At 45.2% G+C, this 114030-nt stretch overlaps 1 protein-coding gene across 1 annotated transcript; it reads right to left on the bottom strand.

Annotated features, from left to right (window-relative positions):
* Positions 1-4299: 4299 nt before the first annotated feature.
* Positions 4300-111415, bottom strand: APBB1IP (amyloid beta precursor protein binding family B member 1 interacting protein). Its single transcript, XM_054017026.1, has 14 exons — positions 111277-111415; positions 69248-69319; positions 66004-66091; positions 59897-60189; positions 56331-56408; positions 51496-51655; positions 47418-47539; positions 38741-38815; positions 35556-35699; positions 32464-32574; positions 22329-22427; positions 21742-21859; positions 9545-9636; positions 4300-5813 (listed from the first exon to the last, which is right to left on the bottom strand). The coding sequence occupies exons 2-14, from the start codon at positions 69317-69319 to the stop codon at positions 5274-5276; spliced, it is 1992 nt and encodes a 663-aa protein (XP_053873001.1). The 5' UTR covers positions 111277-111415; the 3' UTR covers positions 4300-5273.
* Positions 111416-114030: the final 2615 nt, after the last annotated feature.

The raw sequence follows: 114030 nt of genomic DNA, 5'->3' as shown, positions 1-114030 counted from the left end.
TGGAAGTCATTTTTAGGTGCGATTTGAATGACAGGAGATTGGTGGCGTTGCAAACTAGGATGGGAAGATCATTCCACTCAAAGGTTGATATGGAAAAAGGCAGAAAATGTTGGTTGGGGGAATAAAACTCACAGGCATCAAAGCTGACAAAAGTAGCACCCTGGAAGAATTGATGAGAATTTTGTTGGCATCTTTGACGGATGGAGTGCTGCTGCCATTTGCATTGTGGGTTTCCAACTGTAAGTCTTGTGCCAGCGTGCTGCTGGAGGTACAGAAATGGTTGCCTATAAGAGCCCTTTTTTCCATGTGTCTTGTAAGACTAATGTGTATGTTTTGGATACAAATCTTGCTACAATTATTCACGCATTCGTCACTACATTCTGTAATGTACTCTGCATGGTATGACACCTGAGCTCCATTCAGAAGCAGCGGGTAGCACAGAACCTGACAAACTGCTTACTAAGGGGAACTTCATTTCAAAGGAGTATAAAGTTGCTTAGATATATTTATAATTGCATTATTGCACTGTTGGGATTAGTAGAGGTGTTCAAGCTGGAGCTCCTTCAGTATAAATGGGAGGAGGCTACTGAGGGTGTTCTCTTTAAGGACCCTTTAGCAATGGGTCCTCAAAGAGAACCTTCTCTTGTTGAATCATCGACAAGGACATATGCTCCAAATAATTACAGCAACAAAAGTCATAGTGCAATGGAATTTGAAAAACCCAGTTCTGTCAGCCAAAGCAGAATGGTTAAGAATAAACTTTTTTGTGTCAAGGATAAATAGGACAACTATGTAACTTTGGGCCTTGCTCTTTGAATTAGTTGAAAGGGAAAATTCTGGTTTGGTTTGGGCCAAAAAAAATCTAATTACTATCTCTTATGTGTATGCCAGACAATGCTGTCCTCAAAACATCTCTACCACGTGGCATTATAGTAAAAATACAATGTACTGCTTTCATCTTCAAAGCACTGTAAAAACTTTAACTCTTGTTAGTAAGAGCAAAGATGAATTCTACATCGTACATGGTTTATGGTTAAAGGAAAACTTTCATGTAATACCTAAGGGATTGTCTCCCTATGGGCCTGATCCAAAACCCATTGATGTCAATGGGCTTTGGCTCAGACCCTATGCATAACTACACAGGAGTGATCACCAAACGTGATGTATGTCATAAATATATCTTTTGGTAATACTCATACATGGACTGTTTACCTTCACAATTTGATGGTGAAAGCAGGACCAAAAGAATCAGTTTTTCCATCACGATGATGGCCAGTTGCTCCAACATATCCTAACTTTTACTGATAAAACAATAGTTGATTCTGACAGAAGCCAAGCATCTATCCTAATACTTACTTTTAGTATCAGTTTTTGACGGTTAATCATGAGGTGCTACTGGCCCATCTTGCAGGGATGAACAGAACCCTCAAAGCTGGCTTCACTTCTTCTTCTTGGATCAATCCCAGAGGGTGTCATGGGCAGCTACGTCTCTTCCCTAGGAGTTCACTCATTGGTTCCAGCAGACCGAACTTTATCACCTCTCTCATTCCACATATACTCCAGACTGGCAATCTTAGCTACAACTCTGTGATCAATTTTGGCAAATGTTGACTTTTTAATGGCAACCACTTTACATTAGAGCACTCAGAGAGATCATGAGAAGCTATGAGTTGCAATGCCTTCCTTCTGTTGGGGATACTGCACTCTTTATCTCTCTTACCGAACACAGATACTGCTGTTTTCAAACTGTCCCAGTGTTTGAGGAAAAACTGGAATCTGCATGAAGTGTTCCTGGCTGAAGCTCAACCCTAGTAAGGCAGAAGTCATGCTGGTAGGAAGAGGAAGCATTTTGAGCATTGGCAAGAGTTACAACCTCATTCTATAATCAGACTATCTTCAGGCCCTGTTACTCTCATTGCTTCTTATGAATACCCACATAGCAGCTGTGGTCAAAAATACTTTTTTTTACCTAGTTATGACAAGATATGAGGCTGTCCTTGATGACTAGTACATTAATTTCTGGGTTATGTCTCTGCCACATGAGCTATATCTCTTGCATCACTGCAGTGTTCAAGTGCCTGAAAACCACATGGAAGCTGTAAGTGTCTTGACACTCCGCATCAGGCATGCTTTGTAGGTAAGGTGTACCAATGAGAGAGCATTACACAATACTCTACACCCTGATCTCCTTATCTAATTCCAGATGTTTCATTGCCATAAATTATTGCAGCTAAAGCACCAACATTGTGCCTGGTGCTGTACTCGTTAAAGCTCTTAGCTTGGTCCCGGCCTGTTATTTCAGACGTTCTCTCTGCCTCCAGTTTTCACCATCATAGATGTGATTTAAGGGTGAGTGGGGAGGTAGAAATACTGTGATTGATAGTCATCAGGGTGACAGGGAGGCACAAGTTGGGTGTTTTTAACGGGAGACCTTAAGGTGTGGAATTCTCCATTACCCCTTTCTGCTTCTAAGGCCCAATGGAAGATTGATTTTTCTAAGCAGGCTGTCTTCCAATGATGGAGTAGCAAAACAGCCCAGCAACGTTACTCTTGGAAGACAATGGCCAAGACCTGACACCATTTGAGTTGGTGGATTATAATGGGGAGGAATGTTAGTTTTCTTTTCAGATCAAAATATTGTGATCCTTAATAATGTTTCTGGCACCTAGATAAAATGGTGACAGGTGTATTAGAAATGCAGATTAGCTATATAAAGAAGAATTAGAAATTTTTAAAAAAATCTTTTAAAAATGTTTTCATTTAAAAAATTTTGATTTCTAATGTTTATTCTTGGAAGATCAGACGTTTTCGTTCTTACTTTACATCAAGGGTCGGCAACCTTTCAGAAGTGGTGTGCCGAGTCTTCATTTATTCACTCTAAGTTAAGGTTTCATGTGCTAGTAATACATTTTAACGTTTTTAGAAGGTCTTTCTATAAGTCTATAATATATAACTAAACTGTTGTATGTAAAGTAAATCAAGTTTTTTTAAATGTTTAAGAAGCTTCATTTAAAATTAAATTAAAATGCAGAGGCCCCCCCAGACCAGTGGCCAGGACCCAGGCAGTGTGAGTGCCACTAAAAGTCAGCTCGCGGGCCGCCTTTGGCACCCGTGCCATAGGTTGCCTACCCCTGCTTTACATCATCAATCTGGTACTTCATTAGGTACATCACTAAAACATCAACTCTGGCCATGAAATAGAGATTTTGAAACAGTTAAAAGTTCTTAAACTCAGTAAAGATATAAACATACCTGCATATAGTAAACAAATGGCTAAACACTCAAGGCATTATAACTAATCCCTGGAGTTTGCCTTTGTATTTTGAAGAAAGTTCACCTTTCACTTTTAGAACATCAGTTGTTGAATATTTGCAAGCACAATTACAAATGTAAAGTGTGTTGCATGTAAAAATTCCTTGTGCTATAATAGATTGAGCGAGGAGATGAGGAAATGGGGCAGTAGTCTGAGCACTGCTCTGAGAACAGTGGACACCAGAAAAGCTGTGTAATAGTCTGTCTTACTTCTTCATGTGTTCAGAGAAGCACCAACTTACTGTGAAATATTAACTACTTCAGTGATATTCTGTAGTATGCTTCATTTTGATAACAGTTGAATAGTTTTTAAAAGAATAAAGAACATTTGATATAAAAATCAGATCAGACAGGTGTGGTGTTTTTTGAGAGAGGTTTTTATGCCAAAGGAGTGCACACAGCTAATTCTCCATCCCTCCGTAATTACTCTCCATAAAATGACACTCTACTGTCAGGTACTTCAGAGGCAGACAGAGGCTGGGGAATCCCCCTTTAGAAGGTGTTTCTGCAGTAAAGTTAATACAGCAGGCTATCTTGCAGACTCCTTGTGGGATTGGTAGACTTCTTGGCCAACCACCTAAGCACAAAACCTGGAGAGCACTCCGTGTGATCGCAGCGAGTCTGGGACCATGAGGTGGAGGTAGCCAAATACCACTTTCTCTATGGGCAGGAGGTCAGTAGTTATATATTCATGTCATTGTAGCCCTCATTAATTCAGATCTTTGATGCACTGAACTCTTTCCTAGTGTAATTCCAGTTATTGATTCTATGGGCTCCAATTTGTTTTCCTGTTTTTCAAACACTGAAAATGCAAAAGCATATTAATTATAGAGTCTTACAAGATAAGCTTCAGAAGAGGGGGAAGAAGAAAACAGGAAGAGCTCATAAGATACCAAAGATGATGTCTTAAAATATTTTAAGTTGAATGAGATACCAGATGCTAGTGAAGATCCATGTTCATTAACTTTGACACTGTTTGTGCAGACATAAAATAGAAGAGATTTTTATTTGGGAACTAATAATGAATGCACCTTAAATGACCAAGAGAGAATTACGATGAAGCACAAATGAGAACACGTATAGGAGACAAATTCATATACAAGTACAAGATAACTTGAAAGTCTTTATGAGATGAATATTTTTAGATATAGTTTAAGACAAAAATTGTTAACCAACGGAAAAAAATGACATTTATCTTAAAAGGATTTAGTCTAAAATTAAACAGATAAATGAAGTTTATAGACAACCGCTGTGATTACTGAGCAAAGTAATTTTAGTTTTGTATGGGGACATTTGAATTTAAACCATTTCAGTAACTGTCAAAGTGGCAGATTGTTGATGGCAAGGCACAGGTGTGCAAGGGTTTGAATGAGGGGCTGCCAAAAGCCTTATCCACATTGCATCCTAGACAGAGCTGGTTGAAAATTTTTAATTAAAAAAAAACTTTTGTCCAAATTATAAAATTGAAAAATGTTTTTGACCAAACTGAAAACTTTAGGTGAAAAAAATTGTTGTTGAAATTTTCCATATTTTTGATTAAAACCCAGAAATTGAAAACAAAAAATGGTCAATATAGAAAAAATTTCCCTTGAAAAATAATTGGCCTTTTTCTACTAGCTCTAATCCCACCACAGAGGCTGTTCCTTCACTCACCAAGTGAAGGCACTAATCTAGGCTAGTACTGTTGCTACCAACCCTAGCCATCCATAGTAGAGTGAGGCACAGGGGTTTGGGCCCAACCTCTCACCTCAACTAGGGATGCTGTCTCAGTAAAGAGGAGTGCATACTACCCCATCTCAAGTTGTGGTAGAGCTATCCCCACCAGCATGCACTTCTCTGGACCTCCCAGGGGGAATTCTGGGTCAGGCAGAATTCCTCCAGGGACTCCTGTTCCAGCACAACCCTTCCAGGACACCCCCACAATGAGAGATGTGGTTTAAAGTCAGTCTGTCCCATAAACTTCAAGATGTGTTGCCCCTTTTCTTCTGTAGGGCTTTCATCAGATCAGACATGAGATCTGGCTGTCCACTTCCACCTCCAGATGGAGGCAGCCCCATTGACTTTGGCTCTTCTGTCCGTTCAGTGTTCACTTGCCTTTTTGGAGGAAGTGGCACAACTTTCTTTGTCGCAGGTAGTGGCTTATTGGAGACAGAGGCCTGAGGAGGTGGAGGTGGAGGGGGTGGTAGCAGGTCTTCACTGCTGCTGCTACAGGTGGGTGGCGGAGGGGGCACAAAATCTGGAGGATCTTCACAGAAGTCAGGTGGTGGTGGTGGCAAATCCTCTGCCATTTCAGGTGGCGGTGGTGGAAAAGTGACTGGATCTGATGTGAAAACTGCACTTCCGTGTTTGGGTTGGGCAGGTAGAAGAGGTGTAGAGCTCGCAGCTGAAGATCGCCTTTGAGGCGGTGGTGGCTTTATTGAGGCACGTTTATTCTGTAATGTCTGCGGCTGGCTGGTTGGCTGCACTGAACGGCAGCCAATGACATCATTTGGTTTCTTATCCTTTAATAAATAAAACAGAGTCGTGGTGATAGGTATTATAGTAAGAACATTTATGAACTAATGTTGCGAAGTGACATCATTTGAATTGGCATGGAAATGCACAAGCTGATTTCAGTATTTCTCACTGTCACAGAATTAACTCCTTGTTTCAACAGATCACAGAACTCAAATGATCTAACTAGGACTCCCCATCCTAGAAATCACAGTGGGTAGGTAGTGGCTGACCTTCAAATGAAGTCTTATACTATGGCCTCATGTGTGGGGTCCTCACTCTCCACTTTAATGCTTGTGCACAGATGTGCTTGGTACCTGAAGTGCATTATCTCCCTTCAGGTGCCAGTATTCCAGTGGAGATTGACAGAGGTCAGCAACAAGGATGATTTATTTCATAGTGAGCAGGAGGAGCCATGGGTGTGTAGTGCTGATAGGAGAAAAATGTGGCATGGAAACTGCAAAGTGGGTTGGTGTCCTTTGGGCCAAATGGTCAGCACAAAGGATATTTTGGTTTCCTTTCCCACAGCTGCCCATGAAGCTTTGAAAGCTGCATTCTCACTGCAAAATACCTGTTTAGACTATTAATATAGCCCCTTTGAGCACTGTCTAGCACAATGAATGGGGTTACAATGGCACAGTGGTTGCAGTTAGTAAAGCCTGTAAAGGAGCTTCCATGATGTTCCAACCAGCTGCCCTTCCCTGAAAATATAAGATTTTTTTTATATCAACAGTGTGTGTTTATCCCCAGAAGTTAAAATGAAGAACAAACTAAATTTACACAATGGAAACTTGACCCAGAAGTCATCTGTGGTTCAGCAAAGTTTTATATTTGTCTGCAGGCTGGGCTTTCCCATATAATATAACTTTCACTGTGCTACAGACGTTCTGTAATGCTAGAAGAAGCTTGCAATTCAATTCTCTGTGGCAGAAGGTCATTACTCTAAAAGAAAAGTCCAGCTGAAGTTTGAATGAAAATTAAGCACAAAGTCAATCCTACAAATTAATTAAATTAGTTGCATTAAAGCTCATGGCAGACTCATCCATTCAAATTTGCCATGATTTTATGGCCTAAAAAGCCAGTGTGGATTTTTTTTTGCTTTCTTCCTTTACATTCTATTTTATATTACCTTCTTGAGTCGTTGCTACTATATTTTTGGCTAATGTTAAAATAACGAGGAAGCTACATGTCACCAACGGATAGTGACATTTAGCCACGGCAACTCTCAACAGGTGGAGCATGGTACCCAGGGATGTATTGTAACTCTGAAATCATAATCCCTCTTGGAGTCCAGGGAGTACACCCCTTGGAATGCTGCGTTGTGCTGCCTTTGGTGTGGTTGGCCAGCTTTGCAAGAAGATGTGGAAGGGCTGTGGGGCAATATGTGCCCTTGGATGCACTCAGGGGTAGCACTCCATGGTCTATATGGGGTGCAAAAAGTGGAAGTCTAATTTTGTCCCTCCTGCATCAAAACTAAGGCTAGGGACAGTCTGCCCCTGTACATTCTTCTGCATTTGTGCCAGTAACATATACCTTTTCTCCACTTTCTCTCATAACAAAAGTGTGGCAAAAAACAACAACCCACAATCCATTAAGCTCTAGTCACACTCAGCCACAAATGTACCAGTCATGCAAGGGCTTTGATCACTCTTTTTTAAGGGAAAAAGGCAAAGCATACATCAGCCATGTTAAGAAAAATAAAATATAGGTTAGCAGTTCATTAGGGTTGTGTTTGCTTTGGCAGAATATTAGGTGAACTTTCATTCAAAATGTGATTGCTAGGTCACATGCTAAGGATCAGTAACCCCCCCCCGGGCAAAATCTGAACATACTCTCTCCATATTTTTAGGTGACAGCTGCTAGCTGTTAACATTTACAAGTGCCCTACCTAAGCAGAAAGTGCTTTTACATCTATTCTTGTAAATCTATGGAATCGTTTCCTAGGATGAACACACAAGCCCAGTACACTTTCCCAGTCCCAGCTGTACAGAGATGGTCAGCAGAAATAAACACAAATGAAATACATTAATTGGGAGAGAGATTGTAGTCAGCTTTTTGCTCTGTTGTAGAGCAATAGGCTACCATGGTGTGAAGTTCAAGACTTGAGTTTGGTTCTTTGGTCCAAGGCTGGTAGAAACTGTGAGCATAGCATGTTCAGCCCTTTTAGTAGGAGAGCCTAACAACCCCTGTGGTCAGTTAAAGAATGTTGTTTTTTTTTTAAATGGGGATAGTGATACTGACCTCCTTCATAAAGCACTTTGAGATCCAATGATTTAAAGTGCTGTCTAAGAGCTTAGTATTTGTAATGGCCTGTGTACCCCATCCTGGCTCTGAAAGAGTTAACTGAAACAGGAGAAGGAGTCAGCCATCCACCTCCCCAAATGGCAAAACCAACACACTACCCCTTAATGCTCTAGTGCTTTGAAGGGACAGAGTGGGTGAGGCGAAATTAGGGTTACCATACGTCCGGATTTCCCCAGACATGTCCGGCTTTTTGGTCCCCAAATCCCCGTCCGGGGGGAATTGCCAAAAAGCCGAACATATCCGGGGAAATAGGGAGGCTAGGCTCTCCGAATGTGTGTGTGTGGGTCGCCCGCTGTGACATCATCTCGGTGCGACACTCGGCTCCTGCCCAGGGCATGCTGGGGGCTGTAGTCCGGCCGGGCCTCACGCTCCAGGGAGAGCCGGGAGAGGGGAGTGGCCAAGAACTACAACTCCTAGCAGCCCCTGCGACGTGACCAACCTGCCCCGTGAGGCAGCAAGCCGTCGGGGAAGGGGGCGCGGGGTGTCTCTGGGCGCCGCTCGGCAGCCATCGCAGGGCTGGGGGCACCCCCGGGGGGGTTGTGGACGCCAGTGCGTTGCGGGGACCCGGCCCTGTCCGGATTTGCGTCCCCCTGGGGCTGGAGCTGCGGCCCCGGCCCCGGGCACCAGTCACGTAGGGTTACCATACGTCCGGTTTTTCCCGGACATGTCCGGCTTTTCGGCAATCAAACCCCCGTCCGGGGGGAATTGCCAAAAAGCCGAACATGTCCGGGAAAAATACCGGACAGGCACTTCCCCTCCCGCGGCTGCTCTGCTCCTCCCCTCTCAGACTTCGGCTCTGTTTAAGAGCCGAGCTGCCCGAGCCAGCGCTACCGGCTTCGGGCAGCCCCCGTGCCGCCGGCCGGGCACTTCCCTTCCCGGGCTCCAGCTGCTCTGCTCTGGCGGCGCAGGGTCTGGAGGCAAGGGGGCTGCCCGAAGCCGGTAGTGCTGGCTCGGGCAGCTTGGCTCTTAAACAGAGCCGAAGAGTCAGGGGAGGAGCAGAGCAGCTGGAGCCAGGGAGGGAAAGTGCCCGGCCGGGGGCGCAGGGTCCGGAGGCATAGGGGCTGCCCAAAGCCCGAGCGCTACCGGCTTCACGGGTTTGCCGGGCAGCCTCCAGACCCTGCGCCCCCGGCTGGGCGTTTCCCCTCCCGGGCTCCAGCTGTGCTAGGGAAGCGCCGGCCGGGGGCGCAGGGTCTGGAGGCTGCCCGGCAAACTGTGAAGCCGATAGCGCTTGGGCAGCCCTTTTCGCGTGGCTGGGAGGGAGTTAGGGCGGGGACTTTGGGGAATGGGCAGGGAATGGGCGGAGTTGGGGCGGGGCCGGGGTTGGGAAAGGGGCGGGGCCAGGGCCCCGTGGAGTGTCCTCTTTTTGTATTTTTTAAATATGGTAACCCTAGCAAAACTTAGCTGTAGTGCCCCAAGAGAAACCTCTGGTTTGTACCTTTGTCATCTCAGTGTGTTTCTGGGCCTCCAAGCTGGCAGGTGGTATGCTCTTGAGAATCTGTCCATTTGCTTGAACAGTACCTGTTATGTCTCAAAAAGAGGAAGGAGAACACAGGTATATTGAATGTGCAGAATTACCAGAACTCAAGCAATGAAAAATAAGAACTAAGAAATCTGTTCATTTTCCAACAGGGTACCAAAAGTAGAATTCTCAGACAGTAATTGAACTGTCATGGATTTTACTGCATCAAAAAGGACCATGCAGAGTTACAACATTGCCTTTTGCTTGTTTTCCACTTTTTTATTCAGTTCTGATTGACTTGCTATGAAAAACAAACAAGTGAAACCATAAAGTCAAATCAATGACCATACAAATTTTACCTTTAAGTTCAACTGGCAATCCTAAAGGAAACAGTATTGCAAAGATTATCAGAGTGGAATTATCAGTGTCTCAAAAGGTGATGGAGGCATGAGGGTCTCTGGATTTGACTGGTGGAAAGGGGGGGGATGGGGAGTTAGGATGGCATAGAACTAGGGAAGAAGTTGTGTCTTTGGGCTTCAGGTTAAGCCAGGGTGGCAAGTGGGTAGAGTTAAGGATGATATTTTCTGACCTTTCATTGGTTAAATTCTTAATTACAGTGTAACATTTTGCTAATGCTTTTAGTACTGTTTAGTCTGAGAATTTAACTGGACAACAATAAATTTTTTCCTGGATTTTTTTTAATGGAGTCTGCTTAAGTTTAGAGACAAAAGTATAATGATTCTATATGGATAAGGCTGTCAGATTTGAGGTCTTAGGATATTATGGATGGGGTCATCCCTTTTCATTAGTTGTCATTAGCTGTTAATTAATCACAGTTAATTAAAAAATGTAATCGCAATTAATTTTTTTAATTGCGATTGATTGCACTTATAACCATAGAATACCAATTGAAATTTATTAAATAGTTTTGGATGTTTTTCTACATTTTCAATATTGATTTCAATTACAACACAGAATACAAAGTGCATGGAATACAGTGTACAGTGCTCACTTTATATTATTACTTTTGATTACAAATATATGCACTGTAAAAATGATAAACAAAAATAGTATTTTTCAATTCACCTCATACAAGTACTGAAGTGCAATTCCTTTATTGTGAAAGTGTAACTTACAAATGCAGATTTTTTTTGGTTACATAATTGCACTCAAAAACAAAACTGTAAAACTTTAGTGCCTACAAGTCCACTCAGTCCTACTTCTTATTCTGCCAATTGCTAAGACAAACAAGTTTGTTTACATTGACGGGAGATACTGCTGCCTGCTTCTTATTTACAATGTCACCTGAAAGTGAGAACAGGCATTCGCATGGCATTTTTGTAGCCGGCGTTGCAAGGTATTTACATGCCAGATATGCTAAACATTCGTATGACCCTTCCATGCTGCGGTCACCATTCCAGAGGACATGCTTCCATGCTGATGATGCTTGTTAAAAAATTAATGCATTAATTAAATTTGTGACTGAACTCCCTTAGGGGAGAACTGTATGTCTCCTGCTCTGTTTTACCTGCATTCTGCCATATATTTCAAGTTCTAGCAGTCTCGGATGATGACCCAGCACATGTTCATTTTAAGAACACTTTCACAGCAGATTTGACAAAACGCAAAGAAGGTACCAATGTGAGATTTCTAAAAATAGCTACAGCACTTGACCCAAGGTTTAAGAATCTGAAGTGCCGTCCAAAATCTGAGAGGGACGAGGTGTGGAGAATGCTTTTAGAAAAGCAACACTTTGATGCGGAAACTACAGAATCCAAACCACCAAAAAAGAAAATCAACCTTCTGCTTGTGGCATCTGACTCAGGTGATGAAAATGAACATGTGTCAGTCCGCACTGCTTTGGATTGTTATCAAGCAGAACCCATCATCAGCATGGAAGCATGTCCTCTGGAATGGTCGTTGAAGCATGAAGGGACATATGAATCTTTAGAGCATCTGGCACGTAAATATCTTGCAACGCCAACTACAACAGTGCCATGCGAATGCCTGTTCTCATTTTCAGGTGACATTGTAAACAAGAAGCAGGCAGCATTATCTCCTGCAAATTGTAACCAACCTTGTTTGTCTGAGTGATTGGCTGACCAAGAAGTAGGGACTGAGTGGACTTCTAGGCTCTAAAGTTTTACATTGTTTCATTTTTGAATGCAGTTGTTTTTGTACATAATTCTACATTTGTAAGTTCAATTTTCATGATAAAGAAATTGCACTACAGTACTTATGAGGTGAATTGAAAAATACAATTTTGTTTTTTACAGTGCAAATATTTGTAATTAAAAATAAATCTAAAGTGAACACTGTAGACTTTGTATTCTGCGTTGTAATTGAAATTAATACATTTGAAAATGTAGTAAACATCCAAAAATATTTAAAATGGTATTTCTATTGTTGTTTAACACCGCGATTAATCACGCAATACATTTTTTTAATCGCTTGACAACCCTACTTTTCATTATTAACTTAGTTCACAGCTCTGAATCTTTGTATTTTCTCTAGCAGGGAGTTATGGGAGGCTTGTGAAACCGAATATGCTGCAGAGTAGTAGTAAATGCTTGCTAGCTGGTTAAACTAAAACCATGGAAGAGTTTTGCATGCTGTCAGTGTTGTGTAAGGGACTGTGTATAAATGTCAGTGTTGCCAAACCGAATGATGACAAAATAGAGCTTGTGGTTACTAGAAAACAAACTATATAGTCTAGTATGGATTAAACGAACTCTCCAGTTTAGTGTGGGGCCTTTGGAAACTGCAACATGTGAAAGAAGTAGACATACCTCCTTGATATCTGATGCATAAATTTCTGAACCTCAATAGATGGTCTAGTTTTCTTAGTGTAATTTACTATGCTGAAACCCAATGAAGATGGAAGAAAGGCCTTTCAGAGTTATAGCATCTTTATGGATTATATTTTCAGTTGAAGAAATAAGATATAATCTACAATTTCCATATCCTGTGGTTACATCGCAAGAAACGTCAGTCACTGCTATTGCATGGTTACAAAACAAAGTATGATAGCTTGAGTGTCACAGGTACTCCGATCCAAGGTGATAGTCCCTTCTGGCCTTAGAGTTTATCATGATCATCTAGTCTGATCTCCTGCATATTGCAGGCCACAAAACCTCAGCCACTCACTCCTGTAATAGACCCCTAACCTCTGGCTGAGTTACTGAAGTCCTCAAATCATGATTTAAAGTCTTCAAGTTACAGAGAATTCACCATTTACACTAATTTAAACCTGCAAGTGACCCATGCCCCACTCTGCAGAGGAAGGCAAAAAAATCCCGGGGTCTCTGTCAGTCTGACCTTAGGGGAAAATTCCTTCCCACCCCCAAATATGGGAATTAGTTAGACCCTGAGCATGGAGGCAATACCCACCAGCCAGACACCTGGGAAAGAATTCTCTGTAGTAACTCAGAGCCCTCCCCATCTAGTGTCCCATCTCCAGCAGTTGGAGATATTTGCTGCTAGCAGTCACACACTGGCTATTTGCCATTGTAGGCAATCTCATCATATTATCCCCTCCATAAATGTATCAAGCTTAGTCTTGAAGCCAGTTAGATTTTTTTTTTTACCCCTCACTGCTTCCCTTGGAAGGCTGTTCCAGAACTTCACTCCTCTGATGGTTAGAAACCTTTGTCTAATTTCAAGCCTAAACTTGTTGATAGCCAGTTTCTATCCACTCGATAGGTTTGGAAAAGAAATAGAATATGTTGCTGAGGCCACATTTACATTAAAATACTACAGCAGATTCTCTAACAATGTAAGGCACAGAAAACTGAATGGAAAATAAGGATGTGCTTCTCAGAGGTGCTCCCATTGAAGTTAAATGTAGTTGTGGATTTGCAGGCCCTAAAACTTCTAGAATGTCTACATGACTGTGGTTCTCAACCAGGGGTCCAGGGCCCCCTGGGGGGCCAAAAGCAGGTTTCAGGGGGTCTGCCAAGCAGGGCCAGTATTAGTCTAGCTGGGGCCCAGGGCAGAAGCCAAAGTCCTGCTATGCGGGGCTGAAGCCCAGGGCCTGAGCCCTGCTACCTGGGGCTGAAGCCGAAGCCTGAGCAGCTTAGCTTCACGGGGACCCCTGTGGTGTGGGGCCCCATGCAACTGCCCTGCTTGCTACCCTCTAACACCGGCCATGGCTTTTATATGTAGAAAAACAGTTGTGGCAAAGGTGGGCCGTGAACTTTTTATAGCATGTTGGTGGGGGGCCTCAGAAAGAAAAAGGTTGAGAACCCCTGCTCTATGATACTTATTTCTGCATCAGAAAGCACTGAACTGTGATTTCCTTCCTAACTGAAACCATGTAACTAGCTGGCCATAATTTATCTAACAGCCAATTTAAGACCTAGTCCACCAAAGCAGTTAAATGTGTGTCACTTTAGCCACAGGACTAGTCAGTGAGACTAATTGTGTTCAAGTGCTTCTTGGATCAGGGTTTTAATGAGTATTGAATATCCTGCAATACATGTCTGAGCACAGATGTTTTTAGTTCTGGCGTTTGCAAATAAATTTGCTGCACTTGTCCATTTAGCAAATAGGTGCTATGAATATGATGTGCAAAGTTCCAAGTATTAACAGTAAGTGACTTGATTAGAAGATTTACAGATCACACAACTTTAACAAACAGAGAAGCAAGACCAAACTCTGCTGTGCCATTGACTTCACTAAGCCTCCACATGATGCAAGTCAGAGTAGAACTTGGCCTATGGTATTTTTATGTATGCTTTTTATGTGCTTGTTATGTATTCATTGAAATAAATCTACTTAATTCCAAGTGCCATGCTGATTATGGTAGGGTTACCATATCTCATAAATAAAAAAAGAGGACCCTCCACGGGCCATGGCCCCGCCCATTTCCCCACCCCTAGCCCCGCCCCAACTCCGCCCCTTCCCCCACCCTAACTCCGCCCCCTCCTCCCTCCCACTCCCAGCCAGGGGGAAAGGGCTGCCCCAGTGCTACCAGCATCACGGTTTCCCGGGCAGCCCCCAGACCCTGCGCCCCCAGCCGGCGCTTCCCCAGCGCAGCTGGTGCCCGGGAGGGGAAGCACCCAGCCGGGGGCGCAGGGTCTGGAGGCTGCCCAGCAAACCGTGAAGCCGGTAGCGCTCGGGCTTTGGGCAGCCCCCTTGCCTCCGGACCCTGTGCCCCCAGCCGGGCACTTCCCCTCCAGGGCTCCGGCGGCTCTGCGTAACACTGTATAAGTTACTCTTATACACTGTATAAGTTACACAGAGCCGAAGAGGAGCAGAGCCTCCACAGCTGGAGGCTCTGCTCCTCTTAGGCTCTGTTTAAGAGCCGGACTGCCCCAGCGCTACCGGCTTTGGGCAGCCCCCGTGCCTCCAGACCCTGCGCCGCCGGAGCCCGGGAGGGGAAGAGCCCGGCTGGGGGCGCAGGGTCCGGAGGCAAGGGGGCTGCCCGAAGCCGGTAGCTCTCGGGCAGCCCAGTTCTTAAACAGAGCCTCCAGCGGCTGGGGCTCTGTGTAACTGACACTGTGTCAGTTACACAGAGCCCCTGCGGCTGGAGGCTTTTCTCCTCTTTGGCGCTGTGTAACTGACACTGGGTCAGTTACACAGAGCCCCAGGGGCTGGAGGCTTTTCTCCTCTTTGTCTCTGTGTAACTGACACTGGGTCAGTTACACAGAGCCCCCGGGTCTGGAGGCTCCAGCCGCCGCCGCTCTGTTTAAGAGCTGGGCTGCCCAAGCGCTACCGGCTTCGGGCAGCCCCGTGCCTCCGGACCCTGCGCCCCCAGCCGGGCACTTCCCCTCCCGGGAGCTGGCAGCGCAGGGTCTGTAGGCACGGGGCTGCCCGAAGCCGGTAGCGCTCGGGCAGCCCGGCTCTTAAATAGAGCCGCGGGGACTGGAGCCTCCAGCCGCCGGGGCTGTGTGTAACTGACACAGTGTCAGTTACACAGAGCCCCAGCCGCTGGAGGCTCTGTTTAAGAGCCCGGCTGCCTGAACGCTACCGGCTTCGGGCAGCCCCGTGCCTGGAGACCCTGCGCCGCCGGAGCCCGGGAGGGGAAGTGCCCGGCTGGGGGCGCAGGGTCTCCAGGCACCGGGCTGCCCGAAGCCGGTAGCGCTGGGGCAGCCCGGCTCTTAAACAGAGCCTCCAGCGGCTGGGGCTCTGTGTAACTGACACTGTGTCAGTTACACACAGCCCCGGCGGCTGGAGGCTCCAGTCCCCGCGGCTCTATTTAAGAGCCGGGCTGCCCGAGAGCTACCGGCTTCGGGCAGCCCCGTGCCTCCAGACCCTGCGCCCCCAGCCGGGCACTTCCCCTCCCGGGCTCCGGCGGCGCAGGGTCTCCAGGCACGGGGCTGCCCGAAGCCGGTAGCGTTCAGGCAGCCGGGCTCTTAAACAGAGCCGCCATTTTCCCGGACATGTTCTGCTTTTTGGCAATTCCCCCCGGACGGGGGTTTGACTGCCGAAAAGCCGGACATGTCCGGGAAAAAGAGGACGTATGGTAACCCTAGATTATGGGCACTATATTCAATATTGGTTAGAAATTCAACAAGGAACTTCCATAAGCTGATGCAATCAGTCATGTGGGCCACTAGGCACAAGTCAGTGGGTGCAAGCACTCTGCAGAGAGATTGGTGGACCAGCTGGGATCCATAATCCAGCTGCTTAGCCGGGGCCACATTTTTCCTACTTGGTGTGTGAAGTCTTTCTGTGAATGGCCCTGAAGAACAATTCACAAACAGTGGGAGCTTTTGGGTTAGTCTGGTCAAAAATGTTCTAATCTCCAGTCCTGCTGAACCTAGAAGGGGAAAGGGTGGATAGATGTGGGGCACTGTATCCTGGCCCTCTCCACACAGTGGACCTATCTGGCAAAATGATATAATCAGGAAGTCAGGGAATAGCTAAATGGAAACCTGCTGCCAATGCCTCCTGGCATTAATGGCTCTGTCTCTATTTTCCAAATGGCACAAGACTTGAGGGCACCATTTGGCACTTGATCCCCAACCCGCTATACACAAGGACAGCCACCCAAAGCATGCTCCGTTACATCAGTGAAAATCCAGAGTAATTCCATGCTGCCTTCACTCTCTAATTTTGTTTTATAGTCTTTCCAATGTTCAAACAAAATTATCAACAGTTTTTTAAATTGGCAAATTTTTGTCCAAAATAGAATACAAAATGTCCTGTATAGCAACAGGCCTCTTGCACAGTTACATTTAGGGAACAGCGGCAGCCTTGGTCTTTTGAACACCCTCATGTGCTGGCAAAATTATATACTGTGTTTTCAACCATCTGAAGATTAATGTAGCAAGACAGAGATGAAAACAACATATTGCATAAGATTACTTTGGCACAAAAGACCCTTAAAAAAAACCACAGACTCTACAGTTTGGGTGTTTACAGATACCACAAATGTTGGCCACAATGTTCCAATCACCATACATTGCTACAAATGAGATGTGAGAACAGGAAGCTCCACCTGCCATCTGAGCAATGCTTCAGCTGTTATTGAGGCTGATTAAACAAAACTCCCTCCCATGTTAGTGCAGGATTGTAGATTGCTCCTATTAATTCCAACCAATATTGTGAATGGCAATTTGAAAAAATACTCAGCCCCATTTTAGAATGTCAGCCAGCAGTGGCTCATTGTTAGACATTCCATATGATAAAAAGGAAGTGGGGGGGGGGGCGGCTAAATTCTGGCCACATCTAATTTGCTGTATTTTATGTTTGGCTAGCGTGATAGATGCTAGCAGAGTGTATGTATGGTCCCAATAACCTGCCTGCACTAGAATGCTAATAACCCTCAATAGATAAGTCTACAGTGATATCAGTTAATAAGATCTTTCAACAGGTACATAGCCATTTAATATGAGCCATTCTTTCAGATTAATAGGCAGTGGAAGTGTTGGCTTTTCCTGCTTCTATTCTATATTTGAACATGTTATCATATATGAAATTAATCTGTATCACCACTGTAGGTCATTTATATTTTGATTGCATTCCATTGTGTGTGTCTGTTTGTGTATATAATTTGCACACACACATCCATATAAATATAAAAAACCCCTCCCATTATTTAAAATCCCTGAGTACCCCCAGCTCCCACTGAAGTCATAATTTAAAATTATCAAAGCTTCTCCCCCTCACACATACCCAGGTTCCATGTATAGTCTAGAACCGTGGTTTTCAAACTTTATTTCTGGTGACCCAGTTGAAGAAAATTGTTGATGCCCATGACCCAGTGGAGCTGGGGATGAGTGGTTTGGGGTGTGGGAGGGGCTCAGGGCTGGGGCAGAGGGTTGGGGCACAGGGGTGAGGGCTGTGGGGTGGGGCCAGGAATGAGGGGTTCAGGGTGTGGGAGGGGGGTGCAGGCTCTGGAGTGGGGCTGGGGATGAGGAGTTTGGGGTACAGGAAGGGTTTAGGGCTGGGGCAGGGGGTTGGGTGCGGAAGGGGGTCAGGGCCCTGGACTGGGGGTGCAGGCTCAGGTGGGGCCAGGGATGAGGGGTTTGGGGTGCAGAAAGGGGCTCCAGGTTTGGGGGGGACTCAGGGCTGGGGATTGGGGCACGGGGTTGGGGCGTGGGCTTACCTTGGGCGGCTCCCAGTCAGTGGCGCAGTGGGGGTACTAAGGCAGGCTTCCTGCCTGCCCTGGCACCGCGAACAGTGCTGTGCCCCGGAAGTGGCCAGCAGCAGGTCTTGCTCCTAGGTGGAGGTGCGCAAGTGGTTCCGTGAGGCTCTTGCCTGCAGGCACCGACCCCCCTCCCCCCCGCTCCCATTGGCTGGTTCCTGGCCAATGGGAGTGCGGAGCCAGTGCTCAGGGTGGGGGCAGCACGTGGAGCCTTGTGGCCCCTCCGCCTAGGAGCCAGATCTGCTGCTGGTTGCTTCGGTGGCGCAGCACGGTGTCAGAACAGGTAAGAACTAGCGTGCCTTAGCCGGGCAGCATTGCTGATGGGACTTTTAACGGCCCAGGTGGTGGAGCTGACCAGAGCCACCGCGATCCTGTGCCTTACATTCCGCAACCCAGTACTTGCTTACAACCCGCAGTTTGAAAACCACTGCTCTAGAAGATGGCTATCCTGCTATGAGAGACACGCAGTGTTTTGTGTGATCACCTATTATGACCTATAGAATCATAAAATATCAGGGTTGGAAGGGACCACAGGAGGTCATCTAGTCCAACCCCCTGCTCAAAGCAGGACCAATCCCCAACTAAATCATCCCAGCCAGGGCTTTGTCAAGCCGGGCCTTAAAAACCTCCAAGGAAGGAGACTCCACCACCTCCCTAGGTAACGCATTCCAGTGCTTCACCACCTTCCTAATGAAATAGTGTTTCCTAATATCCAACCTGGACCTCCCCCACTGCAACTTGAGACCATTGCTCCTTGTTCTGTCATCTGCCACCACTGAGAACAGCCAAGCTCCATCCTCTTTGGAACCCCCCTTCAGGTAGTTGAAGGCTGCTATCAAATCCCCCCTCATTCTTCTCTTCTGGAGACTAAACAATCCCAGTTCCCTCAGCCTCTCCTCATAAGTCATGTGCTCCAGCCCCCTAATCATTTTTCTTCCCCTCCGCTGGACTCTTTCCAATTTTTCCACATCCTTCTTGTAATGTGGGGCCCAAAAATGGACACAGTATTCCAGATGAGGCCTCACCAATGTCGAATAAAGGGGAACGATCACATTCCTCGATCTGCTGGCAATGCCCCTACTTATACAGCCCAAAATGCCATTAGCCTTCTTGGCAACAAGAGCACACTGTTGACTCATATCCAGCTTCTCGTCCACTGTGACCCCTAGGTCCTTTTCTGCAGAACTGCTACCTAGCCATTCGGTCCCTAGTCTGTAGCAGTGCATGGGATTCTTCTGTCCTAAGTGCCTCATCAGGTTTTTTTTGGCCCAATCCTCTAATTTGTCTAGGTCCCTCTGTATCCGATCCCTACCCTCTAGTGTATCTACCACGCCTCCTAGTTTAGTGTCATCTGCAAACTTGCTGAGAGTGCAGTCCACACCATCCTCCAGATCATTAATAAAGATATTAAATAAAACCGGCCACAGGACCGACCCTTGGGGCACTCCGCTTGAAACCGGCTGCCAACTAGACACGGAGCCATTGATCACTACCCGTTGAGTCCGATGATCTAGCCAGCTTTCTATCCACCTTATAGTCCATTCATCCAGCCCATACTTCTTTAACTTGGCGGCAGGAATACTGTGGGAGACCGTATCAAAAGCTTTGCTAAAGTCAAGGAATAACACATCCACTGCTTTCCCCTCATCTACAGAGCCAGTTATCTCATCATAGAAGGCAATTAGGTTAGTCAGGCACGACTTCCTCTTGGTGAATCCATGCTGACTGTTCCTGATCACTTTCCTCTCCTCTAAGTGTTTCATAATTGATTCCTTGAGGACCTGCTCCATGATTCCTTGAGGACCTATGCCTGGATTCTTGTCAATGGTCAAAACCATAGAGGTGCATATGCTAAAGTAAGCCCTACTCCTGTTTTGGGATCTGCTAGCATGGATTCCTGCACTTGTGTGGAAACCCACTGAAGTCAGTCATTGTTCTGTTGCCTTCAATGTACTCCCCATCAGAACATCAAATCCGAGTCAACCCGCCACCCCTACACCAGCAGCTGTCCCGCATTTCTGAAATGGAGCAGCTGGCAGGGAGTGCCCCTTGACTTTGGAACTCAGGCCCTTCGCTGGTCCCCAGGAACCTTAACTTTTCCAGGCATGCTGCTCCCACCAAGCATTTGGGACGAGGGGAGGGAAGGCCTGGGGTAGGTATCTGGAGAATTCTGGAGTGGGATGATTTTATTTATTTATTTAGTGTTGTGATGGGGGAATGTGGAAAGTGACAATTTTGGTGGGCTGGGGACAATTTGTTCAATTTGATTTTAACTGGTTTTAAAAGCATTGTGTATCTTATTTATTTCAAAGGGGGCCCAGAACACTTTTCGTAACAACTAAAATATATTTCAAATGTGTGAAGTAAAAACAGTAGTGCAGGTTACTATTATTGTCATACCCTGTTATGCGTCTTCAGCAACCTTCCTCAGGCTGCGCCCCCCACCTTTGGGCTCACCTCTGTCAATGAGATCCCCAGGAGTCAGAGGTGTGACTTGTTCGGTTTTTTGCTTTGGTTTGGGTATTTTGGGGGAAATTAAAAGCACAAAGACGGGGGTGGGGAGTGGGAAGTCCACGAGGGAGAGTGGTTGGGTGCTGCCACTAAGGGGTGGCAGGTCCGTGTATGTGTGAGTTGCAGAGTGAGACACCCCCACACACACACACGCACACACACACCCTGCAGCAGTAGCACCTGGCCCATGGAGACAGCTAGCTCAATTCTCCCCACTTGAGGCATTGCGATCTGGCCCCTGGTACACAGGGCCCTGCCTCTTTGACAGCAGGGCAGCCAGGCCAAATCTGAGTTGCATTGTGACCTCGTCCTTGGTGCATGGGATCACAATGCCCAGCATGGGAAGCTGAGCCCAGCCAGCCCCCCAGGACAGGAGCTACTGCAACTGGAACAAATCCTGGCTTTCTTGCATTTTCTCTCCAAACTGCCCCCCCCACACACACTTTTAATGTCTTGTGACCCTTTGTACCCTTTCATGATCCCCTAAGCCCCCCACAATTTGGGAAACGCTGCTCTACAGTGATAAATGGGCAACAGAAAAGCAACAGATCTACTGTATGTAAAGTTAGAAATTACCTCTATGCTGTCCCCTTGTGACTGTGCTGTAGTGAAGATGAGTTTGCTAAAGACTCTGGGGCCTAGTGAAGGGGAACCCGTACATGGAAGCCACCAAAAAAGCATTCTATTAAATGTGCCAAGAATGCATAGAATATTAGGGTTGGAAGGGACCTCAGGAGGTCATCTAGTCCAATCCCCTGCTCAAAGCAGGACCAATTGCCAGAAAGATTTTTGCCCTAGATCCCTAAGTGGCCCCCTCGAGGATTGAACTCACAACCCTGGCTTTAGCAGGCCAATGCTCAAACCACTGAGCTATTCCTCCCCCCACGTTAACACTATTCTGCACTGGGTTACTTATGTTCAAAGATGTGAACTTATTTCCTGTAGCAGTATCCCATAGCTATGGGTTACAATTGTGAGCCAGAACATAAAGTCTTATTACTAAACTCATGGGACGGAAAATCCTCAGCATTCTTGCCTAAGGTTTAATCATGTCAAACAGTGTAGATACCTGTCAAGGATGATCCTGCGGTGACAGCTGGTTTCACAGTCGCCAGGTTTGCCCATCCAGAGGCCAAACTGGCCCTCTGTACTGCACGTTTGTAGTTATCATACAGTGTCTTGCCATACTGGGGAAATAAAGCGCACCTTTAATCCTGGAGCAGAGTCAACACAACTGTCTGCATGTCCAAACACATTTGCTGTGAGCTGCATTTTTTTGAACCCTTTCCCAAATTTTGTTAGAAAGCAGCTATTTCTACAAATACTGAGCCTGTATCTGTACTGGGACATGCCAGAGAGAATCCCTACACCTGTATAGAGTCGATTGATTTCAATGGGATTCTGCCCTAGGATCCACTCAATGCAAGTAAGTGCTTAAAATAATACTACAGCACTGTATGCTTCAAAGCACTTTGTAAAGGGGCAGAGGGGAAGCCTGGGGGATGTCTATTTGGTGTCATCCCACAGCAAGAAACAGTGGCAGATACCAAAGCTAGAATCAAGCCACTTATTGTACACTGACTGCATGCAGTGAGCCTCAATGACAGCCGGTTAGTTGAGGGAGTGGGAGGGGGAGAAAATTGTCTTCATTCTCACCTTGGCAATTCTGATTCCTGTTACCCACTGCTGTAGAGTCCACTGGTCATCACAGCATAAATACTTGATATATTGTGACTCCTTTTGAATCTGGGGATGCTGGAATGAATAATTCTTGCAGTTAGAAACCTACATATATCAGGCAAAATGTAAAAAAGTCAACGCCCATATGATGATTGCAATGGGAACACTGACTTTCTAGAGATGGTAACATGAAGATGACAATTATCAGTGTGTAAAAAATGAAATCACAAACTTCAGTACATAGGGATTAACATTTGTAGCATTTGCTTATAACAAATGTAACTGGTTGTAAGAGAGGTCTGCAATGTAAATACCGGAGTTTTAGAAAGCTAAAATGTGACCTACAGGTCAATAAAGTCTAGAAATGTCATGGTTCAGTGCCTAGCGTTCAATGTGTAAACAGAGGAAGTCTGTTGCAATCTGTAACACATCCAACATGAAAGTGCAATGTGATTATAATTTCTAAAGAGCATATTCAATTTGGATAAGCACACACCTTCAGCTGAAACTGATTTTTGTCTTTAGACTCATTGTCTTCCTGTGAGTCTTGTCTAGCGCTATTCCTCCAAGTTTTTGTTCTATGCCCCTTTATCCTTTGTACCTCTCACCAACACTGCTGCAAAATCCCATCCTATTGTAGCTGTAGGATTATACATAATGCAATACCACCAAAAGTAACCACTTTTTCCAGGGCACTTAAATCCTTTGATTTTTTTGAAGTAGTTCTGGAACCCTTACTGCTACTGCTCAACACTGACATATCTCTACAGTTCAGAGTCTGCTACAAATTTCAGTCAGATTGCTTCCCTGAAAATTGCACTTACTGATTTTAGATTTTGAAGGAACTAGCCTCCAATGCTACAGTACAGTAGGATGCAGGGCCAGCTCCAGGCACCAGCTTACCAAGCAGGTGCTTGGGGCGGCCACTTCGGAGAGGGGAAGCACATCCAGCTGTTCGGCGGCAAGTCAGCGGATGGTCCCTCGCTCCTGTTCGGAGCGAAGGACCTCCCGCTGAATTGCCACCGCAGATCGCAATCGCGGCTTTTTTTGTTTGTTTGTTTGTTTGTTTGGCAGCTTGGGGCGGCCAAAACCCTGGAGCTGGCCCTGGTAGGATGTAAACCTGGGCAGCTCTGAAACTCTAGGGCAGGAGATTTCTGCTACCATCTATTGGTGAACAAGGAGATGAGACAGGATGAGCAGACCTTATTTGCATGTTTGTTATCCGCCCTCCCAGTGTGAACTTTGGTTGTTTTGGTTAAAATTAATTAAAGTGCTGGATGTAGGGGGGAATTAAATGTCATCCTATTGTGTGACAAAAGGGCATAAAACTGTACTTAATATGCCCTGAGAGGAGTTGCCATAACCCAAACTATTGCACAGCTGGGCAGTACAGCTAGTTACATGGGGTTCCTACCTTGTGAGAAGTAAATCTCTTGTGGCCGGAACTGTGCTCAAGGGTCCTTTGTCACTGAGCCTCTTCCATAGTGCAATGATAGAACTGAGTTAACTCTGGTAAGGACCTAGGTCTGTCACCTACATAGCACCTCTAGAGCAGCACTCTCTATTGCTGGGTTCGGAGTCCGAGGACCTGCACCCTGATAAGATATGATGCAGAGGTAGTACTAAGGCAGTACTTCCTCCTTGGGGCCAGAGATGAGCCTGCCTGACTAACCACTGACCCAAAAAAACCCCAAACCCATGAGTGGGTGGGATACATGGGGTGCACCAATGAGAACGTGAGGTGTTAAAGGGACATATGTCCATTGGCTATTCACATCAGCAGGTGGGGAAACTGAGGCAAGGGATTACTGCCAAAGAGACTGTATGGGAGAGTTTTACCTACTACTCATATAAACATATGAATGACTTACAGTATGTTGTTGTGTTTCCCAAAATTAAGGCTGTATTCCTTTCCCCTAATAACGTTTTCTTTGTTTTATACACAAATTTGGTGCATGTCAGAGGGGAAGTATTGCCAGTTAAGGGTGCACAGAGGTTTCTGGGTAGGAGTTCAAGCTTGTGGTAGTATTGGTTAATTCTAGGAGGAACCCCTAGATATTTGAACCTGGCCATTTTTGCTGCTGACAACTGCTGACAGAAGGGTTACAAGGACACTATCACTGGCTTATTTCACTGCTTCTATCCAAGTGCACTGTTGGTTTTTTATCCTGGAAAACTCCAACTCAGAACATCCAAGGTCCAATTCAGTTTCCTGGTGTGAAGAACATCTCCAGACCAGAGCCCCTCTCATACAGGGGACTAGAATGGACATATGGCTAATTTCAACTCTTGATGCTCCTTTCACAAGATATCACGGAACTTTTGGTCTGACTTGTAATATTCTATTCAGTCCAGCAGATGGCATCAAATACTTTTCAATGGTTTTATAGCACTGGCGGATGATGATGCTACCAAATGGCCGGGCACACTGCACATACGCTGAGAGAGAGGGTCCTCTCTTCCCACCAGAATGAACAGCAGTTCGACGATCCTGTGAGTCTCCCTCAGTTTTTCAAATACCACATTTAATATCACTTAGAAGAACTTCCTGAAAGGAAATCTGTAATTAACCCAAATAACTTGGACAAACATTGGGAGAAGCTTGCTCACTGGAATCAACAACGCTGAAAAGGAAGTAGCATGACTGTGCCAGCTAAGCATTGCCGTAGTTTCGGGGTGATGAAGAGCCATACTGTTCAAGAGAACGGAGAGGGACTCAGCCTCAAGAATGCCTCACAGCATTACCCAGCACACACACCTCCAGGCTCAGTGCACACTTTGTTCGGGAAAGCTCACTGCAATGATCAGATGGCAAAGCAAAAACATCTTTCTTCTCTGAAGAGGTTTATTTCCCTTTTCCTTGGAAACATCCAGCAATCAAGTGAATTATAAAGGAAGACAATTCAAAAAGCAGCTCCTCAGATGCCATGGCTCCAGTGAAAAGTGGTAACATCCAAGCAAACTCCAAAGAAGCAGAAAGGGAGTTCAGACTTTATGTTAAAAGCCACAGAAACCCTATAGGGCCTGAAAAATAATCTATAACAGATTTTATTACATTTCAGTGCACTATATTTCTATAGCATAGATCTCACAGTGCTTAATAAAGGTGGGCAGGTAGTATTATCACCATTTTACAGATGGGGAAACTGAAGCACATATTGGCTAAGCGCCTGATTTTCAGAAGTGTTGAAATGCCACATGAAATCAGAAAGAGCTGCAGGTTCTCAGCCCCTCTGAAAATTAGGCCTTTGAGGGACTTGCCAAAGGTCACCCAGAAAACCAGTAAAAGGGTCAGGAATAGAACCCAGGCCCTCTCCACTCCAACCCTCTGGCTTCTTTCCAAGTGTCATGTAACACACTAAAAAGCAACAGAGGGTCCTGTGGCACCTTTGAGACTAACAGAAGAGACTTCTGTTAGTCTCAAAGGTGCCACAGGACCCTCTGTTGCTTTTTACAGATTCAGACTAACACGGCTACCCCTCTGATATGTAACACACTGTGTCCCTCCCAAGCATTATTTATATAGATAAAGAATAAGGAAACACTTGACTATAAAGACCTTATTTTTCAAGAAGCCAAACAAAACCAAAAACGTTGTGCACAGATGAATTTAAAGTATAAAGTAAACCTAAAGAAAACAAGATAGAACACACTGAAAGCCTACAGTGAAATAGGAGCTGAAAGATGCGGTTTCTGGGGGGGGGGGTGTGAAAGAGAGAGAGAGAGAGAAAGAAAAAATCTCTCAACAACACATTATCTTTCTTCACTTTCTTCCAACCATGAAAATGAAAAGTAAACGATAGATATTCAGGTATCTCATTGACTCCCTTGCCCAAAAATGTGTAAAGCTAGTTATTTACCTACAGCTTCTGGGAGGTGTTACTGTCTATGAAACGGAGCACTCATCCACAAACCGATGGCTTTGGAGTTAGCCACTTCTGGCATTTTTGGCCTATTGATTTTTGGGTACCTTCTTGTTTTTTAGGTGCCCATTTTGAGATCCCTTGAGGAGTGGTTTTCAGAAATGCTGAGCATCTACTACAATTGAAATCAATGGGAATAGTGGGTGCTCAACACTTTGGAAAATCAACCCCAAAGTATCAAGTTGGACACCCAGAAAACTGAGGTAAAAGTGTGGCTAATTGCTTCCAAATTCAGTTACATCCTGACTCCACATATTCCCTGCAACCAGAATGCCAACTTGGAGGCTTGCCTGATTTACCTAAAATGTGCAGAGAATCTGCTTATCTAAAACGACTGCATCGCCATAAGGTAATTCTGCTTCTGACCTACACTTCCCTAGTGACTGAAGCAATACTTTTGGTTTAACTATTTTTTTTTTAAATTGATAGTTACTGTTAACTAAAGAGAATACCTCTTCAAAGAAAAGAAAAAGCATTTATTATATCCCTTCCCTCACCCTGTCTCTATGTTGTGTAGGCACCAATCCTGCAAAAACTTACACACTTACTTAGACTGTGAGCTCTTCAGAGCAGGGCCCTGTTTCCCTACAATCTCTGAAACAGCTTATTAATAAATAAGCTATCTTTTTACATTTGCTTTCTTCAGGTTACTGGTGGAGGCCTGATTTTAATTTAAATACTCACCTGAAATGTTGATGCTAAAGGATTGAATTGTTTCACATGAAGAGGCAAAAATGCTCTCTTGTTCTGTATCCTTTTGGTTTCCTTTCTAGGACTCTCTCATATCATTTTATCTCTCAAATGCACTTACTTCTCACTTCTACATTTTTAAAGGGTGTCCTACAGAGTGTATATTTTATAGGCATCTGTGAGGGGATATGTTAGGTGTGGAAGAGGAGAGAACCAGCAGTGGACCAAACTATCTGCTGGAGTAACTCCATTATGGGGGGGGGGGAAAGCAACTTGAGCAGAGAATTTGGCTATAAAATTCTTGTGAACATTAGAGATCTGAGAGAGATGTGGCAGACTCCAGAGGATACCAAGAAAGCTACAATGGGCTACAAGGGAAAATGTACCCAGCTGCAGAAATGGAGTATGATGATGCCCTTGTCTCAGTTTATCCCCAGGAAACCATTTTGTTTCATCCTAGATTAATTCAGCATAATGCACCATTACCTTCAGATTACTCAAGCAAAACCAGCACCAATAAACCATAATTAAATTCACTCAGTCTCAGACACATCAGACTGACTAAACCAGTCAATTTGCATATAGATTACCTTGCTATTTGTCTGCTTTGAAGGATTTTTCATCATGGCATGAGATAACCGACTTCAGGACTGGTGAATACCCTCACACAGACACAAAATAAACACTATAATGTTCAAGATTTCTGTTAAATACAATGGAAAATTTCACCAAGGAGATGAACTGACCCTTCTTGCCAAGGTGAGTTCCTCTGGCTTTGGAACGGTTTCAGCTAGGGCTGTTGATTAATCACAGTTAACTCACACGATTAACTAAAAAAATTAATTGTGATTTAAAAAAGCAATCGCGATTAATCGCATTGTTAAACAATAGAATACCAATTGAAATTTATTATACATTTTGGATGTTTTTCTACATTTTCAAATATATTGATTTCTATTACAGCACAGAATACAAAGTGTACCGTGCTCACTTTATATTTTTTTATTACAAATATTTGCACTGTAAAAATGATAAACAAAAGAAATAGTATTTTTCAATTCATCTCATACAAGTACTGTAGTACAATCTCTTTATTGTGAAAATGTAACTTGCAAATGTAGGGTTTTTTTGTTACATAACTGCACTCAAAACAAAACAACGTACAACTTTAGAGCCTACAAGTCCACTCAGTGCTACTTCTTGTTCAGCTAATCGCTCAGACAACAAGTTTGTTTACATTTATGGAAGATACTGCTGCCTGCTTCTTATTTATGTCACCTGAAAGTGAGAACAGGTGTTAGCATGGCACTTTTGTAGCTGGCGTTGCAAGGTATTTACGTGCCAGATATGCAAACATTCATATGCCCCTTCATGCTTCTGCCACATTTCAGAGAACATGCTTTCATGCTGATAATGCTCATTAAAAAAATAATTCATTCATTAAATTTGTGACTGAACTTCTTGGGGGAGAATTGTGTGACTCCTGTTCTGTTTTATTCGCATTCTGCCATATATTTCATGTTATAGCAGTCTCAGATGATGACCCAGCACATGTTCATTTTAAGAACACTGTCACAGCAGATTTGACAAAACGCAAAGAAGGTACCAATGTATGATTTCTAAAAATAGCTACAGTACTTGACCCAAGGTTTAAGAATCTGAAGTGCCATCCAAAATTTGAAAGAGACGAGCCAGGTGTGGAGCATGCTTTCAGAAGTTTTAATAGAGCCACACTCGGATGCAGAAACTACAGAACTTGAACCACCAAAAAAGAAAATCAACCTTTTGCTAGTGGCATCTGACTCAGATGATGAAAATGAACACGCATTGGTCCAATTTACTTTGGATCGTTGAGCAGAACCCGTCATCCGCATGGACGCATGTCCTCTGGAATGGTGGTTGAAGTATGAAGGGACATATGAATCTTTAGCGCATCTGGCACATAAATATCTTGCTACGACGGTTACAACAGTGCCATGCGAATGCCTGTTCTCACTTGCAGGTGACATTGTAAACAAGAAGCGGGTAGCTTTATCTCCTGCAAATTATAACCAAACTTGTTTGTCTGAACGATTGGCTGAAATAGGACTGAGTGGACTTGTAGGCTCTGAAGTTTTACATTGTTTTGATTTGAATGCAGTTCTTTTTTTGTACATAATCCTACATTTGTAAGTTCAACTTTCATGATAAAGAGATTGTATTACAGTACTTGTAGGAGGTGAATTGAAAAATACTATTTGTTTTGGTTTTTACAGTGCAAATATTTGAAATCAAAAATAAATATAAAGTGAACACTGTACACTTTGTATTGTGTTCTAATTGAAATAATTATATTTGAAAATGTAGAAAACATCCAAAAATATTTAAATAATTGGTATTCTGTTATAGTTTAACAGGGTGATTAATCGTGATTAATTTTTTTCAAATCGCTTGACAGCCTTAGTTTCAACCTAACAGTACGAAATGAATGTTGATGATGATGTACATGCTGTTTCCAATGCAATCCCCAGATAATGTAATAGGAGAGCCATATTTCAGGGACAGCTGCTTTATATTTATATTGTATAGCTGCTATCCCACATAGTGCTGGATACTCTCGGCTTGTACACTCACTACAGATGTGAGAGGTAACTTCTTCCAGTGGTTGCTAAAAATGGACTTCCTGGAGAAGTCTGAGCAGGGATAGCTCAGTGGTTTGAGCATTGGCCTGCTAAACCCAGGGTTGTGAGTTCTATCCTTGAGGGGGCCAATTAGGGATCTGGGGCAAAATCAGTACTTGGTCCTGCTAGTGAAGGCAAGGGGCTGGACTCGATGACCTTTCAAGGTCCCTTCCAGTTCTAGGAGATAGGATATCTCTCCATTAATAAGAAGTTTTTGCTTCCCCTTTATTTCTGAGTAGCCAGAGCTGTCAACAAAAGCGGGTGATTTGGAAAGCTGTGTTCCTATGGGGTTTGTTCTTTCTGCCGTGCTCTGCATGGCAATAGGAGAAGTATCCTTGGGCTTGTCTTCACTACCTGCCCGGATAGGCGGGTAGAAATCAATCTCTCAGGGATCGATTTATCGCGTCTCGTCGGGACGCGATAATCGATCCCCGAATCGACGCACATACTCCACCAGCCCAGGTAGGAGTAAGCGCCGTCGACAGGGGAGCTGCGGTGGTCGATTTGCCGCTGTCCTCACAGCGGGGTAAGTCGGATCAGATACGTCGAATTCAGCTACGCTATTCCCGTAGCTGAATTTGCATATCTGAAATCAATTCCCCCCCCTTCCCGTAGTGTAGACGTAGCCCTTGTTTGAATACAGGTTTGTATGAAGTGTTTCTTTCCAGCTGGCTATGCATCCCTTTCCTCGTCTGTATTGGAGATCAGGAGAGCTTCCTTGGACCGTACCATTAGTGTCCTGTTATATGCATGGGCGGCCAGAGGCTGTTTTATTATTGTTAGATTGTTTGGAGAGGGACTGCTAACACCAGCACCCTGCCATTGATATAAAAAGAGAGCCAAGGATTAGAACTAAAATGTGCAATACCCCCATTTGACTCAAAAGGGAAAAGGTCTGATGTTAAGATAAAGGATGGTGCCCTTTAAATTTTGGCCTGTGTTAAGTAATGGTTAGTTCAGCAAGATGGAATTATCTGCATGCTTAGACGTCCAGCTCCTACAAGGGTTCGCTTCCTTCTGAGGTTTTATTTTTTAATAGGTTGTGTTATTTTTCTTATGTGTAACTTTTCCTTTAAGGAACGGAGGCCTGATGGGACTCCTGGTTCACACGTAAAAGGCCTGTTCCAGTGGTTAGTCTCATTTTATTGAGAGTTATGTCCTAGCATAGGCCAAGTGGGTAAGAGGAGAAAAATATCTTTCAAGCTTTATGGTTCCTCAAATGTCTGAGGATACATGCTGACTCTATCCATAAGCCTAGGCAGAGCCCTTTCCCTACCCTATCTTCCTAGGGTTCCAAAAGACATTAGTTCCAGTTTACGGCTCAGGAATTGATAGAGGCAGCTAAATGTGACTTCAGCTTTCCGGTAGATGCTGATTAGCCACCTGGGCTCCTTTCAGTTAGTCAAGCCCAGCTGGGCTTGTCGCTGTCTAATAGTAGTGGGCATTAGGAAGTAGCTATTTGTTCCATCACCTCAGACTCTTTCTGAATCCTCCTGACAGGAAACTTCTGAATAAGCTAAACAAAATGTTCTCTCTTTCACTAGAAGATACTGAGAAGTGCTCTTGAGAAACCTCTAAGATACTGGTCAACTAGCTTTTAGCTTCATTATCTCCTGAGGTATCTTGATGGTTCAAATGGAAAAAAAATAATCCCTGAAAGGAATAGCTTCCTCTATGCTCAGGGCTAAATCATGTTTAAGGCAGCACTGCAGTGACTGGAAAAAGTTGGGAAGCTGCGTTCACAATTCATCACAGTTCTATCAGAAAAGATTCTCCGAACATAAGAGGTTATAACTAAAAGGACACATCCTCCTTTGATAGAATTCCCACCTTCCCAGAAACACTTAGCAGTCCTACACACACACACACACACACACACACAGGAAGATGGTAAGAAACTCTGCTCCTTGCCTTAATCGTCTCTTGAGAGCCCTTCCATCCCTAAAGACACATGAGATCATAAAATAAAAAAGCAATATTTCTTTCAGGGTATACTTCATCATACTGATATTGCAGGGGAGAATCTCTGGAGTCAGGTACTAGTTCTGTTGCTTGGATCTAGTCATCTGGTAAGATGGCTCAATGATGTTTTGGGTTTATTTTGGGGTGGGGGGGAGGCAGGGCCGGCTCTAGGTTTTTTGCTGTCCCAAGCAAAAAAATTTTTGGCTGCCCCCCACCCCAGCCCTGGGCTTTCCCCCCCCCACCTGCACCCTCCTACCGCCCCAGCCCTGGGTCACTGGTAACTCGCTCCCAGGGTGGGTCATTCAGCAGGAATTTTGGATGTGCACAGAACACAGACAGGATTGGTTCCCACATGGTTACAGAACTGCAGTAAAGTGGAACAATTTTCAGCTTGTGTGACTGGAGGATATCTGGATGCATATTATAAGACTGCCCTACATAAATGAGGAAAAGTTGAGGTGCCTTTATTATTCTTTTGTTCCATTCTTTGTTTCTATGGAGAATGCACTATCACGGTCTTCCTTTTAAACAAATAAAACTAAAAAAGCAATGGCTGTTGAAAATAGCAATTCCAGTCCTAATAACCACTGGGAAGCATTTCTTGCTCAATTTATTCTACTTTTTCTACAGCAAGTTACAGTGGATCAGTATATTTGATTTGGGGGAAATGAAGTAACAGCTGCAACTACTCATGTGCTTAAAGTTAAGTAATTCCTAAAGGTACGTTGCTGAATAGGGCCAAAGTGACTAGCAGTTGAGGGTGTGCAGTAACGTTGCAGGAGGCACTCTGCACCTTACAGGATCAGCCCCTTACCATATCTGTATATGGCAGCAGTTAGAGCACACATTAGCATAAGAGACTTCTCTTGTACATACCTTTAAGACAAAGCAGTAATCCGTAGGTGCCTTGTATTTCAGTTTGTACTGAGTACCATAATAAATATTCAAATTCTCGAACTGTATGAAGCAAGCCAAATCCCGGGATGTCTAAAAAAATGGAAACCAAACATTCTGTTGTTACAGGGAATTAAGCTATGATGCCAGACACCTTTTTTCAAACCGCTTTGATGCGGAATCTTGTTTTAACTGTTGTGGATTTTATCAAAGCGGAGAGAATGACAAGGTTTTGAGTTGTTCTTAAACTGTAGTGACTGTTAAGACAAACAGAGAAAGGTCACCTTTAGAATCACAATGAAACATTTTACTACATTCCACATAAATCTGAGTTTTGCTGTTGTAATCCTTTGTTTTGTTTCCAAGTCAGTGAACTGTTATCCTTACTGAAGACAGTGGTGCCTAGTAGGAAAAAACTAATTGCTTAAAATAGATATAGGTCCTGCAATGATGCTCCTGCAGTTCTAGGGGGGAAATGGTGTTAGGGTCTAAATAGTTTTTATTCTAAGCAACTGCCTTTCCCTTGTGTAAATGTACACACATTGACTGTACATTCCGAGAGTAAATGAGCCACATTTCATCTGTTCCTCCTTCAAAATTGACTTAAAAAGACAATTACAGCCCCCCTCCCATCTCATCGCCACGCACTGGTATCTTTCTGTCTACCACCGTAGTTTACCTATTATTTGTTCATACTGTGTTGCTGTGGCAACAAGGTGTTTGTTGGCACACTTTGCTGTGTTAAAGATTTCTGGGTACAATGTATAACCTTCATACTCTTTATACATGTTAATGCAAAAACGGTTCTATCACCATATACTTCTGAATATGCCCATATACTTAGTAAATTTATGTACACTGGACACCTCAAAGAGCTTCTCTCCTTGGGGGTGGAGGTCATATTTTAGTGTCACATGCTTGCTTGTTTTTACACTCTCATTAAGATACTTCCTTGGGGTCATTTTATTCACACTGCCATTAAATGGCAGCTCCATCTAAATACCTGACAAGAGGGGACAGTAGTGTGAATTCTGCTCTCTGGAACGCATTGGTATTAATTGTAAGCATCTCCCTGTTCAGTACCCAACCTGAAGTTCCTACTGAAGTCTTTGTGAGTTTTGCCATTGACTGCAATGGGGCTAGAATTTCATACGGAGTGCATTCAAATCAGTGAAGCTTACGGGCAACCTCAACACCAAGCCTTCAATGGGAATGACAAAGGAGTTCTTGCTTTTCCTAGGAACCAATTCATGGTTGAGTCCAATCTGGATACAATTATTTAAAGGGAAAAAATCATCACAGATAAGTAGGGGAAGTAACAACTTATGTAGGAGATAAGTCATTTATTGCAAAGCCATAATGTTATTCCTATTGCATGACCAGACAAAACAAGACTTTAACTACATAATTTAATGAAAAAAGTTTAAACAAGTAACTTGTGTGTTTGGTGCTGCTAACTTCTTGGACTTACCATTAATGTCAGTTTGTGGGAAGGAGAATGATACTTAGGTGGACTAACGGTTTGAAGCAATGGCTGGTGTAGAAATAGTGACACGATTACAGTCAAGGACACTTTCTCAAAATTTTAGGGCCTGACTTGCACTCACAAAACAAGCATAGACCTAACTATTAGGGTATGCAAAATTAACTGCATGTTTGTTGGGCCTAGATATATTGTGAATGGTCAATATAAAGTGCTCATTTTATTTTTTTTAAACATAGCTCAAGGTATGTCAGATTTTATTTAGTTCCATTTTGCTACAAAGAGTTAGACCAATTTCATAGTCCACCATTCTTGGAATGAGAGTATTTCACTAATCTGCATTGTGATTGGAGAAAATCCTTCCAATCAGAGTTCTAGTCTGGTTAGTAAGAGTGCTGTATGGGTGGGAGATTCACTGAGGAGTGGAAAGCCCAGATGACCACTACCTTAGAAGTCAGACACAGCCATTCTATGAAGTGCAGTACAAGCAGGGCAGTCATCTAATTGATGCTTCATTTTGCCTGGACTTGCATCCTAGTCTGTTTCTGTACCTGGGTCACCTGAGTAGTGGCACTGCACCCCTCTGCCACCCACTGGCGGACTTGTCTCTTATTTTTTAAGTTGATCACTATTTCTTTCATTGTGATTTATTCAGGGAATGACAAAAAAAAATAAGTCCCATTGACTCGGTGTACATCATTAGCTCTGGGTATGGGGAGACTCAGTCACTGGCACAAGCATTTTCATCCAAAGCAAATCTGAAGCATTAAGATCCATAAGCGGCAGCACTTGTCAGAATATAAAACTGCCAACCGCTCCCAGTACCCAAAAGTCAGTATCAAGGATGTTACTCTAGAATTGAGCAGCAATGAGCCCCCTTCTGCAGTGCACTTCAGGCTCCTTTGCTTATCCACTGCGGGCTGGCAACTCAGACTCTTTCAATACCCGGTAATGGTAAATGTCACTGTATTAGATTCTGTGAACCTGAACGCCTCTGTCTCACCTCTTGTTCTACCTTAAAAAGCTGAAAAGGCACAACATATTCTCTAGGCAAAGATCACTTCAGGAAAAACGTCTGGCATATAATAGCACAAAGACTTTAGAGCACTTCCCTGCCAGAGCTGTTGGCATGGCAAGTTGGTTACACACAGAGACTATAAAAGCCGGACTAGAGCTTTCAACTGAGTCTTGTTATAAACAACGTCAGGTTTTCTGTACTTCCATTTTGCTATATAGAGTGAGACTGTTTGCAAACTTATTAAATTCCCTTCCACAAGGAACCAGATATGAAGTAAAGGCATTATTTGCAGCAAAGTGCCAGATGAAGGGCATTGGGGTTTCCCCCACCCCGTCGACTTCAATAGGGGCAAGATTTCACCCAATGTTTTTATCTAACTGCAGAAACAAAAATGGGGGGAACTGTACAGGATTTCTGTGACTACATTTTAATATTTGCACAAGTGTCGCAGTCAAAGGAAAAAATCTGTCTCAGATGCACCAGCCATTGCTCTCAAAATGTGACTTCAGGAGCTCTTCACTTTCACCTACATGAATTGCTTTACTGATAAAATGATTCCTTTGATTTCCTGACCTTGGTCTTTCCCTTGGGGACGTAATAAATTCCAGACGCTCGTAGAAGAAAATAGCGCCTCTTCCAGGACTTTTTTCCATCTTCCTTCAAATAAAGGGCCCCTTCAAGTTCTGGCACAATGATAGACGTCCCACAGAAGCTTTCCTGTGCAGCAAGAATTGGATTATACAAAATAAATGGATGTGAGCACCCATATTAATAAACAACAGCAAATTGTTCACTTAAAAACAGACATTTTCTGCAACAGTGAATGTATAAAGATGGGGAGCCCAGTTATGGAACAGAGAGTCAAACATGTAAATGTGAGTTTTCCATGTTAAAGTGTTCATGTGGGATTTGGGCCTTCTTTTTAGACACTTGCTCTGGGAAACGGTCCTCACAGCAGAGGGCCCATACACAGCTAGCTCATTCCCTTCTCTTAAGCCCCAGACTAAACATTTAAGAGTTAAGTAGTGGATTAGGCTCTACCATTTAGGTAGACTTCTACCATTAAGCTCTACCATTAGGCTTCTACCATTAGGCTCTTTGCACAGTAATGGACTTCTATTTCTGGCCACCCCTAGTCCTGGACCAGAAACAGATATTACTTAGTGAAGGATTTGCAATAACCTACTAAAGACTTTAACCAGAGAAAGCATTTTCTGCTGAGGAAGATAGAATAAAATGCTTGGCATCATTATTCTCACATGCTTGGGTTTTTGACTATTGCAACATCTCTAGGGTGTTTAGGGAAATGCTTAATACCCTAGAAACTGCTCCTAAAGGCACCAAGAACTTTAAAATAAAATCAAAGATGAGAGATTTCTATTAATACTTATTTTTAAGCACATACCAGCATTCACAAACCATGTGAACAAATACATGTTATTGTTGGCCATGAAAGAGCTCCTGTTATGAGGTGTAGAACACTCAGGGTAATCTCTAATGTCAACATACTTTATTTTCTCATTTAGAAGTTGCTATGGACAGCTCTCTGCTTGCTGATATTTGGTGGCGTTGTTATCATGCACTAATTCGAAAGCGGGAATCCCCAGGCATCTGAGTGCAGATTATCCTCTTCCTGTACTTGCATCAAAGCCAAAATGCTCACACAAAACAAAAGGTTTTTTTCATTCCCTTAGTTCTGTGATCATCGTTTGTTTGTTATAAGTCTAGATTTCTCTATCTCATCACAGTAGACTGGCATACTGAACTTTCAAGAAGAAGGGTCAGAAGATAAACAGGCTTAAACTGGAATCAAATCCAAAGGCTGCTTGTATAAGCTGGCTGCAGAGCTAACACTAGTAACTGTAGCAACCTGCATGGAACTTGGAAGGAGGAACTCACGTTGCAGAATGGAAGAGTTTGGAAGAGGAATCAGGAAGTTAGTCTGTATGCATGTGGCTTGAGTGCTTGCGGCAGCATCTCTGTGAATAGTTCTCTTTAAAAGAGACAGTTTAGTTTTACAAGCATGGAGTCCTTTCATGGTACAACCCAGCATGTAGTACATGAAACAAAAACTGGGGGGAGGAATTTACTTACTTTAACTGGAAAGAAAAGCAACTAATTATTTCATTATTATCATTATTGATCAGTCTTAATGATTTAAAAAATAATAAGCCAATCTGATTCTAGCCCAGGAGTGTTTTAGACTATTGGTAATGCTCTATTGGGGATCTTGCAAGCAAAGCATTTCTGCAACAATGTCAGAGCTAAGATGAACCATGATTGCAGGTGCCTCTTCAGAGGACTGTGAAAGTGCCATGCTCCTAATCTCCTGCTGTCCTTGTTCAGGCCCCAGTCCTGTAAACACTGAAGTAGGTGCTTCACTTAACTGAAATCAGTGGGACTATTCACTGTAGAAAAAAGCTAAGCACACGTTTAAATATTTGTAGGACTGGCACCTAACAGAAGAAAGGAATTATCTGCACTATGTTTTATAATAAAAATATAACACGAAGTAGAGTCTATGCCGGGGTGGCCAACCTGAGCCTGAGAAGGAGCCAGAATTTATCAATGTACATTGCCAAAGAGCCACAGTAATACATCAGCAGCCCCCCATCAGCTCCCCACTGCCACTGCTCCCCAGCACCTCCCACCCACCAGCAGCTCCACCAATCAGCGCCTCTCCCTCCCTCCCCGCACCTCCTGATCAGCTGTTTTGTGGCATGCAGGAGGCTCTGAGTGGGAGGGGTGGGAGGAGCGAGGGCATGGCAGGCTCAGGGGAGGGGGCAGGAAGGGGTGGTGTGGGGGCAGGGCCTGTGGCAGAGCCAGGAATTGAGCAGTGAGCATTCCCCCCCCCCGGCACATTAGAAAGTTGGCGCCTGTAGTCCCAGCCCCGGAGTTGGTGCCTCTGCAAGGAGCCGCATATTAATGTCTGAAGAGCCACATGTGGCTCCGGAGACACAAGTTGGCCATCCCTGGTCTATTAGGGTTACCATATCTAATAAATAAAAAAAGAGGACCCTCCACGGGCCCTGGCCCCGCCCATTTCCCCACCCCTAGCCCCGCCCCAACTCCGCCCCTTCCCCACCCTAACTCCGCCCCCTCCTCCTTCCCACTCCCAGCCACGGGGAAAGGGCTGCCCCAGCGCTACCGGCTTCAGGGTTTGCCGGGCAGCCCCCAGACCCTGCGCCCCCGGCTGGCGCTTCCCCAGCGCAGCTGGAGCCCGGGAGGGGAAGCCCCAAGCCAGGGGCGCAGGGTCTGGAGGCTGCCCGGCAAACCGTGAAGCCGGTAGCGCTCAGGCTTTGGGCAGCCCCTATGCCTCCGGACCCTGTGCCCCCAGCCGGGCACTTCCCTTCCCGGGCTCCGGCGGCGCAGGGTCTGGAGGCACGGGGGCTGCCCGAAGCCGGTAGCGCTCGGGCAGTCTGGCTCTTAAACAGAGCCAAAGAGTCGGGGAGGAGCAGAGCCGCCATTTTCCCGGACATGTTCGGCTTTTTGGCAATTCCCCCCAGACGGGGGTTTGACTGCCGAAAAGCTGGACATGTCCGGGAAAAAGAGGACGTATGGTAACCCTATGGTCTATGCTTTCAGTGGTGAGCTGCAGATGAAGTTGAATAGCTTTCTACACAGCCAAATACAAAGCTGATAATAACAAACACAGAACTTCCTGTTACACATTAGCAAACAAAGAACTAAGCACTGCTGCTAAGAGCAGATGTAGGCTGAGGCACTCTGCTGCATCAGCACTGGCATCGCTGGCTTACCTCCAGGAGAAACTCTTTGTTTTTCTCATTCATTTCCTTGCCTTCATTTTTTCCTTTGTTTGCCAGGTAGAAATTCTGATTAAAATACAAGAGGTTGATGTTGAACAGAAAAGACAAAGAATATAAATGACTAGATTACATCATTATTCAGCTGTTCTGTATTGTGCACTGAGCTAGATGGTATGAGAGGCAGGTATCCAAGTATTGCTCTTCAAATCTCATTACAGGAAACCTTCACTAAAGCTGCCTATTGGAGTTTATACGTCAGTTTCTCAATCTAAAATTCATTTTGCCCATATACATACACCCAGGGCCGGCTCCAGGCACCATCTTGGCAAGCAGGTGCTTGGGGCGGCCACTCCGGAGAGGGGCAGCAGGTCCAGCTATTCGGTGGCAATTCGGCGGACAGTCCCTCACTCCCACTTGGGAGCGAAGGACCATCCGTCGAATTGCCGCCACAGATCGCAATCGCGGCTTTTTTTTTTTTTTTGGCTGCTGGGGGTGGCCAACACCCTGGAGCCAGCCCTGCATACACCCCACCCCAACACCTTACTTCAAAAAAACGTGGTTCAATTCTTGATTTTGTTCGGCTGCTTTTCTGGGTCAGTGGGTTTGATTTTATTTTTTCAATTTGAACAACGTCCTAGATTCCTAGAGATGGGTGTTACAGAACATAATTGAGGATTATGCAGCAGATTAGTACATGATGAAGAAAAATGTAGTGCCAAGAACTGAATGCATAATTTTCTAGCAATCAATTTTTATGGTGTGCATTGCTTCAGAAATTGAGCTGTGCATGTGCCACAGTTCTTCATTATTTAATAACAAGTGTTTGGACACAGTAGATTTTACAGAGTTCCTTATTTCTGCATTTGTATGTTGCATTATTTCACCATGCAGGAAAGTATTTTTTGTCCAAGGAGTCATTTGAAGGCCAAGGGGTAATTTTGTATTCTTGTTGACAGACACGGCGTGTACACCACCACATCTAGTATCAAACTCATTGTTTGAGACTTGGGCCTAAACTTTGAAACAATGCCTCCAGCGCTGTGGGTGCAAGTATCCTCACCTGCAATTGCACCCATTCAGAAGCCTACCTGCACTTCCAGACAATGTCACTGTGCTGTCTGAAGGGGTACAGTTGCACCCACATTTAACTGTAGACTCAAAACTGTATCTGCAGTTGTGAAGGTCAGGATCATGCTCTGGTAAAAACCAAGGCCCAAATCTGTTGGCAGCTTCTAACCCTAAAGGCCTGCTGGCTTGGGACCAAAGTAGGAAAATAACTTGATGTTTGTAAATAGTCCGTTTGGCTTTGGTTGAATTATGAATCAGGTTAATTGTTTGCTTTATGGCCCCTATTCTGCAAACAAAACCTGTTTCATCCAGGAAGATTCTGCCACATTTTTTGAAAGCTGGCTACCTAAAATTACTCTCCTAAATCCAGCATAAAGAGTGTGATTTTTTTTCTCTTTTCTCTTCTCCCCTAAAACCCACCAGCAGTTCCCATTGACTTCAGTGAGACTTGTGTGTCCTCAAGAGTTCTGAAAGTCAGATGACATATTTACATGCAGATTTGTCCTAGAAATCAACAAAGGCCAAAATGTGTCATGGATCTGCAATGTCTTGTTTCTCTTTTGGTAACATTTCCCAGTTAAAGGAGGAACATGTTATGGTTATACCAGAAAATGTAACCGAACTCCACCTTCATGTGCAAGCAGCTAATTGGAGACTACTGCCACCAGGCAGCACAGAAAGCAATTGAAGAACCCATGTAACCCATGTAACCACATGACCATGTAACCACATCTTCCTCCTCAATCAGCGTTTTGCACAGCAGCTTTGTGGGAGAACAAGGCTTGTTCAAGACGGTTTATTTTTTCCGGGAGCCCCCTGGAGCAACACTTATTTTAAAAAAAGTGACCTTCAAATGCACAGTGTCAAACAGGCAAGCCTAAAAGCACCAACAGCCGCACTTCGCCCTACGCTCCTGCCATGGCCACAGCAACGATCAAACAATGAACATTCAAAACTGAGCTATTTTCTGCTAGAAACAAAATGGAACTCAGACTCAGGATTCCCAGAAGTAGGAAAGACTAGACTGGCTACTAGCTGCCTGAGCACATGGCTAATCTGTAGTTCATAGTCCAGGGCTAGATTAAGGTAAATACATGGGTCTAGGGCAGTGGTGGGTAACCTGCGGCCCGCAGGCTACATGCGGCCCATCAGGGTAATCCGTTGTCAGGCACCAGACAGTTTATTTACATTTGCATGGCCGCCACAGCTCCCAGTGGCTGTGGTTTGCTGTTCCAGGCCAATGGGAACTGCAGGAAGCAGCACAGGCCACAAGGACATGCTGGCTGCCGCTTCCTGGCCAGGAACAGCGAACTGCGGCCAGGAACAGTGAACCACAGCCACTGGGAGCTGCGGGCAGCCATGCAAATGTAAACAAACTGTCTGGTGGCCCACCAGTGGATTACCCTGATGAGCCGCGTGCAGCCTGTGGGCTGCAGGTTGCCAACCACTGGTCTAGGGCCACAGCTCCTGGAATCCAATGATTATATTGGCATCTCTGCTTTCATTTGGAAATAAATTATTTCTAGCCCTCTTGGTTGTAAAAAAAAGCCTTGAAAATGTGTCCTGAGCTTAGCTGGTGCAGTGATGCCTGCCTAAGTCTGCAGATAGCCTGAAACAACAGCTCTGATGAGGTGAAGTACCATGGTGCCATGCAATCATGGCTCTGCTGCATTGGTATTGGCAGGAGCCCCTGCACACAAATGGGGAAACTTTGAAAAGCATGCAGGGAATATAGCAGAACAAGTCCCATTACGACTTTGCTTGGCTGGGTGGGGTTCCCCTTCAGGTAGGATGGACTGTAGTCCACACAAAGTTAGATTGTTGGGTAAACTGAAGCTTCCTCCTTCTCTGGACCAACACAGAGCTGTAGGAGGACCCCACTAACCCAGGAAAAGGCTCTAGTGTGGGGGCCTTTGCCACTATCAGCTCAGTAGGGAAGGGGCCATAGGAAACCCTGATGTGTGGTTAGGGCCCTGGATTGTCACAACCTGGCCCTGATGTAGCTACCAATGCGCAGATTCGGAATGACTGCTGATGGCTTTAATGAGACCACAAAGGTCCTCTGACTATGCGTGATTTACATTAGAGCATCTGGCATTTATTTAGGAAAAACAGATCACCCTGTGCCTACAGTCAGTGGTAGAGAGAGAATTTCAGTAATGACAACCAGGTGGCATCACGAATAAGGCTGCTTTTTGTCAGTGCAGGAGTGTTTTGCCACCCAATCCTATGCTATACAGATGTATCATTTCATCTTTCCCTTGCCAACATGGATTTCATTAATTATGGTTCACCTCTTGTATGTCCCTTCTATTCCTGAAATCTGACAGTATCTGACCTTTATTATCCTTCAATGGATTAGGCCCAGGGGAGGAGACTGCATACTGCACTTGCTACATCTGTATCACTGTGTGGTCTACCATTGATCAGAATCCCATTCATCATGTGCTAAGGGACCACATGTGTCCACAAGAGGTCATTCCAAGTCCAATAGTCAAAGGTCATATTAAAAGACAAACTGTTTCCCTTCTGCAAAGACCCAGGGGAGAAGTGTTTCAGGGTTGGGAGAGTCAGGCCATTAATGTGAATGCTGCCTGGATTTGCTGGAGACCTCCCTCCATATACACACAAACCTCCCAAGCATGAATATTTCTCTTGTTTGCAAAGGAGGATATGTCTGTCTGTGGTAGGGAACTGAGACTCCTTAACAGATGGAGTGATTCTCTGGGAATACAACACAAGAACAACAACTTTGAAAGTAGTATTAAAAGCAAACGAATCATGTATTTGCACTTGCATTTGAATGGCTGCTTGTTTGTTTAAGGATCTTTGCTTCCGAAGAGGGAGATTATCAGATTCTTGGGCCTAACTTCCTGGGATGAATTCTCCGCTGTGCCCAGAGAGAGCTCAAGAACAGAGGCTGCTAGGGAGCCAAGTGGGGCTCCCTGATTCTGCTGTGCCTGGCTTTGGAGCTATCTAATGCTGTGGGGTGGGGGCATTAACATGTGCCACTAGTGTAACTTCCCTAAGGGACGTTGTGCCAGTGGAAAATGGGGTGTGTCCGGAGCTTCACTGTACCATGTCCCCTCCCTCTCTCCCCATGCTGGGCAGTGCAGTGACAGAGTTAGCAGAGATAGCGGTTACACTGGCTCCGCCTTCTTCATACCAGCGGAAACTCCTCCTACACACGAGGAATTCTCAAAGGGGTTCTCTGGCCAGCTTAGGTTCACCATGTGCTTTGTATTTATGGTCTTCGAAGTCACAGGAGCTGTGCAGAACATGCCGGTTTAGGGATATTATGTGTTCTCTGGCGGTGCTGGCGGTGGGGGGGGGTGGGGGGGGGGAGGAAGAGGAGGGAACTGCACTACCACCATTTTCTCTCTAGTGTATAAGCAGTATGAGCTTCAGCTACATAGAAGATGATGCTGAATAGCGTCATGCACACCAATAGTGCTATGGAAATAGACTGAACTTTGAATATGGTAGAAACAATATCCCTGGCTCTTGTGCTCTAATTCCCTGAAGTCTGCGTGCCAGGTTCTTGGTATTTGTAAATAGATTTTGTTACAAGCAATAATCTTTCTATAGGGCCTTTCATCCATTTTTCACCCACCACAGAAGCACAACTCCATCTAGAGTACAATGTGGCAGCTACTTGTCGATACAAAGCAACGAACAGGTTGCATGAATGTTTTTCCTGTTGTTATAATATATAAATTTTTGCTTAAACTATGTTAAAGAGTATTACAGTTGCAAAGTGAAGCTCTCAAAAGTCAGGAAATGTCACTGCTAAGGGTGCCTGAATGACTTTAGTTCAGGCCCCTTGTGCAGGGGAACAGTTATTGATTACAGTATATTTCCAGAGGATCCCTGCAGCCACCAGTGCACAGAATGGATGGGGTGCAGTAGCTCAATGAATGGATCTATACCTCATTAACTCCCCATCATCCAAACTGTCAACTGAATGAGGCAAGGATTCTCTGAATCACTGCGTGAGTTTCCTGCAAAATAAATATATAAATAAAATAAAATAGAAAATGGTCATAATTACAGACTGCATCATAATGCCTGTACATAAGGGGACAGAGTTACGGTATTCAGGTAACATTAACGTTGCCCCCCCCCAACTTTCAGATTCTGCTTTTTGAAGCCTTTGTGTTCATGTAATACAGTAGTTATTTTTGATATAACAGCCCAGTCCCCACCCTCCATCAAAGAAAGATAAAAGAAATCAATTCTGTCATATAGAATGCTGTATCCTGCACAAGATGCCCACTCAGTGAAGCAAGGCCACATCAGTCTATACATCACTGAACACAGGAGGGAATGAGGCAAAGTTCCAAAAGGTCTGTGCTCCCGGAAGTTCTTCTACACACACTGGCATATGAACTGACAAATTGCCCTCCACTCTCATAGCCATGCAAATGCATAGCCAAGATAGTGATGAGAAATCAGAAATTACCTATGTGCAGTGCCAACAGAAAGTTAAGCAATCTTTGTTGGCTTTAAAAAAATGCAAGGGAGAGCACAAGATAGCCTTTAAACCATTACAAAATCAACCAAATCTAAATGGATTTTCCCCAGTCCACAAAATGGTGTACAGCTAACGTAGGGATTAGTTCTATACCAAATGAGAAGTCTGTACCAAAATCAGAGACATTAGAGCTGTTAAAAAAAAAAGATTGTAACATTATTTTTAATATTAACAAAAGTGGCTTTTGTTTTTTGTCTTTGATAGCACAAAATCTTACTCACTTGAAAATGGCTGGTCTGTTTTGGTCAGACTTTCCAAAATGCAGGGCCAGACTAAGAGATGGCCAAAGTCCCTTTTAGAATGAGCTACTTATATAACATAAAGGCAAGTTAAACTATAGGCACAAAATGAATTAAAATAAATCTGTGTTCAGCATCTCCCTGCTACTGTATCTGGTCTGTATGTTCAAGTCATATTGACAGTATGCTAAAGCAATGATGCGCTGTAGTGCAGATGGTGTTTTTCATAATTCTATATCAGACTGTATCTGCACAGCCCTATCACTTCAAAGATCACGAACACGAATCTGGAGGAGCCGTCAGCAGCTAAAATCAAAGCTAAGTCGGGGCCAAGAAACTAATCTTCAAACTTGGCTTCCATCAAATTGTTTAATAAAGTTACTGCAGCCCATCTTCTATATTCTAGGATAGACTCTCCTCCACTTCTGTTAGCGAATGGAAGAACAGGTGGTAAGTGAGAAAGATTCATAAATATGAAATTCCTCTAAGAAAAAAGCAGCAATAGGGATGCAAGTGCCTAAAAATAGTATGTAAACGAAACAATTAAATTGTATAAAGTCTGTTCTTGTGTTATGATCCCAGGAAAATAAGCATTTGTTTGAGGGACACTGTCAATTTAAAAATCATGCTCCCGTCTAAAACATTCTTACCTGCTATTGGGACATATAACAACTAACAGCAGGTACCAGGCAAAAACACTTCTCTATTTTCTGTTTGCTTGTGCATTTGACTGCACTCAGTGTATAGTCAATTTCACTCGTTTGTGTGGGTCTTTCACATGGCAGCGGAGGAGAGAAAAACAAATTTAAAAAATAGGAATCAGATTGTAAAGCCACAGGCATTAGCAGAGGGACAGGTGTAGTACCTGCCTGAAACTATTAAACTTTAATGAACTAAATTTGAAGTTCAGTGTCCCTTAAGTGGACTTTCGCCTGCTACAGTCACACTACCTTCTCTGGACATAGATATTCATGCATGGAATTCTTCATGGTTATTAAGTTATATGGAATTCTTACACCACCTCTTAATTTTACTTTTAGTTTTAGCATCGCTGTTCGAGTTTAACCCCTAATATATCATCCCTTGGACAGAAACAGGAGTCCATACATCCAGGATACAGGCACCAACTCATAGGGCTCTCATAGGTATAGCTGTCTCCACTAGCTTATCAGTGGTAGTAGAACAGAAGTGTAGAGCACAGGGCCGGCTCCAGGCACCAGCTCAGCAAGTAGGTGCTTGGGGCGGCCAAGGGGAAGGGGTGGCACGTCAGGCTCTCCCGCAGCACTTTGGCGGCGGGTCCCCCGCTCAGAGGGAAGGACCTGCCGCCGAAGAAGAAAGCGGCACGGTGGAGCTATCGCCAAATTGCCACCGATCGCGATCGCGGCTTTTTTTTTTTTTTTCCGCCGCTTGGGGCGGCAAAAATCCAGGAGCGGTCCTGATAGAGCAACTACTATTTGAAGCCCATTGTGTAAATACTTTCAATTAGTTTTACAAAACCAAAAGGGAATGTGCACAATGTGATCCACAGGGCCTGATTCTTTCTCATTTACAGCAGTGCAAATCAGGAGATCAAAACAGGTAGAAGAAAAGAATCAAGACCAGAGACTGTTTCAAAACCAAGAGATTAACATTTGGGTTTGTGAGTTTAACATCAGCTGCCCTGGGGGAATGATCTAACCCAAATGTATGAAACAAAAGCATTTCCAGGAGGGTTTTTTTCCTCCCATATTACTGTCTTCCTCAGGTAATTATTATTCTCTAGGCTCTTTGAATTTTAGTGTCAATGCCAGCTAGCTTTTTTTTTTTTTTTTTTTTTTTTAAACACACTATTTCCCCCCAGAAGGTCAGCCTAGCATCATTGCAGCTGCATTACAGAGTGATTTCAGTCTTTCAGATGTTAAGGTCTTCTTCTTTGTGTGCATGCAACTCAATATGTGTTAATGTTCCAGCCTTTAGTCAAGGGCTTCTGACCTTCCATCTCAATAACTGAGTCACTGCTGCAGTTTCATGGAGCAGCCTCTTAATGTGATTTCCATTGCACAATAAATTATATCACAAATGGGTGAACGTGATGATGTGCACGTCCTCAGGAAAGAGTGGAGATCTGAAGATGAAAGCCCTATTTTGTAAGTGTTTTAAAAAGTATATTATAGAAACAAAGCTATGGATAAATGCTGGAAAGGACTTATATTGTATGACTCACTAACTTTTGTCAATGGCTGCTAGCATTAGCTGGATAGCATGTAGGTGGCAAAAGTGTAAGGGATAACATCCTTCCCCCCAAATATATAATAACCCAATTAATCTTTAGATGAAGGCATGTTTAATAGTTTAGAAGCATGTTTAATAAGTTATTGTAAGTGCTTACATAACCTGCATGTGAACTGTGTCATGTTCCTCTCTAGTGGCTATCACAGAGGATAACAGCCTACTACTAGTACCAGCTAATGGAGCTTCTCCTTTACCTCAAGTTGCAGAGGTCCATGCTGCAGTGCTGATGGTTTTGTGTTCAAACACTGTTTCTGATTTGCAATCATCTTTACATCTGAGCCCTGTGTTTACACAATAGCTTTCACCATTGCTCCCCCCAGTGGAGCTACATAAGTGGGGAACTGAAGGTCTCATTTTTAGCAGTGTAGACAAGGCCTATGAATATACTACAGAGGAAAAGCTCTCTCTTGTGTTTTTTTTCCTGGTTACTGAAACCACAGATTTATTTTTTCTCATTTAGAACTGGCAGAACTAAAGCCAATAAAACCTCTAGCAGGCATAGCGTAAACTAATCCATATAATTTTAAAGTATTTTGCCAATATCACATTACCTTACCTGGGGATTTTTGAACACAGCATATTTTTCATTTTTTTCCAAAAACAGAACCTTATTTTCACTGTCCCGGGTCCAGTCTGATAAGATTTCGATAACATTTTCATGGTCTTCAAAAAACCTTTCTACAGGGACAAGAAAGGTCAGTGTAAGATAAACACACACTCCAGAGGCAGCAGACAGAAAGTCCTGTCTCGGAATATAACCATTATCTGATGTTCCTTCAAAAAGTCAGAGCCCTGCAGTCCCTTCGAGTTCAGAGAAGGGAGCTGAGCCTCATGAAAATGGTGGGGAATGAAAGGGCAAGGCAACTCTGTAGTATGTAGCTGTGACATCCTATTGGTGCTAGCTCCATGTGTAGGATACAGCACATGTGTTAGGGGGCACGGCTAGCCAGGTGGGGGATGTAGTCAGTACAGCTGCTCTGTGTAGTGTGTTTTATAATGAAGCTAGCTGTGAAACTGAACATAGATTAATGGCTGCAGAGCCAGCATTAACTTGTCATGCCCTGCACAAGCCTTTTATCCTTGTTTCCAAAGCTCTGATTGCTGATGTTGTCTTTCTACATCTCTGAATGGACACTGCAAGGAGTGGTGCAAATGCTTTGCCACTGGAAGCGCACGGGCACCTTGTCCCTGAGCAGCTAAGTAAGGGTGCAGCACACCTCTGCAGGTTTCCCCAAGAGCACTCTTGCTCTACTTTCAACAGCCATTGGTGACCACACTCTTCAGACAACTTGGACTGCACTGATGTGGGAGGAGATGAGGAAGCACAGTCTGATGGCCTTTTCTAGTGTTTCATACCCTTCTGAGACTCCCTCAAATGGAAGGGTACTATATAGTCCATCAACACTCAGTTCTGACGATTTAACAACTGTGTGCTTTCAAATGTGACAGAGGCTCAGCTGGGGAGCCTGTCTCAATGTACTCAGCTGTTCCTCAGCAACACAAAGCTCTGTAATACTTTTAATAAAACCACTGATAATATTAACCGCTGTATAATTACAGGTAAGGAATAGAAGGGTAAATTGTGCCCTAAAAGCTATTAATGTAACTTGGAAATAACTTTCAAAACAGTGGCCCTAACAGTAATCCCAGCCACAATGGCAGTACAGAACAATACAGTTAACTCTAAACGCGGGTAAAAGTTCTTTATGTGGTTAAATTGCTCTGTTGCAAAATACAGCCCAATGTTGTACCACACTAAAGCCCCAGAAAACCTTCATGACATTTTTCAATATGTAATTTATCTGAAAGAATAGATATTTGATTTACATAACCACATAACGTGTATGATAAAAACATATGTACAGTACTCTACCAAAGATGTTCTGATACAGAAATAGCTTGGACTTTTTTCAGAATATCTACTCACTAATCTGAAACATTGGCTTCTTGGGCTTGCTACTCAAAGAAATATTAAAAATGGATATACTAGAACTCTCATGCAGGGAAATGACGTAGAAGAGTATAGTTTCTTTGTACAAATGTTAAGATTAGAGCTGGCCAAAACATGGGAATTCCAGTTCATGGGAAATTTCAGGGCAAAATAAAATAAATAATTTTTTTTTTAAATTTCCTATGAAACAGAAATCCTGAAAAAAAACTGCTTTGTTCCCTGAGAATCTGACAGCTGCTGAATGAAAATAGAAGTGTGAAAATTCCCAGAATGTCATTGTCACTCAGCAGCTGCCAGGTCTCCCAGGGCTGCCCCACCATGCAGACTGCTCTGGGTTGGGTACCCCCCAGCTTCCCAGACTCCCAGTCTTGTTGGGCTGGCATCCTGGGAAGCCAGCTGGGTCGGGAGTCTTGAGCCCTGGAGTCCCAGGGCAGGGATGCTCCAGAGCTGCAGACCGTGGGAACCTGTCCCCAGCCTATCTGTGGAGCTGTAAGCTGAGCCTCAGTTGGAGCCAGGGTTCATCCCAGGGCTGGCTTCTGGCTCCACGACAGGGATCCTAGCCTGGCACGGCAGGGCCACCCCAGAGCCATGGACCCTGGAAGACTGGGCTCGTTGGAAGCTGTGCAAGCTGGCAGGTTGTGGGAACCTGCCTGGTTCACTGAGAGTTTACCGAACTCAAGATGTTTCTGTGAAGCATTTTGGGTTCAATGAAGTGTCATTTTCTGATGGAAGTCTGTTGCAGTCCAGTAAGTCTGTTTAATAAGAATGTTAATGGTGCTATTATAATCCTGTGACCAAATGTACAAGGAGGAATAAACAGCAGACTGCATTTTAAAACATTTGAAGAGAATTAACGAAATCTTTCTGCCACAGTATTTTTCACACCAGCGGAAACAGAAGACCTCGTGACACATACTGCTCCACCCTACCCAAAATACCTTTCTACAAATGAATAAACTTTATATCCAGCTCATTTGGTCCAGAAGATAGGGCAGGGCAGTGAGATTCAGGAGACTTCAACACTATTCCTGCCTCTGCCACTAACCTGCTGTATGACCTTGGGCAAGTCATTTTCCCTGCCAGTTTCTGTCCTTCTACTTAGATTGTAAGATCTTAAGTGCCAAAAATGATGGGGCTCTAAATACAGCTGGAACTTCTGATTGCTACGATACAACAAATAATTTCTATTTCTTTAAAATGTCTGAACACCAACCCCAATTTCTTCCCCTGTGATTTCCCCTATATCCTCTGCCTCTGGCTGTAAGACAGGGGATTCAAAATGGCATTTCAGATCATATAAAACACACACAGGTAAATGCCATGGTCCAATGGTTACAGTGGTTCAGGAAAGAATTTGGCCCTATGCTATCCAGTGTTCAAGGATTTCTATCCAGGTTAGACCAGACCAGAGAGAGCAACTTCCCAAAGCAAGGAAACACACTAAAATTATTCAAAGTGATGTCTGTGCCATTTCTTGCACCATTTCCAGTCTCTCTTTAGTTCAGATAAGCAGGTACAGGAGATGGTGGCAATATTGCTTCATGTATCATCTTAATGGGGTAGAAAGAGTAGATAGGCAATTACTGTATCTGCCACTCCCACCAGTAGATGAATATCTCCATGTTCAGAGGCATCCAGACTCTTTTCTAACCATTCACCACATCTGATTTATATTGTAGAAGGATAATTATTCCTGGGACTTTTTGGTCATGAGCTTGATGTTACCTTTCTTAGCACGTTTTCAAATCTGCATTGGGATATTATGGCCAGGTGAGTTTATACATTTACCGTTCTAAGGGCCATTTTCAGTTTGCAATTTCTCCAGACCAGTGCCGCACAGGGAGAAGGTCATGGCAGTATTTCTTTCTTCATTAATATATTTTGAACATGGCCCAGAGACAGACATTTGTGATAGTCCAGAGGGAAAGAACCTTCCATCCCATTCAGGCCTCGAGGCCTCTTTGAAACCACATTGATCAAATTGTACCAAACAGCATGTGAATTCTTACCCAGCTGTCCCCTAGGGGCTCAGAAACCAGCCGTAGCAGGCATGTTACTCCTTGGGTCATGAGGCACCACCAGCTGAGTGGCAGCCCTACTGAAGAAGAGGAGCACTATAGCGTACATGACCTGTATGTAAAAAGCAGCCACAGGTGAAGCACACCAGAAATGACTGACATGCTGCTCAGAAATGTTTGCTTAATTACAGCACTAGTTGGCCCAAACAAGATCACTCTGGCCAATAGCACTCCACCACTGTACTCTCTCTTCTAAGACTTTAGCTGGGGTTTTTTGTATAATCATTCAACTGGTTCATTTTGTGTGTGGGTAAAATTTGAATAATGAAAACGGCCATTAACAGGGAGTCTCCATGGTCTGCTGCCCTGAGGGGTGGGAGATACATTCCCCCAGAGTGACAGAGGCTCAGTACATCACCACACCACAAAGTTCCACCTACAGGGTGGACTGGTACTTTCTGCATCACTTTGACAGCAGGCAGTGCTCACATCCCTACAATTCAGACAGACTGCTTCAACAGTGATGCCTCCAACACAGAAAGAGCCCATAAATGGATACTCAGGCAGGAAAAACTCAGAAGTATAGTCTCACTTTTAATAATTATCAGTACCGTAGAACAAACATATTATACGCTCAGAGAGCCTCTCTGCCCTATGAAACTTACCAATTTGTAGTTCTGGGTATATTTCATACAGACACCAATCCACATTGCAGTCACAGTGGGTCTTCTCAAAGAGGTTGTCTAAAACATCTCGTGCCACCTGTCGTTCATCCACCATCAGGGACTTACTACTGTTATCATTCATGTGCACCTTGACGACAAGCTGAGTACAGAGTCATATAGAGTCAGTTAATTTCAGCAGAGAATAAAAAGTTAGGCTGGTCAAGAATCTGCTAAAACAGATAAGAAAGATTAAGGCTGAAGGTTATTACTGATTCAAAGGCACCACGTACTACACTGAACTAGGAGAATAATATATCTTGGGAGCGTTTACATTCTGTTGGCGCCAAAGAAAAAGATCTGTTGTAAAAAAAGAAAAATTAAACTTTGTATTGGGTGTAATTCAAGGAAAGGTGAAATAGTTCACAGAGAGATCGCAGAATTTCAACTCTGCCTCTCTGAAGTCTAGTAGATGTACAATGAAGGAAAATGCTAGGCAGAGTAGCCAAGTACAAAGTGCTCTTAATGAAGGCTAGAAAGAAATGGTTACTTATGGAACTGTCATTCTTCAAGATACGATGAAGATATGTATTCCACTTGGGTGTGGATTTGCCTAGTAGTACCTATAGAGGAGCGGTGTTCATGCCGCATTGCCATAGTCCATTCCCTGGCTATGAAAGGTTGTACTGCCTCGACCCCCGTCAATTCCTTCGCACTAAACACACACAGAGGATGGAGGGTGGACTGTGGAATACACATCTGCACCGCATCTTGAAGAATCAGGTTCAGTAAGTAACCATTGCTTTTTCTTTAAGAAGATGCAGCCATGTATTCCACTTAGGTGACTCACAAGCAGTACCCACCCCAGGAGACAGGGCTCAGAGTCTACCCAAACAAAGATGCCCTACCAAAACTTGCATCCACCGTGGAAGATGCGGTAATGACATACTGGTTCATAAATGTATGTATGGACAACCATGTAGCCGCCCTACCAATGTCCAGTAGTGAGAGGTTACTTAGGAACGCTACTGCTGTTGCTTGCGCTCTAATAGAATGAGCTTGCACCTGCTGGGAGGGGGAGGGGGGACGTAGCCAAAGCTATCTCATATGCAGTCTTGATACAGGATTTCATCCATTTAAAGATCGTCTGTGAAGAGAGTACTTGACATGGTCATATGATCTGCATATGAGGCAAAGAGAGGCAAAGCACGAAACGGTTTAGTCCTGTCCAGATAGAAGGCTAGAAATCTTTCTACCCATCAGATCCATTTATTCAGTGTCCTTACCCTTGGTAGTGCACTTAAACCTGCCCTGCTGGGCTCTATTGTTCACTGAGGTTACAACTAGAGAATCTGGGGATGGATGGGAGTAAAAGCTCTCAGATCCCTGCACTAGAATGAAGGAGCACTTCTCCATGCACTTTGCTGCAAGTGGTACCAAAGCCAGTGTGCTCCAGCAGGCTCAAGGAGCACAGCCATCAGAGACCAAGATGTAGGCAGTCGGGCCTAGTAGTCAGAGCAGGAGTCAGGTCTAGTGGGCAGAGCAGGCATCCAGGTTAGGGAACGAAGACAAGGGTCAGCACCAGAGTCAACTGCCAGTTACCAGAGCCATTGGGGTAAAGCCAGTGTCACGGTCAGAAGTCAGAAGCCAGGATCAGAGCCAGGACTGGTAGCTGAAGATCGGAGGTGAGGCGTAAGGGCAGGAGGAGAGATAAGGATCAAGCACAGAACAGGAGCATGGTGGAAACAGGAGTGAAGGCGGCGGTAAGGAGGGAGCCAGGAGCACAGCAGGAACCAGGAACAGGGTTGGGTGCAAGAGGCAGGCAGAAGCAGGGTCCAATGCAGCCACAACAGGAAAGCACCTGTTCTTCCTCCTGGCTTAAATAGCATAGTTGGACCAATCAGCTGAGCCGGGCGATCCTCCAATCAGAACTCCCATGGGTGGTGCCTTGGCTGGGGCTACAGCCCTATCAGTTCTCAGCCCACCAGGTTTCAGTAGCCATTGGGTGAAGGCCAGGATGTGGCAGCTGTCTAGAGACTCCCAGGCCTGAGTTCAAGACCCAGGACATTACATCATCATTAATAGGGAGGGCAACACCCCCAGTGGCAGATGGCTGCAGGATATCCAGTAATTTGTGGGTGTTCTTCTGCAGGAACTCTGCTTGGATACCTAGAGAAAAATCCACATGCCACAAAAAGTCCTGGTATGCCCTGAAATCCTCCAGAACCAAAGGGAAGGAAGAGCCAGGCAGCGCCGAATCATCAGGGGATAAAGACGAAGCAGTTAATTGTGCCGGAGCCAGATTTTGCTCTTTGACTGACTGACCTGGACAGGATGACTCTGGAGGTGCTGCAAGGGGAAGGCTCCCCAGTGTCTGGGCCTGAATCAGATCAATGGTCACCACCACAGATGTGCCCGGAGATCTCGGCTTAGACAGTGAGACGAGGAGCATCCCATGGAGGCCACTAGTAAGGATAGGGCATTGGTGACCACTAGGAGCCAAGTCAAGGGCTCCCACCCTGACCGAGAGATGAGCGCCAATCCTGGTACCCATAGCACTCCATGAATGGCCCCGATGCAGGTCAAGTGATGGAGAATGAGAGAAGAACGGCATCCAGGTTGGGATCTAAGAGTCCCAGGCTTCAGAGGGTAAAGGTGGAGCTAGCCCCAAGGTTGCGACCAACTGTTCTGACTTGTCCATAGCCCAGAATGACGAGGGAGTTGGTGCCAATGGAGGAAATGGTACTGGTGGCATCGAGTACACCTTCGTTGTTTCTGGTACCGCACCAGCGTTGATCCCAAAGTGTAAGGGACTGGGGCGTAGGCAGTATTGCCTACTGGTCACAACTGGGCTGAGGTCTGCCCACCAAGGACAGTAGTTGCCGAGCAGGAGTTTGAGGAATCGCATGAGTCAGAGTCAGGCTGGAGTCGAAGACCGGAGATCAAACAAAGTCTGGTGTTTCAGCAAATTGCAGTCTGTGTGATTGCCCAGACAACTTCCTCGGGCAACCGTTGGGGTTAAAGAGGGTGTTTGGCCAATCAGAGGGCTGCTGGTCACAACTGGGCTGAGGTCTGCCCACCAAGGACAGTAGTTGCCGAGCAGGAGTTTGAGGAAGTGACAGAGTGTCACTGTCACAGCTCTAAGCCACAGGATGTTTAACAGCCTCTTTTTAGAAATGAAAGAAGATTCTCTCTCTCTCTCGAATTTTGTTTTAATTTTCCTTAAACTTCATAGTATGACACTAATTACAGCACAGATGGTATTTAGCAATAGGAAGACCATCACCGTCTAACTTCTAAAATACCCTGACTTTAAATATTTAATATCTTGCAAAAAAACCAAAAGATGCAAAATAAATTGTTTGCCCAACCAGACATCACTTATTATGCAGGTAAAAGGGATAAGATGGGCTAGGATGAACCTTTTAATGAGGAAATCTCTGAGAAGATTTCCCTAGGGAAATTTCCCTTAATGACACGTGTCCTCTGGAGAGAGTGTGTGTGTCTCTGTGGGAATTGTTTCAACTTAGACACCCCAAAATTCATAGGAGACCTGCACTATGTGTCCAGAGGCCCTTTGGCTCTGGTCTCTGGCAGCCTCCTCCCCTCATGCCTTACTCAGACTGGATTGTGAGGGTACAACGCTGAACAGTGCAGCTCCTGTTGAGTTCAACTGGAATTGTAGGTGCTCCTGAGGGGTCGGCCCCTTGCTGTACTGCCTATACCTCAAAGTGCCTTGAGCGGATTTAGCAATGCAACTCCATTGGTGCGATCTGGCTAAATCCATACACACTGCTTTGGAAAAGTACAGGTTAAAATTTTTGGTATCAGCTTAGGGTGATTGAATAATATTTGATCATAGATTCCAATTCCTTAAAACAGATTATAAGGATACTGGGCTTTGTCCAGATCTTGGAACTAAGAGTTATAACCTTTCTCAGTTCTGTTAGAGGTAGAGTGATAGAATATTGTTCCTCCAGTACCTGATGTAAACTACGAGTACAAGATAGTGTTAAATGTACATTTTAAAATGTACAAAAAATAAAGGAAGGATATGAAGACTAACATTATAAATAATGTATTACAATGAACTCTGACATACATACATATATACACATAGACACTGTGACAGACCCAGACCAGTGGGGTACAGGAGTCTGGTAGAGGGCAAATATACTGGTCACTGGATGAGTACTTTTCTGTTCCCTGAGTGACCAGAGCAGGGGCTGCACTAGAGTAATCAGGAACCTGCTAGAACCCGTTAAGGCAGGCAGGCTAATTAGGACACCTGGAGCCAATTAAGAAGCTGCTAGAATCAATTAAGGCAGGCTAATCAGGGCACCTGGGTTTTAAAAAGGAGATCACTTCAGTTTGTGGTGTGAGTGTGAGGAACTGGGAGCAAGAGGCACAAGGAGCTGAGAGTAAGAGGGTGTGCTGCTGGAGGACTGAGGAGCACAAGCATTATCAAACACCAGGAGGAAGGTCCTGTGATGAGAATAAGGAAGGTGTTTGGAGGAGGCCATGGGGAAGTAGCCCAGGGAGTTGTAGCTGTCATGCAGCTGTTACAGGAGGCACTATAGACAGCTGTAGTCCACAGGGCCCTGGGCTGGAACCCGGAGTAGAGGGTGGGCCCGGGTTCCCCCCAAACCTCCCAATTGACCTGGACTATGGGTTCTTCCAGAGGGGAACGTCTCTGGGCTGTTCCCCAACCCACATGGTGAATCTCTGAGGCAAGAAAATCTGCCAGTAAGCGCAGGACCCACCAAGATAGAGGAGGAACTTTGTCACAACACATTCAGTTGTATATTAAGTTAGAATTTCAATATTTTAAGTCCTACCTTTTTAACCTTCGCTTCCTTCAGTTTTTCCAATGCAAGTTTAATCTTGTCGGTTTTTGCTTGTGTCTCTAGTTCTTCCTGAAATAACAGCAAGATATTCAAAGGCTCTCTGTTAAATAAATGAGCAAAGTGCCATGTTTCTATGCAAATAGCTGTTCATAGTTATTTAGACCTACATCACAAGGCCTATCAAGGGAAACTTTATTGGCACAGGTGCCAGCTACACTAAATCAATGGACACTGATGGCTTAGCCCCTGTTTGCCCAAAACTTAATTCTGATTCACAAGACAAAGGCTCTCTGTTGCCCAGCCATGTATCTTTCACAGGATAGTGAGATGATTTGGGCAATGCCTCACAGATTGCTGTAGAACATGGAGACAGGTCTCCCCTATGCTCACATGGAGATAACTAACATACAATAGATGTGGCAGTAAGGTCTGAATTGAACTTGTAAAGGGAAAAAAAATGATTGCACCTCGGGGGGCAGTCTGGCGGCTGAATGACACAGCATTGTGGACAGTAGCATGGAATAGCAAACTTATTGCCTCTCAATTTATGACTTTTAGGGCTCAGAGAACAAGCATTTCCAGGATCATATTGACCACCTGGTTTGCAACCACATCATGCACAATTTGAATCCCAAGTCACTGTAACAGCTAGAAGTGCCTGTTTTCCTTTGTGGGGGATATAAAGATTATGACTGTTTCTCTCTGACATGGACTTTCCAACAGTTCTCCATGCCTTCGTCACCTCGCGAGTAGATTATTCTAATGTATCTTTATAAGGGGCTACACTTAGGTTGGTGACCACCTCTGACTTCTGAGATCATGGCTACTAATGCAACGCTGAGACCTCTGTTTACCTCAAGATCCTCTGCCAATTCCCCAAATTCAGGGCTGTCTCTCCTCAGTTTTTCCCCATTCTCCTTGCCCTCAGGGAAGAGTCTCTAGTTTGTACAGTCACTGGTGATATTTTCAAATGACCAGGGAGGAGTATAAAAATATTGCTCAGCCAATCTGCCCTGGAGAAAAATTCCTTCCCAACCCCAAATATGGCGATCAGCTAAACCCAGAGCATGTGGGAAAGAGTCACCAGCCAGACACCCAGGAAAGAATTCTCTGTACTAACTCAGATCTCACCCTATCTAGTGTCCCATCACAGGCCATTGGGCATATTTACTACTAATAGTCAAAGATCAATTAATTGCCAAAATTATGCTATCCCATCATACCATCCCCTCCATAAATTTATCAAGCTTAGTCTTGAAGCCAGATATGTCTTTTGCCTCCACTGCTCCCCTTGGAAGGCTATTCCAGAACTTCACTCCTCTGATGGTTAGAAACCTTTGTCTAATTTCAAGTCTAAACTTCCCGATGGCCTGTTTATATCCATTTGTTTTTGTGTCCACATTGGTACTGAGCTTAAATAACTCCTCTCCTTCCCTGGTATTTATCCCTCTCACATATTTATAGGGAGCAATCACATCTCCCCTCAGCCTTCTTTTGGTTAGGCTAAACAAGCCAAGTTCTGAGTCTCCTTTCATAAGACAGGTTTTCCATTCCTCGGATCATCCTAGTAGCCCTTCTCTGTACCTGTTCCAGTTTGAATTCATCCTTCTTAAACATGGGAGACGAGAACTGCACACAATATTCCAGATGAAGTCTCACCAGTGCCTTGTATAACAGTACTAACACCTCCTTATGTCTACTGGAAATATCTTGCCTGATGCATCCCAAGACTGCATTAGCTTTTTTCACAGCCATATCACATTGGTGGCTCATAGTCATCTTGTGATCAACCAATACTCCAAGGTCCTTCTCCTTCTCTGTTACTTCCAAGTGATGCGTCCCCAGTTTATAACAAAAATTCTTGTTATTAATCCCTAAATGCATGACCTTGCACTTTTCACTATTAAATTTCATCCTATTACTATTACTCAGAGTCCAGTTTACAAGGTCATCCAGATCTTCTTGTAGGATATCCTGGTCCCTCTCTGTATTGGCAATACCTCTCAGCTTTGTGTCATCCACAAACTTTATTAGCACACTCCCACTTTTTGTGCCAAGGTCAGTAATACAAAGATTAAATAAGATTGGTCCCAAAGCTGATCCCTGAGGAACTTCACTAGTAACCTCCTTCCAGCCTGACAGTTCACCTTTCAGTATGACCCATTGTAGTCTCCCCTTTAACCAGTTCCTTATCCACCTTTCAATTTTCATATTGATCCCCATCTTTTCCAATTTAGCTAATAATTCCCCACGAGGAACCATATCAAATGCCTTACTGAAATTGAGGTAAATTAGATCCACTGCGTTTCCTTTGTCTAAAAAATCTGTTACATTCTCAAAGAAGGAGCTCAGGTTGGTTTGGCACGATCTACCTTTTGTAAAACCATGTTGTATTTTGTCCCAATTACCATTGGCCTCAATGTCCTTAACTACTTTCTCCTTCAAAATTTTTTCCAAGACCTTGCATACTACAGATGTCAAACTAACAGGCCTGTAGTTATCCAGATCACTTTTTTTCCCTTTCTTAAAAATAGGAACTCTGTTAACAATTTTCCAGTCATACAGTACAACCCCTGAGTTTACAGATTCATTAAATTCTTGCTAATGGGCTTGCAATTTCATGTGCCAGTTCCTTTAATATTCTTGGATGAAGATTATCTGGGCCCCCCGATTTAGTTCCATTAAGCTGTTCGAGTTTGGCTTCTATCTCGGATGTGGTAATATCTACCTCCATATCCTCATTCCCATTGACCTAGAAGAGTGGAGGGAGATGGGGCAGAGCTGGGATTAGAATGCAGTCCTTTCTCGGTCTCAATCCCGTGTTCTACGGGACAATGCTGCAGTTTTACACAGTTGAGCAGGCCCTCCATAGGGCCAGAGGTCACACTAGCTGCTGAGCACAGGAGCCAAGGCAGTTGCAAGAAGCTGGCCAGAGCTGACAACAACCCTAGTATTGTACCATTAGTAGCAGCAGCCTGGACTGTAATTAATTAACCTGGGGCCTTCCCAAAAATCTAGGGACCTACACTCAAGATTTTCACAGACCCTAAATGCCAGTCGCAGGTGTCTATAAGGTGGGAGGAGCAGCATGAATACCTTACTCTCTACTAACAAACCAAAAAATCAGTGACAAGCTTCCTCTCCTAGTAATCAGTTTTCATTAATCGATGGCTGTTCAAATCTCTCACCATAAGGGCCAGAAACACTGAGATTCTCCTTTACAAGCCAGAATGCAATCATGGCCACAGGCTTTGTGGTCCCAAAGGCAACCTTTGCCTCTATATAGCAGCTATCAAAACTTTCCTAAACTCTACTAATGTGTATTCAACTATGAACAGTATCACTGGGGGCTATTTCATGCCAAGTTGGAATGGACTATAGCTATTGTTATTGCCTGCTCTATAATGGGCTTCTAACATTCAACAGTTTATGGTTGTTTTACTGCTAACATTTAAGTTCATTCATGGTTATTCTCTCTTGTTCCTACTCAAACAGCCTCTACACAATTACAGCACAAGGTATGGGGATGTTTGGTACAAGATCCCTTCAGTGCTTACCTGAGTGAGTGGTTCAGGAGGAGGCGGTGGTAGTGGGAGGTCGAAAACAGGATCTGGAGGTGGAGGGGGCAAGTCATCTTCAAAACGTCCAGTGGTGGTAACAGGGACATTTGATTTAGAACCATAAGAAGCAGCAGCACAAACACCTGTTGAAGGCTGAGTGACTTCACTTTGTGGGTAGTGAGAAGAAGTTTTCTGTGCTTGTACTGTCTTCTGTTCAACTTCACTTAGGTCTGCTACCAGATCAGCCATTAAAGCATCCAAGTCATTGTCCTCCAGTGCATTTAATGATTCTGTTAAGAAACGCCCCCCAGCCCCCAACCACAAAATACTTTAGAGAGTGGATGACATGAAAAACAGTTTGCACTCAGTTCAGTGAAAACTAAATTGTAGAGGAGGATGCTAATTGTAGAGGTTAAGGGAAAAGGGACAATTTTAAAGAGGGAGATTTTAATTTGGGTTCTACGGAAAAGGTGTTTTTTGGGGATAATTATTAAGCTGATCATGCTCAAGGATAGACTAGAAGGGAACTTTCCTTTCTAAAAGGACTGTATTAGTATTTTAGGCTTTGTCTACACTAGTGCTTTTGTCACAACTTTTGTTGGTCAGCGGTGTGAAAAAAACACCCCCTTGATCGACATAAGTTTCACCAACAAAAGCACCAGTGTGGACAGCACTATGTCGGCAGGAGATGCTCTCGCACCGATATAGCTACCGCCGCTCGTTGGGGGTGATTTAATTATGCTGACGGGAGAGCTCCCTCATGCTGGCATAGAATGGCTACACATGAGACCGGACAGCGGCAGAGCTGTGCTGCTGTAAGGTCCGTAGTGTAGAAAGCGACAGGGGCATGTGTGTGTCTGGAGCTCCAGACAAGAGGGCCTACAGACAGCAGGCCCTCATGTAATGAAGCAGCTGAGAACCAGCCCAGAGCCTGGGAGGGACAGAGCGCTGACTGGGGACGTCCAAGGACAGAAGTCAGGAGAAGCACTGTGCCAGGAAGGAATCACCTGAGAAGGACAAACCGGAGCCAGACCTAGCATCCCTGTCACCCAGAGCTGTACGGGGCCACGAGTAGTGCAGCTTGTGACCTTGCACTGGGATAAGGAGGGAGGCTGTACCTATTTAAGTGGGGAGGTTGTCGCTCTGTATGGGTTTGCAGAGAGTGGCAGACGAAGGCAACAGAGGCTTTTCTTGGGGAAGGTTTTACTGGAGCCAAAGTTGACCAGGAGTGCCCAGGACTCCCTGTTGGACTGGAACTCTGCCCAGGACTCCTGAACTCTGAGTCTAGACACCTTGCTCAGTGTCTATCCTTTTATATTGTGGTACCATTGGGCCCATGGGTTCTTGTGTTGAACGTAATCCTGTTTTACCACTCCCCCTATCTTCTCCCCCAGTTGTTTTTCTCCATTCATCCCTCTGTAAATAAATATTTCCCTTTCCCATATTAGCTGTACTAGCCCAGGGTGTGTGTGTTTATTCCAGATGGGTTTGGAACAGGTGCCTTGGGGGTGGAAGGGCGGTTCCCTGCTGTGTTCCAGCGCACACCTTTTGTTGGCCAGAGCTACCAGCAAAGCAGACTCCACCTTGGCCACCAGGGTGCTAGAGTTACACTTGGTGGCCTGTATGTGGACATGCAGTACACCCCACCCCCCATCATTATCCCTCTCTCCACAGTGCTCCCTCTGGACCAATCAGCACTTGCTTATACTTGGAACACCCTCTGCCTCAGGACCAGGTTTTAAAAGGACTGTGCTCCCTAAATCCCAAGGGGCTTATACAGGAGTAACTTCACTAAGTCCATGCAGTTACACAGGTGTCAAACCAGTGTTAGTGAGGGGAAATCAAGCTGCGAGGTTTTAAGCTATAAGAAAATAATATCTGAAAATCACATTCCTACATACTATATCAGTCATTATGCGATATGCGTCAGTAACTTACCACATATAATAATATACAGGGCTCTGAGGACCCGTTCAGTTAGCATTCAAATCATGCAATTTCTCTTTTAAGATATTTTACCAAAACAGATCTAAACATTCCACATTTGTTTTGTGTTTTCAACTCCGACACTTAAATGAGATAATTCTCTTAACTGAAGTTTTTTGCTGAGTCAGCAACCTTCTCCTATGATTGCTTAATGTAGGCCAGAGTTAAGAGATCCTGTGGGGAGATATTAGACAGAAAGATCTGGTTTTACCCAGTCCAGGAGCTAGCGAGTCTGGAAGAACTAGAGGGCTGTGTCTATGTACAGTTGTTTTGTAACAGGGTTGTCTGTCCCTTTTAAGGGCTAGGGGCAGGGAGCAGCCAGCCCTGTTCTGGAGGAAAGCCCAGCAGTCAGCTAATGACTGGATGTGATTCCCGTGAGGGCTCCAGCCCCATGAGGCTGGCTGGGACTAGGAGAGAGCTGAGAGTTAGAATGCTGCACGGATACAAATTTATATCCACAGATGTGGATATCTGCAGATAGAAATCAGTATCACCTGAACCGCAGGGCTCTCCTGGGAACCGCAGCGGTGAAAGAAGCAGAACAGGGGCTGCCGGTCCCAGGAGCCAGCACCCTGCACCGGCAGCTCCTCCCGTGCGACTGTACCACCCCAGCCCCACCCCCAGCTCCATCCTCTGGCCCGGCTGTACAGACCCAAGCCAGGAAACGCAGTCACACAGACAGCTGTTTAGAAGGGACGGGGGTGGGACTGGGGCTGGGGCTGGGGGTGGCACAGCCACATGGGAGACACTGCCGGTGCTGGGTGCTCCTGGGAGTGGCAGCCCCATGTTCTGCTCGTTTCGCCGCTGCAGTTCCTGGGAGAGCCCTGCAGTTCAGCGGATAGCGATTTCCTTCTGCAGATATCCACATCCACAGGTTTAAATGTGTATCCGTGAAGGGCTCTACTGAGCAGGGCTTTGGAGCTGTGCTCCGGCTCTGCTCCAGCTTCAGGCAAAAACCTGCAGCTCCACTGCTCCAGAGCTGCTCCACGCTCCAGCAGCGGGCTCCGCTCCAAAGCCCTGCTACTGAGAGTACACTTTCCTGTGGAGGCAGCGAAAGGTTGCAAGAGAGCAAATGCCCTGCGGACCCACCTCTCCCACAGCCCGGCGAGATCCTGACCCTTTAGTTACTGGAGGTCAGAGAGCCCCACAATCCCAGTCTAGAGCAAAACTGCTGCTTTTGTTATTATTCCATATTTCTTTTGTCTGTATATTGAAGAATAGGCAGGGCCCTGAAGAAATGTCTACAAATGGAACTGGGTATGGCTGAGTATTTCTCCCAGGCTGGCCCACTGTAGGGCCCCAATTCAAGGGAAGCACTTAAGCATGCCTCTGAACTGGGATGAATTTAAGCGTGTATTTAAGCCCTTTCCTAAAATGGGGCCTAAATTACTTCTAAACAAGTCCTATCTTTCTGTACTGTAATAATTAGGACATTTTTGTGACATACACATTAAAACAATATTCTAACCTATGTAGTTTCCAACACTCTCAAAGCTGTAGTCGTATTTATTAGTAATCTCTACTGAAAAAAGGACAGAGATACCCCAAAATACAGATTCCCTACCAGGGCCAAGCGCAAATGGCATTACACTGTCTTGTTTTCCTTTCATGGATTCCATCTGTCAGACTAACATTACCAGACTTAGTTTTCATTTTCATTAAACCAATGGTCCCCAACCTTTTCCAGGTGGCGGGTGCCGGACAACGAGCCACCAAGGACCGTGGCCGGCGGACAAGCATCCACCGAAATGCCGCCAAGAAGCGGCAAGGTCAAGAGGCATTGCCACTGAAATGCTGCTCGGTGGCATTTCGGCGGTGACGCCTATTGGCGATGCCGCTTTTCGGCGGCATTGCGGCGGATGCTTGTCCGCCGGCCAGTATGCGGGTGCACATAGATGCCCCAGCAGGCGCCACGGCCAGGGCCGGCTCCAGGCACCAGCCGAGCAAGCTCGTGCTTGGGGCAGCAGATTCTAAGGGGCGGCATTCTGCCCAATCCTAGGGTGGCACGGCCGTCTTTTTTTGTTTGTTTGTTTTGTTTTGTTTTTTGTTTCGCCGACGACCTTCAGTGCGCCACTGTAGGGGGCGACGGCTCGGAGGAGGGGAGCCCGCTGCTGGGAGCGGGCTGTGCGCTCCGTCTACCTCCGCCGGTGCCAGGTCTGCAGCAAGCCTGGCAGCCCGAGTCCTTCCCTCCCCGCCGACCAACAACTTTCAATTCACCTGCAGGCAGGAGCGGCACGGAGCCCTCTCAGCAGGCAGCGCGGCAGGAGGGGCCGAGTGGCGAATGCCCTGGCTAAAGGAAGCCCTGGCCACCCCCCTTCTCTCTCTACCCCTCCCCCCGCTAGCCGGGGCACGCACTCCACTGCCTGGGGCATGTCTGCAGCGCAGGGAGTCCCGCAAGCCAGAGTGAAGCTGCCGCCCACCCAGAAGCTCGCCAGCGGAGCTGGGGGAGGCAGCCGCAAGCTGCCAAGTAAGTGGCACCGGAAGTTTGCACCCTGTTTTTTTTTTTTTTTGGTTTGCCACTCCAGCCTCCCTGCACCCTGGTGGTTTTTTTTTTTTTTGCTTGGGGCGGCAAAAAAGCCAGAGCCGGGTGCCGCGTTGGGGACCACTGCATTAAACATTTAAATATGAAAGGCCATGATTTCCCAAAGGCCATGATTTCCCAAACTGACTAGTGATTTCTCTTTTTGGTGTCCAACTTGAGATACCTTCACAAGCCCGACTTTCAGACAGTGCTGAATAGCCGTGCTCTGAAAAATCAGGCCTCTTTAAGGCATCTCAAATTGAGATACCCAAAATCATTGGTAGCTTTTGACAATCATGGATGTTTAGCTTTTTACACCTCCATTGTTGTGGTATTTTTTAGATGTAACCAGTGTCAGAATGAGCTCTCCCCTGACATTAGTGATGAGCTGGGGGAAAAGACTTCAGGAACCATGTTTGCATAGACATGCCTACTCTGCATGTATGCAGGTATGCAGCATGGTGGAGCTGCTTTGCCAAAATGATCCCCTTTGTCTGGTGCTTGGTTACAAATCACGTTAGTGCAAGGGTAATGACATGTGGTTATCCTTATTGTATGAGTAAAGGGCAGCAGAACTGTACTTAGACAGCCCTGATTGAGGAGGTTGCCTTAAACTGAACCTTACTCTCTAAGTAGGCGGTAGGGATGCCAAATCGCAGTGAAAGACAGGTGATGGGGACTTGGATTTGTATTATATTGCTATGCTACCTGGTGGTGTGGACTGTGCCCAAATTGTCCTAGACTCCCTTTGACCTTTGCCTCTCTAGTGTTTAGAGACAGCTAATCAGACTCTATTCAGAGGCATTGTTTCTGTACAGTAATTACCAGTGCTGAATCACTGATAAACAAATCTAGGGGGTCTTAGACCTGATGTCGGGATAGGAAAGACAATACAGAGGCTGTACTGGCAGTGAGGTTTCCTGTTACCCAGTGAAATCACTAAGAGCTGAAATCACTGAAGACCTGGGTTAAGCAGTGGAACCTCAGAACATGGCATTGCAGAAGTGGCAGGGAGTGTCCAACATGGCAGCACATGACCACCAGGAGCAAGGGCACACTGCAACCACAGAGACATTGCTTGATGCCCCCCACCCTTTGTGGGGTAGAAGGTGAACTCCTGTGACCACACCTCTGAACTCTGGGTCTTCGCTAACCAAGGACAGCCACATGCGCAGAGGGTGGGGGAGGGATGTGTTAAAGGGACATTTGTTCGTCAGACTTTTCTACCACAAAGTGGGAAACTGAGGTAAAGGGCACTGCCCCATGCACTGTGGAGCTGGGATTCTGCTTATGGTGGCATGCTTTTGAACATGGTTGTGGGGTTTTCCCAAACTACTGCTTGATTCCCTTTTCCTTTTATTAAAAGTTCTCTTTTGTTACCCAGACTCAGTACTGGAGAGAGGGGAAGTATTGTCTCTTAGAGGTGCCAAGGACTGGTGGTAAATTTTCTCAGATTACTGGGTAGGGTCTCGAGCTGGTTCTGTTTTGTATTGTTAAGAGGGACTCCTAGATACAGAACTCAGCCCTTGTTGCTGCCGATTCCACCTGGCAGAAGGCTGACAAACACAAACACTAAATAATCCTTCCAATCACTTACCATTTAAATCTTTAAAGCCAACTGTAAAGTTATATTCTTTATTAGATTCTTTGGGGGATGGAGGCTGGACAGTTTCCACTCCTAAACTCTGTGGAGACGGAACAAAAAGAAAGGAGTTGATGATGTAATTATCATTAAGATACTAATATTTACTAAGTTCCCTCTAAGCTGCACAGCTACGTGGCCAGCTATCAAGGGCCGTGCAGGCATGCACCAGGGAGAGGTGCTTCTCTGCTGGCCCTGGAGTTGCCACGGCAGGGAGAGGCACTCTCTCCCAGCCCCGGGCTGCTGTGGTGAGAGAGGGCTGAGGGAAGTCCGCTCTCCCCACTGCAGCCCCAGGGGAGCCTGCACCCCAAACCCTTCATCCCCAGCCCCACCCCAGAGCCCACATTCACAGCCAGAGCCTTCACACGCCCCCTGCATCCCAACCCTCTGCCCTAGCCCTGAATCCCCTCCCACACCCCAAACCCCTCATGCCCAGCCCAAACCCAGAGCCCACACCCCCAGCCAGAGCCCTCACACCCCTGCACTCAACCCTCTGCCCCAGTCCTGAGCCCCCTCTCACACTCCAAACCCCTTGGCCTCACCCCCACCATACATCACCTCCATATTGATGCACATAACAAAATTCATTCTGCACATGGATGTAAAAAATTAGAGGGAACATTATTTACTGATCATGTTACACTGATAATTATTCTAACAAACTCAGTTCTTCCCTCAAGAAACAGAAACCCACATACTAGTGTGTTGGTCTTGTTTATTCCATGATGTTTTATATGGGTGAATGGCTTCTTTAAAAGGAGAATTTCTAGCCTGCAGTTTGTTCCTAAGAATGCAGGTTGGGGACTGGTGCTTTAGAAAAACACGAGAAGCATACAAAATTAAGACAAAGAAAGGATTCCTCTCTGTAATTCCTACTGACAAAATAGCTGGCTCTAGCAGTTGAATGATTCCAGAAGTGTTTATATTTACTAGGTTGGCTGAAACTGGTGAAAATTTTCCATAAAAAAAATTAATAAAAACTCTTTTTTACCAGTTCATTTCTTATGATTTCCCAGCTGCGCAATGTTAGTTTCTTATGAACTTGTGCAAAGCTGAAAAATTGAAAACGTGAACTCAAAAATGCCACTTCTGCATGACGACTATTCACGCTTGCAAAAATAGAGAGGGTGTGAATAGGGGAAAGGAAGGAAATAACCACATGAGATTAATTCCTTTTATCTGGGCTTGTGAAATCAAGAAAGGAGTTTATATACAAAACAGAGAAGACAAAAATGGCAATCATGGCCCCTAATCCAGCAAAGCACTTACTACTGGCCTGCTTTACCTTCAGCATTTTCTTAAGTGCTTTGCGGGATCAGCACTCAAATGCATAAAGGAAATGTTTTAATTTTTTTTTAAAAGAAAGGAAATGGTATTTCATAATGGCCAGAAAGGAAAACTGAAAACAGAGAAAGTACAGGCAAATTGAAAAAAAGACAGATCAAAGAGAAAACAATGGAAGTGCAGAAAAGTAGTTAAAAATTAAACATGAAGAGGTAGTATAAATGAGAATCAGACCCTTTCTGTCTAAGGCCTGTTTACACTGTGAATGTGCCATATCTACATCTACTTTCTGGCTTGTTTACACTGCCAGAGTGGTATATAGAGACCTTAGTATAAATGAGAATAAGGCCCAAAGACAGTAATAAAAGGGAAGAAAAAATACAATTCACAGAATAGTTTAGGAAAATAGGAAGCTAGAAGAACTAGTCCTTAGAAAAAGTTCTAAGAAAAGGGGGGGGGGGGGAAGGGGGAATATGAGGAAGTAAAAATTAAAACAAAGCAAAAGTAGTTTTTCTTTTATATTTCAATATTTTACTATGAAACTAAGTACTCTGAAAGACCCTATTCTCAATTATAACTAAAGCTGTTAAAAATTCAGAAAGCTAACAGGGAACCAAGAGCTGTGGTTTTGATAGCCAAGACTGTGATATTAAATCATGTTTTCCTCTAGGCTTTCAAGATGCTTCAAGCAGAATTCCTATTATGTGTCACAAAATGTTTGGTCTTGAATTTGGCAGACTGGGATTCAACAAATAGGAAAGACTTCAGAACTACAGGCTTTAAGTAGGGCACCTCGTACAAAATTCCAGATAACAGTTTAAGTATTTCAATTAAAGCATAAGTTTATTTAAAACAAATTTAATGCGTATAACATGTTTTTGGCTATGAATTCTTCATCAATCTTATCAGTTTTGGTGTAGGAAATCTTCCAAGGTCTTGGGTTTAGAAAGACTCATGCTGTTTTATAGTTCCTTCCAGAACAATATTTCGTATACACATATTCCCTAATGCCATCAGTGTTGTGCCATTCATATTTTGGCACATGTGGTGATGTGTCACTATGCTAGATGTCTTTCAAATAGTCAACAAATTAGTAAAAACCATTTTTGTCTTTGTTTCCATAGTTTATAGTTGACTCAGTTTACAGTTTATAGTTGTGGAATCCTCATCATTGGAGGTTTGCAAAAACTGGTTGGATAAACAGGGATGGTCTAGGTTTACTTGGTCCTGCCACAGCACAGTGGGTAGGACTAGATGACTTCTCAAGGTCCCTTCTAGCCAGGGCCGGCTCCAGGCACCAGCTTGCCACGCAGGTGCTTGGGGCGGCCACTCCGGAGAGGGGCGGCACGTCTAGCTATTCAGCGGCAATTCGGCAGATGGTCCCTCACTCCCGCTCGGAGCAAAGGACCTCCCGCCAAATTGGCATCGCAGATCGCGATCGCAGCTTTTTTTTTTTTTGCGCCACTTGGGGCAGCAAAAACCCTGGAGCCGGCCCTGCTTCCAGCCCTACATTTCAAGGATTCTGTGCTTCAACACGTTACAGTTCATTTAAACAAACACAAAGTGTTCATCCATGGTGATTCAGATGCAAACTCTTCTTATTTCCTTAGCAAAATGATTGGACATTCTGGGGCTACGTCTACTAGGAATCTGGATTAACTTTTTGAAAAAGGCTTCTGATATCATGTTAGCGCTGTTTCATGTTCTAGCCAACTATAATGTCACTTTTGTTGTTGTGCAGGCAACACGATTGAGAGAAAATCAGTTTTAAGTCACTTTCTAAAGACTACCTGTATTTATTCAGTAGGAAGGTGCAATGTGTAGTTGTAGAGGAATAAGGAAGGTAAGGCGCTCTCCTTGTTTCCCTCCCTTATAGTAATTTCTCTTATCCTTTGTTGTCAACCAGATTACTTACCTGTGTCAGGAGGTCCATTTCCCCCAATAAATTGCTGAACATTTCATCTATATCATCACATGTCTGCTCCATCTGAAAAGAAATAAACCCATGGACAAGAACATCAGCATTAGTCTGTTTAGAACTTTGGAATCAATTCTATAAACACAGAAAAAAAAAACCAACTTCAACCAGTTCATTTCTTACAAAGCCTTTCCTATTTATATTGAAAGAAACAGTTTCTTATTCATGGCAATTTAGCAGATCAATCTTTGCATAATTTAGAAATAATTGATAAATTAGGACTCTGAGCCTACATATTCTTAAGCACATACTTAATTTTATGCTCTTGAGTAGTTCCATCAATCTCGGTGCTCAATGTATAATCTATATTTGATTACAAGTCAGCTGGTAATAAATCTGCACCTTAAACAACTAAAACTGAGTCAAGAGAGAGGGAGAGAGAAACTGAAAATTTGAGGCTGACAAACTCCTGAACACACAATGTGAGGATTTCAGTCCTTGCCTTAAACCACTAACTACAAGATTTTAGCTGGGCTGTTTTCTAGTACAAGGACTGGATATGGTTTGATCCACCTAATTTTTTGACTTGATATTTCTCCCTGTGTTAAACCAAACATTTCTTTATTTGAGATACTTCTGGTCTTACGCTGTTGATGGTCTGCAACAGACACCCAAAGACAGAGCAAATGTATAGTCACTTCTGAGATACAGGAACATGCTAAAAGGTACTTGACCCGGGAGCCTGGCAAATTGCACTCTCTCACTAGGAGCTTGACCCTGCAAGTGCTGAATACTCTGGCACTGATCCCACAAAATATTAAAACACATGCTGAGCTGTAAGCACGTGATTCGTCCCATTGACTTCAGTAGGACTGCTCATACATTTTAATGTCTTGCAGGATGGGGCAAAAGTGCTCAGTACCTCCAAGACCAATGAGCTCTCTAGATGTGGTCAGCAGGGGACATGGAGAAAGCCTGGTGATTGCAAGGAGTGGCAGGAAAAGGGGATCAGAGATTGCACGAGTCTTTAGGCACTTAATTTTACATGGCACGTAGAGTCATAACTATTCCATAATTATACGATAAATAGTCACTGAACTACATGATAAATACCCTTTTCCTGACAATTGGCTGGTCACTGCTGATTGTTACTTGATCGGTCAAATAAAGGGCATTGTAATGTCAGATCATTCAGACCTTAAGCAAGTGGGCAGCCCTACAAGTTCCATCTTATCTTCAAATGATCATTAGGAAGCATAACATGTCTAGCTCAGGCAGCACTTTCAGTGAATAGATATTCATCATGAACCAGGGCTTTGGAGCAAGCTCCAGGCAAAAACCTGCACTCCACTGCTCGGGAGCTGCTCTGCCCTTCAGCTCTGGGCTCCACTCCAAAGCCCTGTAAACACTAGACTGATTACTGAGATAGTCATTGAGCCATCTCATTTACTCAGGGGCGGCTCTATGTATTTTGCCACCCCAAGCCCGGCAGTCAGGCAGCCTTTGGCGGCATGCCTGCGGGAGGTCTGCTGGTAACGTGGATTCGGCGGCATGCCTGTGGAAGGTCCGCCGGTCCCACGCCTTCGGTGTACCCGCCGCCGAATTGCCTCCAAAGCCGCAGGACCGGCGGACCTCCCGCAGGCATGCCATTGAAGCCAGCCTGACTGCCACCCTCACACCGACCGTCAGGCTGCCCCCCCTGCGGCTTGCCGCCCCAGGCATGCACTTGGAGCGCTGGTGTCTGGAGCCGCCCCTGCATTTACTAGTGTCCATATTTTTCTCTTGTATTTTTATAAATCATTCACAGGAGAACAAAGTTAATGTTCCCATCACCAAATCTTGTGAGCAGAGATACTACTTTTAGACTTAAGCATATTGAGTCATCCCTTAAACTAACACAAGTGTGCCCAAAATTCAACAATGATCTTGGTAAGGGCTAAACAGGCCACTGACTTTAGACTAGAGCTGTGTGAAAAGGCTCACCAACAGCAATGGTACCATATCACAGATCTGGTCTGGAGGCTCTCATGGATTTAGCCATATTCATAGACTTGTCTATCCATATTCATAATTGGCTGTGGGAGTGAAGAGAGAAGAGGGGAACCATGCTGCCGTTCCACCTATGTCCCTGTCCACCTAGCCCTTCCCTCCTCCCTCCCCCGAGCCCTGTTCAGGATCCTTCTTGAGCTCCCAAGATTCTCACCACACCTCCAGGTGCAGGTTCAGCTATACATCCCAGGGAAGGCCTGGAAAATTCCTCTACAATGGGCCCTCTGACTCTGGTGCTACTGACAACTTCATAGATGCAGTGATAGTCCGGGCTCTATGAATCCATGTCCAACAGAAACTTATGCCTGATCTTGTGGAAACAACAGATGGGACCTGTCCCCCAGGCCAGTGATGCAAGGGACCACACAGCTAGAAGCTGCAATACAGGGACAGCGGGAAGCGTTACAGTTCACTATAATCAGTTCTCTGCATTTCCCTCTAATCCTCAGCACAAACTGGCTGGCATGTCATGATCTGCACATCCACTAATGAGAGCAAAAGGGAGATCCTCCATGTCCCCAGAAAATACCAGGACTTCATCAACATCTTCTAAAAGAAAAATGCAGTCACACTGCCCCCACACCAAGACTGTGACTGTCTGATAGATCTGCAACCCAGGGTCAATATGCTGTATGGCCAGATCTATGCAACATTGGAGCTGGAACTTCTGGCCTTCCTTGAGTATATCCATATATACTGAAGGGCTCATACATTGTGTAATGTCTCCTGGTCCTGCCAGGGATTCAATCCTCTTTGTATAGAAAAAAAAAAGTTGGGTCCCTATGTCTCTGTGTAGACTACTGGATGCTAAACCAAGAGGCATTTTGGATCCAATACTCCTTCCACTGATCCCAGAGCTGCTGAACCATATCCAATCTGCTTGGGTGTTCACCAGACTGGATCTTCAGTGGGCCTGGTACAGTATACACCAACCGTAAGAACCTAGAGTATTTATATAAAGCCAGATCCTGAAGCAACAACAGCTCCGATGGGAGCTATTCTTTTTCCATTTTGATTTCACTATGACTCATCAACCTGAAACCAAGAACAACAAAGCCAACACTCTGTTGTGCAAGAGGGGATACTACAAGGAGGAAGAGAACATAATTGGGAAAGACCCTTCCTTCTCAAACTTCACAACTTCCTCAACACCAGAGTGCAACATGATCTCCTTACTTTAATCCGGTTGGCTGCGCAAGACGACCTGCTGGCCAAGATGACTGCAGTTTCCCCAGAGCAACCCAATGGTAATACCAGGCAGTAGTGTACTGTGATAGATGGAATAACATATGTCCTGCCAGGGTGCCCCCTCTTGAAAATACTCTGGATATGCCACAATGCCCCTTAATGAGCCATTTTGGCCACTCCAAAACCTTATGTCTGACCTCCCACCTCTTTTTGGTGACCCCCAGATATGGACAGTGATTCAGACTTATATGTTGCAGGAGCTGACATGTGTTTGTGCAAAAGTTACACTCACAAAATGCCTTGGCACCTTTATGCCCCTAGAAACTCCCACTTGACCTTGGACAGTGATTGTCATGGACTTGATACCAGAACTCCCTGAATTGAATAAATGCATCACCATACTCACAGTGGTAGATCAGCTGACTAAGATGGCTCACTTCATTCCTTGTGCATAACTGGCCACCGCAACAGCTCAACATCTATTCACATGCAACTTTTGTCTGCATGGGCTCCCTGAATGTATCAAATCTGACAGAGGGTCCCAGTTCATCTCCCAATTTTTGGCGTGAAGTTGTCTGACTATTAAACATCCATACCTGCTTATCATCTGCGCACCACCCCCAAACAGATGGCCAAGACAGAGTAAACCAAGTGCTAGAACGATACATGTGGTGTTTCACAAACTGCCATCAGGATTACCGGTCCTCTCCACCCATACACCACATTTGCATATAACAACACTGATCATGTCTCCACAGTCAAAAGTCCCTTTTTTGCCAATTATGGTTTTCATCCCATGCTCCCAATTGCCTCCCAAAACCTGGAGGCCTGAGATATAGTATAGCAAATCCACCACATTCAGGAAGAATGCAAGGAACACATGGTAGAATCAAAGGAAGCCTACAAGCAAATATGTGGATTGCCAGAGACCGGAGAGCCCAGAATTCAAGGTGGGCTGGAAGGTCTGGCTCTCAACCAAACACCTCCACACAAACAGTTCATCCCATAAACTAGATGAGTGTTTCTCAATCTTTTTGATACCACGGACTGGCTTGTTGCCTTCCTAAACTGCATCAGGGAGATCTCAAGGACCAGCAGTAGTCCACGGACCAGTCTTTGAGAAACACTGAACTAGATCACTGATATTCAAGACCAGTTCAGATTTGCCAGCTAACTACCCTGTCACTGTTAAACTCTGCCTGCCGAGATCACTCAAAATGCACGCAGTCTTTCATTCACAGAAAACCCATGTCTAGACCTAACGCAAGCACCTCTGCCACCCTTCTAGCTCCAGAGCCATGAAGAATACCTTGTCCAGGGCATATTGGACTCCATGCTCAAAAAGGGGAAATTATGGTAACTTGTGGACTGGGAGGGGTATGGTCCTGAGGACCCATGCTGGGAACTGGGCCTCCCCACTCCCAACTTAATAGAGGCTTTCTACAAAAGCTACCCAGGCGATGCAGAAGGATTGCCCCAAAGGGTGAAAGAGTGGTACAGTATAAGGAGAAGCAGGTCCAGAACCTGGGTTTGCAGATTCCATGGCTGGCAACCACCCCCAAAGTAAGGGACTAAAAGTCAGATGGGCAGAGCCTAGGATAGCGGACATTCCCACAATGCCAGTGGGAGGCCATGCACAGCCACAGTCATGGATCATGGTGGAGAGTAGGCACTGCAGGAAGTACCACCCAAGGGAGCCAGAGTGACAATACCTTGTGGCCCTCTGATTGGCCAACCACCCTATTTAACCCTGGAGGGTGCTCCAGGAAGTTGTCTGGGCAACCACACAGACATTGGGCCTGCTGCGACTCCAGACCTCACCTTGTCTCCTGATCTCCTGACCCTAATTTCTGCCTCCTGATTCTAGCCCAGTACTACCTATGATTTCCGGTTTCTGATCCCAGCCTGCCTTTGACCCTGACTCTTGCTTATTGAACCCGGCTCACTGACTACCATCTCTCACCTCAGCCCAGCTGTGACTGCTTGGCCAGACAGCCTACAAACCAATCTCTTACATCTATGCTGCCACCTAACAGTTCTGGTAGCAGACACACCCACCAAGTCATGAGCCTCAGAGGCCCACACACACACACACCACAGGATGTGCTGCCTGTGGAGGGCCTGATTGACAGGATATTCCCAATTCCTGATTGGTCCAGACATACTAAAGTCTGTGGAGAATACAGGAAGTTCATCTGTGCAGCTAGGCAGAATCCCAGCTAGCTGCTGCTAAAGACTCTGCTTCCTTGTTGTGCTTCTGATACCTAGTTTCTGACTCGGCCTTGTCTTCTGCATCTGACTTCTGGTTTCTAATCCTGTATTGACAAATGACTGTTTCCTGATGTTTCGTCCTGTCTCGTGCCACTTGGCTAACTATCCATGACCCAGCACTGACATCAAGGGGCCATGTGGTAGGTGAAGCATATAACACAACACATTATTGTTCTTTATTTAAGCACACACAGAATACAGGTCATATAGAAAACAACCACCAACCTGAACAAAACATCCTTCACTCAAGGTCACCCTTCCCTTGGGAGTCCTTCTTGGGGGACCAGCTGGTTCAGGTAGACAGGATCCCCCTGTGCCTTATCAGGCTCCTGAAGCAGCTTCCCTCAGCTTGAGCTGATGAAAATGGCCAAGGACCCCTAATCAGCTCCTGTCCTTTATAACCTTCCAGTCCCTCTGTCAGAGGACTACTAGAGCAGCATCCTCAAACTACCAAGTGACTCTGTTGCCAGGCAACTCTTACCCTAACAATCAAGTTTTCCTGGTTGGGAGCCACTCCTGCACCTCAACCCCCTGCCCTGAGCCCCCTCCTGCAACCCAACACCCTGCCCTGAGCCCCCTCGTAAACCCCATATCCCTCCTCTGCTCCAACCCCTTGCCCTGAGCCCCTTCCTGTACATTGGACCCCCTCCCACACCCCACACTCCAACCCCCTGCCCCAGCCCTACACTCATAGCCCTGCATGCAATTTCCACACCCAGATGTTGCCCTCGGGCCAAAAAGTTTGCCCACCAATGCTCTTTGTCAGCCTTGTATCACTATGCCTTGGAATTTCAACCCAACATGGAGGCAAAAGCACAAAAGAGAAAGCAACTAGCCTGCACACTCAAAATGGAGATGGTGGCTTGATAAAGATATACAGAGAGAGCATTCATAATCTCGCACAGAATTCATAAATTGTACAGATAGAGTCCCCCAATCATCATAGAACACTTGTGACATTTTCAGAACGATAGAGTGCTATGAAGCATCCAAACAGGATGAGCTTGGAGACAAGTGTCCCCTTCACTTCCTTCCCCTTTCCCCATCATTTGATTCTCCTGTCTCCTGGGCCCTTAGTTCCATTCCTCCTCCTGCTGATTGCTGTAATACGAATGGATAGAGAACTGGGGTGTGGTGCGTGGCTGGAATCTATCCCATTCAAAAAGACATGCTGCTGTGTATTGGACCTGCTGCCCAGTGGCCAGGGGCCTTTACAGCTAGTTCTTTGGAATTATTTTTACCAGAACGCAAAGCAAAGTTTGTCAGTATCTCAGCCTGTTGCAGCTAAAAAAATAAAAGAGGAAAAGCCTCTTTAAAGTTAAACTGAGTTTCAAGCATAGTCCTCATGTATAACCATTTAACAATTACTCATGTCAGAATTTTCTGTACATACTATAATTACAAGTAGCTCCTGAGGGAGCTATAAATGAAAGCAATTAAAGAAAAAATGCAAATACAACGGCCCTTTATAGTCTGTTTCCCTTGTTATTTGTCTGAGACAAACAAGATGGAGCAGAGGGGAAAAAAATCAAAATTAAAACAAAAAAGCGGAAATTGTGGTTGTAAAATAATAAAAGTTGTCAGGGAGATGCCAGGGGAAGTGCAGTTTGTGAAACAACTTTTAACTTATTCTTAAAATGACTGAAGTTCAAGTTGACAGTATCCCCCGGAGTTACTCTTTTGAATAAGAGCAAAAACACAGGAAATGTGTTTGTTTTGTTTTTTCAAAGATTTCCCATATCATTTAAATAAATAAATGGAGATATCCCATCTCCTAGAACTGGAAGGCACCTTGAAAGGTCATTGAGTCTAGCCCCTTTGCCTTCACTAGGCAGGACCAAGTACTGATTTTGCCCCAGATTCCTAAGTAGCCCCCTCAGGGATTGAACTCACAACCCTGGGTTTAGCAGGCCAATCCTCAAACCACTGAGCTATCCCTCCCCTCAAAGAGAGGAGAATATATATATATATATATATATATTCTCTATATCTCCAGAAAAACCTCATTTTCCCATATGAGCAACTCTGGCCTTAAACATTCCCATAATTCTCATACTGTATGAGACTAATTGAAACTTAGTTTTTCTTCAGTTCGATGTTTTAAACATCAACCTTCATTATTCAGTTTCTGCACATTAAGTCCTATTTTAAAGGTTCCTGTCATTTAGAAATGTCTTAGCCAACTCATCAGTTCACCCACTTTGACTCACAGATCCAGTTATTCATTCCATATCCACCACTGAATCCTACTGCACTAGTTTCCTGCTTGTCCTTTTATTTTTATCTCTCTCTCTTCTGAGTTCCCAGCCTCTTTGATGCTACTTCTCTTACATTAGATATTTACAGCTTTGTAACACTGACCAATCTCAAGTCATTTTAGTTTGCTATTTGTATTTTGCATCAATTTGTCCAATGAAATCAGATTTCTGCATCTTGATTTCTCTTCTGGTAGTGTTAGACCAAAGGACCCTTTCTTCCTGACCAATTGGGCTTTTGCTGCTCATTGTCACTAATTATGCTGCCATTTCCAAAGTCCTGTACACATCCATTTTGGGTGGTGTCCTGTACAAAGATGTCTCCAGCTGTTCCTAATTCACTGGTACCACTTCTGCAGTCCCTTGTCTAGCTGATCATCACATCAAACTCCCTGGATGCTGGATTTCTGAAGGTTATCAGTCACACCATGCAACAAGTTTTCCAGATCTTACAAGCACATTTGGAATTTCTTGTGTTAAGGCAGGAGTTTGCATCAGAATGTATCTGAAGCTATGGGCAAGGAAGCCAAGATGCTTCAGCACCATGGCAATTCAGCAGTTTCAGGGCAAGATGGCTCAAAGGAACCTGGGGAGGGAAACACTCTCTGATGCAACTTGCAGTCATTGCATTAAGGAACAGCCCATCCTCCGAAGACAGTGGGCATTGCTAACAAGGGATAAAGTAGTAGTGCACACACTCCCTTACATTTTCTGAAGCACTAGGGAAAGAGTCTGATCTGCTACTTGTAGTAGGAAGAGAGCCTGAGACATAAGCCCTTGTATCAGAAGCCTGGTATGAGGCAGGACCTACTCACAGAATCTGGCAAGGACAGGGCTGATATTGCAGAAATTCACATTACTAAGAAGTGCTAAGCACAGAGTACTCACGCAAACACAACCTGATCTCAAGTGGTACCAGAACATCCCGATATCAAGAATGGTACAAAAACATTCCCCAAGGATAACAGGAACACACTAACCCCTCCTAAAAGATAAGGTCAGGATGATAGTATGTAATAGAGATATTTTGATTAAACCAACATGTATAAAGGGATGGATAATAACTAGCCACGTCTGGGGGAAGTAACTAATTATGTTAGAGGGGCAGTACTAACTTGTTTGTATCAGAGTATAAAAATGTATCTCAGAGGGAGTATCTTTGTCCAGCTGAGGGGGGAAATGGAAAGTCCCACCATTCACTGACATGTATCCATTGACACGGGCATACATGTCTTAGGGCTGGTCTACACTGAGGAGCGGGAAATCGATCTAAGATACGCAACTTCAGCTACGCTATTCGTGTAGCTGAAGTCGAAGTATCTTAATTCGACTTACCTGGCCATCCTCACGGTGGCAAGTCCACCGCCACAGCTCTCCCATCGACTCCACTTACTCCTGCTGCCGAGGTGGAGTACGGGCGTCGATTAGGGGATCAATTTATCACGTCTCATCCCCGATTGATTGATTACTACCCGCCGATCCGACGGGTAGTGTAGACGTGGCCTTAGTATCCTTGTATTGCCTGCCAGGTGCTATTACCATGCTTTGTCGACAATAAACCTGGCCTGGCACCTTCATACTTTAACAGATCTTGTGGTCATAGGGCGGTTCACTCGAGGACTGGTGTGCCAGCAGTCTGCGCAGAGCTGGAGCAGCACACGGGAAGAACACACACATGCAGCCAAACATCTAACCACACTGCTCATGTGGCGGTAGAGGGGATAACAGAGATTTCCTCCATTAGTGCAGCACATGACAGGATTTTACCCTAAATGTGTGTGAGCAGTATTCTGCTCTACTGGTGGAAGTGGCGGTATAAATGGTCACTTTGTCTCAATCTCTTTCATCAGGCAGGTTTAAAAACAAAGTATTTACCTTCTTTGCTTTCTTAATCCCACTATTACACAACTCCAACTCCCAGAATCCTTTTAATTCCATTTCTGGAACTGCCACTGTAGAAGTAGGCAATTTTATGTTTGTATTTTGTATAATTTAGAATGAAGGATATAATAATGTAGCGTGTATTAAATGTATTGATGTATGATTTGGACATATCCTGCCAGCCACCCTTTCTGAATAGCAGAAAGGAATGGCCTAACAGCCATTGGTAGAGATACATCAGCCAGAATTTCTTTGTGTCTGGACTGATTTCAAGGCAGTAACAGATCTTTGAGAGTCACCACTTTGTTGTAGGCTTAGCATTTTAAAATAAGTAAAAGAATGCCAGGATTGTTTTTCTTCTGCATTGCAATTTGATGTTCCTGTTCAAAATGTTCTATGTAAATTAATTCTGTTTTGTGTGTGAATGAGGAATGTGTGCTAAGAGATAAGTGTGAAGGCCATCACTGAACCAGATGTTCTAGGGAGGAACTGGAGACAGATGCAAGGGCGCCAGGAGACTGCAACATGCCCCTATTGAAGTGTCAGAGGAGGGCAGATTGACGACTCTAAAGATGAGACAGGCACCTATCAATGGGGACAAGATAGTTGTGATCAAACCTAACATGGGATAACTCCCCAAGAAACTTGAAAGAACAAGATAAAGGATGAGAAGGACAATTTAAGAAAACAAGCACTCGTCAAACCACCATTGATTACAGCATGACAGTGCAAAACTCATTGGTCCCAATGAAGGAAAATCACTATATAAACAGGGTGCCTTGCCATGAAACTTTGGGTTTGTCCTGCCAAGACTTCTCCAGAGCATCATGTCGCGACCAACAGAACCTGGCTCCTACCTACCCTTGATCAACCTAGCTGGCCACTAGATTGATCCGGACTCTAGACTGCTAACTATTACATTGACTGGTGTGTGCCTTTTCCCCTAAAAAAGATCTTGTGTGCTTCTTATAAGCATAATACCATGAGCTCTGGAACGTTCATATAAAATGACATCAGATTCTGCCTGAAGACATTTTACATGCCATTGATAAACAAGATCATCAAAAACTGACAGTTTGCTTGCCACATTACAAAACTCTTACAAATAAATTTGTGAACTCATGTGTTCCTATTTAACACAGAAAGATCTACATATCTAGCCTCCTTTAAATGCCTGGAGGGCATGTTTATATCTGACTTCACACTAACAGGTTCTGGATTATATTAACTTCAGAAATTACAATTGCTGATAAAGTCCATCTGTTCACCGAGAGATGGTGAAACATTGTTTATCTGACAAATATCAATGCAATTATTATTTGTGGAAACCCATAAAAGAAATGTGGTTCTCAATAACGTCACAATTTAACATAAAAACACTCGGGAGTGGGCTAGGATGAGACCATTCAACGCACCTCGCTGCCAGCACGTTCCCCCTCTAAATACCTTCTTTAGCCATAGCCAAGTGAACATATTGCTGCCCCTTTTTTACCCAAGTAGCCAGTCAAAGTTTGGGGCCCTGAGGATGTTTCAGCTGGAAGTAGAAACTGACAGAAAGTCTGGTATTGTCTTTGGTGTAATCTTGTTTATTTATAAGGAACATACAAAGTCCGGCTTAACTGAGTGCAGGGGGAACCATGAACCAAAAGAGCATTTTATTAGCTTGCAGCCCCAAGCTGCTTTAGGCAACACTGGACCCCAAAGCTTTCGTCTAACTTTTCGCAGGGTCACACTGTGCTTTGCTTTCTCTCTCTCACTCACACGCCAGCCTGGTCACAACACCCAGTAGGACCATCCACCCACATGGTGCTAACTTCTGGGCAGATTCTATTAGGCCTTGTTTTAAGTGTCACCCTTAGTGTTTCTTACAATTATCTTAAGTGAAGGGCACCTACACACAGAGTCTCAAAGAGGTTAGTGATCCAAGCACTCACCGGTATCTCTCAGCATAGCATTATAAAGAAAAAAGAGGTGGCTTATTTTCCCCTGTGCATTCAAACTACTGTACTAAGCAAGGCTGAGATTTACAAAGAAACCCAAGGAGTGTGAGGTTCAATGTCTATTGAAATTCAATGGGATTTGGGCACCTCTCTCCATTCAATTTACATAGAATAGAATCATAGAATATCAGGGTAGGAAGGGACCTCAGGAGGTCATCTAGTCCAACCCCCTGCTAAAAGCAGGACCAATTCCCAACTAAATCATCCCAGCCAGAGCTTTGTCAAGCCAGGCCTTAAAAACCTCCAAGGAAGGAGATTCCACCACCTCCCTAGGTAACGCATTCCAGTGCTTCACCACCCTCCTAGTGAAATATAGTGTTTCCTAATATCCAACCTGGACCTCCCCCACTGCAACTTGAGACCATTGCTCCTTGTTCTGTCATCTGCCACCACCGAGAACAGCTGAGCTCCATCCTCTTTGGAAACCCCCTTCAGGTAGTTGAAAGCAGCTATCAAATCCCCCCTCATTCTTCTCTTCTGGAGACTAAACAATCCCCAGTTCCCTCAGCCTCTCCTCATAAGTCATGTGCTCCAGCCCCCTAATCATTTTTCTTGCCCTCCGCTGGACTCTTTCCAATATTTCCACATCCTTCTTGTAGTGTAGGGCCCAAAACTGGACACAGTACTCCAGATGAGGCCTCACCAATGTCGAATAAAGGGGAATGATCACGTCCCTCGATCTGCTGGCAATGCCCCTACTTATACAGCCCAAAATGCGGTTAGCCTTCTTGGCAACAAGAGCACACTGTTGACTCATATCTAGCTTCTCGTCCACTGTGACCCTAGGTCCTTTTCTGCAGAACTGCTACCTAGCCATTCGGTCCCTAGTCTGTAGCAGTGCATAGGATTCTTCCATCCTACATGCAGGACTCTGCACTTGTCCTTGTTGAACCTCATCAGGTTTCTTCTGGCCCAATCCTCTAATTTGTCTAGGTCCCTCTGTATCTGATCCCTACCCTCCAGCGTATCTACCACGCCTCCCAGTTTAGTGTCATCTGCAAACTTGCTGAGAGTGCAGTCCACGCCATCCTCCAGATCATTAATGAAGATATTGAACAAAACCGGCCCCAGGACCGACCCTTGGGGCACTCCGCTTGAAACCTGCTGCCAACTAGACATGGAGCCATTGATCACTACCTTTTGAGCCCGACAATCTAGCCAGCTTTCTATCCACCTTATAGTCCATTCATCCAGCCCATACTTCTTTAACTTGGCGGCAAGAATACTGTGGGAGACCGTATCAAAAGCTTTGCTAAAGTCAAGGAATAATATATCCACTGCTTTCCCCTCATCCACATAGCCAGTTATCTCATCATAGAAGGCAATTGGGTTAGTCAGGCATGAGTTCCCCTTGGTGAATCCCTGCTGACTGTTCCTGATCACTTTCCTCTCCTCTAAGTATTTCATAATTGATTCCTTGAGGACCTGCTCCATGATTTTTCCAGGGACTGAGGTGAGGCTGACTGGCCTGTAGTTCCCCGGATCCTCCTTCTTCCCATTTTTAAAGATGGGCACTACATTAGCCTTTTTCCAGTCATCCAGGACCTCCCCCGATCGCCATGAGTTTTCAAAGATGATGGCCAATGGCTCCGCAATCACATCCGCCAACTCCTTTAGCACCCTCGGATGCAGCACATCTGGCCCCATGGACTTGTGCTCATCCAGTTTTTCTAAATAGTCCCGAACCACTCCTTTCTCCACAGAGGGCTGGTCACCTCCTCCCCATACTGTGCTGCCCAGTCCAGCAGTCTGGGAGCTGACCTTGTTTGTGAAGACAGAGGCAAAAAAAGCATTGAGTACATTAGCTTTTTCCACATCCTCTGTCACTAGGTTGCCTCCCTCATTCAGTAAGGGACCCACACTTTCCTTGACTTTCTTCTTGTTGCTAACATACCTGAAGAAATCCTGCAGAACTTTTGGATGAGGAAAGCCACATTCATGGGACTGTGTGGTGAGCTCACCCTAGCCTTGTGGTGCAAGGACACAAAATGAGAGCTGCCCTACCATTGGAGAAGGTCCCAGGAGGAGGTGGGGTCCAGGGACGGCTAAAGATTTGTGTATGTCCAGGGATCATATCCGACCTTCTCCTTTGGAGTACAATGCAGTGAGTACTGTACTTCAGCAGGGCCAAACTGCAGAGGGATGGGTGTTGAGTGCAGTGGGAGTCCGCAGTGCTGGACTGTGAGGGGGGTACAGACTGGAGCCATGACATTGATAAGAGTGTGTTGGCAGTGTCTGGGGGGAGCTTGGGAAAGAGTTTTGTGACAGTGGCTGCAGGGGAGGGCAGGCGCGGAGCTGCTCAGTTTGCAGAGCTAGTATTGCCTGGAGCGTGTCTGCTTGACGCTCTATAACCTTTAAGAGCCACTCCATGGCTTCATTCTGGTGTGCCGCATTCTCCTTTCCATCCCTCTTCTTGCTGTCCCGCCACTTCTTCAATTCCTGTTTCTCAGCAGCGGAGTGCATCATAACATCACACAGAAAGTCCTCCTTAGTTCTTCTTGGCCGCTTTCTAATTTTGCACAGACGTTCAGACGCCAATAACAAAGAGGGAGGCTGGGCTTCCGGGGTCATCTCAGTGAAATTTTAACGCAACATTTTACAGAAGCAGCATTGTTTGCAACACAGAACACTGATTCAGTGATTTAAAACACAGCCAGTACTCACACACCTGTCACTAACTGGCTGACCCCAGGAAAGCACACATGAGACACAAGACCCCCAAAATAGTGAGTAGCCACAGGGGCAGGGTAAATCAATCTTCCCGGACCCTGCTTTACACTGGGCACATGGCTTTTGGGGAGAGCCAGCACTGTAGGGGGGCCAGATTATCATTCCTGTCCCCACACTTTCCACAGGGTGTGATCATTATGGAAGATATCTCGCTGCTGAGGGTGAGCAGGGACTCAAGGGAGGGTCTTCTCCAAGATTGCGGCTTCCACCCTGGCCTCCATCTGGCTCGCCTATGCAGCAATGGTCCAATCCCGCCCCCCCCCCCCCATGACAGCACAGTGGCGCAGGAAAGTTACTGTTAATGGGGCAAGAAACAAAGCAGCTCTGCTGAAGAAACTGCAGCAGCGGATTGCCCAGTATCTCCACAAGAGTTTCCTGGAGATCTCAGAGAGAAATTCCCGTGAAGTGAGAGAGTCAATCAACAGCCTGTTCCGCTGCTCAGACTAGACATGCGGTGGGAGACAAGCCTGCTTTCTGCAACTCTCCTGCCCCCAACAACTCACTTCAGCAATTTCCAAAATCAAATCCACTTACCAGGGGCCTCCTCTCCTACTTGCGCTTCACCAACATCCGACAGCTGTGACTGGCTGGCCTCCTCCAGGATAGAAAAGAGCTCCTGGCTGCATGCATCTCTGACCTCCGAGTCATCCTCTGCCTCTGGGTCCCCCACCCCCTCCACATCCTCATCCAAGATTTCATCCTCCTGGCTCGTTTCACTCTTGACTGGCATGCGAGCCAACGAATTATCCACAGTGGTCTTCACAGTAGATGTGGGGTCGCCGCCAAGTATTGCATCCAGCTCTTTGTAGAATCGGCAGCTTGTGGGCGCAGCACTGGAGCGGCGGTTTGCCTCCCATGCCTTGTGGTAGGCGTTCCGCAGCTCCTTCACTTTGACTCTGCACTGCAATGTGTCCCAGTCATGGCCCCTTTCTGTCAGGCATTGTGAAATCTGTCCGTAGGTATCATAATTCCTATGGCTGAAGCGCAGCTGGGACTGCACAGCCTCCTCTCCCCACATGCTGATGAGGTCCAGTAGCTCGGCATTGCTCCAAGCAGGGAATCGCCTGGCGCGTGGAGCAGGCAGGGCCATCTGGAAAGATGCGCTGAGACCACTCCACGCATCACCGAGCAAACAGGAAGGGGACTTTCAAAATTCCAAAGGAATTTACAGGGTGGGGATGACCCTTGGTCACCTGAGGACAGGGCAGTAGAGTTCAAACCAATAACCAGAGAGGCAAGAACAGGCATTGTGGGACACCTCCCGGAAGCCAATTGCAGCATTGTAATCAACCAGTGTCTACAGTGGCACCGCAGTGCTGTAGCCCCAGCGCAGAAAGCTGTACTCCTCTCATTGGGGTGTTTTTTTTAAAGTGCTGCAACTGCGCAGTTTCTGAGGACTAAGTGGCTTGGCAGTGTGTTCATCTCTGGAGTTACAGTGCAGAAAGTTTCTTTACTGCGGAGAAATTTCCCAGTGTAGACAGGGTCTCAGACACACACCTGAGACACAATTCCTCCCTTGCTTCCTCCTTGCTCCAAGGTGGTAGTAATTTGCTGCTACAACAAATTAGGAGGCCCTCTGCCCTGCCTTAGTTGTGCTCATCAGCAGTGAAGCACCCTCAAGCAAGTGGGAAAGACAGAACTAAAGATCTGTCCATTCCCTGCTCCCACCTGCTTCAGAGAGTTTACTCTGTCTTATTCCCTTGTAGAGACCAGCATCCTGGTAGCTGGCCATATGCAGAGTGGGGAATATGCTGCACCATCTTCAAGGATCATGCAGTGAGCAGGAAAGCCTGCACTGCTCCCAGGAGCAATTCTGGTAGGGTCAGACTCTTGGAGACTCTAGTTGGAGACCTCACAGACTGTGTGGCCCCTCAGAACCCCCTCTGATGCACCTGATGACATAGCAAAATCTACTGATGTGCCAAGTAGGCAAGTATTCCAAGGCACCATCTAGCCTTTTGAGGTGCAGAAAAAATTAACAATAGTTTGCCTACCTGCAATTTGACAATCGTTATTAAACTAAGCAAAGGAGTGTATGGTTCACAGAAACCTATAAAAAACATAGGGCCAGATCTCAGGCCTGCCAAATCTCTTTAATTCTCCTTTGTGCTGCCAGAGTGGTACAAAAGTGCCGCAAGTGGACAGCTGGGAATTTTTCTGGCTTGGGGGAAACCCCAATGTAACATAAGTGCTATGCCAGATATGGGGGGGCATTTCAGGGGGCATGTTGAGGTCAGAGCAGTTTTGGCTGAACTATTCTGTGCACAAGTGACCCTGCTTGTGTATCAGCCTCTAGGCAAAGTCAGTGCAACTTAGAGTGGCCCTGAAACTGCTCTAAGTTGTGCCAGCCTCAAGAATTGAGGGGTGTGGAAAGGTGGCAAAAAGCCACCTTTGTGCTCCCCTTCCTGCCCGCCCCCCCACCACAAGGTGTGCTGAGTGCTGTTCTGCTTCTGGCCCATAGTGCAGACAAAAACTCTCCTCCATATTACATGGTTTCAGGGAGTTCTCCCCTTTATGCTCAAGCGTGCTCTCTTGCTTTAACTCCTGAACACATTTGCAAGAGAAGATCTTGGTTTCTTAAAAGACAATTTAATGCTTATTTTTGGCTTTGTCATCTCGTTGTGATTTCATAATGATCTCCACAACAACCGTCTGGTGTCCCAACAAGACTGTGATTTCAGATGAGGCAGCAGGAGTAGACTCAGGCTTAAGAAAAAAAGATTGTATTTTTCTGCAACACACAAAAATTTATTGGGATGCAGGAAAAAATGCTGCTGCTTTGAATGTGGTTAACCTGGGAAAGAAACCCACAATTTTGCAGTGTCCTAGTGGCCACCAAGTTGTAGCTGCCCTTCTGAATTAAGAAGCTGCAAGGAGGGTTTTTGAAGTTTTAAAACATTTGGGTTTCATTTTTAAAGACTTACTGGAGTATTGTCAAATTTGTAAATGCCTGGATAGCACTGCATTGGAAAGTGGGAGCAGAGTGTCTGGGCTGTGGAACATATTAATCATGGAACACTCCACATCACAGGATATTCTTAAAAACCTACCGTATAAACTCATTCATAAGCCGAATATTTTTGGTAAAAAAGTGACGCATCAAAGAGTGGGGGTCGGCTTATAAATGGGTCTACACCAAAATTTGATGATTTTAAACTCTAAGGAATCATTGAATTGAATATCTAATACATTGTCGTTTTGTTTACCTGGAGTGTCTGCGGGCATGGCGTGCCACTTCCCGCAGCTCCCATTGGCTGGGAACAGCGAACCGCGGCCACAGAGAGCTGAGGGGCTCCATGCCTGCAGACGTTCCAAGTAAACAAAATGTCCTGACCCGCCAGCGGCTTACCCTGATGGGCCGGGAGCCAAAGTTTTCCAACCCCTGAAATATAGGGTCGGCTTATGAAAGGGTCATACAGTTTTTGCTATTTTTACCTCACCATCTTGGGGTGGGGTCGGCTTATAAACGAACGGGCTAATGACCGTATATACAGTATACGGTCAGCAAGAATACTAGCCTGTAAACTCTTCAACGCAGGGACTGACTCTTTGGTATATGTTTGTACAGTGCCTAGCCCAATGGGTCCCTGGCCTCTAGCTGCTACTGCAATACGAATAATATCTCAAGATATGAGCTTGCAAATTATCCTACACAGTTGATCCTTTTCAATTGCTTCTTCCAGTTGCTTCATAGAGCAAGATGGGGGTAGAAGTTAGGAGGACTAGAATTACTATCTCAGATCAGACTAGTGGTGCATCTGGTCCATTATCCTCGCTCTTTTTGTTGTTGCTCTTCATTTCTGGTACTTGGTCACTTGTAGTGTATACCACAGCAGCATGAATTTGGACTTCATCAACCCAGGACAGTGGTACTAAGCTCACTGCTGAATTTGTGTCCCTGCAGAACACAGCATTCCACTATCTACTCATTAAGAGGCTGGTTAATATTTTATAGTGCTCTCCAATGTGTTCACAAGATGCTAGCCAGAAAAGAAAAATATTTAATTTTTTTCATCTAAAGGGGTTTGAATAAATACATACTGTTCATCAGGCAATAAAAGCACTTATTTCTCTTGCCAAATAAAACTATTTGAAGTTAACTTTTCAGTTTCTCTGTAAAGTCTTCTTCATTTCGTTTAAATTGTCTACATAGTACATCACTCACTGAAAATGCCTGCAAAGTTAGTGATAAGATTTTTATCAGGCTGCAAGAATAGGAAAAACATGCACTATCCGTGTTTCTGTGTCACCACTATGTTGACTTATAGATGTGGAAGAAATAATTCAAATATTTTACATTTTAAGGAGTGTTTTACAACCCAAATCACCCTTTTTTAAAAAGTTGTTTTCTGAGTAAGGCTTGTACTGAATGAATCTGAGGCCTGAAATTTGCAGGATGGACACATCCTTAGAGTGAGATATAGAAAAGAAGAACTCTGACTGAAAGTAGGTCTTAACAAATGAGCCACCAAAAAAAACAAAACGGAGGGGGATGGGAGGTTAAAAATCTGACAGAGACTAAAGGAAGGTAGAATATCTGCCAGTAGGATTAAAAGACTGAAAAGTGAAGAGAAGAGGCAGAGCCCCAAAGAAAGTAGTACAGAGCTAGTCTGTGGCACCCATGTGCTTATAATTTTGAATTTGTTGGCACAAGGCAGATAAGAGGGGTGCAGAGTGGGCAGGGTCTCAAGAAGTCTGACTCAGCCAGGGTTCTTCCTAGAAGCTCCCAAGTAGCACATGCTTGCTACATGACTCTTGAAAAAGGTGCAACATATTCCCCTCTTATGTATGGCCAACTACAGTACTAGCATGCTGGCTTGTGTAGAGGGAGGGGGTGCAGCCATCACTTCCTCTCCCTCTCCCCTTTTCAGGCACCTAGCTAGCAACAATGGGGCAGATCATTGGCTGGTGTAAATCGTCATAGCTCCACTGATGTCAATGGAGCTATGACAATTCACACCAACTGAAGAATTGTCCCCATGAGTTTCCTAGTAACAAGCAGGGACTACACTTCCTGCCAGGATTCTGGTCTCACCTTGCCCTGGGTGCAAGAACAGGAGAAAACTCCTTGCACCCTCCCTCAGCTTTCCCACATGCACTGGGGCAGGCCAGAATCTGACCCAGGGTATTGTGTTTCTCTCAATGAGAGTTCCCTGCATGTAATGAAAGTGGAATATTGGAGCAGGGATCTGCCATATGGATCTGTAACGGGAATTTTATCTTGAAACTGAAAATTAAATCTTTTGTCAATATTGTTTATTCTAAGAGTGATTAAAACATATTCTGTATAATTCCAATTCACTTAATTTATTAAGCTAGCGTGAAAAATGAAAACACTCAAAACTTCATATCTGCAAGAAATAAGGGAGTAAGTTTCATGGTTTGCAGGTTTTTATCTACAACATCAATAAGTAACAGCGCAGCTTCCATAAATGAAGTGAAACAAGTGGATTCATTTTACAAAACTAGTACTGTATATATTCGTCCATAAGCCGAATTTTTGTAGTAAAAAAGGGAAGCACCAGAGAAGGGGGTCGGCTTATGAATGGGTATAGAGAGGGAGAGGTGGGACACAGCCCCTCCCCCCAACAGAGGGCGCAAGGAGAGGCAGCACAGCCAGCAGAGCCAGAAGGGAAGAGGCGGGGCCAGAGTCTCTCCGCTTCTGGCCACGCTGCTCTCCCCCCAGCCTCTGAAGCAGCTGCAGCTCTGGGGCTGGCAAGCTGCAGCCGTGCTGCTCGGCCCCGCCCCCCAGAGGAGGCTGTGGCCACGCCACCCGGCCCACTGGAGCACGCTGCGGCTGTGCCGCTCGGCCCCACCCCCCAGAGCAGGCTGTGGCTACGCTGCCCGGCCCACTGGAGCACGCTGCGGCTGTGCCGCTCGGCCCCGCCCCCCAGAGCAGGCTGTGGCTGCGCCACCCGGCCCACTGGAGCACGCTGCGGCCACGCCACCTGGTTTGGCCCGCCGGAGCAGGCTGCAGCCGTGCTGCCCAGTCTGCCGGAGCAGCTCCAACCGGGCCAGAGACATCCTCCCCTGACAAGGTGGGAAGGGATGAGGAGAGTGTGGGTGTCCCAGGCTAGGGGTGGGGTCATGTGGGGGGTGGTCACAGGGGTTACTCCCCTGACCCCCAGCTTCTCCTCCCCAAAACATTACCCTACCAGTTGCTGTCCCGGCTCGTCAGGGTAAGCAGCTGGCGCACCGGGACACTTTGTTTACTTGAGTTTACCTCCGTGCCTGCGGACGCTCAAGGTAAACAAACCATCTCGGCCCTCCAGCGGCTTATCCTGATGGCCCGGGAGCCAAAGTTTGCTGACCCCTGAATTATAGGGTCGGCTTATGAACGGGTTATAAAAATTTTCCATTTTTACTTATCCATCTTGGGAGGGTGGGGGGGGTCGGCTTATAAATGAACCGGCTTATGATTGAGTATATACGGTAAATGTAGAATGACCAGTAAAATTTTAAACAAAATTCACTCTACTTTTTCAGAAAATGTGATTAAATAACTAATGTGCAATCTAAAATGATTATAGTGCAATGTGTCTTGGAAACACAGGTCTAGGTGCCACACTAAACAGCATCGCAGCTGTTCACATACAATACTTTCTCAATGCCACCAGAAGCAAGTCTTTTTTCTTTAAAGTGTTTAACAGGAAGAAGTGGTCTACCAAGCACATCACATGACCTAAACATTCCTGTTTGTAATCAGAAAACATCTAACCGGAAGCACTAACATGTTCTTAAGCAAGATTACCATCTCTACATCTCCAGTCTGGTCTCAGCTGAGTTGATGGTATTTAAAATGGACTGAAAACTGGATGAAGGACTGTATACAAAGAGGAATGATAAATGGCAAGGTATCATGTTTGGGGAAGATGTCTAGTGGGATGCTGAAGGGATAAGTATTAGGACCAGCTATATTTAAGTTTTCCTAATGATCTGGAAGAAAAGATCCAAAACCAGACCATTAATTAAATGCAAATTATTATTATTACTAAGCTGCAAAGTGTGCAAATCATGACAATAATGAAAAGTTATAGACTGGCCAGAATAATAACAATGTAAATTTAAGCCTAAAAAATACAAACTGATATATCTTGGGATAAGTCATCTGGAACAGATTGAGTGGAAGGATATACTGTATTTGGAGAACATTAATGCCAAAAAATACCTAGGAGCAACAGGAGTGAACTGAATACATGATGTAGCTGCAAAATGCCAATGCAGATTTCAACTGTGGAGAGTGAGTGTCTCAGTGCTGCGAGTGGGGAGTGTCTCTGTAGAGGACACTGGGAATATTGGGCAGATCATTACAAAATAAAACTCTAAAAATAAGGAATAATAAATAAATAAAACCAAATAATATCCATATCCTCCAGTCATTGTGCACACACAGCTCCTTCTTTGTGTGTGGGGGTGTGAGAGAGAGGCTACAGGAATGGATCCATGAAAAGTACACGTAGACAATCCAGATGACAACTAATGGGATTATAATTGTCTGCAAGTATTCAAAGGGCATAAAAAGGAAAGAGATTGTGTGAGTAACCCAAGGGTGCATAATGATGACAGGAGTAATGGGATGACACTGCACAATGGAAAGTTTAGATGATCATCAGAATATTTTCCAAACATAGGGCTAGCTCATGCCACCAAGCTCCATGTGTGGAGGGGACCCTTTGGGCACAGATTTCACCCCTCCCATGGCGGAATCAGCCAACCCTATGCAGTTTCTCCCCATTCCTAGGACATCATGGAGGGCCTTTTGTGCAGGTGGGATCCATGGGCAGAGAGGCACTGGGTGGGTTAGAAATAGAGGCAGAGTGGCTCCATGTTGGGCAGCAGTGGTGTTGGGGGGATGGATGTTGTCCCACCTCTAGCTTCATAGAGCTTACCTGGAATAGATTCAGCATTATCTGTATTATGCAGAGCCCAATCTGTGGCAAAAACCAGCCCTCAAGGAGACTTCCTTAGGCAAGCTATAGCCTGGAGGAGGGGAAAGGGGAAGTGCTTCTCAACTGTGTTGTGATGGGGGAAGGGACTCACTTTGAATTTGTGTTTGATGGTCCATTCACATATCTGCAGATCTTTAGGGTGTCTTGCTAGACAGTACACAGCCCTTGAGAAGACTATGCATTGGAATGGGGATAGACAAAATGACCTATCAAGTCTTTTCCATATCTAATATCTGGGATTCTCTTACTAAGTGACAAATAAATAAAATACTGTTTAGTCAAGGAAGTTGGAAGAAAACATAGCAGAAGCAAACAGGCAGCACAGGAACATGTGGGTGGGTTGGGGGGGTGGGGAGGGGCATCGGCTGCTCAAACATCTCTAGCCATATATGAGATGGGTGCCATAGAAAAATAAACTCTGGCAAATAAAGCAAAACAAGCGAGGAGAGAAAATGCATGGGTTAACAATTACAATCCTATTATAGAAATCAATGGTTCATCCTCATCTAGGATACAGTGCACTGTACTGTTCACCCCATCTCAAAGAACACATTGCAGAACTAGAGGTGATTCAGAGAAGGGTGACAAGAATGATTAGGGACGTGGAAACACATTCATGTGAAGTCAGCTTGAAAAGATTGGGACTGTTTTCCATAGACAGGAGATAAATGAGGGTATGTCGACATTGCAATCACAGAGTGTGACTGCAGTTTGTGTAGCTAACCTCAAGCTAGCTTTCATCTAGCTAGCTCGGTTACCGGTAGTCATGAAGCTGCAGCAGCATGAGTGTCAGTGTGGGCTAGCTACATGAGTGATTACTCAGAGTTCTGGGTGGGTTCATACAGCCCATGCTGAAGTGTGCACCACCCCAGGTTCACTGCCGTGGTGCTCAAGGTAGCTAGATTAAAGCTAGTTTGGGTATGTCTACATGAGCTGCAACCACACCCCATGACTGCAGTATAGAGATATCATGTTCTTTCTTAGGCTAAAAATGCATCAAATTATGAATGGGCTAGAGAAGGTAGATTGGGGTTATCTATGTCATAACTAGGACCCTACCAAATTCACGGCCATGAAAAATGAATCACGGACCTTGAAATCTGGTCTCCCCCGTGAAATCTGGTGTTTTGTGTGCTTTTACCCTATACTATCAAGATTTCAGAGGGGAGACCAGCATTTCTCAAATTGGGGGTCTTCACCCAAAAGGGAGTTGCAGGGGGGTCACAAGGTTATTTTAGGAGGGGGGTCGTAGTATTGCCACCCTTACTTCTGTGCTGCCTTCAGAGCTGAGCTCCCAGCCAGCAGCCGTTGCTCTCCAGCTGCCCAACTCTGAAGGCAGCACTGCCGCCAGCAGTAGCGCAGAAGAAAGAGCAGCAGTACTGCAACCCCCCTACAATAACCTTGAGACTCCCCTGCAACTCCCTTTTGGGTCAGGATCCCTACAACTACAACACCAGGACATTTCAGATTTAAATAGCTGAAAGCATGAAATTTATGATTTCTAAAACCCTACCACCATGAAATTGACCAAAATGGACTGTGAATTTGGTAGGGCCCTAGTCATAAGACAAAAGCAAGGGAACAGCCAATACAACTTAAAAGGTGAAAAATTCAAAACTGATCACAGGAAATACATTTTCACACAACACCTAATTACACTGTGGATCTCATGGCCACAGAAGGCCATTCACTCCAAGAACTTAGCCAGATTCAAAAAGGGGTTGGACATTTATATGGACAGCAAGAGTTATAATAGTTAATGCAAGCAAACATTGAAACAGATATGAAACTGCATGGTTCAGGGGTTGATCCAAACTAACTATTAGAAATTAATGTGAGATCTTCATAGGGGGCAGATTATCTCGAACAGTGGCCCTAACCAGATGATTCAGAGACAGGATACTGATCTAACAGGAGTACTTGTGGCACCTTAGAGACTAACAAATTTATTAGAGCATAAGCTTTCGTGGGCTACAACCCACTTCTTCGGATGCATAAGTGGGTTGTAGCCCACGAAAGCTTATGCTCTAATAAATTTGTTAGTCTCTAAGGTGCCATAAGTACTCCTGTTCTTTTTGAGGATACAGACTAACACGGCTGCTACCCTGATACTGATCTAGTTAGACAACAGGTTTGTTCCATTGTGGCCATGCCTACGTTCCTAACAGTGATACAATAAATGAAAAGCGTTTAGGAAAGTTCTGTGGGTAAAACTCTGATTTCACCTACAGGTCTATGTGCACCAAGTTTGAAGATCCTAGCCAACTGTCTTTTGAACCATGATCTCTCGACTGCACAGAGCTTTAGTCCTAGAATGTCATTCTCTATTAGGGTTACCATTCGTCCGGATTTACCCGGACATGTCCTCCTTTTTGTGCTAAAAATAGCGTCCGGGGGGAATTTGTAAAGCACTCACAATGTCCGGGATTTCCCCCCCCCCCGCAGAGCAGAGGGAGCGGCTGGGAGGGCTGCAGGGAAGTCCCGGGCTGGACTCAGGAGCAGCTGTAGAGGAGCCGGATCCGCCCTGCATTCTGAGCCGGCAGCTCCCTTGCAGCCCAGTCCGGCAGCACTGTGCAGGGCCAGGGACCGGGTTTTGTTGTGCTGGGGAGCTCAGCCACGTGTCCGGCTCGGCTGCACAGAGCCCAACACCCTGTTCTGAGCAGCAGGGTAAGGAGGTCAGGGGGCAGGAAGGTTCTGGAGGTGGCAGTCAAGAAACGGGGGAGGGCTTTTTGGGGGGAGTGGAGAAAGTTTTGGGCAGTCAGGGTACAGGTAGGGGGTAGGGTCCTGGGAGGCAGTTGGGGGGGGGTCTTAGGAGGGGGCAGTTAGGGGACAAGGAGCGGGGGGAGTGTTTGGGAGTTCTGGGGGGGGCTGTCAGGTGGCAGGGGTGGGGAGATGGATCGGAGCAGTCAGGGGACAGGGAGCAGAGGGGTTTAGATGGGTCGGGAGTTCTGGGGGGGGCTGTCAGGGGGTGGGGAGTGGTTGGATGGGGCGTGGGAGTCCCAGGGGTCTGTCTGGGGGTGGGGGTGTGGATAAGGATTGGGGCAGTCAGGGGACAAGAGGCAGGGAGGCTTAGATAGGGAGTGGAGTCCTGGGGGGCAGTTAGGGGCAGGGGTCCCAGGAGGGGGCAGTCAGGGGACAAGGAACGGGGGGAGGGTTGGGGGTTCTGGGGGGGCGGGAAGTGGGAGGGGCAGGGGCGGGGCTAGGGCGGGGCTCCTCCCGTCCTCTTTTTTTCTTGCTGAAATATGGTAACCCTATTCTCTATGGAGGGGAGCATTCAGAAGGACTGTAGTTTTGCAGAATTCACCACAGAAGAGGATGGTAACAGCTCAGTTAGATCCCAGCTAAATAAGCTAAAGTTTTAGAGTGATAGTGTTGATGGCAGCTGCCTCCACTGTACCACTCTTTCCAGATCATGAGTTCTCAACCAGAGGGTCACAACCAGGTCTGAGGATTGGGTGTCATAATCCCCCGTCCCTTTCTTTATGTCTAACAGGATGGGAGATCCTGGAACTCTTTTCTCTTGTAACATGGGGTCATGGTATGGAAAAGATTGAAAACCATAGTTGTAGATTGCCAAGATGACTAGCTTCCAGCATTGCTATTTCCTTAACATTCATAGCACAGCATTCTCCAAGAAAATGGCTGCACACACAATTAATGCTGAAAACAGTCACCTAGCCTATTCTTCTAGGAAGTATGGAGTACCAGTGACTCTTGCATTAGCCACAGCTAGAAAAAAAAAATCCACGGAACTGCATATTTTTCTTGGGGAGGTGGGGAACATTTCATAACACTGTTCATGACAGATGGGAAGCCAACATATTAGAGCAGTTGCATTAAGTTTGTGGTACAAGTGGCAAAGTAGACTCTAGCTAGGGTAGTTTAAGAGCAAGTTTAAAAATGCTTCCAGTTACTGGACTTAAAAAAAATCAAAATGACATATCAATACAGTGATGTGGAAGAGTCCTTTTCTTAAGCAGATTTGTGGCACTACAGCTTCCTCAACTGACTATCTCTGAGTAGAAAATTTGACAATGTTTCCAATTAACATTGTTTAGGTCAGTGATAGACTGAGTGGCTCTTCAGTGTGTCTACTGTGGCTCTTTGCAGCACAGGATATTAAAACACTGTGTGATTTAAGTATTAACCAGTCTAAGTTATTAACCAATCAGGATGCTTTTATTAGGTTATTAACCAATTGTAGCTGATAAAATAATACTTGGTCAGTGTGACGGAATCCCCAGGGTGCAACCTGGAACTGGGGTACTGCTGGGCCCCCTAGCTCTCCAGCCGTTTTGTCTCTCACAATGCTTTGCTAGTGACATGCAGCAAATCCCTCCAGGGGCTGTCACCATTCAGCACAACAGCATATGCAACCCCTCACCCAGCTAGATTGCATGAATGCTCCCAGAGCCACTCACGAATCACATGGAGAAAGGCACCAGCCAATTCCCCACAGCTCCCCAGCCTTATACAACAGAGCTGTATCATCTTGCCCTGGTGGGAAGCCTGACCAGTTTAAGTTTATTACCCAGTCTGCCCCTCCCTCAACGTGGAGAGGACATGCACTAGCCTTTGTAACTGAGCTGAGATTTCTCAAGCACTTCAAGCAGAACACACTGTTTTAAGTAAAATATAAAACAGGTTTAACAACTACAAAAAGATGGATTTTAAGTGATTATAGGAGATAGGCATAAAAGGTCAGAGATAGTTACCAAATAAAAGATAAGTGCACAATATAAATCTTAAACCTTATTACACTAGGCAGTATTTAGATCAAGCAATTTTCTCACCCCACTGGATGTTACAGTTTGTAATACACAGGTTTCTCTCTTAAACCTGGGACCAGTCTTCTCAGTTGAAGTTCTTTGTCTTCTCAGCATCCTTGGTGCTTCCCACATAGGTGGGGGAGGAGAAAGGCCAAAGCATGATGCCACTATCCCCTATTTTATATCCTTAGTCCATGTGCCTAGAAGACACTTGCCCAGACATTCCTGGTGGGCTTTGGTGAGTCACAGGGTTGAGAAATCCTCCTGGTGGTCTTGTGCAACTGAGTCATAGAGCTGAGCAGTCCCCATTGTGTGGTGCTTGCACAACTCTCATTGAATTGTAAATTCCTTGATTACAATTCCCTTGAGGATTAATGGTTGATTAACACCTGGGAACGGTTAGCAGTAGAGACTCTCAATCATACAACATATTTCAGTAGCAACCATACAGCAAAGTCCATAATTTCATACACACTAATGATAGACATATTTGGACAGAACAACAGGTTTCAGCAGATCATGACCTTTCATATATCTTATATGGCATGCTTTGTATGAAATATCACAACCATATATGAATGATGAATATGGGGCGTGCAGGGTGCTATTTTGAGCTACATTCTGTCACAGCCATTTTGCTCTGAGAAAAAAATATATAAACATTTCCCCTGTCATATTGTTCAACATCACTAGACAGGCATTGCGGTGGAACCCCCAAGGCAAGCGGAAAAGAGGCCGTCCAAGAAACACCTGGCGACACGACCTTCAGGCTGATAGCAAAAAAATGGGCTATACCTGGAACCAGCTAGAGCAAATGGCCCAGGATAAAGGACTCTGGAGATCTGTGGTTGGCGGCCCATACCCCGACTGGGGTGACGGGCATGAGTGAGTGAGTGATTGTTCAAATATAAATACATAGTATTATAATAAATAAAACAAATTCACACTACTGTGACTTTTTTGGGTAATGTTGATCACTAATTTGGCTCCTGAACCACTGAGGTCTGAAGATCACTAGTTTAGGTCAACATGTGCTATGAATAAGGCTAAGATTTAGTCATGGGTATTCAAGAATTCATGTGACCTGTCCATGACTTTTACTATATAAATACCCCTGACTAAAACTTAGCAGCTCCTGGGGCCCCAGGCACTGCTGCTCTGGGGGGCCCCGGGACAACGCTGCTGTGGGGACGTGCAGGCCGACAGCTAGCCCCTGCTCTGGCCACGGGGGCTGAGTGCCCCCAGCCACCCCTGCTCTGAGGCACCAGGGACTGCTGCTTGGGCGCTTCCCGGGGCCAGACACCCCGGGACTGCTGCTTGGGCGCTTCCCGGGGCCAGCTGTCCGAGCAGTGGCCAGTGCAGCTGGCCCTGGGACAGTCCCCGGGACCACTGCTCAGGCGCTCCCCAGGGCCAGCCACCCTGGCGCCACTTGAGCTGCAGCCGCTGTGGCTGGCCCTGGGGCTGCTCCAGCAACAATGCTCCTCCATTGCAGCTGCGAAAGTCACAGAGGTCGCGGAAAGTCACGGATTCCGTGACCTCCATGACAGAATCACAGCCTTAGCTATGAATAAGCTTGCTGTATATTGCTTCAGAAACCAGTTGGATCACAATTCTTCATGAACATTGCAGGGAAGATTTTGACTAATGTCCTGTAGGCCTGTGTCATCCCAATTCTCAGGGGATGACCCCAGCATGGGAGAATGCTTGACAATTAAGTCCACAACTTGTACCCTGCTGTCTATTCCACAATTACACACCCAGAAACAAACACAGAGCATCAAGAGAAGAGCATCAGAAATGCCCATGGATTCTACCCCTATAGCACAGAAACTGGGTATGTAATTTTGCTTCTGTATTTGAAGGCCCAGAGAGACTGAGGAGGACAAAGGACTATTTAAATGGTTTCCCACAGAAGCTGGAGCCAGCAAAGTGGCTATAGCCAGAAGATGGGAAAGGTTGGAAGAAACCCCAACCACTGCCAGGCAGCATAGGGAGTAGGTCTGGGTGGTGAATAGAGCGGAATATTTCAGCTGCAGTGGATGGCCACTCCTTGGTGTAATCTGGAGCCCAGGGGTCAGAGAGTGACCAGGGTCTGCTGTACTACCTGGAGCTGGCGAGCAGAGGGGAGATCACAAAGCTGGGGCACTGTCTGAACCTGGTGAAGGCTAAGGGACTAATTTGTGTTGTTTAAAACTTTGCTTTGGATTCTCTTGGTGATGTTCAGAAGGGGAGAATTTCTGAAGTGTTATGCCACATCAAAAAACAACATCACTCAGTGAAAGAGGGGAAAGTAAGGTACAGGGCACCTGAGGAGTGTCTGTGTGTAGTGAGTCGGTGCCACCAGACTCCTTGTTGTTTTTGTAGATACAGCCTAACACGGCTACCCTCTGATAGTAAATAACCCGTGATTCTGAATTTCTTCACACATTTTTCCTCAGTGTTTTTAGGTACTTCACAGTTTAGTGTTGACTAAAACTTGTGTTACTCGTTTTCCCTCTAAGTTCCCATCTCTTACTGAGCACCCTCAATATCTTCTGGTGTAGAGACCATGTTATATTCCTGCCACAAAGATCTGAAGAGTTATCACAGTTCTGCTTTGACGACAAATATTAGTGGATTACCTGAATAGTAGGGAAAGAGAGGAGAGGGATTGGGGGGGAGGGAGGGAGAGAGAGAGAGAGAATGAGGGGAGGAATCTGGGGACCAGCAAGAGATAAAGAAGATGGTGAAAAACTAAAAAGAGAACAGAGGGACATAGATTGTAAACAAAATACTGAGGGTGGTGGCAAGGATATATAAAGTAAAGACGAGAGAAGGGAGGAAAAAAGTTACTGTACAAAAGAATTATATATAGGAATTCCCATGCTGAATCTGACCAATGGTTGATCTAATCTGGTGTCTTGTCTCCAATCATGACTGGTACCAGATGCTATTAGCGGTAAGCACAAGAAACCCTGTAATGGACAATTATGGAACAATCTGCCTATAAAAAAAATATCTTCCTAATCCCAGACTGTTAGTAACTGGTTTATGCCACAAAGCACTAATTTATCTTATGTAACTGGATGTTCTCTAACAAGGGAGACAAACTCAGGAAAGATGGAGGAAAAGACCCAAGATATAATGCAGAAAGTATTAAAATAGGAGTGTGGGGAAAAGGGAGAAACCAAATCCAAAGAAAATGTAATAAGTAAGTGTATACAGAATCCAATGCCAAGGTTAATGGAGCATTATTTGTTTGTTTCATTTATGTGCACCAAATACTGTGCAGACACTTTCACTAGCAAAGTGCATAGGTTCACAGTGAGCAGGGGGCATTAGTGGGGCAAGTATTCTGAACCCTCACTAGCAGGCTTAGTAGTTCTGGCTAGCAGGGACTGGGTAAATGTTCATGTCTTGTATTATATCAGCTTGGATAGGCTATCCCCACCATCAGGAAAACGAGGTACTGAACGGCTCTGGGGGCACTCAGGCAATGGCTACTAAGTGAGCTGTGCTGCTATGGGGAAACATGGAGTCATTACAAAGGGACATCCCATCCGAAGGAATATCTGCATAGTTGTGCTTGGGTTGCAGGCTATGCACCCTCTGCAGAGCTGCAAACTGCTCTGGGGAGTATGTAGAGGAAATTTTGAGGAGGATCACATGGCTTTTCCGACAGAATTTTTCCCTTCACGCCTTCCCTTCATGCCTCCTTCTAGATAGAGGGGAATGGAATGATTGTTCTGGAAAGAGCCAATGATTATGTGGTGGTGGAAGGGAGGCTATTAGAGACACACCGGAAGGGCTCTGTCCAAGCTTATATAAAGACACGATCCATACCACTGAAAGTGGGATTAAAAATGCCTTAGCTTTGGTGCTGAGTCTATCCTTACAACTGACCTATCCTAAACCCACTGACTCTTCTGCCCGTGCTGTACTAGTGCTATGTTATCAGGATTACTGGCTTCCCTTCTGGCAGCAAACTACAAAACCAAACTGCAGCTGCTGCAGTTATGGGTGTGTTCTACTTCCATGCCCATTTGTAGTACACACCCTTACTTGTTTACAATGATGGCTTATCTCCACAAGCATTTTCCCCCCTGAGCCCTGGCCTCCCAGATACCAAACTTGGTCAAAAAAACACAGCTGAAGGGGAGAAAAACCCTCTGTTCTGATAGACTACATAGCTTTCAGAAATGGACCTAACTCTTACCTCAAGAGAAAAAGCTGTTTGTTTGTTTTACCTTACAGTCAAACTGACAGTAACTACATTAGATTCAGAAAGAGTCTTCTGGCCAATGCTGCTGATGCATCCTTATTGCTTCTGCGTTGTGATAGAATCCTAACAGCAGTGAAGGGGGGGGGAAGGGGAGAGAAGCTAATAATTTAAAAAACATCTATTCTGCTTTCCAGGCACACAGAAGCATAGTGGGGAAAGTAACAAATACTTTCCTCATGGATTGTATTTTCCAAATGGACAATCTACCCTAAATTCTCAATTACTGAGAGACAATCTTCACTCACTGATATATTTGCTTTCCACAACCAACTCTCTGCGTAACTTTTCATGCATGATGTACCCAAATACTTGGCTGCTAATATCTAAACTGTATTCTTAAATTTATTTACCTAAATTGGGGTTATTGCTGATTTTGTTTTTAAAGTAATAAGATACATATAGTGCTTACTTTGTATTTTTGGATAATCCAAGCACTATACCCAGATATACAGACACTCTTTTCTCAACCTATGTATTATATAATTTTTTAACATTCGCTTTAAATAAAATTTTTAAATCTGCTCTGGTACTGCCTAGCTGCTAAGGAAACAACACTCTCATCCTTCTGTAATTAGAAGATTTTATGAACACTGTTCTAACGCTCACCACTCTTGTTCGTATCCTGATCCCCAGCAAGTCTACATCACTCCATACCCACTTTATTCCAAAGAGCATCTCTCAGGCTTCTATATGCCACATGTCCTGCCTCTTTTCCTTGAAATCTCTCCTCCTTACCCACCCTTTTCCATAGTCCTTCACACTATGATCCTCCAGTTAATTCTAAGTATTAACGTTTTTTACAGGAAAAATAGGTGCTAATATGATCTGTACCGCTCAAGAAAGTGCACAAGCTTCTTATGTTTTCCCTCCCTCCATCCCACTTGTCTTTTTATCTTGCCCAGAGTCCTCTCGTCATGATCTGGAAGCTGTTAGTCATGATCTGTTTCTACTGGAAGCTATGCAAGGGAGGAGTTGTATTTTTACTCACCGTGAGAAGCAGCCTGCAAACCCATGTGCTATATTCAGCTGTTAACTAATAATCACTTTGAGTCAGAAAGTACTAGAGGTCAAAAACACTACTTTAAATAGATGGGGTTGCATTCAACCCTGCTCTGTGCACAGCATAAAACAGGTGCAGGGTAACAGCAGAAAGTCTGCTCACATCAGAACCCTGCAGTGTCTGCAACCTCTTCTCCACCAGAGAGACTTATAGGAGCTGTGCTGGCTGGGGATGGCCAGGAAAATCAGATACGGTACGTGAACCTCTGGGGATATGATAAGCCTCTGGCTACTGGCAATGCATCTGACTGAAGCATGAGAATCTCCCAGGTTCAAAAATAACTTTGTATCTTTGTCTCCTAATATAACTGTAAAAAAAAAATTATTTAAAAAAGTTGCATAAGAATTTTGTATTTGTGATAGCTGCTTGCTTGTCAGTGCTGGAGGCCATTATTCGCAGGTCAGATACAGGACAAGCACCCAGAGGAACTTCATGCTGGTCTGCTAATGTTCCCTCCAGGGCCTAGTGGGTGCACAACTCTAGGGGCGGAGAGTAGCTCAGTCCATATGTAGTCAGCCGTCAACCTTGTTTTTGAGGGTGGCAAAAAGGGTACTAATTTTGATGAAGGCTTTTTGCAATGGGGGGCCCTGGGAACTGAACTGAGTCCACCAAATAACTTCACTTCTCTGCCATGAAGTTGGTAAACTTTCAGTTGCTACTAATGTGCGCTGGGCTCTTACAAGCAATCCAGAGGTGGAAGGCTCGGTGCCCCATTACCAGTCTTCTGTTCCCTTCCATCAGATGGATTCACTAGTTATCTAATTTTAAAATTCTGGACTGAGGGGACTGCTTGTTTCCTGGAGTCTATGAATAAAGGTACCTGTTGGGGGATGGGGCAGAGTGCTAGAAGTCACATCTTTCATTCCCTAAGTTACCTTGATAATGCTCCTGAGTGGAAGTCAGGCAAAGCCTGCACCGGACCTTCTGCTCTAGCTGCTCTCTCACCACCATGGACTAGCAATGCGGCTAAAGTCAGATTTACCCCGCCTTCTGTAGCCTCTCCCTGCCAGGCACAGGATGATAAACTAGCACTTCAGTGGACACTTTATCACTGGGATTATCTGAGGACAACAGGAAACTTTCTGTTGTCAGGGACATGCGGGACAGTGGCAACAGATGCATGGCATGTATTAATACTTATTCATATTTTCCATGCAGCGTCCATCATTTTAATAGTAACAGTCATGAGAATGTAACCACATTCATAGTGTGAGTAAAAAAGCACTTCAGAGAAGAAACCCCCGTAAGAAGTGTCCCTGCCTGTTGAGGGGTGGGGACTCTCAAATTTCTGAACAGTAACTGGGAAAACATTTTAGCTGCAAATATTTTGATTGCCCTCTCCCTTCCCAGGGCCATCACTCCTCTGTCTAGAAGTCTCTTCCCCCCACTACTTTTGATGTGCTCTGAAAAGTTTGCCCAGTGGCCTTCAAATCCCTCTCCTGTCTCTCCTCCATACCAAATGGCTGTTCCTTCAACCTCGCTCTTTAATGGCTACTGAGTGCTCACTCCCCTGAAGCAGCCAACTCTGGGGGACTTCCAGGTGTGCCCATGGTCTCCCTTGATCAATAACAGTTATCCTTTGAGGACCTACATATCAGATCCCATTGCCCTGCACCCGGTGCAGTCATTTACACCAGTGCAAAGTGAGTTTGAATCATTACCATTCTGATTTCGTAGAGCTTTAGAGTCCATTTTACCAGAGCGCAAATGACCACACAAGATTCAGGGCAACAGAGAATCTGGACGCTGTCTGAAAGATATCCTCCTCCACATATCAAAGAATCCCACCACCACTGCATGGAATAAGACATGCTCCAGGTTCTGAAATGGTGGAGTGTAGGCTGAGGTTTCCAAGATCGCCAGGGTAACCCCAAAATACACTACCTTGGGACTTCCTTAGCGCTGCAGTTCTAGCCTTCGGGCTGCAAGGAATAGAACTGAGATCTCTCAGCTCCAAGCAGTCAGTACTACAATGTCCAGAAGCATTTCCTTCCCTTGCTGCTGCAATACAGAGCCTCTAGATTTTCTTCATGTAGATTGAGGCAGCAGCAGGGACATCTGAAGGGGCCCCCAAAATGTCTAAGGAAACTAGCCATCTGGCATCCTCTGAAAAACTGAGACACTAGTAGCATTTCTCAAAACTTCATGGCATTGAGACCCTCTTCGGACAACAAAAATTACCACATGGCCCTAGGAAGAGGAACCAAAGCGCCGCCCAGGGCGGAGAGGCCAAAGTCAAAGCCTGAGCCCCATCACCCTAGGGCTGGGGCTGAAGCTCAAGGGCTTCACCCCTGGGCAGGGAGGTTGTAATCTGAGTCCCACCCCCCGGGCTGAAGTTGAAGCCTGAGTCCCACCCCCCCTGGGCTGAAGCCCTTGGGCTTTGGCTTCAGCCCTGGGGGGTGGGACTCGGTCTTTGGCTTCAGCCCTAGGCCCAACAAGTCAAATGCCAAACCTGGTGACCCCATTAAAATGGGGTCCTGACCCACAGTTTGAGAATCGCTGGCTGAGAGGATAGGTAGCCTTACCTTCAGGGCTCCTGTAGATAGCAAAGCAATCCTGGAGCGTTAGGGAAAAGATGGGGAGAGGGCAGAAAAATCTTGAGAGGGTGTTGGGGACATAGAGTACAATTGGATTTGGATTGTCAAATGTTGCTCAAACATCAGGGCCCATGTACTCTAATATTACACTACTCCTCTCCCTACAAACCACCTATATTCTTCATATCCCTTTCCAAAAAACTTTTTACCTTTTCTTTCAATGTATCTTTACCTATTTAAAAATAGCACTACCTGATTTGACATTGTATTGAAGAATTCGCTTTGTTGCCTGCTGATGTGGGGCGCAAGTGAAATAAATTGACTGAGATGTGCCTCCCAATACTACTGATACCTCTTCTTTCTCTGCAATGGTATGAAAGTGGTATGAAAGCCTACAAAATGGTATTCTTGACCCCCGTGTCCTTTGAAACTTTCTGATACTACTACTTTGCACTTATCCGAGCCTCTCAAAACACTTTACAAACATCAGATGTTCTAATAATTACGGAGCAATTCCCTATACAATGAAATCACTCCCAAAGGAGCAAGGGATGCGTCTGTATTCTAGGCCAACTATTCAGCTCATCCAACCTGTCGATCCATTGCTTCCCTAGACAGTAATGTTGGTGTGTCTACACACAAGGGAAATGGTTCACTATTGCTGTGAAAGAGGAGAAACTGAGATGGTTTAGTTTCTCCTCAAGCTTCCAGAAGATGGAAAAGTGGATGATTCTCAGATATCCTTTCTTCTCCCCATCCCCCCGCCAGCTAACTCCATTCTGAGACTCCGCTTAAACATGAGGGCTCACATAACCCCTTTTTTCATTTACGTTTGCTCCCAATTTGTGAATTAAAAGGCAACAAGTGATTTTATTTCCAGTTGCAACTTTAAAGTGGGAATTTTCAGAGTAGTTTGATAGCGACTATTTAAAAGTTAAACTTTTTCCTCACATTGGTCAATGGATCTCCCCCCAAATTAGTGGTATTTTAGATCAGCAGTTAGTTATTGCTCTCATCACTTTCCCTGCAGGAAGCCGCCTTAATTGCACAAATAACATGGTTTCTCTTCATTGAGAATCAATCTGGCATATAAAGTGTCTAGCCTGAAATGCAGACTTTTCTTCTGAATGGGATGAGGAATCACATTTTTTTATAGAAGAAGACTAGAGCAGTAATTGTACTTCGTTTTTTTTCTCCTGATGATAATAGCCCACCTTAACTGATTACTCTCATTATAGTTAGTATGGCAACACCCATTTTTTCATGTCCTCTGTGTGTGTGTATATATATATATCTTCCTACTATATTTTCCACTGCATGCATCTGATAAAGTGGGTTTTAGCCCACAAAAGCTTATGCTCAAATAAATTTGTTAGTCTCTAAGGTGCCACAAGTATGCCTTGTTCTTTTTGCTGATACAGACTAACACGGCTACCACTCTGAAACCTGTACTTAGAAGGGCTCTTAGCCCTGGGATGGCCAAACTATGGGCCATTGGGAGGGACTGAGTTGCAACCTAATAGGAGTTTGATGGCTGCAGGTAACCTGCATTAAATGGAGTGGATTTCAGCCACCCTATAGTGGGGTGGCTGCCCCACTTCTGCCCTGAAGGGGTTAAAAGCAGTCCTGGAGAGGGCTGTGGTGGGGTAAAATGGATTAAGAACAGCTGGGGAAGCTGAGTGAGTAGCTGACCACAGCTGTGGCCAGCTAAATCAGAGCCCAGCTGACTCTTATAAGAGGGCTGTGGGCCAGACACAGCAGACCCCCCCAGCCTCTTGAGAAAGAAGGACCTGGCAGCTGAGAAGGGTACCTGAGGTGGAGCAGTGCTGGGGAAGGACAGAGGGAGCTGGGGAGCTCCAGCCAGAAAAAAACCCAGGCTGCAGGCCTTGCTAAAAAGGGTACTGGGGCTGCAGAGGGCAGCCCAGAGATAGGCAAAGGCAGCAGGTCCTAACCCTCTTGCCGATGATGAGTGGTTTACAGATTGCAGTCTGCCCCAGTAAGTGGGGGCTAGATGATGACTGGCAGTAGCCACTAAGGCAAGGTGGGGATAGAGGGTTGGGGGTTCCCCTAGTGGGGAGACTCAGATTGTGGGTTACTGCTGGGGGCAGAACCCCAGCGTAAAAGGGCACTGGGGTCAGGGACACTGGCCAGCAACAGGCGAGACACTGGCCTGCAGAGGGTGCTCTGGGCTGGAAGAGCTAATACCCAGGAGGACCAGCAGGAGGCATGTGCAGGTGAGTAGTCACCCCGCCACACATCCACATCTATAGTATACCTATAGTATTACCTTGCCTTAAGATACAGCACTGAATAAATATAAGAATATACTTCTGAATAAATGAGGATGGCCAGAGGCCACAATGCAGAATCCTTCTGTGCCTCACTTACCTACAAAGATTTGGTTCTGGCAGCATGTGACTGCACATGACAATATACTAGTGACTCTCCTTTGTATTATCTAGCCACCAGGCTGAACATTTAGGTTGTGTAGAAAAGTTTATTTGCACAGACACACTAAAAGTAACAAATACCCTCAAGTTTTGAATTAGTTGAGCAAGATATTGCTCCTCACACTGTGTAGCGTTTGCCACTGGAGGAAGAATCAGGGTGACTCTGAACTGCTCTGCTCATAAGAACTGCAGGTTCTTTGCCTGATTCTCAGAAGACACTGAGTCACCATCTTTTGCCCCCTTGAATAGGTTTTACCGCAGAACAAAAAGAACTAAAGAAACACAGTATCAAAGAAAACAAAGTTTAGACAAAAGCTCTACATTCTCCACTCTGTCAGCTGAGGTTACCCTTACAAACATAAAAATGAACACCCCAAACCTAAGTCTTTGGAAAATGTTGGTAAAACTAAAGCAACTAAATCCCGGAGAGATGTTCTGGCTAAATCGCATTCTTAGAGCAGAATTTACCCCTTTCCTGTTTTTCATGTTCCATCAGGACATAGAAGAATGCACATAGCGGACACATCATGGAGACAGTTTGTAGAAGCTGCTCAAGGCCTGACACATGGTTAAGTTATAGGTAGTGCAGTAAAGTGTTAAAAATGAAATGCAAACAAAACTTTTTTACATAGTGAACAGAGGTAGCTTTGGCTTCAAATGGCATCAGCACCTGCTTGAGGATGTTGTGCACTAAGCGATCAGGATTCCCATCAACAATTTGCAGCAAGAGTTAAAACACAAATTACTCAATTCAATCTTTAAGGTTCCTGTCAGTTGTTTGATTCCAGCCACCAGAACAGCTTGTTACTATTGTAGCATTCACAGGGAGTGTTTAAAGAAAAGAACAAACAATACCCCCACTACACATTTTCCAGCCATACCTACTTAGTCTAGATAGAAATCTTCTCAAAATCTAAAACAGGGTTGTTCAACTATGCATCTTACTTTGTTGATTGCCTGAAACCTCCTCCAGACAGTCACAGCCCATACTGCAGTTAATTATCTCCATTTGACGTATCTAGATATTGCAGATGAAAAATACATCTTGAAGGGACACTTGCACAAAATGTGTGTTCTAACATATTGAACGCCCATTGGAGGAAATGGTGTTTTTAATTAAAAAATGTGCAGGGGAAAAAGAGTGAATGTTCCTGGAAAAATCTGAGAATTTGTAAAGAGCAATGTTTCTACTGGGGTTTCAGATTATAACAATATTTCTTCATGCTGAGGGTTATATTTTATCCTTTATCTTTGTGCAGATCTTTCAGTGTGAAGTCTCCACAGTGGAGTCTCATATTACCAAGCCTTCACTACACTAAAAACAAACATCTGTGCCTAAATGGCATGAACCAGGAGTATCTTCCCTGAATTCAGTGGAATTGAACCTGCACAAAACTGATGTGAGGGTGGACTAATCCTTGGTTACATTTGACCAGTATATGGTGTAGTAATATTTTACAAGAATACCATGTAGCATTATCACTAATTTAAAAACTAAAGTGATTTGTCAATTGTTGTTTAAAAGTATGTTGTGATGTGGCGGTGTTAGTTTTTCTTCTCAGCTAACAAAATTCAGTCCTTCACACCAGGTCTTCCAGCCATTGGTGTGAATTTAAGGGAGCTCTACTAAATTCTAATTAGATTCTTACAGGATATTAAGAGCCATTTCAATTAAAAGAAATGAAACAAAAAGCAGAAATGTGAAGTCATGAGCTTGCTGCTAAAAACAAAGGAAGTACCTTTTCTTCAAAACAGAAAGGTATTGTTAATCAGGGTACATGACAATTACAGTGGCTTAATAGAAATTGCTATGTGCTGCCTTGCATTACAGTTATGTAAAATGTAATGATATTCATATATAAAATTCTACAGAGCATGTTCAGCCCTGGGATAACAGGGTTCAATTCCCCTTGACTTCAATTAATTGTGCCCACTTATGCCAGAGCCCAATCCGATCCCCACAGTAAACAAAGTAGCACTTGCACCTATTTAGGCCATGCCAGGTTTGGCTTCTTATTATTTGTGTCTAGAAGCCCTATTCATGGATCAGGACCCCATTGTGCTAGGTGCTGTACAAACCAGAACAAAAATATGGTTCCTGCCCCAAAGATCTAAGTACTGTACAATTTTTTCTGTAACAGGACACAACTTTGCATAGCCAATAAATAAGAAATGTAAAATACTTAAACAAAAAAGACATTCCTAATTTAGCACTTCATGAAGATGATGGCATATATTTTACAGCTCTGACACTGGGGACAAAAATTAGATTGAAACAAATAGTGAGTGTCTGTAAGCATCAATATCATTCTACTAAAGCAGAACATTATTGTAAAGATGCTATAATACTGAAACAATATGAGGTGTGAAACGTCATTAACTCTGACATTAATGGATTTATACATGAAAATGGTATTTGTTAAAAGCAGGGCTTTGGAGCGGAGCCCAGAGCTGAAGGGCAGAGCAGTGGAGCTGCAGGTTTTTGCCTGGCGCTTGCTCCGGAGCTGGAGCCCTGGTTAAAAGTGAACATCTTAACCAAAAACAAGGATTTTGGGGAACTGCAGAAGGAACCAAAACCAAGAGATAAATACCTGATCTAAAAATACTGAAAATGAAGTAGTTTGGGATTACACATCCAAGTTCATATTTGGGTTCAGAATTAAACGAACCATGAAAATGAGCCTTCATGGTTCAGCCTTCTTTCTAAAAGTGGTGTCCAGAGTTAAATGCCCGACTACATTTAATGCTAGTATTTCCTCAATAGGAACTGCCGAATCTAGCCCACAGAGAGAGAACTCTCCTTGAAGCATGCATAAGGGGGGAGGGATAGCTCAGTGGTTTGAGCATTGGCCTGCTAAACCCAGGGTTGTGAATTCAATCCTTGAGGGGGCCACTTAGGGATCTAGGGCAAAATCAGTACTTGGTCCTGCTAGTGAAGGCAGGGGGCTGGACTGGCTGACCTTTCAAGGTCCCTTCCAGTTCTAGGAGATAGGATATCTCCATTAATAAATAAATAAAAAAACATTAAGAGAAATTAACTTGCAGAGAAGAACAGCACCTTTAACTACAAAAACAGAGTTCCTATAATACCAAATATGGTAAATCAAATTAAAACTGATATTACTATTACACTAATAGATTTGACTTGGATAAAAATAATTTGCTTGCCTTGCTCCATTATATGGACTTAAATATAACTACTTTGCATGAGTAAGGTGAGAGAACTTGCCCCTAAATGTTTTTCCAGAGAAGTAAGAGGAATCATTATTGTAGTTCTGTGAATTCTCTTAACCCATATTCATTACCATTTACTTAGATTGTGCTTGCAAAACATGAGGCAGATAAAGATGTACTCCCTGCCCTGAAGATAGAGATTCTAAACTTTTTAGATATCCTAAGCAGAATACAATCTTGAATTAATAAAGGCCCATACTGGGTACTGAATGCCACAAGTAATTAACTCATTCTAGAAAAAAGAGCTGGATTTAAGAATAAACTGCCAATAGTAACAATGATTTTTAAATGGGTCTTTTCCTCAGCTTGTATTTAAAAGAAGATTGTTTTTCTTCTTTGGTGAACTATACTCAGTTCTGTCCAGTTGATGTGTTCAGTGCAAAGTGTTCATCCTAACTACTGTGCATTTCTTCTATAACCCCAGGTATAGCATATTATGTATCTCTTAGTTTTAATCACCTAATATACAATTTTAGGATCATAGTCATCTGTCTGATTTCCATTTATAACAGGAGGAAAATTTAAAATAAGTTCCCCATAACGAGGAATTTCCACAGGAAACCACAGAACCATTTGCAGTAATGATCCCACACCAACCCTTATTCACCAGAGAAGCCTTTATTCACACAGTAGCCCCCTTGACTTTATTGAGATCACTTGTCCTGGTAAGGCCTACATTGGTAGGTAACGGGTACAGGGTTAGGCCCTCTTGTTATTTAACGTTTATATTGCAACAATGCCCGGAAGCCACAATGGGGCCAGGGCCTCACTGTGCTGGGGCCATACGTGATGCCTTATGCTTATAGCATCTTTTGATCAGGGGATCTCAAAAGCGCTTTATAAAAGGAGAGGGGGAGTAAGCAGCATTATTCTCCCCCATCCCACAGGGGTCATTCGCACCATGGCAGGGCCATGGGGCTCTCTCTCATCGTTCCTCCCTGACTAAATACTTGGCCAGCTAGTGCCACGTCTTGGTTTGTTTCTCCCCGGGCCGGGGCATGACTCTCCTGCGCTCCGCCCGGCGCCTCCCGCAGGCTGGGCGAGCAGGGTGGCGCCCGCCTGTCGAAACAGAGCTGCTGGAGCTGATGCGCTTGCTGCAACTTCCGCGGCAGGAAGCTTGGCAGCGATGGTGAAACAGCCCGCGGAGAGGAGCGCGCACTCCCACCGAGCGGCGGGCAGGTGGCGGGGCGCGGGCTGTCCCTGGGTGCCCGCTCCCTCCCCAGCCGCTGGGCTACCTACAGGGGGCACAGCCCAGACCCCTTCTCCTGCGCCGGGTGGCTCTGCGCCCCTCTCCCCAGGGAGCCTCAGGACAAAGTCACCCTTCCCCGCCAGCAAGGGGGGTGGGGGCTGGTGACAGCCGCTGACTCTGGCAGCGGCCCGCTCCGCTCCTACCTTGCTGGAGTTTCCCCGGCTGGCCGGTCCGCCCGGGCTGGAGAAGGCGCGTCTGGCAGGGGGTGCGAGGAGCAGCGAACGGGCTGGGATCACACAGCCCAGAGCCGGGGCAGTGTGTGCAACCGGCCCCCAGCTGCGTTCATTCACCTCTCGCCGGCCCCCACCCCAGGCACGCTGCTTTCCTCTCTGTGAGGAAGTGCTGTTGGCCTATCAGCTGCGCTCAGTGGGTGAATCGTGTCACGTTCAGCACCCCCACACGCAGGTACCCTGGAGAGAGGGACCCACCCCAGGCACATCCAGGCCCCACACCCTGGGGCACGGACCCCTTCCCAGTCATTTCGCACAAGCCCCCCAGATTCTGGGAGAAGAGGTTCCTGCCACTGCCCTGCACCCTCCTTTTGAGGAAAGCCAGACTCCCCCATTCCCAGGCTCCCTGCAAAGATTCCCCCCAGTCTGCTCTACCCATTCCTGGCCTCCTCAAATCCTGTGGAGGGGGAATACCGAGGCACTGCAAGGAACTCCCAGGTCCTGGGTGAAGGGGACTGCCAGTGATTAATTTGTAATGAAAGAGGTGCTGGGGCTGAAGCAGTTAGGTGCTAGGGCTCAAGCAATTTTTTTACTTTCATAACTGATGTGGCAAGCCAGAGGAGCAGGGGCTATGAATTGCCAAGCCTAGAGGTGCTGGGGCTCACCCCTGGCAAGCCCTGGCACAAATTAAGCCCTGGGGACTGCCCTACTCACTGCCCCAGATCCTCTTTCCGCTCCTTACCAAGCCACCCCACCCAGTTCTGGGTGAAGAGAGGCCCCCTACCTCACACCCCAAATACTGGAAACAGGGACCTTTCAGGAGCCTCTCTGCAAGCAATGCAGATCCTGGGGGAGAGGGACTCCCTACACAGCCTGCAATCTGCACCTACGCCTCCCAGAGAGAGGACGCTCCCTCCTCACCCTCCCACAGCCCCAGTGGCAGGGGCCTGTCTGCTGCCTGTGCCCCTTGGGGGGGGGGAGGTAAGGGCACTTTCATTCTTTCAGGGGCTTGTTTCACCCTTGCTGCCCCATCTCTGCTTGCTGTGTGTGAGGCACCCACGCAGAGATGTTCCCCTTGGCTCTTTGCGTACTGAGATTTCCTGCTGGTCACACACATCTGCCACTGACCACAAGAGAGCGAGAGCTTGAGAGCCTCCCGCTCCGGCATGCTGGGGCTGGGCACCCTCGCTCTCTGAAGTGAACGTGCACAGGACGGAAATGCCAGCAAACAAAGCATCAGCTGCAAGCTCTGCCTAGGCTGGGGGTGGATAGGGACCAGGCTGGGAGGGGAATTGCACTCCCATACACAACACTGCCACACTAACCACCACGTGGGGGAAAGCCTTCACTGTTCCTACAACACTGCCACACTAACCATCTCGTGGGGGAAAGCCTTCACTGTTCCTACAACACTGCCACACTAACCACCACGTGGGGGAAAGCCTTCACTGTTCCTACAACACTGCCACACTAACCACCACGTGGGGGAAAGCCTTCACTGTTCCTACAACACTGCCACACTAACCATCTCGTGGGGGAAAGCCTTCACTGTTCCTACAACACTGCCACACTAACCACCACGTGGGGGAAAGCCTTCACTGTTCCTACAACACTGCCACACTAACCACCTCGCGGGGGAAAGCCTTCACTGTTCCTACAGGGCACTGCACTTCCCCATTCTCTCTCCCCTAAGCTGATTACTTCACTCTGTGACCCATCTTCCTTCCCCTCCTTTGCCTCTCTTGTTTGATCCTCTACTGTTTGATTCTCTCTGGTTTCACATGTATCCCCCTAGAATGCCCCCTTCCTTGTACTGTAGCTTTTTCTGTTTCACTTCCTCAATCCTGCAAACATTTATACCTAATTTTAATTAGAAAAACCAAGTCCCCATTGAAGTCAATGGGCCTGGTTACATGAGTCAAATTACTCACACAACTAAGCGTTTGCAGGATCGGGGCCTAAAACCATAAACTGAGGGTACAAAGTGCTGTCAAATGCACATATAAACTGGGGGAAATAAAGAAAATTATCTTTCTTTCTTTTCTTTTTGTTACAATAATCCGAAGTGTTGCATGTAACTATAGTAGATCTACAATTTTCAGAGAGAAATGTGATTTTTTCCCCCAAGTTGGAGGTGCCCCTTTAAAAAGCATCTTCTTTGGAAAGAAACATCTAGTTACAGGGTAGATTTGGTGCACTGCAAATTGCTATCCTAAAAAGTACCTTAACTTGTTCACTGAATGGAAACAATTTTGCAGTGTGTTTAAACTTCATAAAAAGAAGTGTTTTAGAAAACAAAATGCCAACCCATCTTTAGGGTTGTTTATCATCTGTCAGAAAAGGGAATATAAATTAGAAAATTCAGCATGGCTGTTTCTGACTTGATGTTTTGACCTTTTTAGTTTTAATAGACCATAAGTGTTGAAAGAGAGTACCTGTTGCATTGACAGGATATTATAACTATTAGACTGAAAGCTAGCTAGAGTCCCAAAGTGCTTGTGGTTTACAGTTTTATTGTAATTTCAATAATAGCTGCAGTACTAAAACATTTAATTATAATGAATGTGATGGGGTGTCCACCCCACACATGCCCTGGAGGGGTTAAAGTGCTAGTTGGGTCAATTATCTCCCCAGGCTGCATCTGGAAGAGAAGAAAGGGAGCAGGGATTAATTAGATGAGGCTCAGCTGGATGGGAACAGGCAGGGCCTCTATAAAGTCCAGAAGCT

The sequence above is a fragment of the Malaclemys terrapin genome, chromosome 2, assembly GCF_027887155.1.
Source record: "Malaclemys terrapin pileata isolate rMalTer1 chromosome 2, rMalTer1.hap1, whole genome shotgun sequence".
Taxonomy (NCBI): Eukaryota; Metazoa; Chordata; order Testudines; family Emydidae; genus Malaclemys; species Malaclemys terrapin.
Note: the sequence above shows the minus strand (reverse complement) of the source record. Positions and strands in the feature narration are given on the sequence as shown.

Excerpts from the sequence above, each read along its gene's own strand:
- APBB1IP (XM_054017026.1), bottom strand. The coding sequence starts at position 69,319 with ATGGAGCAGACATGTGATGATATAGATGAAATGTTCAGCAATTTATTG. Across the intron at positions 51,656-56,330 it reads AGGAAGCGAAGGTTAAAAAG|CTTGTCGTCAAGGTGCACAT; the intron begins GTAGGACTTAAA and ends CTCTGTACTCAG. Across the intron at positions 47,540-51,495 it reads ATACCCAGAACTACAAATTG|AAAGGTTTTTTGAAGACCAT; the intron begins GTAAGTTTCATA and ends TTGTCCCTGTAG.